At 36.3% G+C, this 144179-nt stretch overlaps 3 protein-coding genes across 3 annotated transcripts in view; 2 read left to right on the forward strand and 1 right to left on the reverse strand.

Annotated features, from left to right (window-relative positions):
• Window positions 1-3749, forward strand: part of herc2 (HECT and RLD domain containing E3 ubiquitin protein ligase 2) — a 49735-nt gene extending 45986 nt beyond the window's left edge. Inside the window, 5 exon segments of the mRNA XM_042758510.1 lie at window positions 1-56; window positions 1470-1660; window positions 1762-1867; window positions 1958-2170; window positions 2736-3749. The exon segment at window positions 1-56 is cut by the window's left edge and continues 57 nt beyond it. Of these exon segments, the coding sequence (XP_042614444.1) occupies window positions 1-56; window positions 1470-1660; window positions 1762-1867; window positions 1958-2170; window positions 2736-3008 (839 nt within the window). The 3' untranslated portion in view covers window positions 3009-3749.
• Window positions 3750-7582: 3833 nt separating this feature from the next.
• oca2 (oculocutaneous albinism II) lies at window positions 7583-87353 on the forward strand. Its single transcript, XM_042758512.1, is given in 25 exon segments — window positions 7583-7646; window positions 9841-10085; window positions 14560-14655; window positions 16831-17004; window positions 17458-17515; window positions 17639-17711; window positions 18253-18413; window positions 19106-19188; window positions 19420-19573; window positions 24875-24946; window positions 26937-27002; window positions 28243-28299; window positions 29877-30002; window positions 31779-31916; window positions 42238-42327; window positions 42329-42374; window positions 49001-49148; window positions 49995-50052; window positions 50807-50915; window positions 56536-56663; window positions 57564-57623; window positions 64749-64853; window positions 69124-69217; window positions 71870-71963; window positions 86885-87353. Coding segments are annotated over 24 exon segments (2508 nt in total). The 5' UTR covers window positions 7583-7646; window positions 9841-9855; the 3' UTR covers window positions 86973-87353.
• A 24270-nt stretch (window positions 87354-111623) lies between these two features.
• The window catches only part of LOC109059978 (gamma-aminobutyric acid receptor subunit gamma-3), a 112557-nt gene continuing 80001 nt past the window's right edge, over window positions 111624-144179 (reverse strand). The window contains 7 exon segments of the mRNA XM_042758513.1: window positions 111624-113520; window positions 118973-119172; window positions 121959-121998; window positions 122000-122013; window positions 123021-123173; window positions 124931-125068; window positions 143660-143742. Coding sequence (XP_042614447.1) covers window positions 113242-113520; window positions 118973-119172; window positions 121959-121998; window positions 122000-122013; window positions 123021-123173; window positions 124931-125068; window positions 143660-143742 — 907 coding nt within the window. The 3' untranslated portion in view covers window positions 111624-113241.

Here is a 144179-nt window from a genome sequence, read left to right on the forward strand (position 1 = left end):
AACCTGTGTGGAAACAGCTGGCAGGCATGAATCTTACCATCGCAGATCTCAGTGAGGTAGGGTCATGGGTATGAGTGAATCCAAGGTTATTATTGTCAACTAAAACTAATACAAAATTAAAACCTAAATGTTTAAAAGAAAGGTAAGAAAGGTTTAGATTAATCAGCCGAGAGTTGAAGCTTTATGGGAAGCTTTATGGTAACTTATTCCTGTTATTCCCTATAGGGTTGGGCCGATAGACTGTGTCTGTCTTCATTTCAGGCTGCAAATCAACAAAGTTTTATTATTTTAAAGGGGGGGTGAATCTTTTCTATACCCACTTATATGTATATACTATTAAATGATCGCTGAGATGTGCTGTCAGCGATATAAAGCTTGTGGGCGAGTGTGCGCACATGCACGTGTCATGTAAAAATGAATGAGTGTATGCGTCTCCTGCATTCATGCTGAGATCATGTGTTGCTGAGACGTCTGCAGTGATGGAGTTTCTCAGCGCAGGATGTCTCTTGCTCACAGAGCAGCTGTTGTTTGTTGCTTTTGCCTGGAGATATTAGAAAGGTTAAAAAGAGAGATTATAGAGCACAAGACAACAGTGAGACACTGACTGTGATGCACTCAAAAACACACACACATTCTTTTCATTCCTTTTCTATAGTCATTTGCACAGGTTTAGATTATATTCAGTCATTTTTGTTGAATGAATCTCCTCCACAAAATCTCCTACTGCTAGATCATTCTGATCATCCATCTGCAATTTGAAGATTTGCTGGTACCTGAATCTGAAAGTGGCAAACTTTTATTTAAATATTCTCAAAGCATTCAAAAGTTTGGGTCTGGTTATTTATTCATGTATTTACTTATTTATATATTTGTATGAAGTCTTGTATGCCCACCAATGCTGTTTATTTTATCAACAAGAAAAAATATTATATAAATGTATAAAAAGAAATATTGTGAAATTCTACTTCAATTTAAAATAACATTACATTAAAATGTGATTTATTTCTGATGGCCTTTAAAAAAAAAAAAAAAACGTTTTTTTAAAAAAAACTGTACTCATCATGTTTATATATATATATATATATATAGATATATATATATATATATATATATATATATAAATATATATATATATATATATATATATATATATATATACACACATATACATGCATATTCAGCTGTTTATATGTATATGTATATGCACTCATATATATATATATATATATATATATATATATATATATATATATATGTATATGTGTATATATATATATATATGTGTATATATATATATATATGTGTATATATATATATATATGTGTATATGTATATGTATATATATATATGTGTATATATATATATATATATATATATAATATATATGTATATATGTATGTATATGTATATGTGTGTTTGCTTTTCACAGCAATTTTCCATCTGACCTCACCCTTTTTTGTATGTTTTAGGTGGACAAGGACTTCATTCCTGGTCTGATGTATATCAGAGATAATGAGGCGTCTGCAGAGGAGTTTGAAGCTATGCCTCTGCCCTTCACTGTGCCCAGCGCTTGTGGGCAGGAAGTCCAGCTCAGCTCCAAACATTCCCACATCAGCCTAGAGAACCGCAGTGAATATGTGCGGCTAGCAATAAACTACAGGTGTGAACAATTTGCTGAAAAAAGTGTTTCCAGCCAATTCTGTGGAAAAAGTGTTCATGAATAAAATAAATATTTACTGGTATGTTGTTTTGTTCTTCCAGGCTCCATGAGTTTGATGAGCAGGTGTCTGCCGTAAGGGAAGGTATGGCACGTGTTGTACCAGTGCCTCTGCTCTCTCTCTTTACTGGCTATGAGCTGGAGACCATGGTGAGTGTGTCTTCAGCATTAATGCAGACTGAGCTAATATGTCATCCTGAATTCTCATTAGACTCCACATCTTTTGTTTGTGGTGTTTAGGTGTGTGGCAGTCCAGACATCCCCCTGCACCTGCTCAAATCAGTGGCCACATACAAGGGGGTGGAACCCACTGCTCCTCTCATCCAGTGGTTCTGGGAGGTGATGGAGTCTTTCTCCAACACGGAGCGCTCGCTCTTCCTCAGGTTTGTCTGGGGTCGCACGCGCCTCCCCAGGACCATTGCAGACTTCCGTGGACGAGACTTTGTTGTGCAGGTAACTTGTGGCTCTGAAAAGTGTCACTTCTTCAGTGTCCCGTGATCCTTCAGAAATCATTCTAATATGCTTATTTGTAGATCAAGAAACATTTCATATTATTAGTAATGAAATTTTTTTTTGCGGAAACTGTAAAACTGTTAACGTTCAAAATAACGGTGTTATTTTTACAAAAGTTTATTTTTATTTCTTTTGTCTTAAGTTGCCTAATTATGCTTTTTTTCTGACTTTCTCGTAATTCTCAAGAAAAAAGTCAGAATTGTACAATTTAAACTCACAATTGCAAGATATAAAGAATTATGAGATGTCAATATTACCTTTTTTATTTTTTCGTCTGTGGCGGAATTAAAAAACTAAATTGCAAGATGTAAACTCAGAATTCAGAGGGAAAATGTCAAAATGAGATGAAAACTCAAAATTCTAAGAAAAAAAGTTAGACTTTTGAGTTTTTCTCAATTTTTTTTTTTCTATGTATATACGTATTTGTATGTGTGTGTGTTAGATAAAATATAAATATAAATAAATATTAGTGCTCATTTTTAATGTTTTTGTCCTATTTGACCAGGTGCTGGATAAATACAACCCACCCGACCACTTCCTCCCAGAGTCCTACACCTGCTTCTTCCTGCTCAAGTTGCCTCGCTACTCCTGTAAGCTAGTCTTGGAGGAGAAACTAAAATACGCCATTCACTTCTGCAAGTCCATTGACACGGATGATTATGCACGGATTGCTTTGAGTGGTGAGCCAGCCGCAGATGACAGCAGCGACGACTCTGACAATGAGGATGCAGACTCCTTTGCTTCTGACTCCACGCAGGATTACCTGACAGGCCACTGAACTCTCCGTCTCACAAACATGCACATATAAGCACACACACACACACACACACACACACAGACAGACACACAGATAGTGTGGTGAGTTTTAGGAAGTCTTGACAATAAGCTGACAGAAGAAGTTTAAATGAAAACTGAACTGAAGTTGTCCGTTTTAATCTCATTTATTAATATGTGCATAGACACAAATACAACTAAATGAAGAGTAATAAGTGTATATCATTATGTGCAATTAACTTTAAAGCACTATTTAGCTGGTGAAAAGCAAGATAGAGATTTGATTTTTTTTTTTTATCTTTGTTGTGAAGAGAACCAGGAAGACAGGAGAAACTACACATTTCTTTGTTAAACATTGTGTTCATGTTTTATTACAGAGGACAGACCGCTTAGCCTAGCACTGTGGTAGACGACTCCTGACAGACTCCTGATCGAATTTGTGTTAAATAGGTAGTATTATGAACTTTAGCTTCACCTCTTTATTTGAAAACAGCAGTGTTTCTTTAAAAACCTTTTTAACTGAGCGGGATATTTTGTTTTTCTCATTTGGTCAGTGGAAGCCTGATCAGGGGTTGTTTTTAGGTTGTCGGTCACTGTATTCTCTCCTCCTCTATGTGTCTGCACTGTTCTCCTAATGGAATGTATATAATTTGATTGTGCCATGTCTTGATGAGAGGTCTCATTCCCATGTTATATATAAATGTTAAGTTCTGTTAATAAATTTAAACCAAATTTCTCTTGTAAATTGTATCATTTTCTTGATTTAAATTTTTGAATTTATATGTATATTTTCGTGTTCATAGAGAATAAATCGCTTGTTTGAATTGGGAAAAATTCAATGCAGGTTTATAAAGAAAAAAAAATACTATCTGATAGCAGTATAGTCCCCAATATATCGGTCAATATATCTGAAATGCACAGGGTTTTTTAAAATTCTTTGAAGACTGTATGTTAGCTTTTGGTGTTTTTATTCCCAAAGACAAACTTTACAGTAAATATCACATTTTAAGCAGTAGCAACATATATTATGTAGTTTTAATTATGCCTGATATGTAATATGATTATTTATTTATATATATATGTATGTGTATATATGTATGTGTGTGTATATATGTGTGTATATATATATATATATATATATATATATATATATATATATATATATATATATATATATATATATATATATATATATATATATATATATATATATAATGTATGTATACATATATGTGTATGTATACATATGTGTATGTATACATATATGTGTATGTATACATATATGTGTGTGTGTATATATATATATATATATATATATAAAATATATATAATGTAATCAAAAGCATTCTAAAAGTAAATTTTTATATATAATATTTGAAATGCCCAAATATGTAGTCAGTTTGCCATTGTTTCAGGTTAACATGGTTTAGGTTCAGTCTGCTTTGGCTTTAGACTCGTGTGGGATTTCCAGACCAGTTAAGACACATTCCTCTCAAACACTAACGTAAATGGTTTAATAAAATCCTCATAATGACCTGCACGACTCGTACTAGCTTATGTAGAATAGAGTGAGCACTTCCACCCCCTTACAGCTCTCACGTGCAGTCAGAGGATAGTCAAGTGATGTTTATCCGGTAACCAGCTGAGCCATCTAGCTGGGCATATATTACTCTTGGTTCACAGGCTTTGTTGTTAATGGGCCACAGTAGTAAGCTCAGAGGTCAAAGGTCACATCGTAACCCGCCTCCTCCGTTGTGGAGATAAAAGGGTATTATGGGTGCATGACAGAGAGGAAAGTGTTTTATCATGGCTTAGTTTGGCTTAGAAATCCGGAGCATTCTTCACCGTCTTAATGCTTTTTTCTTTCTTTCATAAGCAGAAATCACAGAGCGCATTATGCTGGAATGGGTCAGGTGCTCTACTCATGTCGGGTTGGCTCCAGGCAGGCAGAAGAAAAGAACCAGAGCTGTAAAATTGTATTTGAATGCAGCAGGAAGGTCTGACTTTACTGTACATTCATAAATTGTTCAAACAGCCTGAGAAAACCAAAACACTTGTTTTATGCCAATCAGCCTGTGTAACTGAGTTTCCATCCATCCATCACTAGTGGACCCCACTGTATGTTTAATTTAATTAAATCTATAATTAAATTAAATTATTTCATTAATCTTAAAATTGAGGCGTTCCTGTAGCCTTCTTGCTCTTCCTGTAGATTCAGTAAAAGAAATGTTATGTAAGAAGAGTTGAATTCAATCGGTTGGGTTACATAAGAGGAGGGCATGTGTGTGGTCAGTTTTTTCCTAAATGACTTTTTTGTGATTAGGAGAGCTCAGACAGCCGGGATCCTTTGATGGCTGGATCCGTTGGACGTTTTATGGGATCTCAGGAACCACATACTGGCACATACCACTAAAGCATACTTATCTTTACCTCTGTGTTTTCTTTCCTCGTTGTTATCAGAACACTCTGTTTGACCTTTGTGAAGTCCAATTATGCACTTTTAGTGGGTTTCACTGTCGCTTCCATTTCTGTTGTACACCAGTATAAATGGGCTCCCACAGGATCACCGAGCTGATACTACATCACATCCACAGTTTTTTACTTTGAGGAATGTGCAGGAAGTGCTAAGGAAATATAAATGAATCCAAACAGCTGTCTGATTGAAGGAGTTGTCTGTCTTGATTATTCTCAAATCAGTTCCCTGTTATCAGTATCATGTCATCATCAGTGGATGTTAAAATGAGGGAAAGTTGGAGGGCGTTTTCAGGCAAAAAGTCCAAACGGATTAGAAGTAATAACTTATGACGTGCATTTGCCTTAATGACAGCAGCACTTGAGCATGATCTCTACAAGTTTGTGGAAAATTTCATGGTCATTTTATCCAGCATGACCTTGGAATCCACACATTAATTTTTTGTTTTGTATTTTGTTTTTGTTTAGTTGTTGCCTTTTTATTTATTTATCTTTTGCTATGCTATGCTTTTTTTTTTTTTTTTTTTTTGCTTCTCTTTGATTTGTTTTTATTCCTGATTTCCAATGTGGTCTCAGATTTTTGGACTCAGCTTTATTAATGTACATTTAATGTTTTTGCATGCGTAATAATCAGTCTTGTGTATAAATTGGCCATAACCCTCAGACACAAGTGTAGATGAGTGAAGACCTCAGACTGTGTGCACTGGGCCAAAATCCAGAATCTACTAGAAGTCATATGAAAGTCTTTCTTACTCTTTCCTCTTCCCCACAGCGGCACTTTTTTTTTGACCCGTGTGATACACCATATCACCTCCATGAACGCTTAGCTCTCTCCTTCTTTCCTTCTGGCTGCTTTATAACACTTTCACATGCATTTTATTCTGAAATGTGATGCACAATGAAAAGAAAGAAAGTGTGTAATTTTAGGTGTGCTGCAGAACTGTGTGTGTTAAAAGTTGCCCACCCAGAATCAGCTTCTGGATAATTTTAATTTATGTCACTCCCTTTAGAACATGATGAACATGATGCCATATGACCTCTGGCGTTGAATTTCATGGTTAATTTCCCACCTCTCCTCTGACAACAACCTCTGCCAATGATCTGCTCACTATGTCTCCTCATTTGTGCTGACACCTGTTTTTTTTTTTTTTTTAATCGCAGGTTGTGAAAGAATGTGAAAATTTTAATTACAGCTTATGAAAATTCTTTGGATGCAGATTGTAGAAAAATGGGGAAGTATCGAATTAGTGATGCTGGTAAGTAAACAAAAAATTGTGGCTTATAAAAGCTCATTTTGCATCTCAAGGGACTGATAAGTTATTTTGAGTATCAACTTTGTCCCCAGTGTTTCTCTTAAATTGTGTTGGGCACAAACTGCAAGTGCAAATGAGCTAATTGATGAAATACAGTGATTTTATGGCGCTATAATATTAATGTTAAGAGTACTGGAAAAGTTGGATATGGAATCATCTGATGACAAATTTTTATGTTCATATTGAAATCTCTGACTGATTACAGTCTTGAAAGACATGAAAGAGTTTCTTCAATTGCTCCATTTTTAAAAAAATTCTTTGGGGTAAATGCACACTTGGTCAGTAAGATGGATGCAAAGTAGGGCATTGAGATTACTTTAGCACTTGTCAGCAAGAGAAGCTTTAAGCAATAACGTCATACATAGTAAGTTGCTAGTGAGTAATACTTGAGTGTGTGTGCAAGAAACAATCATTTTTTTCATTGTGTGTATTGTTTTGGTCTGAAAAGGGGTGGGTGTCTTCAGGCATTTGGGGGAAATTTGGGCATGCCTTAAACACTATCAGTGTCAAGAAGTGTCCACTCCCACAGGGTATCTTAAGGTCTAAGAGAAGAGGAAAGAGGGAGGGCTGTTTATTCACTCTCTTCTGTCAGTGTGCAGAGTTTGCTGTGGGTCACTCCCTCCATCTCCTAGAAGTCTACATTTTCCATTTAAGAGTGAGCATCTTCCTCCTCCTCCTGAGCTCATGAAAATCTGCAGCCTGTGTGTGGCACTCGTGAGCCAGCCAGAGCCGTTTGGACCAACTGGGTTTCTTTTTTTTTGTTTTTTTTTTTTTTTTTTTGTTTTATTATATTATTATAAATATTATTTTTATCATCATCCTCATCATCTCGTCCATTTCATTCTCTTAATTGTCAGGTAAGAAATTCAGTTTTGTTAAAAAAGAAAAGAAAAAAGAAAGAGATAAGAGTTAAATTATACAGGATGGGTAAAATATTTCCTTGTATTTTTAATACAATAAAAAAATTGTCTGAACAAATAAAAAAGGGACCTTTTTGGTTACTAAACTGCAACAGTGAAGTGAATTCAATTATAATGTGCATATATCTTTAAACTAGTTAACTTTGTATGTAATATGAATGGTGAATATAATTTAAGACCCATGTACTATTTTATTAAGTATATTTGCTTTTTTATAAACAAAATCCACAAAAAAAAAAAAAAAAAAAAACTCTGACCTTTTTATTTGATTTTAAATGTTCTCATTTTCACATACAGTATTTGTACTAAAGACATTTTTCAGTGGATTAATATTTCTTCCCACACTGAGAGAGAGGAGGGAGGGGGCAAAGAGGAATGTACAGTAATGTCTGGAGAGTGTGTGAGAGCTTTGTGTGTGTTAAGGTTCTTAACAGATTAATATTGCTCTGATTCAGAGGTAAAGGCTCCAGCTTTTGCTCTGAACTACAGTTAATTAAATAAGTAAATAAATACAAGCTGCAAATCCATTTTATTTCTTAAAATTAAATTGAGTAAAAATTTAATTAGTAAATGTAACAATCTACTAATATAATAATAATAATAAAAAAAATACTATTTTGAACCAATGTTTTGACAAAAAAAATTTAGTTAAAAAAATCAGTTAATAAATAATTTAATATGAATTTGAATCTCTCTCTTTCTCTCTTTCTAAGCTGCAAATATTTGCTGAATGACTCGAACGTAAAATACTAGTAAAACTGTCTGACCCGAGGCTCGTACAGTATGGCTCACCATCTACAGTATCTTAGAGCTGGAGTTAGGGCGGATTTGAATATGGGTAGAAAGAGAAATATTGCTGATGTGTTGCATTTACATTGTAACAATCACTCTTGCAACAACAGATTGCATGTTTCTGTTACCCCCTGACAGTGAGCACTTTGTATTAACCACTGGCACAATAGAGCTTGTATTATTCAACAACAGTGAGGTACGGAAATCAGACAAGCACTGGTCACATAGCCAATTAAGGAAATTATTTTTAATAATTTTTGTTTCACTTAACAATAACAACAGTAAAGATTGTAAAGATTTTTATGTTTCTAAAGCTGTGCATATGTAAATAAATACACGTGTTTTAGATGCAGTCAGTACATCCATATTGTTTGTTTCAGCTATCCAAACATTAGAAAATATACTTGTAATCATTACATATAAATACTAATGAAATTGGGCTGGAACACCCTCATAACCCCTTGGAACCTTTTAGCAAAAGCAAAGCAATATCCTGGCAACCACTCACAACACCCTAGATGGGTTTTGCACAGGCAAGCGACACATTTTATTTAGGCAGTGTGAAAACACATGCAATGCTAAAAACTGTGGTAATTAAAATTAATAAAACATTTCCCACTATGTTCTTCTGCTTTAAAAAAAAAAAAAAAAAAATACTTACCTCCACACATACACAACTCATGTTACCCTTAAAGTTGAAATCTGTCTTAGTCTACAGCTGTGAGTTCATGGAGGTCTACAGTATGTGTGAAGATGTTCAGTAGGTCTCTGTGTGAAGGAGGCTGTGTGGAAAAGTAATGCCAGGGTCAAAAGGGTGAAGTAAGTTCTTAATTAGGATGGTGCTGTGTCTGTGATTCTCAGTCTGGAACCTTACAATCTAGCTATCAGTCACAGATTGAGAGGTTAACTCTTTAATTGCCTGAGACTTTGGAATTGCATAGGGACTGTGGCTATAATATGTGACCATACTCTTTTAGGAGGTTTATAGTAGTGTGTGGCATTCATACTTTGAATTAATAATTATTATTCTATATATCTAAAGTGTTTTAGTAATTTTATAATATAAAATATGAGTGTTATTTAACTGTATTTGCTATATGCCTGGGAAACACTAGAGGGGGCCGGTGCACCCTAATGGAATAAAATCATACGCTATGCAGTTCTGTATCTCTAATTATTTATGTCTGTACATCATTGTTCTGTATGTGGCTTATAGAAGTCATTTTAATCTGCAAATGTAAGTTTCAAATGAACTCATCTGATGCTAGTTACCATAAATATGAAACCTATGCTACATTAAAAGATAATTTAACCTCTAATAATACCCCTTCTCCTCCAGTGTGCCTGAGTGAAGATGTACCTGGAGAATAAGAGTAATATTGAGGTGGAGATGTCTCAAACCGGAGGACAGGGTCACTCCAGCAGGGTAGGCTGCAGAAATTCTGACACTGTGGCTGGGAACTTTGATGAGCTTCGTCTGCTGGAGGGATTCTCTGGGAAAATAGAGACGCAGAAATTGCAGCAAGCTGCAGCCATGCCCTCTGGACACTGCATAATCTACACTGACGTCCATCAAGATGATAGGTAGGAGGACAGTAGTAGTTGAGGTTTTGACAATCAAATACTTAATCAAGAATAAATACTGTTAAAGGGATATTTCACTCCAAAATTAAAATGGGAAATTCATACATCATCATATACTCATTCTCATTTTGTTCCAAAACTTGAATTACTGACATTCTTCTAGGGAACACAAAAGAAGTATTTTTAGGATTTTTTTTTTTTTTTGTCCATACAGTAAAAATCAGTGGAGTCCAAAGCAACATCAGATCCCACTTTCATTATATGGACCAAAAACAACAGTTTATGGTATATTTTAGTTTATTTTTTTTTTATTGTAATTAATAATTAGTTATTAGTTTACTGGTGCATTCAAGTTAATAATTACATAATTACAAGTGGGAGACTCACAACTTTCTTTGAGTTGCAGCATCTGTATTGATGTTAATTTTTTTTATAAATTAAATTATTATTAATATTTTTACATTTAAAGTAAATCTAGATTACATATAAGATATGATAGTATTGTACAATTATGATAACTAATATAATATATAAATATATGTAACAATTTAATTTGTAGCACCTTCATAATTTAATTAAATAAAAATATAAAAAGCTAAAACACATCAGCTTTCTTTATTTGCCGTTTTGTAGTAGTTACATTTTTAAAAAAATTTATTTAGATAATTTTTTTATTTACTTATTAATTAATTAATTAATTATTTGAGTACATCAAGTTAAACTAAATTAAAATGTGAAATATTAGCTGAAATTAAATTTTTATTTTTTTTTATTGACATTATTTCAGTTAATGTTTATTTTATTTAAAGTAAAAAAATATATATATATTTTAGTTTAGTTTTAGTTAATAAGCCTGGGTACATCGCCAACTTTCTCCACCCAGTGTGACTTGAACACACTTGACGTCTTAATTACAACTTCTCAAATTGTTAAAACCAACTTTCCTGGAGGACTTGAATGCACCATATGTCAAAGATGATTTTGGATCAACGGGTAGTGTTGTCCCAAACACACTCAACCAGACTTTCAAGCTTGATAGTGCCACAGTTTTTAGACTCTTCTGAGAGATCAGTCTACAAATGACTTGCTTATAGTTGTCCCTGCACATTAAACTTTGGTAAGGGAAAGTATTTTAACAAAGTAACCACCTCACCTTTGAGATGTTTCAAAGAAAGCTCATGCTGGGAAAGGAATCTTAATGCAAAATGTACTTTACGAATTCATATTATGGCTGACATTCAGCTGAACACATTTGGCAGATAAGGTCTCCAGAACCCTTAGTGAGAGCTTTTCTGTGATTGAAACAGATGCTTATCAACTCTGAAGAGGATTGGTGCTCATGTGTGGAGTCACATTACTGTAGTAACATCATTAAAAATGTGTGTCTATGTGGGGGGAGGGGTGTGTGTAAGATGGTACTGTAGAATATGACGATGGGGGTCTTAATCTCGAGCTTGTGGTTGTTACACCTTTCAGATCAGACAGTACAGTTTTAGATCAGCCATCACGTGATTAATTGTTAGTCATGCATGAGATGAGATCTGCTTCTGCTCTCATGACTGCTCTCTCTACAGGAATTCTTTAATGATAACCACTCTCTCAATGAAATCAGCTGATCACATCACATGTATTATTTTACAAAATATGCTTTTCAGCAGTTGTTTCTCTGTTCTCGCTGTCTTTTTCTGTCTTATATATTCTGTAATTTCATTATATAGAAAGTTTCAATAGTTGTTTGCTTATCTTTCTGTCCTATGGGAAATATGCCACAGTTATATAAAAATATGCCATATATTATCGCACACATATTATTGTTTGAAACGTTGGTGTCCATAAGATTTTTAATGGGTTTGAAAGTTTCTTATGCTCACCAAGACTGCACTTATTTGATCAAAAGTACTGTTAAAAAAACACCCCCCACCCCAAAAAAAAAAAACAGGTATAAATACATGAAAGTGAAAGTGACGTGACATACAGCCAAGTATGGTGACCCATACCCCGAATTCGTGCTCTGCGTTTAACCCATCCAAAGTGCACACACAGCAGTGAACACACACACACCGTGAACACACACCCGGAGCAGTGGGCAGCCATTTATGCTGCGGCACCCGGGGAGCAGTTAGGGGTTCAGTGCCTTGCTCAAGGGCACCTCAGTCGTGGTATTCAAGGTGGAGAGAGCGCTGTATATTCACTCCCCCCACCTACAATTCCTGCCGGCCCGAGACTCGAACTTGCAACCCTTGGATTGCAAGTCCAACACTCTAACTGTTAGGCCACTGTAAATGTTTTTACTGTTACTTTTGAGCCATTTAATGCATGCTTGCTGAACAAAAAACCCTTTGAAATTTCTGTTTGACTTTATAATATGATATGATTAAAAATGGAGCAATTTTCTTCATATTGTCAGGTAGCATTCAATTTGACTTGTATTCTATGTCAGATCTAAGAGGATGGTAGGTGTCCCACTGGGTTATGTACTCCCCTTCTTTGGTTTCAGTCTCATCTGGACCTCACACACTCAGGTTCATGCACAATAAGAAAAAAGCTTTGCTTCATTTATAAATCCTGCATTCTGTGAGCTAACATTTCAAATCTCCTCTCCACTGTGTAAATGCAGGGAGAGGGATTAAAGGCCTTGAAATATCCTGTCTAATCTCCCTTTTGCCCAAACTCAACACCAGGATATATCCTGGAGGCCATGGCTATTATGTCTTGTCTGGAGCACACAAACACCCCCCCCCCATCCCAGCTGTTTGCAGTGAGCTGAGGCATCGGTAGGGGTGTGTAAGTTGTTTGAGTCCTCTGTAATGCTAAGCAGCTGAGGTTTGGGATTTGCCCAATGATGTGTTAGAATTGGACAAGGGTTGACTCTATAGTCTGGCCGGCATGTGATGAGCAGCATTGATCTATTCTGGCATTCTGCAAAAGGCTCTCCATAACTCACACACAAACTCAGAGCCAACTGAAGAGATAAGAGGGACTTTACCCATTTAAACTGTCATTAATTATGACAGAGAATTTTTCTCAATTATTAGATTAGTGAAGAGGCTCCGGTAATTAGCCCACAGAGTTCTCGGGATTTCCATCTGTTCTGTTCACACAGGCCGAAAAATATCAACACTGCTGGTGTCTCTGAGCAATAGCTCAGAACCAATCTTTTCTCTTCCCCCTCTTCTTCTTGAGACTTCTATTGATTTTTCTGTTGTTATTGAGTACAGTATATGAGATGTGAAATGATTGACTACAGTAAATAAAGCTGTCCTTGTCTGAGGAAGTTAAGAGGATAAAGTGTGATTACTGAATGAAGGAATGCTAATGGCCCAAATTATTTGAAATACATTAATGTGGTACTACAAAATTATTATAATTATAAATAATTATTATCGATGTATGCCAGAGTTGCCCAAACGGGGGTCCGCAAAGAAACTGCACGGGGTTCATGAGTTAATGAAAAGATAATAATGAAATAAATCAAATGTAAAATTAAAATAATAATAATAATAAATTAAATAAAACACAGATCTCTGTGTGGAGAACTGGCTGTTGTCAGACTCCTTGTGCATACAAAAATCTGACGGGATTATTACAATTAATAGCAAAAGATTGTAATAACCTTTTTATTTATTTATTTTTTGGAAAACACAAGTGGCCTAAAACTTTTGCACACTACTGTATATGTGGCACATTCCACTGTCCTTGGGGTCAGGATTTCAGTTTTATATGTACATTATAGTCCTGATTTCTTTGAATAATACTCTTAAGTTGAATATCTGTAAAAATGACATGATAAAAATGTTAAAAAGATTAAAAACAACAAGATTAAAATCATGAAATTGTGGCATTGACTTTTTTGAGGGATTCATGAATTAAATAAGCCTGTCATTGACACAAGACAAAATCACAAAGCAATTGTAACTGCACAAAAGCAGTTTATTTCATCGTGTCACTGTGTTTTATAGCATGTAAACCAAGGCCAGAACATTATTCTAGTTTTCAAGGCCCAAATAAGAAGCATGCTGTTGTCCATAAACCTGCCATAACCATATCATATTCTTTCCTCTGTGAATCTGCATACTACCTGATGCCCATCCACCCTGACAAGTTACGAGGTGTCAGTTAAATCATCAAGAAAGCTGAAGGAGGACACAATTATAATTGTCTTTGATCTTTTGGATGTGTGGCTTGCTTATGTTTGCAAATCTACATTTATTTTATGATCATTTAGCTTAGACCTTGTTTGACACACTAGACCAGAATGTTTGATAGTGGTGTAAAGATGACTGAACAGAGACCAAAAAGGAAGAATGACTTTCAGTTCTGCTCAAAGACTTTTAGTTCCATTTTATTTCAGCTGGCAGTTTTTATAGAAGAGTCATTAAAAATGGATGCCAAGAATTGATTTCTAAATGTGGCTGAGATGTTATTTATGACAGACATCATGCTTGGATTTAACAAGTTTTCTCCTTGTTCCCAGGCACAGCTTCAGCATGGTAAACCTCCTCAAAGGCAAATCCAACCAAACCAACCACACAGAACGGTCACCTCTTCTCAAGTTTCCCCAAAATGACAGGTGAGCCTAAATATATTTCCCCATTGGTTTCACAGTATTTCATATTTGATGTTCTTTTGTTCTTGTTTTCTTTTCTGTTCTTCAATTAACAATTTGGGTAAGGTTTGTTTATTTGATACCAAAATGTATTTATTTATTTGACTCATGTATGCATTTATAAATAACAGTAAAATCCACTGGCACTCCTACTAATCATATTTTTCAATTAATCATTCGCGAATTCAGTCATAATTATATATACCAAAATATACAAATCACAGTTTAATGGCATTTCTGTTTATTTTAATATCAATGAATCATAATAGAATACAATTTTCGTTTGCAAAGCGTTAACCACTTATACACATGGAATGTATCCCTCTTTCTTTCAAAGTTGCAGGACCTGTTGACTCAAGAAAGCTTCTGTAGAACAGCTGTAAGAATATTACCTGGGGTCTGTAATTACCGACCTCATTATCATTCAGTAATGAGAAAAAGCGGCTTTGTGACCTTCATTTCCAACAATTACTTTATATATTACCAGGTTGAAGGCAAACACAGTTCCTCACATAATGTATGGCATTTTGATAACTTGAAGTGTTCTTGGCCTCTATGTACTTCTTAATTAAACCAAACACTGCCTGCAGTATGGTATCTGAACTCTCAGTTGTCAGCCTCTATAATAATTGGTATTGATTCCAACACATTGAATATGATACTAGACTGGAGCGCATTCCAGTTCGCTCAACCAGTCAGGAATATGTTATGATTAGCCAAGTTATTTGCATAAGAATCTCAAAATTTCTATATAAAACATTTTGTATTTTTGTACAAATATATATATATATTTGTGTGTGTGTGTGTGTGGGAACTATCTGTAATAGCTTTTAGTTCTTCAATATTTTTGAGGCATGAGTCATTTTGTTTATTGCATTTCCTGATTTCGTCATGATTCACCCATGTATCCCTATCAGGACTCTAAAGCCAGAGATTTTTATGTGACAAGAAGACTCCTAGTCATAAGGATTACACCAGTATTTAATTTAGTTTGGGTGATATAATGTCCTCTTCAGTGCTGAATATTCCTATTTTCATGAAACGTTGTTTTATCAGGTACCTCAGGAAAAATCTCATAGAAAGTAGGATAAGTTTTCTCATGAAAATTGAAAGCTCAATGAAAATTCAAATGGAATCAAACACAGGATTTTAATGTATTAAATGTGTGACTGTGTAAGAAACCCCTTATTGCAGTGTTTCTTTTAGTTCTTGTTTGCAGTTTTTAATTTTTTTTTAGTTATGTCAAACAAACAACAACAACAACAACAAAAAAAAAATATTGTCATGATTGCAAATGTATGGAGTATAACATATAGAGTCATATAATTCACATTACATTTTAATAATGATACTGCTGAATTTTAGCTTCTAGATGTAGTTGAAGTAACTTAATTTTTTTTACAAATTAGTTTGATATCAAACAATTGATTGGCCCCCTGCAGTACCACCATGGACCCTCTGTTGAAGACCCCTAGTCTGTGTTATCATAATGGCCCTCTGAGATCAAGAGGCCTTCATGGAGTAAACTGTTGTCATAGTGCTAATATGGCTGGTTGCTATCTGCTGCCCTCAGTAATACATTTTTCATTCCCTCTGAAAGGCAGTGAGCTGAATGCTAATGCTGCTAGCGATTATATTGTGTTCTCAGTCGGAATAATGTATTTTGCTGCCTATAATCAACACAAAAGCCTCTAGTTATGTCTGGGCACTTAGGTGTATCCACTCTTAGCATGAATTTGTCAAAGAACTGTGTACCATAACAGGCTTTTAACACCTTTCATTGTTTTTAATCTCTGTTGTGTGGCTGCAATTAACATTTAGATGACTGATCGCTTCCTAGCTGCAGGAGTGATTTGTTACTTTGAATGATAGGATTGGATTTTCACAACTAAATTTAAACCTGAAGTGTTTCATTTCCACGAGACTAGCGGCAACAAATACGACTGCAAAAATAATGATTATTGTAAACAAGTTTACCGGGTCAAACAAATTAATTTTACCACTAAACAGATAGTCCTGCCCCAAACTCACGCCATTGGTTGAGTCAGAAGTCAATATCTTGGACTGTTCAAACAAACAGAGCAACATTTAGCAAGCACCACTGTGTTTAACACACTGTTTTTATGCTGTTCTGTGCAGTATAACCTACATGACACTGCATGAGCCCAGCCTGGGATCTGGAGAGGAATCATGGGAGGCCAGCTCTGCTGAATTGGAGAGGAGGTGTAGGCTGGGCAGTGAGGTGGCCAGTCTCTCCCACATCACATCCATGGATAAATGTGAACATTATTTCAAACTATCACCCCCCATCAGGTACGGCATACATACACTACCATTCAAAATTTGGGGTTAGTTATATAGATAGATATAGATTTTTTTTTTAGATTAGATTTTATTCTATCTATCTATTTATCTATCTATCTATCTATCCATCCATCCATCCATCCATTTATATATCTATATATCTGTCCATCCATCCATCCATCCATCCATCCATCTATATATCTATATATCTGTCCATCCATCCATCCATATATGTTTGTTTCAATAGGGAGTTCCATAGGTTGGTTTATAGATTCCATCCATCCATCCATCCATCCATCCATCCATCCATCCATCCATCTAGTGTGTGCAGGAGAACCATTAAATGGTTGTAGAAATCACTTTACTGTAGCTCCATAACCCAAAATTCAGGGACATTAAATGTGTTTTTGTTGCAAGGTAGATGACATAACTAAACATGAACCTAAATTTGCTTTTAAATAGGTATTGCTTAAGGACAACAAAAATCATCACCATCTTCATCATTGTTGTTCTCTGTTCAGTAAGTTTTTCAACAGCTTTTGTTATATAGAATAATATCCATTTTTGATTGTATTACTTGCAAACGCTCAATGATTTTATTTGTCTGACACCCTGAAATAACTATATTTATTTGAATCATCAGCTGTTTTTCAGCATGTATCCTGACAGGGAAAGCCCCTGGAGGATGCTAGCAGTCTCATCCACCGAAAGCTTCTGTATCCTCCCCATTTGTGTACTTTACAGAATCTGCATTGTTTGGATTTGCATTGACTAGATAAATAAGAATCATTAATTCACAAGTCAAATATTGTGATGATGCATGCCACTACGCTAACTCAGACCCTGCTGGGATTTTATGGTTGGTTCGGAGATTGCACTGAAGGGCTGCACTAATTCATTTCCGTTTCTGTGACAATCTCACCATCTGCTATTTACAGCGGCCTGTGTCATGGTAACAGTCTTGCCTATGACTTCGTGCATAACAAAAGATCTGGCTGATACTTGCAGCAATCTGTGAGTCCTGCAGAGCTGGAGAGATGAATGTGAAGAGTGAACAATGCACTGAAGTGCTTCAAAGTACCTTCTGCTGGTGGGAGGGGATTGTCTTTCCAAAATGAAACCATGGCCAACTGACATCTGTTTGCAATTTTTTTTTTCAAAACACTCTGGTTAAAGCTTGATAGATATTTTGTTTTAATATTTGAATTTGTTTCCCTAGTTCATGGAAGTTTTTCTTAACCTAACTGATCGCTGTAGCCATGAATCTTACTGATTTTCGTGACAACTCCCTGCTGAAGCTGCAGGTTGGTGGGCCGTTTTTGGGAGGGATGGAGGCAGTACAAGAGGCCCAGGAGTATATTCTGATCCAGGTGGAGCAGACTGAAGAGGCGGGGTCTCGCCGGAGAAGAACTCAACAGGTTGGAGTTGTTTCCATATATCTATTGTTTTATAATTCATTTTGTGATACATTTAGCTTGTAAAGTTTGTTTATTCTTTAATAAAAGTAGTTTGGGGTCAGAAATATTTTTTAATGTTTTTGAAAAGTCTCTTATGCTTGCCAAGACTGCATTAATTTTAATCAAAATTGCAGTAAAAACAGTTTATTCCTGTGATGGCAAAGCTGAATTTTCTTTAGCATCAAATGATCCTTCAGAAATCATTTTAATATGCTGATTTGGTGCTCAAGAAACATTTCTTATTATTATCATTTCTCATCATGTTAAAAATTTCTATAATTTCTTACGTTGAAAACTGTTGTGCTTCTTAATATTTTTGAAGAAGCCGTAATACATTTTTTTCAGGATTCTTTAATAAGTAGTAAGTGCATGTATTTTCTTAAAAAAAAAAAAAAACCTTACTGAGCACACACTTTTGAATGGTACTGCATTGTATTATTTCTATAGAATAGAATAGAGTAGACTAGAATATAATAGAAATAAAAATAAAAATATGTCTTTAAATGCCTTATAGTTTGATTATAAAGGCATTTATAAATTTTCATACTTATAAGTATCCAAATACTTTTTCAGGATGCTGTATGTAAAATGTATATAAAATGAAAATGAAAAGATTAAAAGTGATTATTTAAATTCTAATATTTTTCTAACAGGTGCTTTATAACTGGACTATACCATTGCATTCCCAACGAAGTGACCAAATTCTGAGAACAAGGACATTTGAAATGGTTAGCAGGTACGATTACCCATTCCTCATCAAACAAGGACATTTCATGTTATATGGTGCACTTTATTGCATCTATTGCTCCATATAAAAAAGTAGATTAATCACTGTCATCAGATTTGAACTGTGCTAATAGTTCAGTAAATTTAATCATGTGATGATGTTATTTTTGCAGTAGTTCCTGTCATCATATATGTTTTGTGTCTCCATCTCTCTAATCTGTCTCTTTCTCTTGTCCTCCAGCGCTCCTATTCTGATCAGTGTGCAGGCCTTTCTGTTAGACAGTCAGGTGGTTCCTCTGTCCATGACTCACCAGTCACTCTATGTAACCGTGGAAACCCAGGTGCTTATGGCTGGATTGATCTTGGCAGGAGTCTATGTGCTCATCATCTTTGAGGTAAAATATGAGGTGTCGGTGTGAAGACATTCTTTTCACACCGCACGATAATCCGTTCAATGGTCTTTTGTGACTCATCCCATATTTCATCCCCATAAACAAGATCATCTCAGCTGTTTTGCCACATTGACTGTGTGGAGTCGTCTGAGATTTGCATGCACACAACTGTAGTCTTTTGTAACTCCTCAGGAAGAGTAGATGGCATGCTGGGTATGTTGTTCATAAACATTCTAAAGTTGTGCTTGTAGATCCAGCACTATACTGAGATGTCCTTGGCAGTAGTCATTCGTAAACTTTTTTTTATTTTTTTATTTGTATCTGTACCGCTATTGAGCTCTAGAGGTCACTGGGCTCTGCCAATGTTAACAGGAAGAGCTTTTACTCACTTTGATTGCACAAAAGTATATTGGATTTTTGGAATACTAGAAACTGACTTCAAATTGGATTTAGAGTGCTTGAATTTTATAGCAAGCCCAAATTGTATTAGTCCAAATATCTGAAACAAGTTTTTATTTTTTAATTGAAAATTGAAAATACACAATCTTTTGAGCCTTTGAAACATTCTAAATTAAATATTATGAAGTAAAGTCAAGAAGAAGGACTTGTTGTGACCATGTTGTGACCATATGAACTCCTGTACAAAATGTCAGATGTCCCTTGCTTCCTCTGAAGCACAAAAAAATCCTACTTCACTTCATGCTGGATAACATGGAACATTCAGATTTTGTGCAGCTTGAGTGCTGTTGTCAATCAAATGAATGAGAGACAGGCTAAGACATTCTGAAATTCAAGTTAATTTTTCAATTAAACTGTTCCCTTAAACGTGATAATATCATTTGGTATAAAAATGTAAATAATAAAGGAATGCAAAATAGGACCATTGTCACTATTGGTCTGTGATAATATATGTAAAAATTTACTTTTCTGGTCTCTATTGCTCATGATGCCAATTCACCTTAAAAATTCATCATTTCTGATTTTATATATTTATTCGTTTTAATTTTTTTTTGCTCACTATACATATCTGTTAGTCTGAACAACTCTTAAAAGATGTAGATTATTACAGAGCCTTTCAGCAAAACACTCCTCCACATTTTTTACTTCCTCTTCTCCATGTAGTGCACACTTTTTAGAGTTTCCAAGAAAGCGGCGCTTTAGTGCGGCTCCAGGGGGACATGAGGGCAGAGGGGACCTCCCTTCCTAATTACATTTATTTCTTCAGGAGGGACAGCATGCTGCGTGTCGAAGAGTTTAATTAGACCTTTGTGAGAATGCTAAGGGAGACTTTGGGGGGCTATGTTTCCACTTTTACCGTTAATACTAATGCTTCATAACTATGGCTACACCATCATCAAGAAGCTGAGAAAATAAAAATTATATGTTTTAGAAAGTGAACTAATGAACAAATTTTATGTTGATTGGGTGAGTCATCGTAATTTTATTTACTGAGTTTTTAAAACAGGGTTACTTGGGGAACATTACCTCTGTGATCATCTTTTTATGAAAAATTTCCCCAAACCCCCAAATTATATAATATTATTATATTATATTATATTATTTTATATTATATTTTATTATATTATATTATATTATATTATATTATATTATATTATATTATATTATATTATATTATATTATATTATATTATATTATATTTTTCTGACCATTTGAAAACATTACAACTTCAATCAACTGTGATATGTATATGAACTAGTTCCCAGGTTTTTTAGAAACCATCAAAAAGTGTTAAAAAAACTGCAACTTTGCTGTCCAACTGAGTGCAGTCTGTTCATTTTTAATGATGAATATCACATACATAACACGCCATGACATTTCAGTAGAAGTAACATAACACCTAAACAACACTTGCTCATACAGTCTTAGTCTAAATGTGTTTCTTTGTTCAGTTATGCTTCTGTAACTTTTTGATCTTGATTTTTAATACTAGGAAATATAGCCACCATTACCCAGTCCAGTTATGATTAAAATATTGCTGCTTCTCAGGCATTGATCTAAATGGCAAATGATGTTGCCAAATGTATGTGTGCGTGCCAGAAGGAAGGTGCAGCTGCCCAGAATGTGCCTTCATAATCAGCTTTTAATAGACTGCTGAATCAGATGATATACTACAGTACTGGACATAACAGTTTTTTTTTTATTCGCTTTGGTACTGTTTTCACAAGCAACTGTTACATTTTCAAAACTCTTAGTACTAATATTACAACAGATCACCAAAAGTGCACTTTTTTTCAAACATTTCAGCATATTTTCATTTGTCTTAGTACAATACACAAGCACAAAGTATCCTTTTCACTACACAAAATAAGTGTTTCATCTATATAAATGTTTCATTCACAGTAACTGCCTTTCATAAAGCTCTTACTATCAAATTTCTCATTCAGTTTAATACATTGTCTATTATTTAATCTAACTCACTGAATCATTTGGTGCATCTACAGTGCGTATAGAAAATAATCAAATTTTGTTGCTTTGCAGCCTGAAATGAAGATATATATATATATATATATATATATATATATATATATATATATATATATATATATATATATATATATATATAAACAAAAACTGTGTCCCTCTTCATTTCAGGCTGCAAAGCAATAAAAATGTGATTATTTTAATATATATATATATATATATATATATATATATATATATATATACACACACACACACATAGAGCGATAGATAGATAGATAACCAAATGTAATGAATTATTTTTACACTATAATTGATTTATTTTAGATGATAACCATTATTTTGTAAGTGCTGTGGTTCAGGTAAACCCTATGTTATGGGGACAAAATGTCCCCAAAAAGATCCTGAAATCCTTGTCCTTTTGGGTAGGGGAGATATGAGTAAAACCATAATTTTCATAAAGGTATGTTTAGGAGTAGGGTTAGTACAGGGGAATATACAGATTGTACAGTAACGATACAATTACTATGAAACCCATTACTCCTATGGAATGTCACCATAATGATAGAAATACCTGTGTGTGTGTGCGTGTACCTGCTTAATCATATTTTGGGGACAACCTGGTACCTAGAAGTGAGCAAAACCTGACAAAATCACCAAAAACATAATACGTTACATTATGTCATGTAATACTGCACTGTATATAGAGACATTACCATAGTAGAGACTGCACATTACTATATAAAGTTCAGCTATGGTATAGATTCAGTCATATGGCACAGTGAGGACTTTAGTCCACTCACAATAAAGTGCACTGATTGTTAAAAGTACTAAATTGAAAGAAGATCCCAATGTTGCGTTTCAGTGATTAAATCAAATGTTCTTGATATATATTACAATAATCTTACATTTTGAAACAATGATTGTGTCGATGAAATGTGTAATTGTAATGAAAGCGTGAGATCAGGTTTTGAAAGAATGACTAGTGGTGTTACAAATGTGTTCAGTTTGGATTTTTGAAATTATACACCTTACGTGTAAAAATAGTACAGCATAGCATAATAAATGATCAGCATAGCAATTTTAGTGGAAAAATGTAAACATTTAAATTAATTTCTCTATGTCTTACCATTTGGTTTGTCCCCCTTTGGCTTTAATGACAGACAGCAGCACTTGAGCTTTGAATACCATCTAACGATCATGTTATCGAATGTAATTTGATATCTTCAAAAGAGTCTTGTTATCCAGTGTAAGGAATAATATCTGTCATCAATACCCCCCCACCCCCTTTTTGGCTGGTTTGATTAGTGACCAAGAATTAGTGTGGAATTTCTTAAAAAGCATTTCTTGGTTTAAGATCTTACAAAGTGATAAAACTTTATTTATTTTATTTAAAAATAGATTTGATTAGCATTACAGATTCCAAAGTCTGTGGTCTCAAACTTTTGGACTCCATTGTAAATAAGGAAGTCTTTGTTGTATTGACCTGTGCCTGATCTTCCTCTCTGCATTGCACAGCAGCTTGGTGATAATCCTCTGAGCTGATCTAGAATCAGCACTCTGAAACTACTTTGATTAAAAGGGCTCAGATGGTGAGTTTCATCAGCAGCTCTGATAGCTAAAACTAATTTGAGAGAGAGAGAGGGCTAAACCTGAAATCGGAGCTATATAATAGTATGATATGCTTATAAATATTAATATGCCTTAAAAGATTCATGAATAATGTATTTTCACAATCTAATTGCAGATATCTTGTAAACACTTTAATAATGGCTGATAGATTATTCTTAAATTAGACTAGAGTTACAGTTTCTCATTAACTGGGGGGCTTTGAGCATAAAACTAACATTAGATCTCACACAGGCACATTTTGACATTTCATTTAGCCATAAACTCTTTCTTACTATATAATTGAGAGTAATTGGTTTAAATTGCAAAACAGAGAAACATTAGTCTCAGAGGATACTTTCTTATGCAAAGCAACACAATGCATATCCATGTTGCTGATTAATTCTGCTCAGAAAGCAGTGTTCAAAGATTTATCTTAATGACCTGTTTTAGACTTACAATCACAACATTGCACCAAGTGTTCCTCCCCCTCAGGGAAGTTGTCGGACACAGATTACTTGCTCCTTCGAGACTGGAGTCTTTAACTGTTATCCTGCATGTTGTATACTCATCGCCCTTCTTTTGCTCTTCTAGCTGATTACACGCTCTTGTAATGACTGCTCCATCTTGACACATGACACCCAAAGAGGTGCATCAGACAAAGTTTGATTCAGGTGTTCCAGTCAAGTGCTCTCACCAGGAAAACAAATGCTGAAGATGTTGATATCTGACAGTGCACTTTAAGGCAGCGCTTTTAGTCCAGAGGGTGACTGAAGAGCAGAAGAGCAGAAAACCAGAAAACGTTTTCGACTGACCCATATATCCTTGTGAATCTGGATTTATCATTTGATTATAAGAGTGCATAAAAGGGTCAGAATGAATTAAATGTAAGAAATGAGGTGGATTGAACATAAATGAAGAGTGGGGAAGAGGGTTAATTGGCATTTTTAATGAGCAAATTTGTTCACTTGTCCAAAGGCTGTTTTACAGCCTTAGGTTTTACACATTTAATAGTGTTTGCTAAGACAAGCATCACTGTTACTGTTGCTGATGCGAAGTATTCGGGGTTTGAATCAGACTTATGATTTTTGCCTGGCTTAGCAATTCCCTGCTTTGTGCATAGGGAAGCACAAATCTAGTTTGTGGTACATTATTATATGTCCAGATCTGTAATAAAATTGCCAAAACATATTGTACTCCAATTATGATATATTACCTCTATCTTATTTTTTCTTTGTTTATTTGTTGTTGCAGATTGTCCACCGCACTCTGGCTGCAATGTTAGGATCCCTGGCTGCTCTGGCAGCGCTGGCTTTCATTGGAGATGTAAGTTTTTGTTTTAGAGAATGTTAATTATTCCATTCTGATGAAGATTGCTTACATTGTGTCAAGAGCTGGACTCTGGGTTTTTATTAAATTTGAGAACTGCAGTGATGATCTTATTTTCATTTGGTGAAAGTAGCCTACACTCTCAGAAAAAAGGTACAAAAGCTGTCACTGGGGTGGTATCTTTTCAAAAGGTACACTTTTTTGTAACTTTTAGGTACTAATATGTGCACTTTAGGTATTAATACTGTATGTACCTTTATGGAACCAGTATGGACTCTTTGGGCACAAAGGTGTGCCTTTTGAAAAGGTGCTTCCCCAGTGACAACTTTTGTACTTTTTTCTGAGAGTGTACGAGAGCTCAGCAACTGTCATAAATAATATGTAGTGGCAAATTCAGAGCATTAGCTTTAGTATGTTATACAAACCCTGGCAAAAATTGTGGAATCACCACACTTAGAAAATGTTCACACATGTAATAACAAATAAATGAATCACAGATATGTCACGAAACTATTTTTTTTTTATAATTTTACATTCTTGTTAAGTGAAACATACCTCAAACAAATGAGATTAAAATCATTTAATGAATGGAAAATTGTTAAACATATCAATGAGGGGGAAAAAAATATGGAATCAACCAAAAAAACATCATTAGTACTTGGTTGATCCTCCTCTGGCTTTTATGATGGCCTGAAATCTTAGGGGCATGGACTACATTAATGAAAAACGATATTCTTCATTAAGCTGGTTCCAACTTCAAATATCGCTTGACAGATCAGCTTTGCAAGATGGAGCCTTGTCATGGACCAGTTTTTTCAATTTCCACCATAAATTTTCAATTTGATTGAGATCCAGACTGTGTGCTGGCCATGCCATTGAGCTGATATGCCTTTCCTGAACAGCTTTAACACTCTTTGCTCTGTGGCAAGATGCATTATCATTCTAAAAAATGACATCATTATCACCAAACTTCTTTTCTATCGATGGAATGAGAAAATTGTCCAAAATTTCAGTGTACACCTGTGCATTGACAGTTCAGGCAGGGTTGCCATTTCTCCTGGCCCTTTACCTGACATGCAACCCCATATCATAAATGAGTTGAGAAATTTCCATTACCAGACAAAAGTTCCAGCATCATCTCCTTGTCCAAGGCAGATTCATGATTCATCACTGAATATCACTTTCATCTAATCATCAGCACTCCATGACTGCCTCTCTTTAGACCACTGTAACCTTGTTGTCTTCTTTTTAGGTGTTAATGCTGGTTTTCCTTTGGCTTTTCCATATGTTTTCTATCCTGATGCTTTGATTTTTTTTTTGTTTTGTTTCTTTGTGTTTTTTTTTTTTTAACTTTCCATTTTGTTTATACTTGCAGCAAATTTTAGAAACAGAGAATATCCAACTTCTTTTGCCACACTCCATGTTGGATTTCCATCTTGAAAGAGTTTTATAATCCCTTCCATCGTTTCAAGTGACAGCTCTCTTGTTGGGGCCATGTTTCCTTACTATTAGCCAAGTCCAACAGCTTGTTAAGATCTGTAAGCACTCTCTTTTAACTGCTGAATAATTAGCATTTTAGATATGTGCCGGTATTTGTTTCAGAAACGCACATAACAAGCTGATTCCATCAGATTCCATTTTTCCTCAACATTGAACGATTCCATATTTTTTTCCTCTACTTGATATGGAAAATAATTTTCCATTAATTAAAATAACCTTATTTGTTTGAGTTATGTTTCACATAACCAGAGTGTTAAATTAAATAGTTTTAAATTATTTTAAACAAAAATAGTTTTGTGTCATATCTATCATTCGTTTATTTGGTATAAAGTAAAATATATATATATATTTTGCCGGGGTTGTATATTGTAATGGATGCAATTATTTCAACAATTCAGAAAACCCTGTTAAGACTGGGATGTGAAAATGCTATTCTGTATCTGAGGAAGAAGACAATGACTATTTCATCCCATTGTCTTTACTGTAGAGGCCAAGTCTAATGACTGTTGTGGAATGGATTGACTATGAAACACTTGCCTTGCTGTTTGGAATGGTAAGTATAATTCGAACAGGTCTAAGAGCTCTCCGGCAGTGCACCGTTTATTCTATGAACATATGATATCTCAGATCGTGTCACTTGTTGAAAACATGTGTGCTGGTATATTTAGATGAGATTGGATTTATAATTTTTTCCTGGTGGATAATAACATCTAATAACAAAATCTACCTTTGATAGAATTACCCAAGCCAAATCTAGCAATGTTTCAGCTCGTCTCATAGTGAATCTTTAAACTTGCCTTTAACAAACGCCCCATAACCACATAACAATGAGCTAAAATCACTCAGAACACCCTAGAAATGCTCTAGCAACAACAACTATGTTTTCTTCAGAAACAGTCTAGTTATTTAATGGTTCCAGACAGCATTAGAACCTTGTCTCTGGTGTAATGAGATGATTTAACCTGCCTGTTTGGAGAAAGTTTTCCTGCTATGTGCTTGACAGTTTTAAACCTCTAATCCAACCCCTAACCCCAAATATTTAGCCTCTTAGGCTGGTCAGCCTGACAGGCACTTAGTGTAACACCTTTCTTTAATGTGCTGTTAACAGTGCTTCTTTTAGAAAGAATTCTTTAGGGGTCTGAGATCATTTACGGTGTTACTTTGAATTGCACTAAATCTGTAGCATCACAATCAGTCGAAAGGTTTGTTAGCTGTGGCTGTTAGTCTGCATATGACATGAGTCCATATTTTACATGGTTCTGCAACAAAGTGTGACCAAAAAATATGAATACAAATTAAAACACACAGCATCTCTAATATTATTGCCAAAGTGACACCATTTTCAAGATCTCTGTTTGTTCAGTGTCTGTCTCCATGGAAACAAATACATTTAATCAGCCCCCATCCAGAAGACTACATGTAGGAGTATATGAGGAAAAGCATAAAAGAAAATCAGAGACTGATGATAGAAAATGAATCACAGCATCCATCAATTTCAAAGACTGACTATAAAAGAGACTGAGAGTCATTTTACATTCAAAAAGTTAGCTTTAATAAGCTCAGAAATATTTATGTTTCACTTTATTGATTTTCTATATTTCAAAGATGTCTGTTTCTGTATCTGAGGCCAACAAAAAAAGAGAAAAGAACGATATATGTGGCATGAAATTGAGTGAGAGACCGTGTGGTATTTGAGACATAATGTGATTTTATAGCAACACATGTGGCAGTAAGCACTAAAAATAGAAACCATGAAATGTTCAAGTCTCATAACCTTTCCTCTTTACTTTCAGATGATACTGGTGGCAATATTCTCTGAGACTGGTTTCTTTGATTACTGTGCAGTGAAGGTGAGTTTTCTCAATCATTATGTTGAAAATGCTTATTTGTGATTTGTTTGTCTCTTTACAGTAGATACAGTGTCTTGGCCGAGAGAGTTGTTTCCTCATATTCTCCCTAAAATTAGGCTACTTAATCTATCCCACCCACCTTAAATATAATATTATGCACATTTATATACATTATATATGTACAGATATAAATACCTACTAACATTTAGCATGCTGTCTGTTATTGATTCAGTCTGATATGCATTTATTTTGCTTTATAAATGTCCCTATTTTTGATATAGTCAGTGTATCCCATCATGCTACTTTACCCAGTAAGCTTTGGGGCAAAGAAGTAGAGCTTTACGATAGCTTTCCTGAAAATCCCTATCATTCACTCACATGCAAAGTGATGAGAATCCCACAAATGTTTTATACATTTGAAATTTCTGGGTGAATATAAAGCTTCAATAGAATTAAACAAAAAAGAATCAGACAGAACAAATCTTTGTGAAATGATGCAACCATTCATAAATTGTGAATAATATGGGTTTGAATTAATGAAAGTCTAAAAATAAATCTTATGATGAGCGTCATTGGATGGATATCCCATTACTTATTTTTATAAAAGACCTGTTGAAACATTATGGATGTAGTTTGGACATTATGAGGGGCACACGCTTATGTCCTCTCATCCCATTCATGAATATTAAGAGGGTTCTGGACGAGGACATGTTCTGCAAATTAAAATATTGCCATAGAAACAACCCTCTTGATTGAACTCTTGATGCATTTTGTCTTGAAATAAAATTCAGGCTTCTTCAATCCATGTGTAGTTGTGAGCAGGTGAGTTAAGACCCGTTCACACCAAGAACGATAACTATAATGATAACGATATTAGTTTCCACACCAATACACAATAATGTTCTGTTTATTATAAGTGCTTATAGCATCTGCTTGATGCTTTAAATGCATCAAGCAGATGGATTCTGATTGGCTGTCAATGTTTTTATCATTAGCATTATTGTTATCATCCTTGGTGTGAGTGGGCCTTTATGCTGTTTATTTGTCAGTTACCATATTATTGAGTCAGGAAGTGGTGACATAATCGGTGGACTACAACACCCTGCTTTACCACTTGATTAGAATGATTCCAGATGGCCGGATAATGTCTCCATAGCGACAGGCTCTTAAAGTGCAGGTCTTTTGTTCTTTGAATCTTTTCTTTTCAAGCATAAACATTCTTTTAGCACTAAACCCTGAATGAACAAACACACTATGGATCTGTGTCATTTCTTAGACTGTATTCCTCATTAAAATACACCTTTGAACATTGTGTTCTGAGACCCCCTCAGAGGACTGCTCTCGATTCTCTATCTCTGAGGCACTTTTAAATCTATCTCTCCTTTCTACTGGAATTTTTTTTTTTTTTTTTGTAAAAACATGATTTTGTTAATGTTCATAAACAAAGGCAAGAGATTTTCATGCTTAATTTATTTTTGACCCAGTTAGTTTTCATCAGTGTGAAGTTGTGAAAAAAAATTAACTTTGTAAACCAGTAATGAAGTATTCTCAACAGAATTCTGTGTGTCTCCACACAGGCATATCAGTTGTCACGAGGAAGAGTGTGGCCCATGATTATCATTCTGTGCCTAATTGCAGCCGTTCTGTCAGCCTTTCTTGATAACGTAACAACTATGATGCTTTTCACCCCTGTTACAATCAGGTAATGGTAACTCTTCTTAAAACAATGTCTCTTGCTTTCTTTCTGTCTCTTTTGACTTATTTTTTAAACTTGTATAATAATTAACTTCCAGTGGAAGGATATGTGGCAAGCAATCGCACTGGAATAAACATTAAAACAGATAGTACTGAGAGAGTAGCCATAATACTTATACAATCTACATGTTGAAGTTAGACTTGTGTGCAAGAATCCCCATAAAACCTCCAGAATGCCTTTGCCTGTAGAGTTTTATTGTGCTTTGCTGTATACATGACTTATTTTTACAAACTGAGGGATAAATCCAGATTCTTTTCTTCAGTAACTGACAGCATGCCACAGATGCTGTCAATAGAGATTAACTTGTATTAAACCTGAAGCATTCCTTTAATAGGACTTTGAAGAAAAGAAATTTGTTCAGCTAAACTACTGCTAAAAAAAAAAAAAAACCCCAGAAGGCCTTGGTTTTTCTCTGGACAGGAATGTCTTTGTCAGTCTGCTTAGAGTTACACGAGGATGCAATAAGTCATGTCTTCATGCTATAAACTTACCACCTCATTGCTCTTTTCAGCTTCATTTGAGCTTATTTTCTTCCATCTTTTCACTGTTACACGTTGTCTCTCAATGTGATTCATCAGTGCCTGTGCACATTTTATTTGTGTTCTCAGTCTTTTATATGTTTTATATCCTGATATACAGCATCATTTATGTAGCATTGTTTAGGACACCATGTTCCTTCAGAAGACATGTGCTATGAAGCAATTTGGCATAATGTAATATTGTTTCATTTCCTATCCTTGCTGAAAAAAAAAAAGACCAACAAACCAACTTCGAGTAAGGATACTTTTTTTGTTGTTGGTGTTTTTTTTCATTCTACTGCAAAATTCATACATCAAATTCTTATCATCTTACATAGACCTTAAAAATCCCTAGCATTGTAGGATAGAATAAATCTATATTTCACACATAGCCATTAAAATGTTAGGCGCAGCCTCAGCATTTTCATGACATAGCTGGTGAGAAATTACTCCTTTTTTTTTATTTTGCATCCCCAATTGCATCTTCAAACACCTTTGGGGCTTTAGAGGTTAGAGACGCAGTAAGCACACACACACACACACACACACACACACACACACACACACACACACACACACACACACACACACACACACACACACACACACACACACACACACACACACACACACACACTCGTTAAAGAACGAATTTGAGAAATTAGAGAGTTCAGCTTTTCGTTACCAGGCAATTTGCTTGTGCAAGTGTTTTTTTAGTCTCCATGCCAATTTTGCAAGGAAACTGATTTGCTTATCTTTAGATTTGCTTGAAATTCAGTGCTAATAACTAAACTTGAACACAAACATGGAAATTTGTGCACCCCAGCTTAAACTTTTGCTGGTCATACTCAGGTCCTCCTCTTGCTATATTTTATGGTATAACAGAAGTAAAACACATGAGTCTGTGTAAAACTTGCAGCTACAATGCTAGGATATTGTGGTGGTTGTCATGTTGTTGCTATGTGATTGTTAAGGTGTTCTGTGTATGTTTTTTTGCATGTTTTACTGTATGTTCCACCAGGCAAAAATCATGAAAGTATGATGGATTAGAAAAACAATAGCACACCTTTTCTCAAAAAATGACTAGCAAGGATTTATCTGTCTTGAAGACCACTTGGAGACTACTCTATGTAACATGGTTGCATTGCATTGATGTTCCAGGAACATAAGTCCTAATCAGGTTTTGTGATGTCTTTTGTACTCAATTATGTGAAGTGCTTAATTTGGACCCCAGGCATGTCCTGATTGCTGAGGTAATCTTCACAAACATCGGAGGAGCTGCCACTGCTGTTGGAGATCCTCCCAATGTTATCATCGTATCCAACCAGGATCTGCGTAAAAAAGTATGTAATTATTTTCCACCGTTCTTACTTGATGCTGGGTCATTTATGGGTGAATGGATATTGTACTGCTGTCTTGTGCCTGTTGAGAGTGTCTCGGGGAACTTGTCGGACAAATTATACATGACTGTACAAATAAACAAAAACGCACAGACAAAAGCATGTGACCAAGAATTTTTCTGGCATAGAATGATAGACTTGTGCCAAAACATGCTGTCACTATCTACTCAAGGCTAAAACACCATGGCATCCTGTCTTACACCTCAGACTATTAATTATGTAGGAATACTTCTTGCCAGCTTTAGCCACACTCTGCCAAATTCTCTCTCTCTGTCTCTCTATCTCTCTGTCTCTCTCTCTTTCCTTCAGCAGAGTTTTCTCTTTCAGTAAAAGCTAAATCGCAAACCTGTCATTATGTACAAACTCCGAGACCAACAATTTTTAGCTAAGAGCATGTATGATGTTTGGTTGCAATAGATTTGTTACTCACAGTATCTCGCCTGTTTTCACACTGTATGCAAAAACAGTCTTAGGCATTTAGGCATTTTTACATATCATATTAGCACATTAATTACCATTTGAATGTAAATATACAATTCTTTTTAAAGTAAATTATAAATATATATAAAAAACATTCAATAGTAACCAGAAATCGCTTTTTTAATGCTGTTGCTTCACAATAAAAATATTATCTATAGAAATTTAGAAATATAATGCTATTAGTCAAAATCAATGTTTATGTTTGTTTATTTGGGTTTTGCTTTTCTTTTTTTCTTTTTTTTTTGGCAAATGAAAAGAGTTTACTGTTCAAAAGTATACAAAAATCTGTATTTTTTGCAGACTGGGGTGCCATAATTCCGTAATCCAAAAATATTCCCACACTGGCAAGCTAACTTTTTTCGGGTGTGGGTAGATTGTCTAATTTTTGTCAGTCTTCTTTGACATGATTTAGCATGGCAATAGTAGCTTCACACTGTCTTTTTTTCCCCCATTTTATGACAGGTGGCAACCAGTGTTAAGGTGCAATACCGCCACCTTCTCAACAATTTACTGACACTGGGTTATTTACAAGGTGAACGTCATTTCACCAAAGTACAACATTTCCTGGATCAACATCCTTGTTGATCCTGGAACGACATTCCAATCAACCAATCAGAATTGAGGGATAAGTTTTCAAGAAATGTCAGTTTTAGGCTTACAGTCAAGGTTAGATGCTTCTACACCCTTGTTATTCACATATCATTTCTCTCTGATTTTAAGAATTAATTATGGGTAGGGTTAGGGATTGGGTTAGGTCTATATTTTTCGACAGTAATGTTGATCCAGGAACATGTCTTACTTGGCAAAATAACAGCGAGTTTATTCTGTCTGTTTTTTTATTTATTTTTTATACTGTATTTGAGTGTCTGCCAGTTTGTCTTTTTGTAGTCAGGTATGTTCTTTTATTGCTCTTATTTAGGATTATGGGTTTGAACGCAGTTTGAATGGCTAACCTTTTGAGTGCATTTCATATCACAACCCGAGTATGCGTTGCATTCTCGGCATTGCCACAAGCTGGCATTAGCATAAACTGTCTGCTTCTGCAGCTAGTTTTCTCTTTTAGGGACAGTTTGAAGTGAATGATGCTGAGCAAGTTAGATCTCAGAAGTATGTTTACCTGAATAATAACAAATCAGATTCAATAGCAAAGACATTTGAAGCTAGCTCTATCATCCCATGAGATTTATTATTGTCTCCATAGTACAAGAACACACATTTAATATGTTCGGCGGGACTGTGCATTCAGTGCTTTACCCCAGCATTTGCATATACTTCTGATCTAAATCATGCAGCTTGTTGAGATGTGCTATTACCTGGTGATTTACAATAAAACAGAAATAAAAATCCCTTAGATCTGCATTAAAATTAGGACTAGACTGAGGAAATAGAATATCATACAGACTTGTGCTGCATCCGAAAATGCATACTTCCATACTATATAGTAGGCAGTGATGGGTAGATTTCTAACAAATTGTAGTCCATTACTGATTAAAGATTACATGATGAAAACTATAGTTAGTAACGTAATCTAGGCTGCACATTTTAGGTAATGTAATCTTACTACTACTTTAGGTTACTTTTAGATTAGGACCTCCTTTAGCCCACAAAACAGCGGCATGCAGTTAGCATGGGGTTGGCTACACAGGCCCATACGCAGAAAGCTGTGATGAAATGTGCTGTGACACATTGCTCTGGTCACCACTGATGTAGCTGTAACAATGTGCGACAGTCTTTGCTCTCCTCTGGGATCAATGAGCTGTGGATGACACACGGGTGGACGACAGTTCATTGTTTGGCCATCCATGTACCACTTTTGAAATTTAGTCACTACAGCAGCAGATGAGCGACCCACAAGATATGCTGTTTCCGAGATCGAAGTTCTGAGGTGCCATGCCATCACAATTTGTCCTTTATCAAACTCCAATTAATTGGCAACTTCTCTCATTCTACTATACCACACTATACTGCTCTGTGGATATATATATATATATATATATATATATAATTACTCTATATATATATATATATATATATACAGTACAGACCAAAAGTTTGGAAACATTACTATTTTTAATGTTTTTGAAAGAAGTTTATTCTGCTCATCAAGGCCTGCATTTATTTGATCAAAAATACAGAAAAAAATTTAATATTGTGATATATTATTACTATTTAAAATAATTGTTTTTAAATTTATTATACTTTAAATTATCATTTATTTCTGTGATGCAAAGCTGAATTTTTAGGATCATTATCACATGATCCTTTAGAAATCATTCTAATATGATGATTCATTATCAAAGTTGGAAACAGTTCTGCTGCTTAATATTTTTTCAGAACATGTGATACTTTTTTTAGGATACTTTGAATAAAAAGTAAAAAAAAAAATAATAAGTAAAAAAAAAAGAAGCTATGTTTTTAAAATATATATATATTTTGTAATAACAATATACACTACTGGTCAGTAATTTAGGGTCAGTAATTTATTTATTTTTTTTTAATAAAATCAATACTTTTATTCAGCAAGGATGTGTTAAATTGATAAAAAGTGATGGTAAAGAAAATATATTATTAGAATATATATTATTAGATTTTTTTTTTATTTTGAATAAATGCAGTTCTTTTTAACACTTTTATTCATCAAATATATTAGTCAGCAGAACTGTTTCCAACACTCATAATAAATCAGAATATTAGAATGATTTCTAAATGATCATGTGATAGACTGGATGTTACATGTGACACTGAAGGCTGGAGTAATGATGCTGAGAATTCAGCTTTGCATCACAGGAATAAATACTTTTTAAAAGTATATTCAAATAGAAAACTATTATTTTAAGTTGTAATAATATTTCACAATATTACTGTTTTTTCTGTATTTTTGATCAAATAAATGCAGGCTTGGTGAGCAGAAGAAACTTCTTTCATAAACATTAAAAATAGTAATGTTTCCAAACTTTTGGTCTGTACTATTATATAATATATATATATATATATATATATATATATATATATATATATATATATATATATATATATATACACACACAAAACATTCTAGTAACCACCTTGATTCCTAGTTACCGCTTAGGAACACATTAAAAACATCTTAGCACGGCAAAGCAACAGCTTAGCAACCACATGTGATGGCAAGTTCTCCTTCCAAAAAAGCATGTGTGTTAGTGTATATGGTCAAAATGTGTGTCGCTAAGTATGTGTAAGAGTCCAGCTAAAGCCCTGAATGAGACACAGAGGACAAGATGGAGCTCTTTCATCTCCAACTCCGGATGCTGATTAAAAATGCTCTCTTTGGAGCTCTCTACCCTGCAGCTCTTTCTGTCACACACTACCACAGACACAATGACTAAAGACAAAAAAACATATGTGTGTGTATCAGTGCAAAAAAGAAAGGGAGCGGAAAAAGGGTGGCTATAAAAGTATAGGAGATCCATCTTTTTCTGACAGTCTATTTAAAAGGCTACACGCCAAAAGAACAACTATATGCTTAAAAACTTCAATCTATTTGGAGCCATGAATATTTATGTCATATAAACATCTTGTCAGCGAAACTGATTTCCAACACCATCACACTTTCTGACAGAGATGGATGAATTATTGTGTGAAGCACATTAAATTAGTCGTTTAATCAAGTGCTGCTTCATGTTTTAAGAGTGTTTTAAAGAGAGAATCTCAAGGTTGGCTTGAAGGGTCATGCAAAGGTAAAGATAGGAGTTTTCAAATATGTAATGTTTTTATTACTATTATATTTTATGATGGGTGTGAATATAGGAATTCTGGGTGGTCTAAACTCCCTCAGGAGTCAAAGCAAAAGATTTTTAGTTAGTTAGGGCTCATTTTCATCTGAATCAAAAAATCTGCAATTGTTGACCTAATCTTTTTCTTTTAACTTTAGCGCATAAATTCAAAGTCAGTATGAAATGTTGTTAAAATTAATAATTGTGAAAAATTAGTTAGAAAACACCTTTTGAAAAGGAGACCTTAGAACTTTTAAGCCATAGTGAAAAAATTACAAATAAAAATGCTCCAAACAAACTAAAATTATTTTCATTTTTAATCCCTGCATTTTCAGCCACGTCAAACCGCAGCTGGCTTGGCATTTCAGCGTTGTCTTCTGATATTTCATAAATTAATAATATTAAATTATTTGTGAAATTAGTAAGCAGTAAGCTGGCCATTTTTAATGGTCTTAGTACTTTTTACATTTCACAAAGATTAGGGGAAATCTGGGATGTGAAAGATGCAACATTTGTGATATACACAATTACGGTACAATTACTGTATGTATAAAAATTGTATTAGTAAAAGGCCAGTTGGAATAAAAACCAACAGAATTTTCACAAACATCTATTATTGTAGAACATCTATAGGTAATAGTTAAGTAACTTTATTCACAATGCATTCATGTTTGTTAATAAACTAATGTTAACTACTGAAAATCAGATGTTAAGAATGTGTTATTATATGCAGAAATTGACCTTATTCTAGGTTAACAAATGCTGTAAATGTGTTGCTCATTCATTTTTAATCCGTTATACCTAAAACATTTAACTGAACCTTATTGTAAAGTCTTACTGTATTCTTTGTAAGAAAGGTCATTAAACCCATTAAACCCCATCAACAAGGGCAACTTAAATATTTCATGAAAAGTTTAATAGTTGCCATCACAGTTTTAATTTGGTTATTCTTCAAACTCTTCCATCGGAGACAGAAAGGTGAGTGGTTTAAATTGTTGTTTCTTCAGCTGGCTTTCAGAGCTGAAATCACTGTGGGGTTTGAGTTAATTTGTGGCTCAGTAGAAACATCGTCCTTGCCTGTCAAAGCGGCTGTTGCACAGGATGATGCAGCGGTAATCATGCTCAAGTTGCATTTTCCACATCAAGGTCACTTCCTGCTGGGCTACAATTGACAGTGGGAATTTTCTGAAAAACCCAATATCCATAAACTCACATTTCTGACAGGCCTAACTCTCTGAAGGGTGGAACCCATCAAACGTACCGAAGCCCCCTGCTCTATATTTTCTACTGTATAAACATCATTTTGGGTTTCCGTCCGTTCAGTGATAAATATGCTTCTGTAGTGGATGCACAGTGGAGGGCTGTGACTATCCACGTGTGTGGAGTGCTGGAGAGATTCATCCATTTTATTCCACAGGGAGAGATTGCATCTGCTGTAATTATTGACATGGATGCAGTGGTTTGTGTTATCTCTGTGTTACACGGCCAGATTTGTTTATATTTGAGAGGGCTTCTGTTTGTGTTGACAACATGCAGATGATGAATGGAGATACAACTTCATGTGGAAAAAATGACACACACACACACACACACACACACACACACACACACACACACACACACACACACACACACACACACACACACACACACACACACACACACACACACACACACACACACGTACACAGTTCAACACTTGCCATTTGCATATTTGTTGATTGCTTTGTGCATTCAATTGATACCTGTTTTGTTGGGTCTAAAAGTTATATAAAAGTCATATATAATATCACTTTTATAGAATTACTAAGAGATTCCCTGTGCTATGAAACACTTTTATGGTTTACACGTGTCTTTGCATGTGTCTGAGGGCTTGGGTTCCTGATGCAATAGAGGTAGGAGTCGATGAAACTCTGGGCTCACTGAATGACTGATCCAAACTATTTTTAAGCTGGTGCAAACAGGTGCTTATATAGTGTATGTGCGTGAGGTGCTGTAATGTAGTTTACTGATCCTTTGTTTGAGCGTAAAAGTTCTTGAAGCAATTTTTCCTATTTCTGTACTTGAAACTGATATTAGTTTCTTGAGGTATCACACCATTTTATTCAATTTAATTTTTTATATTTCATTAAATTTTTCTGTTTTGGGACCAAAATATCACTTTTAAACTTTAAACATGTTAAAACATTCTGGGTATACTGTTGTTCTCTGCTCAATTATGTAAATGAATGAGTGTTTGCATTTTTTGCGTGACTCATGTCTATTTGCTTGTGTATAGCCGAGGATCTAATTTGATTGTAGTGAAGCCACCATCTTCTCCAGCAGTCACTTAATCTGTTTATTAAGCTATAATCAGCCTCAGGATCTTTAGCGCCTCTGGATTCTGAATGGAATCTCTGCCATACAAATAGATGGATGACATGGTGCAATACAGCTTAATAAAAAGCACTGAGCTAGAAACGTGCTTTACTAATCCACAACTTCAAAAGTTTTTATACACTACCTTGATTTACAAATGCAAATAATGTTATTGTTAAGATGTTTTTGAAAGACATCACTAAGGCTGCTTTTATATTTCAAATAATATTGTGAATAATCACAATTTAAAAGAACTGTTTCGAATTTTAATATATTTAAAAATAAAATGTATTCCTGTGATGGCAAAGCAGAATTTTCAGGCTACATTTTACTCTTCAGTATAAACCGTGACACATACATACCTGTACATACATTTATTTATTTATTTAGAACAGCATACATTTGTAACATGGTAAAAGACTGTACAGTCATTTTTAATCAATGCGTTCATGTTGAATATTTTTTTGTCTAAAAGTCACAATTTGAATGGCCAAACTGACACTTTTTTACTAGGTTTTTCATAATTTTATCAAGTATGGCATTAGAGAGAGAATCAGTGGTAGGTTGTAAAAAAGTGGTAGAAATGGCAATGGGATTAGGAAATTATGTCATGATTTAAGATTTTTATTAATTTCCCTGACTTAATTAAGGCCTAGAAATCACATTTTTTATTTAAAATCGTTGAAGTTTCCAGGTTTTCAATGACCGTGTGAACCCTATCTTAGCCCGTCCTACATTTCTCAGGCAGCAGTCAGTCATGATGGAACATCTTGTACTTGTGGGCTCTTTGTTTTTTTTCTCTCTTTGTTTGGGCTGTGAGAGTTGAAATGGGCCTCCCCATCGGTCTCGACAGGATCACTACAGCAGGAATGTTGCCATTTGGTCAGTCAAGCATCCATCTGTGGAGCTCTCTAGATCAGACATTTGAGATTGGGCAGAAGGAGTGTTTCAGGGTCGCTGAGGAGACATTTCATATACGCTGTGCTCTCTCTCTCTCTGGCATCTACTGGGCCGTCAGTCACACTTCCAGAAATCTCATCTGCCAATCAGTGCTTCTCCAGGCCTCAGGCAGACAGGCTTTGGCGGACTCTGGTTTGACCGTGGCCCCTGACTGCTCACTAATCAGCTAGTGCCAACAATGAAGGCCTTTTTGTATAGAGATTTCACATTCCCTCTTCTCTCCCACTTGCATTGGTATTTGAAGTTTCTTTCTTGGCTGATAAATGTGGGACAGTGACAACAGAAAAGGAGTAAGAGGAGTTCATTACTGCAACATGCCTGCCTTCAGGACAAAACAAGAGAATCTACAAAGAAAAATCCCCAAACACTGCCTATTGTTTGCAGCTGCATTACTGACAAAGTATTGAGGACTTGTGCATCTACTCTATATGATAGTGCATTCATCTCAACAGTGCAGGAAAACCATGAGCAATAAAGCAGAGGACCACTTTAATAAAATGTTATTGGCAGATTCCCTCTAGCCCAGCTTGCCCCAATGAGTCTGTAAGGGTGTTTCTTATTTTCAGAAGGTTTGGACATTGGAGTGACACTCTTGGCTTTTAGATCCCCTATCCTGTTCCTAAAATATTTTTAAATCAAATTATCCCCAAACACTTGTGATAGAATATGTTCAGTTAAAATTTTTTTTGATTCATTTTAAAGTGAAATTAGTATTTTATTTCCCTGAATCTGTCAAAATATCAGTCTTTATTTGAATCTTAAAGTAATAGTTCACTCAAAAATAGACATTCTGTATCATTCACTCACCCTCATGTCATTCCAAACCTCTGGAATGCTGGAACCTCTACAATTGAGTCAATGAGTTGAATTTAAGAACCTGATCAGGCTCATTTGTTACCCCCCTTTTTTTTAATGGATAAGCAGATTAATTGAAAAGATCAGAGACGATTTGTTCACAAATCAGACATCACTTTATGCAATGAGGGTGCAGTGGTCCTTTCATTTGTTCTCCCTGTCTTTTTAGTGTATTTCTCTCTTTAAAATAAAATTATTTTATTAGAAATGAATTCTAAATAATAATAATAATTCCATGTTTTTTCCTTTTAAACCCCGTTACAAATCTAATCATAGAGTACACAAATGGATGTGTGTTCTTCTGAATACCTCTCCCTTTCACACACACACACACACACACACACACACACACACACACACACACACACACACACACACACACACACACACACACACACACACACACACACACACACACACACTTTTTTTCCCTGATCTCCTGTAGAGGTCACTGTATACCAGTCTTCACGTCTCTTTGTCTCCATTCACATTTGTCTCATGTTGGTATGAGATTGGACTCTTTGTTTGTTTGTTGTTTGCTTACTCACATCTTATTTTTTTTTTAATCCTTTCAATCATGGTTTTGTTTTATGGGTGGAGGATTTAGTACCTTGAGCTGCTCTAGGGAAGTTATACCGCCAAAAACCAAAAGCATCAGTGTTTTCTCCCTTATTTTTACCAGCTTTTTGTTTCGTTTCTAAAAAGTACCTCTAAGTCCTGGGTTTTTGCCAAGCCTGAGCAATGCGGGGAGCCGAACTACAACAGGGATGCAATTATCTTGTATCTTGCCAGTTCCTTTACAAACTAGAAGAGACTGGGTCTAGCTGTCACATTTTTTACTCATTTCTTCCATTTCTGTATAGGTACAAAAAAGAAAGTCTTGGCTAGAATAAAACATTATTGACGTTATTATTGCACAAGAAAAAGGTAAAGTTTATTTAACACCTGTTGACCTTTTTTTAAAAATGATATTGGTGCTAAGTTATCACAGTGGTAACCTGCCATTAAATAGCCTGTTATAGACTTCTCACTTTTTACAATTTACAATCACAATTTAAAAAGTAAAACAATTATAAAGCACAAGCAATTTGTGAAACAGCAAAAAATGTCAAATATGTCAAAAAATATTGTAATTAATAAATTATATACATTGCAATATATAAAATATGATAGGATGATGAGTTAAAAACTGTATTTATAAAGGGTATTTATAAATTATTATAAGTTAAGAGGGTTTTAAACTAGGGTTTTGAAACCAACATACAAAAACAAGCATGTGTGCCTTTCTTCGTAAACTTCATCTTTGTACTACTTATGTACACATATCACCATGTAAACAAGCAAAGATACCCCACTACAATAAGTTATACACCAGCAGTATATTGGAAGATAAGTCGTTGGATAAGATTTCAAGCGATCATAGATCTATTTTACACATCTTTATCAGTGGTGCCGTTTGAAAATGTGATGCCATCTGGTTAAGAGGAGAGATGGGGTGGGCTGCACAGGCAAGAAAATATCATCTGAAGCTAGATGTTCAGTCGAGAGGGCTGTGTGCTCTTGATATGAATAAAAATTAATAAATAGTCAAGAGCATTATAAGAGGATTTGTGCCACATGCAGGTGCTCATTTAAATCTTATATAAGTGTTTTAATGCATCAAGATGCAAGCATTAAAATGCTGAATATGATTCTGTTGATGAAATGTAATCAAGGCCTCCATCCACATTATATGGAGAGCCAGTAAAGTGGATGTGATCTCTACTTAGTGCTTAGAATAGATTTCATAAAATACCACAGCAAATTAATTGCACAATTTTTAAAAGGGTGAAAATTAACCCACCCTCTTCTTCCTCTAGGGGATTGACTTTGCGTCCTTTACGGGTTACATGTTCCTGGGAATCTGTCTGGTGCTGCTGACCTCATTTCCTTTTTTTTTTGTGATTTATTTGATTGAATAAAATTTTTTACAAGGAGTAATGTGGTGTTGTTGTTGGTTAGTAATTTTTTATTCTGTTTTGTTACTAAGCAGGTTTTTTAATATAATAATGATCTATCCTCAAGTGTATGTAGAGCCACTTTGCTTTCCTTCGTTTTTGATTCAAGCTCTTTTGTTCTGACATGTGCAATGAAAAATTAATTCATAATCCCATTGACCTAGATCGTAAAGAAGGAGCAATAATTTCTAAAAACCATAGAGTGGTTGAGGGCACACTTGACCTTCCTTTGTTGACAGCAGTTCTTCCTATATGACAATGTGAATGAGTGTCATACACCATTCTACACTATTTACACCAAATATCATATCCTATCCAAAGCTCCTTACATTTGGCCTTTGAGCCCCTGTGACTGGGATAGGCACAGCCTGCCCTTTCATGGATGATTATAACCTCGGTACTTCATACATTTTTCATCCGCCCCTCCTTCTCTCCCACATTCCACGATCACATTGATGCATTTAGTCTCTCTGTACCCTTCAGGCTGTTTTCCCTGATATTTCCACTATTCTTATCGGATGAGCCTGTGCTGAAAGCCTTAACGCATCTGGATTAAATACATAAATCCTGTCATAGATGACCTCTCTCAAGACCTAGACTTATGCACAGTTTTCAGACAGGACATGTTTGAGGGGTCAAAGTTTGTCTGGTTAGCATGGCCCATTTAGAAGAAGGAATTATTTTATTTTCAAGGAACACACACACACACACACACACACACACACACACACACACACACACACACACACACACACACACACACACACACACACACACACACATATATATATATCATTTATTTACAGTCCTCTTATTTTTCCTTTCACGACACAGCTCTAATAAAGGGCTTGGAACTGTGTGTTCTTGTGTAATTAGTCAAATTTACAATTCAGGTGATTAGCCCAAAAGAAAAACAATAAAAAAACCCTCTTTGCCCAGAGCTGCCTGTGAGCAAAGATGGCACATTTAAAATTGTACTTTCAGGTGTCAACTGTTTTAAATCTACAATATTAATAATTTTCTTACTATCTACAAAAATAATCCAAACAGGATCTGTGTTAGAGCATGTTTATGGTTTTACTGTCATCAGCCTGTCATAATGTACTTTTATCTTGATATCCACCATTGTGTAACGCTTGCTTGAAATGGGTGATGCATCAGAGAATTGCATAGTTATGACATTTTGAAGGAACATTGCACATTTAGCCCAAGTGTGAAAGTGCTAGCACAGCTAGAAAGGCAGTTAAAGCCATCATAGACTCTGACAGGTCAATACCACTCTCACCGCTGCTTCACCGCCTCCACTGAAAGCCAGTCTGGCCAGAACAGAATTTTGGGTTCATTTTCAATGTTTAGATTGTATCAGTGCAGTGTAAAGTTTGTGAAGATTTTTTATTTTTTTTTTAAAAGGGTTTTATTTATTTATTCATTCATTTATTTATTGTTCATTTTTTGTACACTTACCCTTCAAGCTTCAAAATAGGATGCATAAGCAAGTAAATAAATAAATATTACAAACATAAAAAGTAGTGAAATGTATCAAAAGCCATTTGCCATTGCAATTACACTCGCTTTTTTTGGTGAACTATTCCTTAATTACAGTCACATTTTTATATATACAGTGGGTATAGAAAAGAATCACCCTTTTTTAAAATAGACTCATTTTGTTGCTTTGTAGCCTGAAATGAAGACACAATATAACACCATCATGTCAGAAAAAATAAATAAAAAAAACAGAATCACTGAGTTGGTAAAAGGATCACCCCCCATCCTAAAATAGCTTTCCTGGAGCACTTAAGTTCTTGATAGTGCAACTGAAGCAAACAATCAACTATGGGTGGCAAGGCACTGTTAGAAGATCTCCCAGATAAAGTTGTGGACAGGCACAAGTCAGGAGATGGATACAAAATAAAAAATAAAAAAAATTAAAAGGCTTTATCAATGCCTAGAAGTACAGTGAAGTCTGTTATTAAGAAGTGGAAGGTATTTGGTAAAACACAGACTCTCCCTGGATCACGACATCGCTACAAGTCCAAACTGGATGAAAGAGCCTGGAGGAAACTGGTCAGAGAGGCTACCAAGAATCCTACAGCAACTCTAAAGCGGCTGCAGGAATTTATGACAGAGTGGTCATTGTGTGCATAAGACAATGATATCACAAATTCTCCACAAATGTGGCTTGTATGGAAGGTTTGCAAGGAAAAATGCCACTCCTCAAGAAAGGCCATATGCAGTCATGACTGAGCTTTGCCAAAACGCACATTGAAGATTCTGAGGCAGATGAGACTAAAATGCAATTATGTAGACTCAAAACCAAACGATTTGTCTGGCAGAAGTCCAATACAGCTGATGGTAATATCCTGTTATGAGGGTGTTTCTCTGCAGCAGGGACTGGAGCACTTGTCAGGATAGAAGGAAAAATTGATGGGGCAAAATATGGTCAAATTTTTGAGGAAAATCTGATGCTCTTTGCCAGAAAGTTGTGAATGGGAAGAAGCTTTATCTTCCAAAATGTCAATGACCCAAATCACACAGTAAAACTCACCACACGTTTGTTAAAGGAGAAAAGGTGAATGTTTGAATCCTTGCATGGCCTAGTCAGAGCCCAGACTTGAACCCCACTGAAAATCTGTGGAATGATTTCAATACTGCAGTTCACAAACGCTCACCATCAAATGTAACTGAACTTGAGCAGTTCTGCAAAAGAAGAGTTGGCAAATATTACAAAGTCTAGATGTGCAAAGTTAGTAGAGACGTATCCCAACAGACTAAGGCTGTAATTACAGCAAAAGGTGGTTCAACAAAATACTGACACAAGGGGGTGATCTTTTTCCAACTCAGTGATTCTGCTTTTTATTTTTATTTTTATTTTTTTCGGACATGTTGGTGTTCTATCTTTTATTGGAGTAAATACAGCTGGATAAAACAAAAGCTGTGTCCATATTCATTTCAGGCTGCAAAGCAACCATATGTGATTATTTTAAAGGGGGGTGATTCTTTTCTATCCACACTGTTTTTAACCTCAAGTCAAATGTTTTTTTTTTTTTTTCATTATTTGTTGTGTAAAAAAAAAATAGAATTGATAATCAGATGCGTCTTCTACCTCCAGTTGTCAACTTCTCTCCACAGATGGCCATTAGCCTCTTGAGCAGCTGCTCCCTCTGCTCCACAGAGACCAACTCCTCACATCTCCCGTAAACCTCCACACCTGAGCTCTCCTTCACACACCTGACAGTATGACAATAGCTCCTTTATAACAAACCACTCATTTCAGCCATTCATAGGCTGAAATCAGGCTCTGGGGTTCCCAGAGAGGCTTTCACCATACCCATAAGTCAGAATGAGAGGAAAACACAAAGCGCTTTCTAACACCAAGATGTTTTCTTTCTGAAAATTCAAAGAGTGTTTGAGTGGTTGATTATCCAATTTAAACTAGGTCTTTTGAGCCATATTTTGATTTTGTAAAACAGCATGACAGTGTATGAGAACTGTGTGTCGATCAGCCAGTGTTACCTTAGTAACCTGGGCTAGAAAGTAGTAGGTATAAAAGTATTCAATGCAATTCAGTTCAATTCACATTTGTATAGCGCTTTTCATGAAGCACATCGTTGCAAAGTAGCTTCACAGAAAATGGAAGTTTCTACATTACAATTGAGAGTAGTTTATCAGTGGTGACTCATGGTGATAATCATATGGCAGAAATATCTAAATTTCTTTCATCATGTAACATTGCTTGAATGGACCTTTATATGACAAGGTTGTGTGGAAGATAGTGGAAGTTTTGAGAACTTCAGATTACACAGACAACCACCAGTTGACCTCGTTGATATGTGTAATAAATAAGAGATAAACTTTTATTTTTTTCATTTTTGTTTTTGATGCACTGTAAAATGATTTTTCGTAGCTGTGAATAAAACAAAGATCACTGGAGTAAGTTTTACAAAAAAATTTAATTCAGTGTGTTACTTGCAATTTCTTTGTAATTATTTGTGAAATTTGCTAGCAGATTCTGATTGAAAATTGTTTCTAATTTATTTATTTTTTTCTGACAAAGTACTGCTTTAGACTGTAATGGCTTCAAATTTAAAGTGATTTTTAAGAGTGTTGACGTTCATTTCTGGCATTTTTCTTTTTAGGGCTTGTCAACCACCCAGGCTTACATTTTTAAAAATATTTTTATACTTTTGCCTATATGAAAAAGTTATAACAGCATTATCAGTATTTGAGAATTTGAATTTAGAAACAGTCAATTTTAGTTATTTATGCTTACAGAACATCTACACAAGAACTGTGTTGTTTTGAAAACCTCCTGCTCTAGGCTGCACACATGGATGCTTCACATCTACAGTAGAGCTTTAATTACATGTATACATGTTTTGTGCCTGTCATTTTATAGATAAAACTAGATGAGAAACAAGCAACTTAAAAAAGAAAAAAGGTAATTTCTTTTTCAGTGGCTTTTGCCCACTGTGAGGGTTGTCTTTGAGACATCATCAGCATGGGACAAGCACCATCCAGAATGTCAATCTTCCCCTCCGTTCGGTGATTATTGGGTTTTAGGGTGGCTAACACAATGAGAGAGTGCTGGTCAGTGTGTAGCTGATACAAAGTCTTAGAACTCTGCTCTATAAGGAACAGGATCTTAAATGATCGGTTTGCCGGTTCCCCAGGTACATGCTGTGTCTGGACGAAAGACCTCCACTAGGCCTGATGGTGACCACTCAATGCCAGTCCAATTTCTAATTCTGTAAAGCCTGAAGTCCCCACAGAGCTTCACTTTCAAAAAATCAAACCTGCTGTGCGGCTGATACAGATTTCCAGGCCCTCGGCATGATGCATTACTGTGTCTTATTGTGATCAGCATGTTTTCCCCATGTCAATTAGCTTCTGGGAAGCCTTCCTAGCAGACTCCCATTCGCATGGTGAGGAGTCATGCTGAAGGACTAGTGCAAAATCTTTCCTCTCCTATGTCTTTCTTTTTTCCTTCTGCCTTATCTTCTCCTTCCATACTTTCTCCATTCTTTCTGTACAGTAACTGCCTACGTAGCTTTTGCTTCATCTTATCTATCTATGAGTGTGATTTGACCAAGTACAACATGTTCCTGGCTCAACATCCTTGTTGATCCTGGAACATCATTCCAATTAACCAATCAGAACTGAAAAATAACTTTTCAGGAATTGTCAGTTTTAGACTTACAATCAGGATTAGGTGCTTCTATACCCTTGTTAATCAGCTATAATTTCCCTCTGATTTTAGGAATAAATTATGGGTTAGGTTTAGGGGTAGGGTTTGGGTTAAGTCTGTATTCTATCCATCCATCTATCTATCTATCTATCTATCTATCTATCTATCTATCTATCTATCTATCTATCTATCTATCTATCTATCCATCCATCCATCCATCCATCCATCCATCCATCCATCCATCCATCCATCCATCCATCCATCCATCCATCCATCCATCCATCCATCCATCCATCCATCCATCCATCCATCCATCCATCCATCCATCCATCCATCCATCCATCCGTCGGTCTGTCGGTCTGTCTGTCTGTCTGTCTGTCTGTCTAATGTATTTCATTTTTATTTATCTGTTTAATTGTCTATTTTATTGTTTGTTTGTTTATTTGTTAGTTTTTACCTGCTTTATAGACCTTTGTTTTCCTGAGACTGGCAATGCCCTCACTTTCATTACTCTCAAATTCATACAATCTCCAACTTCAGATAAATATTGAAATCAAATGGTTACTGTTAGAGAGATTCAAACTCAGGCATTTTAATCTGCCAAAAAAAAAAAATATATATATATATATATTATTTTTTGCACAGTTTGAAAGACATGTTTGGAAATCTGTCACTAAATTTAGACTTAGTGAGATGTCTGTATTAGGCTACCTTTATAAAGTAACACATTCATTAATTTTATAAGTGCCATAATAATTACAATTGTGGAGAGATAGTACTGTTTCAGACAGTTTTTATTTAGTAATTATTTGTAAGTTTTTTTGTAAGTTATTTGTCATTACTAAGATAAAGACATCAAACTAAGATCTCAAGTATTATGGGCTTTTTTTTATTAAATCAAACATTTATTATTTTAACCATTTATTTTTAACCATTTATTATTTTTAATGCCTTAAAATCTTTTTTTTTTTATATTGCATAGGGTATTAAGACAAGTGTTTTTCTTGGTAAGAGGTCACTTGAAAACACCATTTTAGGTCCAAAAAATATATAAAGTCATTAACTTGGTATTTAAGTCTATCTTAGATCTTAATTTTTCTCTTTTTTCTTCTTTTTTTGTGATTGGACTGTCTGCATTTCTAGCTTTACTGTATCTGGGAAAATGTATACAATTCAGCTAAATTCATAAAATTAGTTGGCATATAGGTAGTGACAGACATTTAAAAGATGTTTGAGGGTGAAATTTAAAAAAATATTGGGAATAAATGAGTGATTATTTTTTTCTGGATTGGCTCTGTTTGACCATAAAGCCCTATTTTTAATAGGTCTTGTTATCTGTTTCCTCAGAGTTTTTTGGAATAGATTTGAAATTTTTATCTTCGTATTTGTCTGTTCTACAGCTGAACCCTTTATCTTGTCATGATTTATGTCGCCCTGCAGAACTGAAGCATGAGATTCTGGTGTGGAGGCAGACAGCCCATCGCATTAACCCTGCCAGCCGAGAGGAGACTGCCGTCAAGTGTCTTCTCATGCAGAAGGTGCTCAATCTGGAAAGCCTCCTGCACAAGAAGCTGAAGACCTTCCAGAGGTGCCACGCTCATGCTCAATCCATTCTTTTCTTTGTCTGTCTGGTTAAAATACAAGCAGTCTGTCTACACCGTGCATGGAGTTTGAAATCATGGATATATGTTGAATATAAGTGCATTTTTGTTCTTTGTTCTTGTTTTATTGGTTGGTTTTTGGACTTTTTTCACTTGTGTTGTCTAAATGTCATGAGGATAATGGTGTAAACAACTGAAAAACAACAAATTAGCAATACCTAATGCATTCTCAAGCCTTATTTTACTATTTTGATATTGCATGTAATATGAGTGTCTTTCTTGTATGAGTTCACTTGAAAACACCCTATTAGGGCCAAAATATATCCATTCTCACTGCATGACACCTGTTGTGTCTGACAGTAGCACATACCCAGAAGCCCAGGATGATAAATGAGCAATAATTAACCTGTTGAAAAGTAGGTAATTGTTCTCAATTGTGTAGGCTCTCTAAAGCTCTTCTAGAGCGCTGAAATTTTAATCATGCAGAATAATTTTGTTCTCAACAGTATCCTGTTTTTTTTTTTTTTTTTTGTAATTATTATAAATGTTTCTTTTGACTACATTTATACATTTTAGCAGACGCTTTTATCCAAAGAATGAAGTGTGTTAACTACAGAAATTCGATTAGTTATGCTTGTGGTTTTGTGGATCTTGTGGTTTGCTTTGATGACAAATAGAATAATCAAAGAAGCCATTTACAGCCTCACATGCTGAGTAGAAAAGGTTTGGGGTAACCACATGAAATCACCACTCCTACTCATTTGCAGGTGTCCATGCTGGCTGAAAGGATGTATTAACACACTTCATTCTGTTTTATTCCTTTATTCTCACAGGCAAATATCACAGGAAGACAAAAACTGGGAACACAATATTCAAGAGCTGCAGAAAAAGGTAAAACAAATATACTCTGGCTTGTGTTTTTGATAAAATACCATTTATTGGAGTTTAATTGGACACATGACCTTTGACGTCAACAAACAAAAAAAATGTTTCTCCTTCCTTGTAAATGTTAACCTGTAAAGCTAACTATACTGTGTACTGTTATATGATTAGCATTGTAATATTTGCAATTTTGCATCTTTTTTTTTCACTGCTATGCGTGGTCCTATAAGAATAGACCTGCAGACTGCAACTCATTATTGTTTTTTAATAATTATGATAACAACAACAACAACAACAACAACAACAACAATAATAATAATAATAATAATAATAATAATAATTAATTAATTATCTAATAAAATAAACAATAAATATTTCATGATTTAATTAAAAATATATATATTCATAGTAGTTTAATATAATCATTAATTAATTGATATGGTCAAAATTTATTAATTATTAAATATTTCTCATTGTACAAATATAAACAAAATGGTTAAATATCACATAATATTACTATGAGCTGACGCTAAATAAAAAAAAAAAAATACAATTTTGTAATTGTATAAACAGCAGAAGTGTTAAAGTTTATTTATTTAGCAGATGCTTTTATCCAAAATGACACTAATGAGATTGTGATTATAGTTTGGTTTCTAAATATCAATTGAACTATACTGTGTGTACAGTAACACTGTTTAGAGAGCATAATGGGTATGTTTCTTTCTGTCCTGTATCTAAACATGTCTTTCATGGTCTTTTACAGCACAGAATAACTGATAAAATCCTTCTGGTCAAGTGTCTGACTGTCCTTGGTGTGGTCATCTTCATGTTCTTCCTGAACTCCTTTGTTCCTGCCATACATCTGGATCTGGGTAAGCGAGAGACAAACAAGGACACAAATAATCAGGAATCATCTGTTTCTATTGCTGAACCGGCCCTGCTGTTTACATGCCTCACTGTATAATTATGAGGGCTTGTTTCCTCTCTGTTCGAGCAGAGGAAATAGAATCACAAGAATTTCTTGCTATTTTTGAAATGATCAAAATTGTGCAAATTCCTCTACCACGGAGCAAACATTTCATTTCATGTGCATTATATTAGGCTAGAGAAACAAATGCTATCCTAGTAAAGCTGGCCACTTTCTCCCATGATCTAATTGGTGTGTGTATGAATCTGTCAATGTGTTGATGTCGTAATTGTTTGCAGCTGGGCTTTAAATGCAGAAAAAGACACAAATGCAAAACCACAACAATGGAGTAGTGTGAGATTAAATAAGACGGCTAGTATTACTCACCCCAAAATTAGTCTTTTGTTTCTGTTTAGCCTTCCTTTTTGTTCTAGCTTTGTGGAACTGGTTTATGGACGTGTTTATTATACAGTGAATGAGAAGTCAATTACAGATGGAAATGAGATTGAGAACTTCGCCAAACACATTAGTGAGAACGAGCTGGCCAATCAGAGAAGACCAGCCACACAGCTCATTTGGGTTGTTGTGTTGTTTGGGTCTGATTGTGTATTGATGATCAGTTCTTATTTGTGGACAGGTTCATCTTGTGGAAAGATGACACATGAATATTAGTTTCTAAATGATCATGTTCTCATCTCTTCATTCATAGAAAATCATGTATTTTTCCTTTCCATGGCTGTGTACATAATTAATTGCCAATGATCGAAAAAATAATCACTGTACATTACCATTTTGAAAAAAAACAGTGTGATTCTGCTTTCAAATTCTCTTCAGTGCCTCGTTCTGATCAGAACCAGGGTCGGCCAGCATGGGCTGCAAATGACTGTCATTAGACTTTCATTAGGTTGACACATCACCACTCCATTTGACCTATGATATTGATTATTTAATCATGGCCGAGGATACAGTGCGCATGCTGGAGGGCAATGAAGCACACAGGATGCATTGTGCTCACAGAGCTCCACGTCTTTCCAGCGAAAAGCACATTCATGACAATTAAGTGATTGTTAAGCCCCAAGGCTATCTATTTTCCCAGAAAATCATGTAACTACAGTTTGATTCTGTGATAACTGACTGGTGAACTTTTAGCACATTTCTGTGAACAGTGCTAGCAGTAACAGTGCATCTGGGAGTTTTCTTGATTTTTAGGTCACTGAAAAGCTGTTAGAAGAAAGCTCTGAAAGAAGGCTCTGAAAGGTCATTTCCATAGGTCTATAAAAACATTTCACATGTAGGTCATTATGGAATTGCAAGGAAATATCCATAATTTTCTCAGTGTGAGACTTTACTCTAAAAGTAAAGATATTTTCATGCTCATAAAACCCAAAGAGCTCATAGAAAATGTTAATTAAGCATTATAAAAATACCCTATTTGAATAAAAAGCCATGATTAATTCATTCCTTAAGCGAAAGTGTTTGGTAACAGGAACTTTTGAGTGAAACATTTCAACATTTTAACCCACATGAAGGCTATGCTCCATGTACTGTAAATTAAGCAGCTTTACTAACTTTATGAGTCATGATTCTTTATCTCATGTGAATGTATGTTTTAACCCATTATATTTTAAAGATGCGCCATGAAACTTTATCACCATCTCTGTTTGAAACATAAAATAGCAGTTTGCAAAATTATTTCTTTACATGGGTTGTGCTCTGCTGCTGCACCACTGCAGAATGATAAATCTGATGGGTTGAGCTATACATATTGATTTTTAACCAAAATCTCTTCTGTAGTGCAACTTTAAGGTATTATTAATTTATTTCAGGGTTAAACTTTTTAAATGAGGAAAAATTACATTTAAGGACCACATGCATATTAAATATTACTAATGTAACTCATCTCTTGATATGGTCATTTATTTATGAATAAATAAGTTAAGATCCAGACATAATTTATCTCCTGGCCAGCACAAAAGCTGTACCACCAAATAATGAATGAGGAAATGGTAGAAGATTAATCAAAGTAGAAAACATACAACAGCTAATTAATTCCAAGAACGTTCTGAGAGAGAGAGAGAGAGAGAGAGAAAGAGAGAGAGAGTTCTTTATAGAGAAGGTGCTTGTGGAAACACATTTGCTTTAAAATGAAGAACATGATGAGGTGGTGTTTGTGTCTCACTCAATGGTCCAGAATGCCTGTGTTGTTTTGGGTATGATGAATGAGCCTCCCAGGGTTCTCAGCAAACTTCTTTTAATTGCAGAGCCTTCTTTCTCTCTGTCTCTCTCATTTTTCTGCTCTGTTTGTGCTGCGCACTGCTGAAGGCCCCCAGTTCCTCCTCCGTCTTCAGTTGGATGCCGTGGGGGAACATTGAAGCAGAAAGCAAATCAAAAGTTACTTTTTTGGACTAGTGTTGTGACAAAACTGTCCCAGTGCCAGTGTGGAAGAAGTCTGGGATTCATTTCACACCATGCATGAACTACAGTGCTTGTGTGTGTGTGTGTGTGTGTGTGTGTGTGTTTGTGCCATCCAAATCAGTGAATATGCTTCACTTCTAAAGAAAAGATGCACAGTATATATAATATACAGTATATTATATGTAATATTTATTTAATAATTGAGGTGGCTGACTGTGAGGAATATTTAAGGTATCCAAGTGACGTGAAAGTTTGTCAACCCCTGTGTTTTGTTGGACCCCAAAGCCCTTTTAATATTTAAAAAAATCATTCTTATAATTCAAGTATCATACTGATACTTCTTGACTTTTTCTAATCTTATGAGAACCAAAACAAACTTTTTAATCACAGTTTTAAAGAGATTAAAGCGTCATTATTTTCCTTCTCCTGGGTTTTCATTAGATCAGAGGATATTCAAAGACTCTGAAGGGAAAACAGAAGCTTAAGTTTGGAATTAAATTATAATTTTTGTAATTATGTTTACATATACATCTTTGGGGTATCAACCAAACAAGAGGGGCATAACAGATATTTGATTTAAGCTTGTCACTTATATTAATGAGTGTTACACTTTCATTTTTACAATTAGATTTCCGCTTTGTATGTTGCAGTTCCATCTATAAATTTCCACCAACTCTATTCTGATTGGAACAATCTACTTTTTTAAATAATATACTTCCTGTTACATAACTTTGTCTTCCATAGTTCGGCTATTCTGAACACCTTTGCCTTTTACCTCATTTACCTTCATTACCTCATTTAAACCATTTTTAAATTAATAAATTCTCCTCCACAATTACAGTACATCTGTGTCCTCTGTGTGACTGCAGCTGGTCCCTTCTCTGCCTTCTTCTGTTCTTTCTCTTCCTGTCTTTGGCTCTTCCTCTGTTCGTCCTTCTCATCCCTTATTAAATGATTTCCCACGGGCAATCTTCAGCACTCACCTGTTTAATCAAATTTTGCTAGAATTGGAAGCATACTGTCGCCCCCCTGCTATGATTTATAGCGTATCAGTTTGTTGCAGCATTTACTGACCAGTGTTGGTCATAATCCCAAAAGTATGTGTGCATGCATGTGTGGTGTTTTGTGCTTAATTTGGAAAGCTTGAATAGTAACTGTTTGACCATTGTCCAGCTTGTTTTAATAGAGGCACTTCACACACTGGCATTGCTGGCTGAAGTCCAAAGCCTCTGGCTGGCTAACAGGATATAGTCTGCTGGAAGTGGGGTCTTTAGATAATTGCTCAGTAATTTGATATCCTGCTATGAGTGGGTTAGATTTTTGACATTTGTGACTATTTCTGTTGTCAAAATGGTGGGTTTTTCATGAATTTGAAGTGCATGCAGGCTAATAATGAAACTGGAAAACAGAATAAGTCTTTTCCCAACTATTCCTTCATTTTTGAAGGAAAGTTCTCGCTAACAGTCATTTCAGTCTTTCTGGGCAACATTTTATGGATGACCCTTCTTTTCTGGGGGCCCAAGCACTGGTTATGGCAAATGATTTTGCTTGAGAACCCAGATTTTACAAATTTAGAATGTGGCATTTTTTTAGTTGGAACATACTTTTGCTAGCTTTTACATGACGATGAAATTGTGCCAAAAAATCAACAAAGGAGCATGTTTACTATATAAAATGAGTAAGTAATGCACAACCAATAAATGCAAAATAACAAGAAATGAAATGTTCCCTTTCACTGCTTTGTTCTGGGAAATGCTGACAAACATAATATTATTTTTCAGGAAAAATCTGGTTGCTACAACAAATGTCCCCTTAATGTTGCTCCAGTAAAACACAACCTAGAGAAGATAATCCACTACCTGTACTTATGTTCATTTCAAACTCTAATTTTACTGCTTGTAAATGTTTCTCCCAGTGTGTAAGCATAAATTAACTGGGCTAATGGCTTCTGTTCGTATGTAAACATTTGCACTCTCTCTCTCGCTCTCTCTTTCTCTCTCTCTCTCTCTTTTGAAATTGTCAACGTCAAACAGTTGCATGTAATACACAGGTCCAGAATATAGCTTGTTTTTCTGTGGCTTTTATAGTAAAAGTCAAAGGCTGAGATGTGATGCATTAGTTGTGCACGGTCCTGATGTCTAAATGGCACACTCATTATAATGGACTTCTACCACCGCATGTGATGGCGCAGTATACCACTGGTACACATCCTGCTGTATTATCCATCTCACTTTAGTGACTTGTACATTTTGTTCCTGACACGCTGCGTATGTTTTTAATCCCAGAGGCTTCTGGGAAACAGTAAGTCATCACCTAATCAGTGGTAAAATATCTGGCAGTATTTCATAACAGCATGCACGTCCTTTTATATTTCACCTCCATGGTGGCTGAAAATTCAGCTTTTCCATCACAGGGATAAATAACATTTAAAATATATATTTGAAAACAGTTATTTAAAATAATAATAATATTTCAAAATATTATAGTTTTTATTGTGGTTCTGCTCAAATAAATGCAGCCTGGGTGAGCATAAGAGATTTCTCAGACATATAAAAAAACATACAGAATTAATTACAAAAGCATAGAAAATTAATCAATATGATATCCTCTCTTAGGGAAACCGGCACTTTTATGTTCTATTTATTATGTATTTGCGATTCAGACTGAGATACTTAGATCAGTGTCGGACACATCTCAGAAGCTTTTAATGAAGGCTTTCCAGTAACTGGCTTATTATTCTTATGCCTTACAGACCGTAGTCCATTGTGGCATTGCAGACTACCTGTGGTGTCTGTATATTGATGTACAGAGCGATTATGAGTCTGTTTGAGCGGTGGCTGGACTGTGTTTCTAATTGAAATCCGCTCTTTGGTCTCTCTCCTGCTGAATGTTTTTTTTTTTTTTTTTTTTTTTTTTTTGTGTGAGTGGAATACCAGATTAAGGAACACTGTGGTCGGCTGATGAGAAAGTGTTTGTGGTCATGGGAAGGCAAGATAGATAGAGACATAACATATGATTGATGCACTGCATTAACCACCAGTCTGCTGTTTTCCAGGATTCCATTATCTTAAAACCTTTACGTGCAACAACAGGAAATAAAATGTCTGTGTGAACAGTGTTCTTGGTTCTTTTCCAGTGATCTCGGCTTGATGTACTGTTTTGTCCCTCAGGTTGGATCGCTATCTTGGGGGCTCTGTGGTTACTGGTGCTGGCTGACATTCAGGACTTCGAGATCATACTTCACAGAGTGGAATGGGCCACCCTGTTGTTCTTTGCTGCTCTGTTTGTGCTTATGGAGGTATGATAATGCTCAACAAACACCCACATATCCCAATGTTCTGTCATCTATTAGATCACAGTAATGGCTAGTCATTGTTTACCAAGATCAGTTTAGCTGGTCACCGGCCAATATTGTTTTGGATGCTAGTTCGGAGCCTGTCATGCCTCTAACGTGCCCCCTAATTTTAATTATTATTTTTTTTTTATAAATGCAACCAAAAATTGCATCTATCTATCTATCTATCTATCTATCTATCTATCTATCTATCTATCTATCTATCTATCTATACATGTTTATTTTATCTCTATAACTATTTTTTTATTTACCCTCCCACCCAAAAACAAAAAAAAATGAATCTTTTTTTTTCTTTTTTTTTGTGGAACCTGGCCTTAGTCAAGCGTGAAAGAGAAAAAAAGTGCATTGTTATATGTGACAAAATATTTAAAGTGCATTGTCATGAAAGATAAAGTATTTATAGTGTATATAATAGGCCATTTTAATGTTTATTTTTATCTATCACATTCATAAATAAAGAAGGAGAAAGAGGGTGACTTGAGATTGGGAGTCGAAGTAAGGAGAAAGTGAGCATGTCAGCAGCAGAAATGCTGGGTTTGCTATTTGTGTTGGTTTAATCCCTTGTTTTGTTAGGAGGACAGTATTCACACAGGGAAGCCCACCCCTTGGGCCCAGAGGGGAGCTTAACACTGCTCCAAGATAAACTGTTTGCCCTCTATAGCAGAGCCAACATTCGCAATCACTCATACCAGTGTGTACTGCAAGCGCTGAGACAAAAAATAGATGAATTCTGATATTCCACTTCCATTGTTTAAAAGATGGAAAATCAGAGCTGTCAGGTTAAATGTCTGTTGTTTTGTTTTCTGGTCTATGGCTTGATTTTCCCTTTGGTGTATTTTTAAGGCCCTTGCCCAGCTGCAGCTCATCGACTACATCGGGGAGCAGACAGCAGTGTTGATAAAAGTGAGTATTTGCTCCAGAGGTATTTGATACTTTGATACTTTGAGGGGATTTCACTAGGAATGTATATTTGTATGGGCCGTCTGTGCTGCTTTGGTGCTCGACTCACTAAAGGTGTTATGCAATCAGCACAAAATCTATCCAAAAAGTGGTATTAAAACTTAAGTGATACAATCTCAAGTGGGAAGGCGACACATGCTGTTTACACCTTGATGTAACATGCCTCAGATGTCTCCTGTGACCACTCAGGATCGGATTTTGAGGGAAAGGTCTGTTTCTGCCTCAGAGTTAAGACAGATTATAAAAATAAGAATAAAGACATTGTAAGTCACATTGTAAGACATGATGTTTGAACTGCAAAATATAAAGTTGCAATTACTCTATAAGAAACAAAGTTGCATTTGCAAAATATAAGGTCATTGTGAAACAAAAAGTTACTTTCTGAAACATAAAATGACATTTTTAGATATTAAGTTGCAATTACCTTTTTATTTAGAAAATCCTTCACTGTTGTCCAAGGTCTGTATATTATGTAGCAGCTTACTATGAAGTGCCAACAGTGGGCTGCTGAAAATAAAAATCCCATTCATTTTAGGATTGTTTATTAACACTAACTTGTAGCCTACTGTGAGCTTCAGTAAAAGGTTGTTAAGTGGTAGTACATGTCCATCAGCTCACTGTCAGACACAGACGAGGACACAGAGGATTCAGTGCAATGTTTAATGTTAATCAGAGGTTTCAGACACAGGTGAATCTTGACACGTAGACAACACAGTGGTAACACAACTTTCCTTTGAGGTGATGGTGATACAGATGGTGACTCAGACGAAGACGATGGGAACAGGTAGGCAGAGGAGGATGAAGAGGGTTCAATATATCAGGTAGGGTTCGACGAAGGGCGTTCAGGTAAGTTGGGAGATCGGTGCAAGACCAGACAATGAGTGATGGTGACTGAGGGCTTTATGTGTGGCACTGGTGATGATGCACAGGTGTTCAGAATTCTGGTGATTGGGAACGAGTGGGCGTGGCGTAAGTGTCCGATTCAGGGAGTGTAGATGGTGTGGCTGTGACAGTACCCCCTCCCCCACGGGCGGCTCCTGACGGCTGGGATCTTGAGCGACGACGGGGTCTACCACGGCCACGGGGAGCGGGGCGGTCTGGATGGTCTCGGTGAAAGTCGGTGAGAAGGCTAGGGTCCAGGATGTCATTACGATTAACCCAGCTACGCTCCTCCGGGCCGTAGTTCTCCCAGTCTACAAGGTACTCCAGTTGAGGACCCCGTCGTCGAGAGTCGAGGATAGCTCTCACCCGGAAGATGCTGTTGTCTTCTTCGATGGCGGGAGGAGGAGGTACGGCATCATCACCAGGCTCTGTGGATGGAGGAGACAAAGGTTCAGTGAATGGTTTGAGGAGTGAGACATGGAATGAAGGTGAGATACGGTACTGTGCTGGAGTCTATAGGTCACTTCGTTCAGTTGCCGTTCGATCTTGAATGGTCCGATGTATCGAGGACTCAGCTTACGGCAGGGCAGCCGGAGGCGGATGTCCCTCGTCGAGAGCCAGACCAGCTGTCCCGGTTGGTATTGTGGCGTAGGTCTTCGACGAGCGTCCGCTTGCTCTTTATGCCTCCGAACTGCCCGCTGGAGATGCACGTGAGCCGAGTCCCAGACCCTCTCGCTCTGTCGGAACCAGTGATCTACCGCTGGGACCTCCGAGGGCAAGAGTGGAGGCTGGTATCCGAGGACACATTGGAAGGGGGTGAGCCCGGTGGTAGACTGCTGGAGGGAGTTCTGTGCATATTCTGCCCAGGGGTAGGTACTGGCTCCAACAGTCCTGATTCCGGTGGCAGTAGACCCTCAGGGAACCTCCCGATCTCTTGGATCTTTCGCTCAGTCTGGCCGTTGGTCTGTGGATGGTATCCTGAAGAGAGGCTGACGGATACCCCTAGGAGGCGGAAGAAAGCTGACCAGACTCTGGAGATGAATTGGGGACCCCTGTCGGAGATGATGTCTTCTGGAATGCCAAAGTGACGGAACACAATGTGGAATAGTGCCTCTGCTGCTTCAAACGCTGTGGGAAGTCCTTTGAGAGGTATGAGTTTGCATGATTTTGAAAACCTGTCGACTACTACCAGCACACAAGTATTGCCTTGAGAAAGGGGGAGGTCAGTCATGAAATCTACACCTATATGGGTCCATGGACGTTCAGGAATGGGCAGAGGCACCAGTTTACCTTCCGGGAGTCTCCTAGGGGTGTTCGCTATGGCGCAGACTGAGCATCCTTTGATGTAACGGGAGGTATCCTGACTCATCGAGGGCCACCAGTAACGTTGTTGCAGGAGCGAGAGGGTCCGCCTCCTGCCTGGATGTCCAGATCCCGGAGAGGTGTGAGCTAAGTCCAGAAGGGTAATCCGATGTTGAGGAGGGACGAAGAGTTTCCCTTCTGGACCTCCCGGCGGAGCAGGGTGTTGAAGGTTTTCTTGTTCAATCAGACGATCAAGGTCCCATTGAATGGGACTTACAATCATGGCTGGAGGGAGGATTGGTTCGGGAGATTCTGGTTCTGGGTCTGCCTGATGAAGGCGGGATAGAGCATCAGCTCTATTGTTCTGGGAGCCAGGGCGATACGTGACTTTAAAGTCGAATCTCGTGAAGAATAAGGCCCATCTAGCTTGGCGATGATTCAGTCTCTTAGCTTCACGGAGGTATTCCAGGTTCCGGTGGTCAGTGATCACCTCGAAAGGGACCTTGGCTCCCTCCAGCCAATGACGCCACTCTTCCAGAGCCAGCTTGATAGCCAGTAGTTCACGGTTACCTATGTCGTAATTTTGCTCCGCCGGGGATAGCTTCTTCGAGAAGAAGGCACATGGATGGAGTCGTGGAGGATCCCCCTGCCGCTGGGAAAGTACCGCTCCGACCCCGGTCGATGAGGCATCCACTTCCACGATGAACTGTTGGTTGGGATCAGGATGAGCTAGGATCGGAGCGGTCTTGAAGGCTTGTTTGAGATGGTGGAAAGCTTCAGTGGCCATGGGGTTCCAGGACAGAGACTTGGGCTGGTTCCGGAGGAGTGAGGTTAGAGGTGAGCTGAGTAAACTGTAGTTCTTGATGAATCTCCTATAAAAGTTGGCAAAGCCCAGGAAGCGTTTGGAGTTCTTTTATGGAGCCAGGTTGGGGCCAGTGTGTGATGGCTTCCACCTTCCCCTGGTCCATCTTCACGCCACGTGGGCCGATGATGTATCCCAGGAACTGGACTGAGGGCGTGTGGAACTCACATTTTTCTAACTTGAGGTACAGATGGTGTTCCCGGAGTTTTCGGAGTACAAGGATGACATGTTGGATGTGTTCTTCCTGGGATGTGGAGTAAATGAGGATATCATCGATGTAGACAACTACGAACTGGTTAAGGTATTCTCTGAAGATCTCGTTCATGTAGTTCTGGAAGACGGAAGGACTGTTGGATAACCCATACGGCATGACCCTGTATTCATAGTGCCCGGAAGGAGTGATGAAAGCTGTTTTCCACTCGTCCCCCTTCCGGATGCGGATTAGATTGTAGGCGCTCCTCAAGTCCAGTTTGGTGAAGATCTTTGCTCCGCGTAGTTGTTCTAAGGCAGCTGGGACCAGGGGAAGAGGATAACTGAATTTGACGGTTTGAGAGTTGAGATGGCGATAATCTATACACGGCCTCAAGCCTCCGTCCTTCTTGGCCACGAAGAAAAAGCTGGAAGCGGCAGGGGAAGTAGATGGTCGGATGAATCCTTGAGCGAGAGCTTCCTGTACGTACTCCTCTATGGCCTTCTGCTCCGGGATGGACAGAGGATAGACTCGTCCCTTGGGAAGGGTTGCTCCAGGCAGGAGGTCGATAGCGCAGTCCCATGGCCGATGAGGTGGAAGTTTCGTTGCCAACCGCTTGCTGAACACATCCTGGAACGCCCGATATTCTGGAGGGATGGTATGTTCCACCTTAGTTTCGGGGCTTTCCACTGATGTGGACTGGACCGGTAGGGATGACTTCTTGAGGGATGGAATGACCTTGGGAACTTTAACTGGTGGAGTGATGCAGGTAGAATGACAGGATTTTCCCCATTTCAGGATCTCACCTGTGGGCCAATGGATGTGTGGTTGATGTTGGTTAAGCCATGGGCGTCCCAGGATGATGTCTGCGGTGGATTCCTCCAGCACCATGAACGTGATGTCTTCCTCATGCAGGGAACCCACGCGGAGGATGACTGTGGGGGAGAAATAGCGGACATGACCTCTGCCCAGCGGCTTTCCTTGTATGGTTGTTATTTTGAGTTCGACGGGGCTTCGATGACGCTTGACACTTAGACGATTTAATGTTTGCTGGTTGATGAAGTTCCCCGCCGAACCGGAGTCGATAAGGGCTTGTACTGAAATAGAAGAATGGAGATGTCTTAGAGTAACCCAGGTTTGAGTTAATGGAGCAGTTTGAGGTGGTAGATGGATGGTACTCACCGCTGGGCGTGGAGGTCGTACGGGACATGGTAACAAGTGTCCCTCTCCCCCACAGTAGAGACACAGCCCGGTGTTAATCCTCCGCTGACGTTCTGATGTAGATAGGTGGTGTGAATCTACTTGCATGGGTTCAGGTGCTGGAGGAGCGACAGATGGTAGAGCGGGCGGAGGAAGTACAGCGGGAGTGAGTTGATGACATGCAGTGAGTCTCTGGGAGACTCTGATGGACTTCTGGATAAGACACTCCAGGCCCAGTGAATCTTCATATACAACAATCAAACTTTGTATCTTTTCACATAAAACCGTGGCGATATGCGGTAATTAAGGCCGTTTCATTCCAACCGCTGATGTAAGCGAGGGTACGGAAGCGAACAGCATAATCACTCACGGACTCATTTTTCTGTTGGCGAATTGTAAACAGTTGATCATGGACAGATAATTCAGAAGTTTGCTGACCAAAGACAGATTTTAACTGGGAACAGAAATCAGTAACAGATCCAGTGGCAGATGAATTCGATTCCCAGAGAGATTGAGCCCATTGGAGAGCTTTACCTGTGAGCAGATTGATGATAAAAGCAACTCGGCTGCGTTCGGTGGTGAATAGGTGTGCGTTGGACTCCAGGTAGAGTGAACACTGTAGCAGAAACCCGCTGCAATCCTCCGCCGCGCCGCTGTATGTCGCTGGTGTGGCCATGGGACTCGCAGGGGCAACTGAAGAAGTGACCGGAGTTGTAGCGGTGTTTGATGGCGATGAGTTGTTGACAGCAGGTGAGGGAAGTTGCATGAGTGAGGACCGTACAGCGTGAACCAGTTCAGTGAAGGGATCCGCGGTGCGGTCCTCGCCTGTGTCTGAAGAGCTCTGCATGTGGTCTGGTCTTCTGTCAGACACAGACGAGGACACAGAGGATTCAGTGCAATGTTTAATGTTAATCAGAGGTTTCAGACACAGGTGAATCTTGACACGTAGACAACACAGTGGTAACACAACTTTCCTTTGAGGTGATGGTGATACAGATGGTGACTCAGACGAAGACGATGGGAACAGGTAGGCAGAGGAGGATGAAGAGGGTTTAATATATCAGGTAGGTTCGACGAAGGGCGTTCAGGTAAGTTGGGAGATCGGTGCAAGACCAGACAATGAGTGATGGTGACTGAGGGCTTTATGTGTGGCACTGGTGATGATGCACAGGTGTTCAGAATTCTGGTGATTGGGAACGAGTGGGCGTGGCGTAAGTGTCCGATTCAGGGAGTGTAGATGGTGTGGCTGTGACACTCACATTATTTCAACTTCTTTTTTAAATAATTGTTTTAACATCAGGATTCCTTTTGAGAAACTAAATTAGGATTGTGGAAATCAGAGAATTGCTTTAAGCTTTGTGAAAAAGGAATTCTTTATTGCCTGCAAACTTCTCATGAACCACTGCAAATGACATAGAATCTGTATCCCTACTCTGAAGAACTAACAGAAGAACCATTTCGGGTCCCAGAGAAACTTTCTGTGAACCGTTCCTAAAATAACCATTTCTTTTCTTATTATGAAGAATATTTGAATAATCAGAAGAATCTTTTTTCACTATAAAGAACATTTGGTCATATTTGGGTTCCATGGGACCATCGATGCAAAGAAAGAATCTTATTAAATCTTATTATATAATAAAAAATGAACATAAATTATGTAGTTTCTCTATAAGTATTGTCTTTAAGTCAGTAGTTTTATATTTCTCCACTGTTTTTGATTGTGTTACGCAGTGCTTCATGGAGCTGTAGTTAAAGCTGTTACATACACTCTTGTACCTTTGTCATTTTGACTCAAATACATTTTTGCTTTAAATTAATGTTTGTAATGTTGTGAGTCACCTTGTTGCTGGTTGATTTGGTTGATGGTTTTTAACTCCTGAACAAAGACTTCAAAAAATCTCTATGGTAAAAACCAAGGCTCCTGAAAAAGTGGACGGGTGCTTTTTTACTCTATATCTTGTTTCATACATGGAGCATAATTCTAAGAGCTTGCATTACCACACCTAAAACAAAAAACAATGTAAACCAACCAAAAGAACCTCATTAAAAAATGTGGCTGACTCAAATTATTGTTATCTTTGATCCAATAGTAGGGCTGTGTGAGCCATAAATACAGAGATTTCCAGAGGTCTGGAAGTGTCCAGCTCTGCCTGGTAGGCGATCACACTCTGATAGACCCGTCAGCTTGTGTTTGCAGTGTGGGCCTTTTACAATCACTGTAATTATTCATGACAGGTGCTGCTGTGGGGCTCTGATGCATTCAATCCAGTCAGCAGCACCAGGACCCCCAAAATCTGACCATGTAGATGAGCAACCAAAGAGGAATAGTAGGGAAATGACTGAAATAAAACCGTGTTCTAATAAACAGTGTTCTTACGTGCTTATGCAAAAGCTACGGTGCGTTTTCACAATCGTTATAGCTGGATTGAAAACAGGCATATGGTGAAAGTGTGTGTTTATGTCTGTTTGTGTACATGTGTTGTGTTTCGGTTTATGAAAGCAACAGAGCGTGAAATAATAAATCCAATGTGACTGTGTCATGAACACATTGTCTGCAAACCCTCCCACTTTTGTGTTGGCCTGTGTGTGCGTGTGTTTGGTTGACATATTTTATTGTTATCTTCTCTCCCAGGCAGTGCCAGAGGATGAGCGGTTGGCCATCGCCATCATTTTGGTCATGTGGGTCTCAGCATTGGCCTCCTCTCTTATAGACAACATTCCCTTCACTGCCGCTATGGTAAGGAACACACATACTCCTTCAGGCATTTGCTCACAAACACAAAGATATGGTGAAACAAAACTAGCTCTAAACCTCACTCTAGTTTGTCTGACTTCTTACTACAGTGGCCTTTTTAGTACTTTGACTTGAAAGAAGGCCTTTATTTGATAAAAAAAAAAAAAAAAACTATTATTAAGAACTGTTTTCTATATTTTAACGTAATTTATTCCTCTAATATGCTGATTTGCTGCTCAAGAAACATTTCCTATGTTTATCAATTTTGAAAATAGTTAGAAAAAGTGTGGCTTAATATTGTCAATTTAAATGAAATTTTTTAAATTAAAAATTGACATTAATATATAAAAATATATATTATTAGATGCTGAAATAGCTCACCATTTTGTTTAAATTTCACTTTATTTAATCACCTTTTGATGTTCCCTGCAATAGACCTATAGGCACAGTCTTTTATACAACAGTTCTGTGAAAAAGAAGTTATGTAAAGCGTAAATATGCAGACACTTGATCATTATCACAAAATAAGACAAGATTATCAGGCCTCTGATGTGAGCCAGGAGAGTCTTGGATGATTCTGAAGCAATTTATGTAATGATAATGACTGGAGTCTCTTAACTTGAGGGACTGTCATATCTTGCCTATAGGGAGCCTGAATCACAACCAGATTTTACAGTTCTTTCAATTTAACCCCTGCAAACAAAGTAAAACGTGAACTGTCTCATCACTATTGTAACAATATTTATCCAACGAAGAAGACTAGTGATGTTGTGTGATTATAAATAAATTAGAAATATGCTTTAACAAATAGTTTTAGAATGGTATGTCTCACTGGAGGTCACTGCCGTTACTGCTTGACAAGTCGTGTCAGCTACCCACGTTCTATTGATAGGTGAATACAGTGCATCTTATCCTTTATAGTCAACCGAAACATGTGAGAATCAGTCGTGAGTGATGATGTGCTCTCAGAGCAGCGCATGAATCATGTGCATCATGAAGGAACACGTGCTGTGAGCTGATATGATGAACATGGCACCAAACAGACAGAGCTGTGCTGCCGATCGCTCACTGCCAAATGAGCAGAAGGGAAGAATGCAGGGCAGATGAAGAGACAAGTCACTCCAGAAATCACTTAGCATTTCAAAAGACTTTTCATTTCCTTCTTCTCCAGCGTTTTCCACAGGTTCCATTTGATCTGTCTGCTTTGCCCGCTTTTCATACTTACTTTCACTTACTTTCTTACCTTGTGTGTAGTAGGGATGGGCAGAACTACATTAGTTGTTAGGTTAGGCAACTAGTTAGGCAAAGTTGTTAGGTTGTAAGGAACAACTAGCTGAATACTAGGCCAGTGGTCAAACTGACTCCAGTTATATATATTTCTTAGGACGTGTTTACATAAAGATCTCACTGTGTATGAATAGTCAGTTGTTGGATGACATGTTAACCACTGGGACCTGCAACTCTTGTCCTATTTTGTCTTATTCTTGCTCACTGTGTCTTTCATTTGCTCTGTCAAAAAAGGAGAGATAAACAGGGTGAAATGTACTTGACCTCAGCATTTACCTGTGGTGGTAATGGATCGCATTGATTTTGCAGGCCCCATCACTGTATAAATACAGAAAAAGACTTCTCAGTGCTCTCTCACAATCTGAAGCTGGAATAAAAAGACCATGCAGTTAGACACACACTTCATTAATGTAGAGCACAGAATAGGCATGTTTCTGACTCTACTAACAACAAAAATTAGCACGTATTCGGTTGTTTTTAACTTTCCTCTGTGGTCTGAATGCAGGTATGCTGGTCTCCCCACAAGACTTCATAACTAGCTTAACCATCATCAACCACCAGCTTCACTGGAAAGACCATTTAACTAACCTGAATATACTGTACTTGCATGGAAATTCATACTGGTCTGAGCAGCAAATTTCTGTGGTTAGACATTTAAATTGCTTGAAGTATTGACTCTAAATCACACCATGCATGAAGCAATTTTAAATTGGCTTGCCATGTTTAGGTCCACATATCAGACACAGCATGTTCAGTATGAGTATTCTATATATTTTCAAACGTCACACAATTACTGACATCCACATGAGCACCGAACATCTGATCTGAATATCAATACAGTGTCTAGAAGCTGTTTACTTCTGTCCCTGGTCTCATCTGTAAGGGATTATATATGACATATACATGGCTGCAGTCATGGCCCTGCTCACCATGTTTGTCGATCTCCTTTTGTTTTCATGGCTATTTGTTGGGTGACTTGCCAATGATTGTTCTGTAATCGCAGTAAGTAAACTGGATCAATGTGCTTGTGGGATTTAATGAAAATCATCATATAACATGACCATTATTGACCATTCTTAACCTGGATAACCTAAGGTTCTATCTTTGTGGTAAATCTTTAAACCACAATTGATGTTTTATTTTCAGGAACCCTAAGTGGGGATCCTGAAATTGATCTACAAGAAATCTCAAAAGAACTGCCTGGTGCCAGCATATCTAAATCTGACTGACAACAATGAGATTTAAATTTGAATGACTGTTTTCCATTTTTCATGAAAATAAATTTAAAATGTGATTTAGTCCTGTGACCGCAAAGCTGAATTTTCAGCAGCCATAATCCAATCTTCATTGCCATGTGGTACTTCAAAAAAATATTTTAACATGCTGATTTGGTGCCCAGAAAACATTTCTTATTATTACCGCCATTATTTATTATCATCAATGCTGAAAATAGTTGTGTTGCTCAATAATTTTAAGAAACTGTAAAAACTTTGTTTGATGAATAAAAAGTTCAAAAGAACTGCATTTATTTAAAATAGACATTATTTTGAACAATGTAAAAGTCTTTACCATCACTTTTGATCAATTAAATGCTTGCTTGATGAATCAAAGTGTTAATTTCTTTCAAACACCAAATTATTGAATGGTAGTGTATATATCAATATATGATAAATATATTTCCAATATTAGTATGTTTGTTAGGTAAGAATCTATTAAATAAGTGTGATAATAGTTAGTTTTTGCAAAATAAATCCTTTCAAGATGACCATGGCCATGATTACTTTGTGTTTAAAAACATGCCTGCTTTAGATTATCCCCTAAAAATTGTCCTTATGTCTACAACTCCATAAAAGAACAAATGTCTCCATATAACTTATTACAGAGTAGCTGTTCATGTGTAGATAATACATATACTAATATTTATGATTGCAGAGTTATGATAACAGAGAGCATGTGTGATATCTGTAAAAATGTTTCCATGCCACCTGTGTCAAGTTAGGATTTTCCACACAGATTAAAAATTTGCTATTTGCGCTCCACTGCAAACATAAAACTGCAATTTTCTTGTCAGCACAAGTGTATGGTTGCTTTGGCTCCTGGTTCCCTCCCATCCACGCTGGCGATGCCACAGCTGAATGAGCCGTATGGCAAATGCAGTAGAAAATGTAATCACAGTTGTGCTGTGTAATTTATTCAAGTCGATTGCAGCTGAAGCCGCTGTTAGCTAGAAGGCCAGCGTGTAGCAGACAAGTGGCTACACACAGAAATCTTCGAGGCAGAAGACATTTTCTGCAAATATGCAATCTTTAAATCACTGTATGCCACACTGGTGGGAAGATCGAATGCTTATACGCATTGAGAAATGGATGCATGCATATTTGTTGTTGCCGCCACAGGGATCCATTCCCTGCTTTTCACCATTATATTCTCTTGCTAAGCACTGACAGCTATAGCCATTGTGGAGTGTTTTTATCTTGTTTATATCCATGTAGATTTCATGCCTGGCCCAAAGCAGTGATGCTTGGATCATACATGCTGTTTCATGAGATTTTCATTTGCTGTTTATTCAAGCTCTGTGTTTGTGCAAAAAGAGAGAAATATGGAAAAGAAATCTAATGGCATCAACTATTGATTTTCTTGTTCTTGACTTGTGGAGCAGCAGAATATGACTCAATCTGCTAATAGCTTGGACGGCTGTCAGAATTTGCAAATATAACAATCTCTGTCACCCTGACATCCACAATTGCCTATGAGAATTATGATCTGGGCATTTTGCCCTGTCTGTCTGTCTGTCTGTCTGTCTGTCTGTCTGTCTGTCTGTCTGTCTATCTATCTATCTATCTATCTATCTATCTATCTATCTATCTATCTATCTATCTATCTATCTATCTATCTATCTTTCTATCTTTCTCTCTTTCTCATATACACACTACATATGATATATTTATCTGATGTTTTTTTTTTTTTTTTTTTTTTTTCTCCACAGATTCCTGTGCTTATAAACCTTAGTCAAGATGCTGATGTCAACCTACCAGTCAAACCTCTCATTTTTGCATTGGCAATGGGAGCTTGCCTTGGAGGTCAGTTTGTCTCTCTCTTATATTATTCAGTGTAAGACATCATTTGTAGCATTTCATTTGAATTGCAAACCACCTCCTATAGAAGCAAAGAAGTAATTGCTTTGCCTATATGTATCTGTGATATAATTAGCAGTTCAAACTAGTGATTCAAAAAAGGTCTCTTTTTATTACATTGTGTCAAACTTAAAAAGTTGTAGTTTTTCAATGCCACTAACTTCTTCCTCACTGGCTTTGAAAGCACTACAGTGCACAACAGATCGCTCTACATTTAGGAATGTAGTGTGTGTTTACAAGGGCATCTGAAAATGCCTCATTGCCTGTTTGGCTCTAAGGACATGGAGAGAGATGTGGCAGTCCTACTGCCTAATCAAAGGAGATGTGTTAGCTCTAGTATTGATCCATGGAATGCTAAGGCAGGCTTATGGTTTTGTTGTCACGCTGACACCTTTCAAGATGTGAACATTTCATATGAAGACCATTCTTCTACAAGGCCAAACAACAGGCTTTAAGAAATATGTCTCTTAGTAAAAGACAAACTGATGGGTGTAAACTGCATTTAGAGTTTTAAATTGTTCAAATTCATAAGGTATTTAGTCATTAAATTGAAAATGTGATGTTGATGCATCATTTGTTTTCTTTTTTAATGTCTCTCTATGTATAATCACTGTACAATTACGCAACTGATATCCAATGATAGTTTCAAACTCCAGATTTTCAAAATTAAAAAAAAAAATTTTTATATATATATATATATATATATATATATATTATATATATATATATATATATATATATATATATATATATATATATATATTTTATGATGGATTTCATTGTTTATGACAAATTTAAAACAAAGACAAAATATAAAAGGCATTTAAAAATAGTAAAAAATGATGCAGGAATGGTAAGTTACATCTGACAGCAGTCTAAAACAGTCCGGTTACTTACAGTACGTAAACTCTGTTCCCTTAGTAAAGGGAACGACCATTGTGTTAACAATATAAGGAAACTCCTGTTTACTCTGATACTGAAGCCTGATTTGATAACATTCGTGTAGCTGCACGAACCAATGAGGCTTCAACCCACCAAAAGGGCTAGAGCTGACTGCTATATAAGTTGGCTCTGAGTGCCTTTTTGTCAGAATCTTTTGACTGAAGCGACAGTCATTGACTCTCATGCAGCCTTATAGCACGGCAGCCTATGCAACACTCATTCCCTTATCTCAGGGATCCAAGATTATGTAAGTAACCTGAGCATTCCCTTTCAAACAGTCTCTCCCACTGCATTAACACTCTACGAGGAACGCATCCAATCTGTGCTATAAGTAAGTGCAGAACGAAGCTGCTCTGCAAGCCCAGCTCCGGAGTCAAGTCAAGTCACCTTTATTTGTATAGAGCTTTATACAATACTGATTGTGTCAAAGCAGCTTTACATATACTTTAAGCGTGGAAGGGGTGCACCCCTTGTCCAACAGCTTTTGTAGAAAAGTTAGTATGTAAAACGTGTCAAAGGAGGATGGGTCCTCATTCCGTGCTGCACACCAGTCAGAATAGACTGACTATTTAAAGGTGCACTAAGCAGACTTTGCCAAACGATGTTGATATTTAAAAGCACCAAATCAAACATGCCCATACCCTGACAGGACCTGGCCCCTATTTTGATAACTCCACCCCATACTGTATGTACATACACAACCATGGCAGCAATGATGGCGGAATCTGTTATGCCTGCCAGCCAAGTGTATTCAAGCAAAAGCCAACACAGATTAGTTGTGTTAAACAAAGCAAAATCAATGTAACTCACCTATCAAGAAGAAACAAGCAACCTCGGTGTCCGATTCCAGGCCTTGGTGAAAGCGGCAGAAGTGGAGGGATTATCACATGCCAAGTAGGGGGCGCGACACTTCCTGGTGAGTTCCTCCTGAACTGCCGGATGCAACAGGAGAGACCGTTGCATCCGGAAAGGGAACAGAAACTTACGACATGCTAAAGCCACATCATAATGTCAGGTTTCATCCTAGTTTTGCAAGTCTAATGAGATTGAGTTGTGGAGTGAGACTGAATCTTACAACTGATGAAGCCCCTTGGATCAGAGGTTGGACAGTAAATTGAAGAAAACATCTAGATTCTCCAGAGTACATTTTTCTAGACATTGTGTTGATGAAGGGATGACCTCTGTCCTTCATCAGAAAGCTATCTTGTCTGTGATTTGAGTTGGGACATGCATTACAAAAGCAGGTAGTACAAAAGAAAACTCTTGCTAAATCACCTCCTGCAGTTTAGCACTGAAGGTCATTTCATTGCTATTACTCTAACAGAGGTGATTGCACAGTGGATAACTTTAAATTGCAATCAGCATAACAAAATCTGCTGTGCACATTGGCACCAATTAAATTCTAATATTCATTTATAAAGATCTGTGTTTGTACAGTGTTGTATATGTAGAGGACATATAGTGCTATTTAAACATTTACAAATTCTCAGGTCTCTCTCTCAAGGTAGACTCTAGTGATTGGATAGAGTATGGAAGAATTCACTATGCAAACATTCCTTGTTTTCATTAAAAAATAAATGAATGTTTATGTTTATTCAGACTATTAGATTTATCCAAGATAATCATTCTTTTTTTCTTCTTCTCTTTCTTTTCAAGGAAATGGGACACTGATTGGAGCATCTGCAAATGTGGTGTGTGCTGGGATTGCTGAACAGCATGGCTATGGATTTTCCTTCATGGAGTTCTTCAGGTATTTGTGTTCGGCACAAATTTATTTTTCCACAGACTCTTTTGCGACCAACTGTGGTATGAAATTGAGCTCAAATTCCATGCACATTTTCTGCTGTTTTGGTGTCTTTTCTGTAAAAACGCTTAAAGAGACATTCTTAAACTCATGTCAGTATTTTGATGGATTTTTGGTGACACTACAATAAGGTTCCATTTGTAAACATTAGTTAAACTACATTGTAAAGTGAATTTTTCTAGAATTTTTTTTAATACACTATTATATACTCTATGATCGGTCACTTGATATTTTGGTTAGGTGGTCTCTTCCTAAATGGGCAGTTCTTAGCCAAAATAAGCTGTGTTGAGCAGCAGACTCTTTCAGGGAATTTATTTATTTATTTTTTTTCCTCTATGTCAGAGCTAGTATTGCTAACAACAAACTTACCCAAGAGTGCCCTGTTGCAAGAGTCAATCCCCTAGCTTTATGTCCAGATGTTTATAGCCTTTCATGTACTCTCACTCTTCAGGGAAAGCTGTGGCCAGTGGTAGCTTAAGTGACACTTAGGGAGTCTGTTTCGTGGGGCACACTCTGATATGCTTTTTAGCAATCTGCTTCTTCCGGTCATGTTCTCCCTTCTCTTCACATTATAAAATACACCATTTAAAGGTGAAGCAATATTGCAATCAAATAGAGAACTGCTTAACCAGCAGTTACAATCAAAATGCCACTCAATTCAAGCTTGCGTAATACATATATGTAAACATTATGTCATATGATGTCCTGTATGTCTGTCCTCTGTATTTATATGAAAGTTTTGGTTGTAAACACATTTGTCTTTGCATGCTCTTTGTAAAATCAATGTAAATTGATCATGTACATCATGTTCCAAAAATATCCCTAAGTGTGTCTCTCTTTTTAAGAAGTGACAGACCTAGTTTTAGAGAGACTCTTAAAGCAGCTTGATTTCAAGCACTCTCTAGTGTATCAACAAATACATCTGAATGTGGGAAAGGAGCTGCTCACTGATTACCTCTTGGTGAGAGGCTTGTGGAGATATTCACTGTCTCTTTTGATTCGGTTCTCCTTGCTTGTCACCACCTGCTCGATGGAAGTGCTTTCCATGCAAATACAGATGCATGCTGATATCTGGCTTTCTCCTAGTTGGTGGGGCATTGGTGGTCAATGGTGAAAAAGAGGAAGTTGAATGCACATCTGATTGGACTGTGAAATGATCCCAGTGGGAGACAGTGGGGTCTTTCAATCTCAGTATATAGAATCCGAAAAGGAAGTTCAGACATGCCTAGCACAGAGCACAGACATGAAGGCACTTCACACTTTCACTTGAAATATTGTCTTTGGATTTACTTAAATACTACTGTACTTTGCCCAACTCCCTATACTATATAAAATGGCTCACTCTCCATTAATTATTATTGTACTCTTTTTTGATTTTATTAATGTATTTTATGTAATTTAATTATAATGTAATTAAAATATATTTTGGGACCTTTTCTTAGCAAATATCGATTTATGCAACTAATTGCAATTAATTCTGTTATTTAATTGGCATATTTTGTATTTAATCAGATTATTGTTAGGTCATGGTTTATAATTTTGATTATGTTTATATATAGTACTGTGTAAAATATATAAATATGATTTTTTTTTTATGGTAATGGTTTACAACAAGGTTAATTTCATTACATTTTATTTATAATATATTTCAGATGAAACGCATAAGGTTCAATAGATATCAATTATTGTAGGTATCATGAATTAACAGTTATCGATAATTTTACGAGAAACGTCTCGCTGTAGACCACAAGATCCAGGAGGCGTGGTTTGATCTAAATCCAACCACTCCCACCTTACATTTACCTAAACCTACCCCTGATCCATAAACCTACCCATCTCGACCCCTAAACCTACTGTACCATTCTACACCCCCTAGATGTGGATCCAACCACGCCCCCTGGATCTTTTGGTCTGCAGCGAGCCCTACTTGAATTTTACAGCATTTTTTAATATTACAAGTTTAATGAATTAACATTAATCACTGTATAATGAACCAGCATGAATTAAGTAAGGAATAACTGACACCAAAATATGATTTACTTTGAAAAAAATTTATACCTGAATGCACACCCGAATAATTCAACGGACCGGAGTGAATTATTCTTCTTATACTATGGTTACCACACCTTAAATATTGTTCAGATATTGTATTTAAAGTCAGGTTTTTGTCCTTAAAAAGCCTTTGTCCTTTGTCCTCGAAATAACTGAAATAATTTGGCGAAGTTATCTGGACATGTAATGCGGTTCTAATTGCACACCTTAGGACATTTGTCAGCCAATCAGATTCAAGCATTCAACAGCGCCGTAGTATAATATGAATAAATATATTATATAACATTAATTGTATTCTTAGTTCATGATACCTAAATGATACCTGAAGCAGGAACTAATACATTTTACTTTATTGTAAAGTATTACAAAAAATAATAATATATAAATAATAAAAATATGTAAATAAATAAACATAAATATATAAATTAAATAATAAAATGTCATTTATATTTATATAAAACTGTATAGCTCAGTCTAAACGGCACATCAGACAGGGAGATGAGGCAGATCAATTCAGGCTAAAGTCGGGAGTGAATCCAGTCTGTCCTAGTGTTAGCAAGAACCCCACATTATGCCTCACTCTTTACTTTTAGCTGAACGTCTGCCACTTGCTTCCGATTCTGTTTCAGTAATGAAGTACCTCTGCTAAGCCAAAGGCCAGCTCGCTGTGTGCACTCATGAAATGTATTCTTGGATTCCCTCCTTCCTCGTTCTAGGGTCCATAGGACTGTCCAGAGGCGGGTAGAGCAGCTGGGCAACTCCGGGCTGAGCCAAATGGGGATGGGCTGGTGGCAGCGGGGTGGGTGAGGGAGGAGGCAATAGCCTGTGGGATATTATTTTTTTGGCAGTGCTAGGAAAATAAACAGGGTTGCAGCAGATGTTTTAGTAAATGGTCATTCATCATTAACCTTCCTCCTGCCTGATACTCACAGAGAATTCAAGCCATTCTTATCAACCGCTGCATGTTATCTGAACCACTTCATACCTCTTCAGACAGAGTCCCAGAAGTATATAAATTGAGATTCACTTTTTGTATTTTGGGGCCTCATTTGTGTGCCCTGTGATGGTTAGAACTTTGTGATGAATGGGAAAGTCCTCAGCTCAGCCTGTAATTGGCGGATTGGTCGGTTGCTATGGGGATGAAGGGGGGACTGAGACTTTCTCTGGCGCTCTGGTTAGAAACTAGTGATGGAATACCACTGTGCTTTACCATGAGTGCTTCACAAAGCAGCCGACGTTGTACAACACCATTCCTCTCCTGATTTGTAAAATAACAAGATCACTTGTGCGGCAGACTCATTTATTTTATTCACAATCTAAGCGTTGTATCTTAGCCATACTTTTTTGTAGTACTGTTGAGGTCAGATGATGCAGAGATTGCAGTCTTTGTCTGCATGCCACATTTTTTGCCAACTTAACAATCAATGTCAGATGTGCACAGCTGCATGGATTGAGCTAGTAATTCTGTCACACTTTAGTTTGGTGACCAATTCTATTTGCTTCAAACTCCTAATTAATGCTTGTTAATAGTAAGGTAGTTGTCAAGTTTAGGTATTGGGCAGGATTAAGGGATGTAGAATATGGTAATGCAGAATAAAACATTAATATATGGTTTATAAGTGCAAATAAACAGGCAATATGCCAGCGATATGCATGCTAATAAGCAACTAGCTAACAGTGAGAATTGGTCCCCAAACTAAAGTGTTACCAGTAATTCTTACTATTTAGGTTATTAGAATAAATTTATGTAAGTTTATGTTGATTAATGACAGGTCAGGATACTCATCTAGTCTTCCACCTAACTGAACAGTTCTAAAGTATAGTGGTCAAATAGTTATTTATTTTTTATTTTTTATTTTTTTAGCCATTGTACCTTAAATGTACAGTTTTCAGCAGGACTGTCACCATGGTAAACTCCCTCCAAGAAGTTGCCCTCTAATACTCACAGAATTTTTGTAACAACAAAAACTGTTCAAAAAACATTAGGCTACATAAAATTACCATGCATATTTGTTGAATATTTTTAAGTTGCATTATTTTTGCACTTTTTTTGGTCTACTGTATACTAGCAGATTGGTGAATTAAAAAAAAAAAGTGTCTTAAATTGAAAATAATTAAGTTTTTAAAAATGCAAGTAGTTCAGACATCTGACTGACTAGTTAAAGGGTTAGTTCACCCAAATATGAAAATTCTGTCATTAATTTCTCACCCTCGTGACGTTTCAAACCTGTAACACAAATTAAGATTTTTTTTGATGGAATTTGAAACTATCTGACCCTGCATAGACAGCAATACAACTGAAGTGGTCCCAAGTCCAGAAACGTAGCAAGGAGATCTGTGAATTAATCCATGTGACATCAGTGGTTCATCCGCAATTATACGAAGCTACGAGAATACTTTTTGTGCACAAAAAAAATAAATAAATAAAAAATATAATGACTTTATTCAACAATTTGTCTCCTCCGCATCACCCTGGTGCCATTTTGGAGAATATCTCAGCTGCATCACACCGATATGCAGTTTCCGTTCAGCCCAAATCACAACAATGTAGGAAACAGTTCCGGCGTGACGCAGCTGAGATATTCTCCAAAATGGCACCAGAGTGATCTGATCTGATTGGTCTGATCTGTCCAATTGTAAGTGACAGGAAGTCTTGCATTGGTGTTCAGATGAGTCTAGATTTTTAATAAACTGTGCCTCACACTCTTTCCCTGTCAATCTCCTGCCCTTTTCCACTAACCCTAGCCTATCCCAATAGAAGCGATATTGGCTCGTGATGACTCGCTTGGCTTTGCAGTCCTGCCCCTCTGACCTCCATATATACTTTTTCTTAGAAAACCATCGCTTACCATCTTCGGTGTAAGGAGGTTAGTCTGAATGACTAAGGCTTTGGGGACCTGCTCTTAAAACGGAGCATGTTTACCACACCAGGGCCAGTTGCCTATTTTGAGCACTTTTTTTTTCTCTCTCCATGATCCATCCTCTGCTGGCATTTTTCGTCTCTGGCCAAGCCTTCTGAGTGAACTGCAGAATTAATGAAGTGACATACAGTTCAACGATGTTTCCTGACCAGCCGTAAAACTTTAATGATGCAGAGCTAAATCTAAATTCATGGTATACACAGTTACCTTACATTATTGTTAGGCTATATGTCTGACTCTTGACATCTTTACAAGTGTCACCTGAGCAGCTCCAAAGAGAACAACCTAAATAGAGAAATGAACTGTTACAGTTTGATTGCATACTTTGTATATTTTGTATATTTGCTTGCCTTTTTGGTCAAGCAAACCATTTTGATTTTAATGAAGGTGTTTTTATTTTACACTAATGTAATGTTAGAATTTAGTTAAAATTTCAGTAAGCATGTTAAGTAGCTGCTCTGGTGCAGAAAATAAATCTAATATAGCTGAAATGATTAGTGGACTAACAACTACTTATTAAAACTGTATTATTTAATTTCATACCACAATACCTCGAGAGCCTAAGTTTGTAAATAATATAATATAATATAATATAATATAATATAATATAATATAATATAATATAATATAATATAATATAATATAATATAATATAATATAATTTGATGCTCTAGTGCTGTAAAATTGTAAAAACTACACAGCTTTAGGATTATTATTATTATTTTAAGTAGTAGTAGTATCCTATTTTTCCTTGCATTCTCTTGTTAGGACCTATACGTAGTATTTAATTTAAACACAGTACTAAAATGGCAGTTTTGATGAAAGGAAAACTGAATGCCAGTAATGCATGTACTTTATACACAATATGTGCATCTGAATGTGTGTGTGTGGTTGATTAAGGTACGTATAAATATAGATGTATACATTTGCATACAAATGCATCAGCATTTTCATTAATGCTGAATTAATTAAACTAAGTCTATTGTAAAACACTTCCAGCAAAGAATCCATGAATACCATTGACTTGCTTCAGGGCAGATACACAGTTGATGTAACTAAAGACAACAGAGACAATACTGGCTGATTTACGTGGTAAGGGCCTCATTCTGTTGTTTCCAATAGATGGATCTTCTGCAGATCTCCCACATCATGTGATGTAATTAGCATTTACAACCGCTGTCTCTCGATACCCCTGTAGCACAGACAATACCAAACCTGTGCTTGGAGACTGCAGGTGTGTACTCTGCATTTGGCACTGACTACTATTAACAATTACTTACCCTGTATGCTAAATTCCATTCATCCCATTCTGCATAGACCACCACAGACATCCTCTCCTCAAGATGAAATAGCTGTATACAACTGAACGCCTAAAGATAAAATAATAGAGCAGATATTTTTCACTTTTTCAGTCAGGAACCTCCTTATTACCTTGTGGCTTTAAAACAATATTGAGTGCATTTTACAACAATTCAACTGTTTATTTCATTGTTGTATAGTGTATTGTGTAAGGACAGCTTTCCAACTCTAGTGAAGAGCAGGTTGGGAAATGGAAAGAAAAGGTGGTTCCCACTTTATATTAAGTGGCCTTAACTATTATGTACTTACATTTAAATTTATAATTTGGTACAATGCACTTATTGTTCACATACATGTTTTTACACTGTACTTATATTTTAAAACATACCTGCATGTAATTAAATCTGTAATTAATTTCTGTAATTACATTTATAATTACACTCTTGACCATTGACTGTTTTTGATGTAAGTACATAGTAGTTAAGGCCACTTAATATAAAGTAAAAAAATAAGTTTTCTTGAATGTTTTTCTTTAGTTTTTTTTAATCCATGAAAGTGTACTTTGCGACTCTGGAGATTTTGATTTTATTGGAAGCACAGATACAAAATCAAAGCATGGTTTATGCATGCAGAATTTTTTCAGACTTTTTAGAAAATATGTAATGATTTAGTCCATATATTTTAGCTTTGAGGCCATCTATATGTTGACAAAAAACACTTTTTGCAGACATGCACATTTATAATGTGTAGTCTTTCTCTTCCAGGAAAATATTTATGATTCATGGTATGCTACACGGGTTTTAGCCAAATCAGATGCTCTCTAGAATGAGACTGTGACCGCTCTTTTGACCAGACCACCATATACTGTAACAAATCATAGTTTGATGATCAGAAGAAGTGATTGCATTGAGTCCTTAAGTTGTAAAAGCACAATTCACAATAGCATTTATAATCAGTTCTTTCTTTCTTTCTTTCTTTCTTTCTTTCTTTCTTTCTTTCTTTCTTTCTTTCTTTCTTTCTTTCTTTCTTTCTTTCTTTCTTTTTGCTTGGTTAACCTGTGTTGTAAAAATGGACAATACAAGCCAAGTATTGCACTGTATATGATCATATGCTAAAAGACACTGTCTATGATCATATCTCAAGAGATGTTCTTCATACAAAAAGTATGCAATATTAGGCCACTTACTTTCACTGTGGCTGAAAGACTGCTTTGATTTTATTAAAAGATTCAGTTTCACCAAGATAGTACAGAAATTATCAAAGTTGTTCAACTGTCTCAAGGACCATTTGTAATCCTGCGCTTAGAAATTATAATTGTACAATTTTTCCTGTAATTGTTGAGAATTGATGATTTGATGATTCTTTTTCAAAGTAACTCGCACTATAACCACTTTTTTTAACCTTTATGAGATAGCTTTTAGACGTAATCATGATTGCTGCTCATTCAGACCTTTTATGATCAAAGTTTCATGCTGTTACCAAGCTGCAATAAGACCCCTTCTCCGTGCCAAATTATATCACTCTCCCATTTGTTTGAAGTGATGTGAGAGTCTTGGCCACAAAGGAATGCTTAGAGATCGGACTACATACTAATGGATTTCCTCTTTAAAATTCATTTAGGAACAAAGAGAAAAGGCTTTTAAAAGTTTATCGCTATTTTTTTAAGGTGCTGAACTTCTAAAGGCTTTCAATCTCAAGTCTCATGTGATTTTGTGTATGTGTGTGTGTGTGTGTGTGTTTTAGGGTGAGTCTCTGCAAATAATTAGGAGCCCATTATTGCAGATAGGGAGGACCTAGATTGGTACTATTTATAGCTCCTGCTATAGCGTCACATTGGGAGCATGATGGATGCTGTCAGGCTTCTGTGATTAGATAGAGTTTAAGTGGCACACCTGGGTATACAGGTTTACAGCAACTGAAGATCAGTGTTATATATATACAGTATAGAGAGAGAGAGATGCTGGCTTTCAGAAGAATGTATTTAACCACATTTTAAATGTTGATTGGTTTCTTTGTCATTTTACTAGAGACTAGAGTCTGATGTGCACACAGTTTTACCCCCCCCCCTTTTTTTTTTTACTAATGTGCTATTAAAAATACAAGTTAATATAATTTTTAACAAACTAAATCGAAATAATGGCATATAGTCTTTATGTATTTCTCAAATATTGAAATATTGGTTCAAGCTGTTCAAAAAAGTATTCAAGTAAACAATCAACAAATAAATTAAAAGCCAATTTGTCAGTATTGATTAATATTTTATTAATATTGACAATTATGACATTGTTCAGTGGGATTTGCAATGCAAGGCCTCATACCAGATATCAGATACTTTGGCACATCTGATTTTTTTGTCCTGCTTGTTTACATTAATATCCCACTAAGACAGGAATTTTAATCAATAAGTGCATTTGATGATTCGATGCTCAAAACCAGCTCTCCGTCTGTCTGCCTAACTGTCTGCTAACTGGTTCCAACAATGCTGTTGAAAAAATTGGTAAAAATAGACAGCTCAGTTATAGCCCACAACTAGTCTACCTCCACAGATTTCTAAAAGTTCTTACATTTTTAAAGATGATATTTGAGAGAGCTCCATTACATTTTTCTTTTCTCCTATCATTTCTAAGGAGTCTTTATTCAGCTACCACTCTTACAGTGATGGAAAATGCAGGCCTAAATAGCATACATGACACGAGCAAAACTTTTCAAATCATTTCCATTTCTATTTCACATCATTGTGGTCCGTTTTGGTGCAAATGCAAAATTAGTTTATGAAAAGACCACACTCCCAGATATAAAGCCAGAATGAACTGTGATTACAGGAGCTCCATTTCATTGCTTAAAATAATTCATAATGATTTTATGTGATACATATTATTTTGTGGAACATGGCATGTCCTTACCTGATAGAGGTTCATTCAGCAGTAAAAGGGTAATCATTTGAATATTTTGTATTGGTCTAGTTTCAGTGAAATGCATTTGAGAATGGATATATTACTTAAATGGTACAAAACTGCAGTTTGCAAGAAATAGAGGTGTGATCTCTGACCTCAAAACAAAGACAACAACACGAGACAAAATGAATCATATAGACACTAGTAATGTTTGTTTTCTCCTAATGATCTGTATTTTCATGCAAATATGTTTTCTTTTCTTATTTTTTTTAATATCAGAATTGTCATCATGTTTTCCACCAGGGAAGTATGATGTATCATAAAACAACTAACTAATCAATGAATGAAATCAGCTAGTTTATCTAGATTTGTTTCTATATTTTTAAAATTTTTGAGTAAAATATCCCCCCCCCCCCAATAGTTGTGCTTTTAGTTTGTGTGCAGTGCTGTTCGAGTCTATTGCTTTCTGTCTAACTGTTTTATAAGCAAGAACATGTTTTATGTAAATGGACCCTAAGAAATGTGTCCATTTGGTGTCAGATGTTCCTAAAACCATTTTAATTAGTTAATCAGTGCTTCTTAATATTAATAAGATATATAAAAAAATCATTGAGAAATTCCACCTATACTATCCAATTTCAATATGTAGTTTTCCACATCCCTATTTTCCATTCCCAAATGGGTCTCTTTCCCTCATCTGTTGGTATGAATATACTTATATTTCTGTGCTTGAGAGGAGAAAAGCAGCATGTGTGTGTAACCATGGGCAATCATTGGCCTATTGTACAAACAAACCCAGAGCTTGGATCACATTGTTATTCCCAGTACCATACCAAGCCACTTTGGCCTTCAAAATCCATCATGCGCCCCCTAACACTAGCATGTAAGATAATGGTGGATGTCCAAATGACAAACCATCTGGTGTCCTTTTTGAAAAGTACAGAATGATGACACTGATGGCATTTATAGTAATGTCTGAAATATCAGGCCTAATCAACACTGACCTTAATTTCCACTCACTACCGTATCTTTGTGTGACTTTGAGAAAGTCATTTCCTTCCCTAGTTTTAATGGTTTTCCTCTTTTTTTTCCACTCCAGTCATAATGTAACAAAAAATTGCCATTCTGACGCATTCTGAGCCACATGAGATAGGTTTTCACAGTCGTAAGGAAATGTTGTGTACATCAGCAATCTTGTAGTGAAAATGGGTGAGATTGTGGCAGATAGCTGTTCCTTATCTCATCACATGTTTGAGATGTTGAGGGTTTTTAATACAAATGTGCCACATAGTCGATAGCCTTGAGCAAAGAAGGGTGTTGAGTTTCCCTCAACTCAAAACAGATTTTCCCCCAAGGTCATGCATATGGGTGTTGTGGTTTGCCCGTAAAGATCTCAGCATTTAATTCAAAGGTTTTAACTTTGAACCCCATTAGCACGCTGTGGGTTAGCTGTTAGACAATTGCATCTTGAAATGTATTTTTGTCCATGCTATGTATTACTAGAAATTCATATAAGATCAAGCTGATTATTCAGGTAACTCTATTGGGTCTCAAGTTGTTTTTCGAGCATTTCACTGTTATGTTTTTAACTCAAAACTGTTTTTATCACGTATATAGGTGTTGACAAAAATGGTAAAATACCTGTGCTTATAATTGAAACCTTGTCGATTTAAAACCAAGAAAGCACAATTAATGAGCTGCCATCATTGTGCCCTTGAGCAAGGTATTTAAACTCAGGTTACTGACTTTGATTGCCCCCGTAATGTAAAAAAAAGATAATTGCGTCACTTTAGATAAAACATCTGCTAAATGAATAAATGTGAATGTCATGCATTGAATAGTTTGAAAGACTGCCTCAAAATGCATGTTAGAGTCATCTTTGTCCTCCAAACAGTCATAATGAATTTGTATTACATTTGCAAAACTTTTAATCACATTACTCTTCCTTTCATTAGGCCTTTAGAGAAGAAAAAACATGACTTTGATTTTAGGATGGTTTATGCAGTACTTAGTGCCATTTAATGTGCTATTTATTCAGCCAGTTTAACATACCACATGTGGAGCTGCTTTTCAGATTATACAACTCACACCCTCGAAACCTTGGTTTCACTGCACATTGATTTGTCCACTTCACTACATATAAATCAGGCACCTGGCTGCTTCATTCACATTGTGTATTAGCTGGGTGACCTGCCCTCACACCCATGGCATGTGCTCCTGCTTTGATGTATGTCACACAAATGGCTCCTTATAAAGATAATACACACCTGTTCCTTCTGCAATCCAACATTTAGCCTCCCCACCTGCCTTCTGGATACTGAACACCTGTTTTTTTCCCTGGACCAGCTGTGCTTTTGCAATACTTACATTAATAGGTCTTTAAATATGTGCTTTCCAATAATCTAATTTTGGAGAATGTTCGAAAGAGATGAAGTAGAAGACAGGAAGTGCTGGAGGACACTATTCCATGTGGGATTGTATTACGTTATTACCCTCATGTCTCATTTTCTGTCTAGATTTGTGTGCTTTGACAGCCCCTTTCTATTGACTCCTTCACTGATTCCTTATTTTAAATCCTTGTGTGTGTGTGTGTGTGTGTGTGTGTGTGTGTGTTGAAGGGAGAAACTAATTGGCTACAATTCTGTTTGAAATTAATTTTTGCTTTACATTTATGAATTTTGCAGACATTTTCAAAACGACACATTGAGGAGTACATTTTATCACTTCATGATAATTGAACCAATGATCTCTGAGTTGCTAACAGCATGATCTCTTGTTGGAACTTAGAGGTATAGTTAACCCAAAAGTAAATTTTTTTTTTTTTTACGTTTTAAAAAAAAAAAAAAAAAAAAAAAGTGAAAGATTTACTAATTTCTTACCTGATTCAGTCGACAACCTTTTCACTGGAGAAAACAATAATATGGATAGAGAACTAACATTTTAGCTGGAAACAATTGATCGAATTTGAAAACTTTTTAATAATAATGAATTTGTTACAAACACACAGCTTTTCGATTCACAAAATGTTAATTGATAGACTGTAGTCATGTGGATTACTTGTGGATTATTGTGATGTTTTGTGATTGTTGTTTTGATGTATTGTTGTAATCAGCTGTTTGGACTCTCATTCTGACAGCACCCATTCACTGCAAAGGATGCATTGGTGAGCAAGTCATGTAATTCTAAATTTCTCTAAATTTGTTCTGATGAAGAAACTCATCTGCATCTTGGATGGCCTGAGTAAATTTTAAGCAAATTTATTTTTTGGGTGAACTATTTCTTTAAGGAACACCTCAACTTAGCACTTTTTTGACGAGTTGTTTAGTTTAAGATTGTGATTTGCAACATTATCAGGAAAACTTGTTTCTCCTTCGCTTTTTTGCTTTTTTTATCATCCATTTGATTTCCATCATCCTCTCAATCAGTGGCCACTTTCTCTTCTGAGCTTGTTGATTTCTCTATGCCCCAAATGCTCTGTATTTACCCATGCACTCAGTCAGTATCCACTGGGCTGCTGAAGGTGCACTCGGTATAAATGGATGTCCAGAGCTTTCATCCTCACAAGTGCTTTGTCCTCTCAGCAGCTCTTTCTTTCATTTATTCATTCCAGAACTCCTTTTTACAGGACTTTTTATTCTGCAACAAGATCTGACATTTATGAGCTATCAGAGAAGTAAACAGACAGAAATTATTAAAACTGCATGTGGATTTTTAGTGTTCTGGAAAAAGATAGAGTACTCAGAATAGCAGGCAGTGGGGCAAAAATAAGACAGAGTAAATGTTTTCATACACTCAACTCATATGCCATAATTATACTATAGACTTTAGTTGGGGACTAAAAAATGAAAACGAGGCAAAATTAGGCTTTAAGGGATAGAAGTAAAGTGTGATTAATGGATTGTACTATTGTTTAATAATATATTGATTGTTTAGATGACAAAACTTCGAATAGACAAAACTCCAAAAAATAAAATTTAGAAAGTTGTGTGCTTTGAAAATTACATGATCTAGGACATTTATACAGTGCATGCTAATGTAATGACTGTACGGTTATCCCTCATAGCCTCGTTTTCATCCAAATCAAAGTGGCCTCTAACCTGACTAAGGTCTAGAAAATAGTATAATAATGATTATATAGAAATCTGTTAAATTTACAGTAATACAAATGTAGTCCACATGACCTGTGTACAATATTTTACATTAATTAAATTCTTATTTGCTGATAATCTTAATCTTCCCCTCCGGTGAGCTGTTAAATGGAGAACTGCTGAAACCAGATAATTGAATCAATGAGGCATTTCCAGTTCATGAACAAATCATTTCGATACATGAACTAATTCTGATTTGTGAACAAAATGATGAGTCTGATTTGCCAACTGAATCAACTTATTCATTTAAAAGAACTCCTTCAAAAGATTGATTCTTTTCCTGATTTGTTTCAATAACCCAGTCACAGCAACATTCAAATTAATGGCTCACTAAATCATGTGGCTATAAAAGACCTGAACTATTGCACAAATGTGGTATAGACTTTAGCCCCCCCCCTCATTCATTTCAATATTTTTTTAACTTTTTAAAAACTTTTTTTTTTTACTTTAAACTTTATTTGTTATATGAAACAAGAGCAATATATAGATGCTGTAAAAGTGTTCCACAACAAAATAATAGCACACAGTTTTCAAATGGCATCAGGGTGAGTTAATAGTGACAGAATCTCAAAGATTATTTGATAAAGGGGGGGGGTTGGGCACAGGTTGGGCACAGATATTGTTTTGAAAACAGATTATAAAGTTCTCTGTTTATTTTCTGGTTGCTATTGTCCATTTTCCCTTAATAATCTGTCCACTTCTATTTATAATCTGTTGATTTCTTTTGTACTGATTTACTCAACAGAGTGTTCTTCTACTGTTAATATGTGAGGTTGGATGGCATGTAGTATAATCCTCATGGACAGATGAGACATAGCATGTTGAACCGAGGGTCAGAAGGGCACTGATGCATGCCGATCGATTGTGGAGATTAGGCCAGATTCCAGTTGTAATTACAATGATAATTCCACTCTCCAGATGGATGCTTTTACAAGCGAGCACAAGAAGGATGGTCCACACGTCTTTGAGAGTTGATGGCTTTGAGGAAAGCAGCTTATGATAAATGGGGGGATGAGTATCACCAGTCTATTGCGTCTCCAGCCTTTGACTTCAGTGTTAATGCCTGGAGATCATACTTTTAATGCTGTTGTCCCCTGCATTTGACTCTGCCATAATGTTTAAAGACTTACATTTTAATACCACTTTGATGAAGCGGGTAACGTGCCTGCCACGCTCCTCAGCAGGAGAGCATCAAGACCCCTGCTGTTCAGAATCGCCCCCCCCGCCCCCACACACACATACACACACAAAAACAAATGCACGACAGAAGTGGGAATAATGCAAAACTGCTCAGAAATCATTATATGAGCAACAAAGGAGGAATGAAACAGAGAGAGATGCTGGGTGATGTTGAGGGATGAACTTTCAGTAGAACACAAGTATACAGTATGACAACACACTGTGTCGCAGATTCTTTTCCCAAAATCTTTGCATTTAATTTTTCTTTCGAAAAGAGTGGGTTTTACAGGCCCTCTAAGGTAAAATTTTCATCTTCTAAGGAACTTTTGTGTTGGGACTCATAATATTAATTCTCTCTGTGCTCTATTTCACAGGTTGGGCTTCCCCATGATGCTGATGACCTGTACGATAGGCATGTGCTACCTGCTTGCAACTCACATCGGACTTGGCTGGAACACATAAATGTTCCCTCTACATGGGGAAGCAAAAAGACTTTGGATGTGTTTGCAGTTTGCTTTTTTGTGTGGGTGCGTGTGTGTGTGTTTTGAATGACACATCTGTTCTTCTTGGGAGGCTCTATGAAAACTTAAACTTTGTAGACCTAGTTCATCCTGAGGGACTAAGCTTTACATGCAGGAGAGGTACAGAGAAGATAATCCATGGGAACATCTGATCATCTGCTGTATTCTTACAGGTGTATCACACTGCTATGGTACTACTGCTGCTTTGTGATAATGCTACAAAGAGAGATTTTTTTTGGAAAACCTGTATATACTTGTCAAAAAATGCAGAAAACCAGAAGATTCCTTTTTTTTTAAATAAAAAAATATGCTTATATTATTTATTGATGCACAGTTTGAATTATGACCTTTTCATTTTTGAGGCATCTGCTGAAAGGGATCTTTCGTGGCCCACAATTACTGAAATGTTGGATGGTTTAGAATTCTAAAAATTATATAATTTACATAATTTACCATATTCAGATATTCTATATAGTTATTCATTCATTTCATGTTGACAATTTTGACACACCAATGTGTGCATACAAATTTAAATGCTAAGGTTATATATATTATATTACATATATTATAATATTATTCATAATGACATTTACTGCAAATTATAATCAGATTTATGTTGTACTGTGAATAATTGTAACCACATTTATAACACATTATAATGCTTACTTAAATGTTGATCACAAACAACATGTTTAATGCTCTTTAAAGGTGAATAGTGAAAGGTAAATATTAACTGGTTACAGTTGAATGTGAATATTTCTATAAAAATTAAGAGCTCTATAATGCATTATACAGCGCATATGTAGGATATAGGGAGGATATAGGACACATAGAAAGTGTTACCATTGGGGGTGTTTCCAGGCTTTTGGTTTCTTCACTGTTTAGTCACTGTTTGTTTGCATCAACAAGAAAATCTTGCATCTGATTACAAGGAGAGAGTTTATGTAATCAGTGATGCATTAGATGTGTTTTAGTCAGTTCCCACCATTTTTTACTAATTTAATTTGGCAGTTTCAGCAATGACCTAATTAATCATTGCTATCACAATCCACTACAGAGCTACCAGCTATATTGGAATTAATTATGTAAGTAAATCTATGCAAAAATGCCACCGTATAAGATAGGTCCTTCCTGAAACTGTATTTAAGAATTAATTTATGTGTGGATAAATGATAAGCAGTAAATAATAATGTCACTTTAATGTATTTGATTTTTAATTGATTATACTATAGAACCATATAGGCTACCTGTAGATGTTATATTTGAGGAGAGTTATAAAGAATAAGTAATAGTTGTAAATAATATAGTCACCCAATACTTTGTAACTCATGTTTGCCCTGGTGGAATTTTTTTTTTTTTGACCATTATGAGCACTTGATGAAGACCTGTAAAGGATGATCAGTTGGTTGCTTGTCTCTATGTTCTGTGACTGGGACTAACAACCATTGCACAGTTAAAAAATTTTTTTTACCATCAAACATCACTTGACAATTTGTTTCAATGACTTGTACAACATTTTGTGCACCAGTTACATGTTCAAATATCAGAGCATATGAGACAAATCCTCTCAATCATTTCCAACATCTCAGTCACACATGGGAAGAAACAATGTAATCGATTCATGATCCCTGATCTCATAACAACTTTTGGTTTAAAAGAGAAAAAGGCATGACATCATAAGACAACTTCTGTAGTGCTTTGATTAGCGTCAGTTGCTGTAGGTTCACTTTTGCTTCATGTGCAGTAAAAATCTGAATTGTGGGATATGCGGAGCATGACAAATGGATCAATAATTGTAATTTGCCCATTTGTTTGTTCATCACATGTCTGCTGCATATCTTGAATACGCATTATCAGTGAGTGAAGTTGAGCATGCATATCACCACCCTTACTACAAGAAATAGCTGTAATGCTGGAAGTGGAGGAAACAAATTTGGCAAACAGGTGCTGATTACCTCCAGCAGCCATGAAGTGTCACAGGCAAAACTGGCCAATGGAGCAGTCACTCAGAAACCAGAATGCCTTTGCCTATTCCCTTGTTTCCATAAATTCCTAAAAAAAAATAAAAATAATCATTTTTGGGGAATTGCTATGCTATTGTCACGCTATGCTGCCAGAATGAACACGGAGCCATAGATAATTGAAAGAGTCTTTATTAATCCAACACATGGGTAAATCCAACATGGAGAACAGGAAGAAGACACACATACGTAACTGAATTGAAAGGACTACGGTATTTAAACGCAGGATCATTGGGGAAACACAGGTGTATGGAATGACTCAAATTAACCGGAACATGGAACACATGGGGAAGAAACTAGACACATCTGGAATCAAAAAACAAACCATGGGAGACAGAAACTGGGTCACAGGGGCAAAACACACACAGACAAGTCCATAGTCCGGACAGCTATACAGTACATATTTAATTCATAAGAGACAGTGAAATGCTACAAATTTTGCAAAAGCATGTTTTTTGTCAGTCTAATACCTCAAATATTTTCGATCCATCTAAAAAAAATTAATTCACAGATTTAATATTTTTGAGGGAAAGCTAAGATCTTTATATTTTTAGGAAAACTTTTAAGTCACCACCCTATACAGGATTTTCTTCACAAAGACAAATGCATTTCTGCAACATAAGAAAAAAAAAGCATTCTTTGCACATACAGATTCAAAATTTATAAATGTACAAAAAAGTCATATGTATGGTATGTCAAACAATGACAAAAAGTCTATGACAATTTCTTTTGACAATTATGACTTTTTATCTCATAAATATGATTTACCAAAGCATGATTTTTTCTTTTCTTAATGGCAGAAATGGGCTTCCATAAACAAGAAAACAAACAAGCAAAAGAAACTGTAAGAAGACTGTAAGCATCATCTAACAGCAATTTTAAGTGTCACACTTACATCGATCCTTTAACCAAACACCTAAAAGCTTCATCTTGAGCAATCTGGATGGGTGACAGATAAATCTGGGACATTGTTTACCAAAAATAAAATGCCATTTGGAGTAATAATACAAATTGGTTTTATTCCGATACTGTGCTATTCCACCCACAATGGCAGCTTAGGGATCTACAAATAAAAATTCATTGAATCTCTGGAAGATACAACTGCGGTTGTGAGCATATAGTACAGTTCTACTGTGTGTAGCTTTTTTATGTATGTATGTATATAGCTGTGATTTCTTGTGTAGTGTGTGTGTGTGTGTGTACATGTGTGTGTTTAGCTCTGGTAACTGGCTACAAAGAGAGGATGTTAAAAGGTAAATCAGTTCTCCTCTGTGTCAGTCTCAAGCACACTGGGTTAGACAGTTGCACATATGGCATGATAACACTTCTGCCGTGGCAACATCTGCTGAGCAGAATCGCAGAATCCACTGCATGTTTCAGTCTCGTAGAGCATTAGCATACGGAGTTATTTCCTTGTAGTATCACTGTGACACATATGAAGCAAAATAAGACTCAAAATAGAACTTGAGAAAAATATTGACCTGTCCATTCAAAACACTTTCCATCAAACGTCTAAATAACGTTTTTGAAATGTTAAACAGTTTCCTTTTACACAGCAATGCTACAATTTTTGCATTTCATTTCTTGATCGTTTGAGTTTTGAATCTTTGTCAGCAACATTTGTCAGCTGGTTCAGTTAGTTTCCAGCTTATCGTTCACTTTATATTCTATCAAACAAGGCAATGCAAAAATTTATAGTGTAATGGCTACGGAGAATAGCTTTTAACATGAGGCAATATGCTTCTGAAATGTCGCCGGGTCTACAGGCTCTGATAAGAAATGCGTATTAAATGGTGTATTGCAGAATTTGATGGAAAGAGGTTTTTTTCTGATACCACCAGATTTACCTTTTTAGCTATACAGCTGCTGTTTAACTATTTCCATGCCTTTTTTAAAAGTACAACATGTACAAAGTAAAAAAGTTACAAAGCGCTAATAATAAAACAACAATCTTTAGTGAAAGTGTAATTAAACTGACAGAGCAATGTTATCAAAATGTCATTTGGTCCTGTAAATGCTCAAGTTTCTTTCGTCTGCCAGATTAGAACAGAAGTTAGCTACAATGGAGGATCAAGATTGTTACCAGGATTATTGGGTGATTGAGGGAACATGTAGTGTGTTAGATGTTTTACCAGTTTTCACTGCCTTTTTTTCTTCTTTCTTTTCTTTTTTCTTATTTTTTGAAGGGCACTTAAAAGTGTGAAATGGACAGGAATATTTAACATTACAACTCAGTATTGTCACTAATAGAGGGCTTGGAACTGTGCTTGAATCCCATCTTGTGGATTTCATATCTCTCCAACTGCAATATGATATGAGGAAAGATGGCAGATTTCAATCCGTGCCCAAGTCTGATTTCAAGTGCCAGTCAAACAACTGTTAGTGGAATGAATGGCTTCTGAAAGTATCAAAGAACCACTTTGTTACAAACATGTGCAATATGCAAATGCTTTTTTTTTTTTTTTTTTTTTTTTTTTTTTTAGTTTTATATTATAAATAGTTTTATATATTATATATCTATAATATACTGCAGTATATAATGTTTTTTTGTACCAATACTTGTTCCTGGTATTCTGTAATCCTGTCTGTTCCTTGGATTACTGAGATTTAATTCATAAACTCTTTATGCTACAAATCTTTTTGATTCTGAAAATGTGAAGGCCATGTTGCTTTGCACACCTAATATGATTCAATCCCAAGCCCTTTTTCCTCTTGTCACACAGACGTTTGAAAAGCTGATGTGTCTCTATTTCACGAATGCTTTCATTAGTATGAAAAACAAAAAGGGAACTTTTGTTTTTGCAGTTCTTTGATTCAGAATAAAGCTGGTAAAGGCCTGACTTGGAATTGTTTTGTGGTGTTGCCATGTCAGTCCCTTGGGAATTTCACAATTGATGCAGCATCCTTAAAGTATTGTGTTTTCTGTTTTATTTCACAGAAAAATTACATTGCTTCTGTTTCTTTCTTGTTTTAAGTAAAAATCACATCTCTCTGAGACAGTGAGGTTGGCAGGAAATTGCATTATTGAAGGCTTAAACAGGCTTTTGGGTGGTGGCAACAAAGCATGTGAAGATACAATTTCATTATAGCTAAACTGATGCAATTTTGTCCTTCATTTCAGTGTGCCCCTCTCCGTTTCTTTCTTCCAGGTTAGCCTTTCAAGGCTTCATATGAAATGTAAATGCCATTTAAAGAGCTGGATCTACACCCCAGCTGCCAGCATTGATTAACGTTAGTTAACACTGAATGAGTCATTATTGTGGTGCTACATCACCCACAATCTAATCTATGTGCTTTACGCATGTTTGAGGGCTGATCCCTAAGGGAGGGAAGTGTTTGGCTCTTTTCCAATCTCATATTCCTGTAGATTTAGTTCTAGTCTGTGAATCACTCTAAAGTCTTGCGTGTGAGAACAATGTTGCTTGAGCTTGTCAAATGTCATTCAATGCTGAAGCCGCTAAACCCACTGACACCAATTATAGAAACGTTATATAGTCTCCTTTCTCACTCATTGGCCTAGAAGGTTTTACATTAGGTCTAAACACAGTTGATTTACTTCAAACCTGTGAGTTTTCAGAACATAAAATGAGTGCCAGGTGTTGTCTAGGGAGGTGTATTCCAGCTAATCCAGGGGTGGCTGAAAGTACACAGTTTGAGATACTGTATATACACTCACTGGCAGTGTTGGGCAAGCTACTTGGAAAATGTAGTGAGCTGAGCTAACAGTTACTCTACATTAAATGAAGCTTCACTAAACTAAAGCTACAGCCCTGGGAAATGTAGCAAGCTAAGCTACAGCAATGTGGCAAAAGTAGTTCACTACATCTAAGCTATTTTTAAAAAGTTTAATTTTTATATTGAACCAACATCATAACAAGTCAATGCTCTCTCAGTGATCAATAAAACTGACTGTCAAGCAGATAAACTGGCATAATAGTTCAGTTTAGTTGTTTATTCAACAACTGTTCCAAACCAATTTGGCAACAAAAATCAGTATCACGTACAAGGCCGGATTTACCTCATATTGTGACATGGGCAAAATAAATTTTTGCTTTCAGCTTGAAACCTCCTATTGCTAATTGGTATTGTGGCTTTATTGTATACAATATCTCTACTGGGTTTTATCTCTACTGGGTTTAGACCTGGTGACTGTGGAGGCCAGCTGAGTATGGTGAACTCAAGTTCATGTTCAGGAAACTAGTTTGAGATCATTTAAGCTTTGTGTCATGTGCCTCATCATGCTGGAATTATCCATAGATTGATACACTGTGGTCATAAAGGGATGGACATTGTCAGCAACAATACTCAAGGAGCCTGTGGCATGTAAACAATGCTCAGTTGGTACTCAGTGGGCCAAAGTGTGCCATGGAAATATCCCCAACACCATTACAACCACCAGCCTGAACCACTGATACAAGGCAGAATAGATGTGTGCCTTCATGTTGTTTACACCAAATTCTGACCCTGCCATCTAGATGTCGCAGCAGAAATTGAGACTCATCAGACCAGGCAACCTTTTTCCAATCTTCTATTGTCCAATTTTGGTGAGCCTGTGCAAATTGTACTGTCAATTTCCTGTTGTTAGCCAACAGGAGTGGCGCTCGGTGTGATCTATTGCTGCTGTAGCCCATCTGCTTCAAGATTTAATGTGTTGAGTGTTCAGAGATGCTCTTCTGCATACCTTGGTTGAAATGAGTGGTTATTTGAGTTCTCCTCCTTGATTCTCCTTTGACCTCTGGCATCAACAAGACCAAGGGTAGCCAATATAAGTCCTGGAGAGCCACAGTCCTGCAGAGTTTTGCTCCAACCTTGTGCTGGAAATTGAACAATGCTCTGTGGAAGTGTATACCATAGAAGCATTCATAAACATACTGTATGAAATTTGCATATGAATCTGGCATTTGTCTAATCTGTAATCTCCTTTATTTTGATGTCGAATGGGGTGTTGAATAAGAAAAATACTCGGTAAGCTGTGTAGGATGCTTCGCCTGACACGGCGGTTTTACAATGTGAATTAAACTGCTACTCTTTTGTTCTACTAAGACAGATACTGCAATTGTCCTTTCAGCTCTCTGACCGAGTTTGCTCTCTCCCTGATTGTAGTCTGTGTCTAATTGTCATTGCCGTTCTCCCACAATACATCTGCATGCTGAATCCTGTATTAATTAGAATGGGATTAAATGGGTTATGGCGACTGTAATTAAGAAGTTGGGTTTAGAGCTTAGGGGAGACTCAGTGGAAGGTTTCTGAATAATCGAACCTTGGCCTGTAGAAGCGACACAAGATGAGATCAGTGCTGGCACTGTCAGTCAGCAACCTCTGTGTGTTTCCAGGAATGACCTTTGAAATTCATCCCCAAAACAGCATATGTTTCCAGCTCATTCTAAACCAAATAATTGCAAAACAAACCAGGATAGCATTTCAACAAGGTGGAGAGGCTAAGAGAGAATACAAAAAGTTGATTATTTTATATAATGTGTCATTTTATTTTTGCTTGCACAAGCCCTTGATCATTAATTATATATATATAATTTTTATTTTATTTTTATTATTTTATAAAAAAAATAAAAAAGATATTATTTTATCATAAAAATATATATGTATATCTTATGTCCAGGAATCTATATTAAACTTTGCCACCTGTAACAAGCTGCGACTTTACAAGTTGTTGATTGATAGTTTTGAATGAGTTTTCTCCAAATCCCTGTGGCTAATGTTGAGGCTCTTCTTGTACCCATAACTACAGCAACGGGATGTCGTATGTTTTCCCATTGTTGTGAAAGGGTGTTTTTTGAGGCTTTAGAAAAAGCCAGCAACACAGACACAGGTGCAGCAGTCATGTCAGTGGCAGTGAAAGCAGTGTAGTCATTGTGACGCTCTCATTATTCTTCCCTTCAGCTACATGGGGGCGGCCAGGGGTTGCCAAGAGCTTTCTACTGTCAAACAGATACTTTTATTTATTTATATATTTTATTTTGTGTATTTACTGGCTGGGTTCACTGAATCTTGTTTTCAAGGTTTTCCCCTCCTTTCAAGTTCATAAACTTATGTTCTTATGATGTGCCAAAAATGTGTGCACATATTATGTTGTATGTTAAAAGGGCAAGTACAAGAACAATTATAGCTGAGAATACATACTTGCTAAGCTTGGACTTACATAGATGCCAAGAAGAATCTGTGTCAATTACAGATACAAGGAGCACCAAATGTATAAACATCAAACCAAGTTCCTAACTAACTAAATATTTAATCAGGGTCCTATTTTGCATATACATATTTAGATAATTCCCAATAAGACAATAAGCATAGTCAAGCCATGAACAAACACTGTGCGAGGACCTGATTAACCCTTAAGGGTGTGCTGAAAGCTCTAGCCCCCAGAGATTGACTAATACAAGGGCTTTTCACATTTAAAATAGTTAACACTGGTCATTGTAAACCCCCGGGTGAACAGAATCTTGAGCTGCATCCCAATTTGCATCCGACCCATCCTAAAAAGTATTTGAATGTTGTTCACTGTTCATCTGAATGTCGCAGCAGAAATTGAGACTCCTCAGACCAGGCAACCTTTTTCCAATCTTCTATTGTCCAATTTTGGTGAGCCGGTGCGAACTGTAGTCTCAGTTTTCTTGTTGTTAGCCGACAAGAGTGGCACCTTGTGTGATCTACTGCTGCTGTAGCCCATCTGCTTGAAGGTACGAGTTGTGAATTTAGAGATGCTCTTCTGCATACATTGGTTGTAATAAATGGTGGTTATTTGAGTTCTCCTCCTCCATTCTCCTAAATAGTATTTGTAATTAGAATTAGTGTGTCCCAAATTTTAGTACTGTATGTTAAAATGAGTATGCCAAAGGTACCCAGATTGATTAGAACCATAAACACAAATAAAAAGTGTGTCAGTAGAGACAGTGGTAGCGGGCAAGTGTTTGCTCAATACCTTGTTTCTATTTCTGTTATTTAGATTAATATTTGCTACTAGGAAGGATTAATTCACTTACTGTGTATTTCTATTTTTAATAATCAGTATGTAGCCTGATGAAAAAAAAAAAAAAAAAAAAAAAAAAAAATATATATATATATATATATATATATATATATATTTAATGCTATCTGTATTATATTTAATCTGCAACAACATTGTGAACTTTTATAAATTATGATTGGTCATTAACTTTTAACACATGAGGGTATTCAGAAGCTGAATTTTCTCACTGTGTATTCCTAAACCCAGGTTAATGTTCTTATTTTCATTTTTGCAGTGTCATATGTTCTAGTATATATGTGCATGATATGTGCAACATTTCATATATATAAAACATTTCAAATATATATAAAATCCATGTTTAATCACACATGGCTGTTTTCATTTAGTCCTTATGTCTACCAAATTGGACTTATTTTTTTTTCAGGGAGAAATTGCTACTCCACTGTATAAGGAGAAATGCCTAAGAAATGTATAAGGAGGTAAGAAGGAAATTTTGGAACAGCCTTCATGTTGAGAGTGCTCAAAACACCTGGAGCCATCATCTGTGTGCCCATCAACTGAGATAGATATGGAGTTGATTAAAATGAAGTACTATAATATGTCAGAGATCATACAGAGATCCTGAGCTGTGGACGCATTTATCTTTTAAAGGATAATAAATATGAGATCAGTGATTGCTGTACTGTAACAGCACTCAGCTCTGTTGGACACACAGAAAACACAGGGATTTTCTCTGATAGGTGTTATTTCAGCTTTGATAGCTTTGAGTGTACACAGTGAAAAATACTGCACTCGAAATGTTTAAATATTTTATCTTCATCTTATCTAATACTGTATCTGTGTGTAGACCTAAGATAGTAGGCCTTGCTCAGAAAATTTAAAAGATCTCATGAATAAATGGAGCTTTTAGGATCACATTAAACTTTTGAACCAAGATGTGTTTTAAAGATGATGAGAATGAGACCTTGGGGAATTGAGTGTTTTTATCCTACAGAGGAGAAGGATAGACACAAATGCTCATGACCCCTGTGACTGTAACGACTGTCTTTGCTCAGAGCAAATAAAGATTTGGAGAAGCTGGGGCAAGACTGCTGACCTTATTCTCAGGTTCGCTGGCCTGAACTTAGCTATCAAGAAATTACATTTAGGTTATATGAGACATAGTGACTAATCTTCCCTTCTTAGAAGATCTGCGTAATTCTCTCAGAATCTTCTTCATTTAATGAACATAGGATGAGTCGCTCCCCTGTCACCTTTTCTCTTTCTGTCTCTCTCTCTATCCTGCTATCCTTGCCTCTCTGCCATTTCTTTTTTTTTCTCCTCTCTGGAATAGAACTAGAAATGCTTCCACAGCTCTGGTTATGCTATGAAAATGCAGAATCCACAGATTTCTGAAATCTGTTGTACCGTGCAGCACTTAGAGGAGTAGCTGTAGTGTACACCTATATATTTCAAGGTACTAAACTGATGCACTGAATATCATTTATAGAAATAGAATCTGCTTATCTATGCATTTTTTTTATAATTGTCATTCAGTTTGGTGTAATTTTATACACTTTATTTATTTATTTGACAAATATGACAGAGAACAAAGATTCTACATTAAACATTTACTTAACTTTCAATATATCTGGAAAGATTTTTATTTTATTTGATTTGTTTACAATTATAAACATTTCATAAATACCTACTGGCTATCTTTTTGAAATTGTTAATGCTCATTGTGATAGACATTTTATTAAAATCTTTTTCATCATTTTTAAAAAAAGTTTTACTGATCCCAAACTTTTGAACTGAAATGTACCTAATAATGTTATTTTTTTCCCCTTCTTGTGCATTTTGTTTTGTACAGTACCATTCAAATGTATCTGCATTGCTCAGGTATTTCTAGAGGTGTTCTTTCTTATCATAACATGTCACAAAATAGTATACACAGTAACAGAGTTTGGATGGTGGAGTCAGTCTGTCCTTTTTTGACATGTCAACTTTTGCATTGTTAGCCGAGACCTCAGTGGGAAGAGGTGACCCATTGTCCGCTCACCCTATCAGTGACACATCTTAACAGCGAAGAACATCTTTTCTGCTCCGTCAGCAACACACCATCTGTCACATCGATAGGTCCCTTTAGCAAGAATGGCCTTGTGAAAGTGTCTCTGATGCAGTCTTCATTTTGTGAGTGAGCCATGTCCCACGAGAACAGAATGACAGAATGACCTTCATACTGTGCCACAACCTGTGTGGCATGTAAACCACTGCTAGTCTCTGTGTTAACTCTCTTTTTCTTTAAATCAGTTATGCATCTTGCATTGACATTTTTGATACTACATATAGCTATTGCAAAGCTATATGGTCAATCATATATCTTTAATAGCTGAATCTTTGGCCAGTATAAGACTTTATTGTGTTAACCTGTGGAAACAGGCTTCCATCATTTCTTGTCTCTTCAAATAATAATACAAAAGTTATCTTAATTAGAATTTGATTATCTCTAATCACAATCCTATGTTAATGAACACTACTTATAATAATACCTGCCCCTATTTCTGCAGAGTCTTGTATTGTGATATGGAAATCTAATAGACTCCAGAAACAATACAGCTTTTATTTAGTGAACAGCTCGACACCAAATTCTTTGATCAGCGATAATCAGATGCAGACCCACAAGGATTGAAATGTCATCCTTTCACTTAAAGGTTCATTTGAAAAGCAGTAAATGTAACAAACTCTACTCCTTTCAGTTTGTCATCTAAGCAAAAGTCTCACAGTTCAACATACATCAACACTGTAAGAGTCACCAAAGTAAAATGACTAAATAACACGTTTGTAACATTAATGACACAATTTGTTGTGACGAACAGTACCTTCCTATAATACTTGGTGTGGGCTTTCCATCTGTGACCAAAAGTTAAATAACCAGGGCAAAATAAAGGCTAATACAGTTTGCTGAAGTATTTTAATAAATCTCTTATTTGTAGACATCCTAATTTGTATTCTGAACAGTCTTATATGCACAAGGGGTTTATCTCATTGCTAAACAGCCCTCTAAAGCTTTTCTACAAGGAGTTGTTTACTGCATTTCAAATCTTACCAGGATAGCCTAAAAATACATATGCATAGTGATCCTTTGTCCTTCATGTGGATTGCTTAAGGATGGCTTGTGGTCAAGGAGAGGAATTATATCTCTCTTGTTTGTTGAGAAGTGAGTGAATCTCAACAGTCCTCTCAGCTATGATAATAGGATATCATGCATACTTATCCAAACAGCTTTGTGTCCTCAATTTAATTCAGTTTCCAAGGCCGCAGACACATATATCTCTATCTTCAGGGAAATCATATCTTAATCTGCAGGATCTACTGTTTTTTTTTTATTTTAAAAAGCTCATTTGATTTGCCTTTTATATTTGTTTTACCTTCTAAACACACTTCTAAAAGTCTCTACAGATTTCTGGATCGAGGAACAGATGCATGCTGTTGAAATGATCTTGATTATTTAAATGCACTTCATGTGATTATTTAATTATTGATTATTTAATATGACACTTGTCATATGTAGTATTTACCAACATGCATATAGTTCTTACATAGTGCTTCATTCAGATCCCTCACTGCCACAGTTTTGTAAGAGCTTTAGTTTACTTATTATTTTATTAGATTAGTTTGTCTATAATGCAATGCATTTTTGTACACGCTACTTTTCCTGTTGCCCTCAGAGGAGACAGACATTTCTTTTGGTTACACTTTATATTGTTCACGCTTTAGTGTAAGTAAATGATAAATGGTAAATGGTAAATTATTTTTGCTTAATTTTAAACTAACTATGTAACTTTGGAGCTGCTTGTAAATACTTTTTGTTAATATTATTATAAATATAATTAATTTTATTTCTATTTAATATGTGTAACAGAATTTAAAGTATGGGTAGTTGACAAATGGACAGATGGACTATTTTTTATGCAATAAATGAACAAATGAGCATTGCATAAATGAACATTTAAGCAATAAATGTTCATGGATCCCTAGCAATTGGCCAACCAGAAAAAATTATTTTGTGAGTCCTATTTTTAGTAGTTAGGTAAGGAGTGCCAAAACTGTACATATTTATTTAATTTTATTTTAAAGTTTTAGCACAGTCCTATGTAAATTTACAAGAAGTGATTTTTGAAAATTGAGCCTGACCAGATAATATATTTATATTTTTGTTCATTTGAACAGATATTTAAAGTTCGCGATCAGGACAGACATGTAGCAAACAATTTCCGCATTTTACTTAAAATTAACTTTTAAAGAATTTAATTAAACACTCTTATATTTAAAGACAAAATCTTCGTCAAATCATAAAAAAAAAAAAAAAAAAAAAAAACCTTTTTTCCCCCTCATTCTGCACTACTGTCTTCAGTGTTGCTTTTATTCACTTGTGAATCCCAGAAAAGTAGTGCGGAGCATATAGGACAGGATTTAAAAATGTGTCAGAGCTCATTAGTATCAGATCTCTGCATCCATTAGCCAGACCTGCCGATGGAATGCAAGAGATGAGAGGGTGCATCTAACAGAAGGTTTGGATGTAAGATATCCCTGCAGACATAATAAGAGTAATGGAGGGTGGGGAACGTTCATACTCTGTTTATAGGCTATAGTGATTCTCTGCCAAGAAGCCCGAGGTGATCCTGCTGCAGAAAGCCTACTGTACAATTGATTGTAAATACTTTGTGACAAGCAATTCTTTTTTTTTATTTATCCCTTTTTTTCATTCACTCCCAGACCCTACAGATATCACATACATGCTCTGTTTGTTTATTTATTTATTTTTAAGAAAGGTGGGTGTATTGTTGTATGTGCACTGTCCTGACAGTGGTTTTGTCCTTTTGCTTTTGTAAATTGGACTTCTCTTTCCTGGTGTAGACACATCTGGGCATGTCTCCATGGGAACACCCTCTATCTTGCTCCCACACCACCGTGTGGTGTCAGACTAAAGCAATCAATCTACCGATCCCATCAGGCTGAGGAGAAATCTGATCTATTAGGGAGCGCAAAGCAGAAATCCAACCTCAGGGTAGGTCTGTCAGTGTAGCCCTGGATAGTAGCAGAAGAGAGACTAAATCTAATAATTGAGACTGAAATGCCTCTTCATACCAGAAGGCATCGGCTGTCCTAGAGAGAGAGAGAGAAGGTGTTTAGAAAGATTAAACATCCTCTGTTTAGATCCTAACCACAGCCAAATATTATGCTACAGAAACAGAAAGCTTTTACCATTATAGTATGTAAGTTGTAGGTGTACTTTGCTCAGTGATTATGATTATCATCAGAAATCTTGTAAATAGTATTCTGCTCCTCTTTCTGTGGAACACAAAAGTAGAAACCCCTCCAGTGAGCTGTTAAACTCAAGAACCACTGTGACTGGATCAAAAGAATGATTTGTTCATTAATTCAGTTCTCAGGTTCAACTCATTCAGCTCAATTAGTGAGTTAAATCTGAGAAATGAATCACCGAATGAATTTTTTGTACAGGTCTGGTTCACAAATAAGACTGAACAAACTGATTAATTCACAAACTCACTGGTCACAGTAGGTTTTGAATTAGTTCACTGGAGATGAAGATTGTTTGTGAAGTTTGGTAATAATGATTTGTATGCACTACTTTTATGGTGCCTTTTCTGTTGTATTTTTTTTTATTTGTTTGTTAGTTCCACAAAAGAAAATAAGTCATACTGTGTTGACATAAACAACAGAAAATAATGATTAAATGTTAATGTTCATTTAATGAATGTTATTGAATGTTAATTTTTTTTGATGAACTGTTACTTTAAACAAGTAAACAAACTTAAACCTATCAAAATGTAATTTTACTTTTCATGTGTATGCTTCCTCTGTGAAGAAGCAATATCTTACATCCTATAAAAGATGAAAAGGTAATGGAGGCTAAAGAAAGCCATTTTACAGCTTTCTGGAGAGCCCACGGCGCACTGATGTATAAAGCCTGAAAAGATGCATTTCAGATGGACAGATTCCATTTAGGTTGCTCCTTACCTACTGAATAATGAGAAGTGGATGTCCAAAGACTTCATGATAGACTAACACTTTTCTGAATAAAAAATTAATTCACCTCCATTTTAAAATCAAAGGCCCCATTCATGTCTCAGGGAACTGGGTAGGATGTTGTGTCATGTTATATATACTCGGTACATTTACTAGCATTCCATCTTTCATTTTGAACTCTTCCAGCATTCGTCATGTATGTTCAACGCGCTATTGCAATCTGACACATTGTCAAAACAGAGCATACCTGGTTAGCTGAGTTATTGACTTTTATCCATAGTGACTTGAAGTCCAATAAATATAAGGAAAGGCCTCTAGGGTATAGGTTTAAATGGGGGCCTTAAAAGAATCATTCACTCAAAAAAGAAAATTAGCTAAAAATGGTCATTAATATGTTTTGAACTTCAAACTGATATTTCCATCTGAAATATGAGCTCTATATCTATAATATTTCTTTCTTCAGTGAAAACATTGTCTCGTCTGAATCAGGAGAAAAATATGCAAAGATTAAGCACTGCTGACAAGCAAAAACAGATGGCGAAGAGTTACATTTATTATGGATAATTTTCAAATAAACAATTCTTCTAAGTAGTTCATTATACGAACATTAGGCTTTTAGGCGGTTGCCAGGCAACATAGCAGTTTGGCACATTAATACAGAATGTGTTCACAGATGTGTGTGTGTGTTTGTGTGTTTTTTTTGGGGGGGGGGACTATTCATTTTTTTTTTTTTTTTGGAACTATTCATTAGAATTAGTGTTTTATGACAATTGCATGTGTACTTTCATTAGATGCTGTACTGTAATTAAATAAAAGTGTACAGAAATGGCAGAAATGTTCAGGTTAATGACAGTAAATCCTTACCCATGAAACTGCTGGTCTTAAAGTATATTGGAGAGTTGCACTGTTCCCAAAATGCCTGAAGACTTAGTGTCACTGTCAACCATATCAGAAGCCTGACAGTACGGCACCCCACAATTTCTCCAAACATACTCTGATGAGAAGAATACAGGTTTTAGAGGGCAAGTACCAAAGTGATGCTTCTTTTGATCAGAGCTGATAGAGGACTTTCTCGCTCTCGACTGCTATAATGACTTATTTGCATATCTATGACTTAAACATATTTCAATCACAAAGGCTTATCATTTATAAACATGTATCAAGTAATTGCAGGGAAGGGAAATGAGACTGGTTCTGCCTGAACCTAATTGGATTTCTTATCAGAAAATCGTGTATACAAAGAAACAATGCACTATTGTTGGCTTTGAAATTATGTACAGTTTGAACATCGTTAACCTTCTGAATCAGCCACTCTGTGTGAAGTATACAGTAGCATGAGACATCAATAAATGACTATTTTATCAAAGAAGTACTTCACTCCATAATGTGTAATATCTCATTTGATATTACCTGTTGATTATATACAGTGTCCCAGAATAGAATCCAGACACTTTTGAACACTTAAACAGATTCTGTCATCTTTTATTCACCCTCATGTTGTTCCAAACCCATAAGACTTTGGTTAGTCTTTGAAACACAAATAAGATTTTTAATGAAACCTAAAAGGTTTCTGTCCCTTTATTGAAAGTCCGGGTAACCAAAACCTAAAAGCCCCAAAAAGGTCATAAAGGCCTCATAAAATGAACTCATATTAATCAAGCAGTTTAATCCACTCCATTATTTAATTCTGTTCATATATAAATTCTCTAAAGATGAATTTAACAACACATGTAACCTGAGTGAGTTAATTAACTTTAAACAATTTAAATACATTTGACTTTGTATGGTACACTTTGTTTCTTCTTTTAAGGTTCATGAAGGTTCCACCTGAAAATCCCATGAGACATTTTACTGAAGATCCCAACTGCTGCCTCTTTGCCCTCTACTGGGAGTTTTACTGCAGAATGATCAATTGTCCTAAACTGAGCAAAAGAAAGTTGATAGACAATGATAGAGTTAGTTGGGTGGTTCATCATTGCTCACAATTCCCACCAAACCATTACAATCCAAAGTACACACACTGAAATGGTTCCATAAAGAACCTTTAACATCTGAAGAACATTTCTGTTTCATAAAAGGTTTTTTGTATCAAAATAAGGTTATTTGGATTATAAAAAGATAAGAAAGAGATGGTTATTTAAAGAACCTTTAACTGAATGGTACTTTGTGAAACCAAAAATGGTTCTTCTGTGACATCACTGTGAAGAACTTTTTGAAGCCCCTTTATTTCTAAGAGTGTAAGCAATTAAGAAAAACACTCAAGCATGTTGCTTATGTATTAAAAAGTGCAGCCATAACTTATTTCACTTACCATACATGTAATAATACACCTTTGTTGCTCCGTAGGTCAAGCTGTTCACATTAGTATTGACAGAGGAAAAACTTCTGGAGTCCTGAGAAAGCATTCTTTCTTTCTTTCTTTCTTTCTTTCTTTCTTTCTTTCTTTCTTTCTTTCTTTCTTTCTTTATTTCTAGAATCATTTCTGTGCTTTACCGCTTCAGTAATGACATTGCTTGTACAATCAACTTCCACTTCCACCTCCAACTCCAACTTGCTAATGCTGCACTAATCGGTGGCACTATTTTAGTTCAGTATAATGACTCTTTCAGAAATTATGAGTGAATTGAAATATTTCATGTAATGAAAACATTCCCGTCAAACAAAAAATTATTCTCGTCAAATCTTATTTTCAATAAAGCACAAAGCCTGCAATTTGAATGGGTCAGCAAATGTCTGCTCAAGCCTTTAGACATGTTTCTCAAAGAAGATGTCTCACAGGAAATTGATGTGCCTGTTCTGACTTTTCATGACATCACTTTTTTTCAATTTGCTCATTGTCTTCCCTGTTGCCTTGGTAACAATGTCTGGTTGAGACTTCACCAAATAGAAAAGGGTAGATATTGATTGTTTTTTCAAGTGTTGAAGCTTTAAAAATGTGTTAATAGTTTTTAAAATGTGGAGTACAGAACAACTCAATCCATTTGAAGCTTTTTTTCATTCACAAATAGACAGACATCCCAGCATGTGTGGCAATTAAAAAAAAAAAAAAACATCCTGTGTGACATTGGTTAGAGCAAATTTTTCTCTGGGTGGACAAATGTCATGTTTTCCTCCTTTAATAGATGTGACAGGAGAGGGACTCAAATGAAGGCTCTTAGTGCTGGAAAGCTAAGCAACTGTACTGTGAAAGGTTTCAAGGGATGGGAAGGAAGTGCAGTATAACCTTAATAGACGAGAGGCCTATAGCTCAGCTGTATCTGTGGAGCGTACACAATGCTGCACCATTTTTCATGAAGAGGCTTGTTGCTGCTGATGGACTTTCATCATGCTTTTCTATGGAGGCAGCATGCTTGGTTATGGGAAAGATGACAGACAGACCTTGACATTCTGTCCAGCTATATTCACAAACATCCATCACCCAATCTGGAAACCAGGCTTCATCAAAATATACAGCAGCATGTGTTAGAAGTCTGGAAGTGACAGCAGTGAAAATGATGTAGAGAGAATGACCAAATAATGTCACTGTTATTCTGAATCAAACGGATGAATTATAGAAATAACTGGGTCAGTGACAAATTAGGATATCTGAGATGATGAACAGGAGCAATCTTGATAATATGCAGTTATGTATTTTAAATTTGTTAGTTGCAAAGCCTTGAAATGTAAAACAACAACAACAACAAAACATTTATACAATTTTCAAAACCAATTTTGATATACAATATTGAGTATAACCAAGCGTATTCAAGCACTTGAATGTACACATCATAATAATAAAAAATAAGAAAATATTTGCATGTAAAAATATTTCATGGCAAAATATGTTTTAAAAATAAGAATGCATGAATCTTTCATATATATATAAAATATGAATATCTAAGATTAAAATTATGAAAAAATATATAATTGAAACAATCTACAGTATATCTTCACACTGCTTGTTTAGACCCCAATGAATTGGTGGATTTTTTTTCTAATAATAATAATAATAATAATAATAATAATAATAATAATAATAATAATAATACACACACATTTTCTGAAAAAGTGTTCAATGTAAAAGTCAATGTCAGTCATTCTTTAATGTATTTTAAGTAATTAACCCAAACGTAATAATATCAACTTATCAAACTTATTAAAGAGTTGTTGAAAATAGATAAGAAAATTTCAATGGATGTGTTAAGATATGCCTGAAGATGAAGACTAGTGCAATTATTTTTTAAAGAATCAATTTCATTAGAATGAACTTTCGCCAGAACACAGAATCAATTGAATCAAATGAAAGAGATACAATATTACTGTGTAGTACTGTCAGTACAATCAGGTAATTTGTCATAACAGTCATATTTATCTGCTATTTATGCATGGTCTCTGAACATTGATACATTGACTCAGTTGGAGTCGCTCTTTGTTCATTATATTGTTCATCAACATTCACAATATAATGAGCCCTTCTACATACAGTAGCACCATATTTTTCATTTGTCTGAAACCTATGCTTAGGTAGCAATTAGAGAATGCAGTTTTATATATCTATGAAAAAAAAAAAAATATTGCTGAGACATTGAACATACACCCTTGCTGCACCTGGGTTAGAAGGACATATGAATGTTTCATACTGAGTGCATACTTTAATAAAAAATGTATGTCGTTTTTCAGCGAACAAATGTTCCGCCCTGTTAAGTCTGTAAGCGAATGGCAAAGGTAAAAATTCACTAACCCCTAGAAAATCACTGCACTGTGTTCTGGGACAACAAAGACAAACTTCATAAAATAAAAGGCAAATGGAGAGTTAATAATTCATAATACTAGCCTACTGAAACTGTGAGATGAAAAGGGTTTTGGGGCAATTTAAATTTGTTTTTTAAACTTTATTTAGGTGTTATTAGGTTATGGACATGAAAAAAAATGCTTATGTAAAGCGATAAAATCATTTATAAATTCAAATGAATTCCCTGCAGGAACAGTGAGTGCACATATCAAAGGTTTGGAGTATGTGTGAGGTTAACACAAATTTACTGTTATTCTGAGATAGGAAGGACTTGACTTGTTAATATTGTTGCCTGAGGATATTTAAATTTCCCAAACAGTTTAGAATAACTTACAATTTTTGATTAATTCATTGCAAAAACGGCAAAAATTTGGATGGAATTGCGTTCAATAATGCAATGCAGTCTGATGGAGGATCAGGTTTTCTCATATTATAATGAATATGATGCAGCAGAGATCTGATCCTTGTCATTACAATGATGCAAGACACTTTATATTGCACATAGCTTTATTCTCTAAAGGTCTCTTGATTTTTTTATTATTCTTAATAAAATGGAAAATTGTGTCTTTTAAAAAAATAAAATGTCTGTTTTCAGACAGGTTTTCCTAAAACACTACTTCTTGCTTATTAAAATAGAATATAAATATTTGAACATACAAATGATCACCTTTAACTTTCAGGTTGCAGACAATGTCATTATCCCCTATGGTGCGTCATGAACATTCACATTTATCATGAAAACTTTCGAGAAAACCTGGAAATTAGGTGAGGGGTAACATTAACGAAAACTTAAATTAAAATTTGAAGCTAGTAATCTATTAAATATTATATTAAATACAAATCTCATTTAGGAATGTTGGTGGGAAAACATATCTGAGATATGTTGATGGTCCAATGTGATATAACCTCTGCAAAATCATCATTGGCAAGAGTTGAGTGATTATGTCAAACAGCATGTGAGTTAGACAAAGAGTTAAAATGTCTTTAAAAAGTAGGTCAGACACTCCAGTTCCAAATCAGTCATCTCTCATCTTTGGCTTCACTTCATTACACACAGAACGAAAAATGTTCCCATAGCAACCATTCCAAGTTTAGTGGTAGAGAGATACAGTCCTCATCAGAATAGAGGCAGGAAGAACATCTTTAAACAAAGCCAATTCCAGATGTTTAAATTAATTTTCATTTCTAATTCGCTTGCTACATTACATATTGTTTTTACTTAGACAGCAACAGCTATCTGTATAAACCGCAAGCTAAAATTCCATTCTAAAGAGAGACAGCCACAAATTAAATAAGCATGCGATGCTCAGCATTTTCAAACTGAAGCAATTTCTAGGGCCTATATAGGGTATAGTTAGTGAACCCTCTATAACATTTGTCATATTAAAAAATGCCATTTGATATTGCCTTTCCCTTTAAAAATATCATAAAAAGTGTGATTTAACAATGTAATATCATGCCCCTCCAGGGTTACTGAACTTTAGTTCGATAGTCTTTCAGATGAAATGTCAGATACATCATTATCTCTTATTTTGACGTCATGTATCATGCATTCATTTGCCCAGGGAATCTGATCTGTGACATTATAAATGTAGTCATCCACACGGCTCCCTGTGCATTTCATGAATACTATGTTTTCAAGGTTGGTAATGCTCAATTAATTATTTTGAGAGCACAGGGCTTTTGTGGATGCATATGCAACACTTACAGCATTAGCCTACTTTTAGATCCCCAGTTTTGCACACTTACTGCTTCTGATGTTTTCATTGTTTATTTTCTCTTTTAGAAAAGATGATTTTTTTCACTTTTATTTGTGCTTTGCTTTTAGCCAAGATGCAGTTTTATCTGTCAACTATACTGCTGAGTAAGCTGCACTGCATCGAGAACACATAAGAACGCAGATGCTGTTTTCTACCAGACAGTGTTTTTAAAGGAATAGATCACCCAAAAGGGACCATTACTTATTCACCCTCATGTAGTTACAAACCAGTATGGCCTTTATGCTTTAAAACATCAAACTGATTCAACTGATTCACTGAAAAGATTCAACTCAAAGGAACCAACATGAGGCTGAATCAATAATGACTATGAATATACATTTTTGAGTGCACTATCCCTTTAATCGGGTTGATAACACTGAATATGAACAATGGCTATTTTGATACTCAGGCACTGAGGCTGTTATCGACAGCTGCTGGAGCAGAAATCAATATGAAATCAACAAGAACATTCTCTTACATCAGTCTTACTGGACCATGTACAGTTAATTACAGTGTTCGATGAGATGGTAAAAAACAGACGAATGAATGAAAAGTCAAATCGTCCAGCTTGCCAAAGAAACTTGCTCCTACTTACAAAATACCTTTAATTTGTTGTAAATACATTGAACTAAGTCACTTATAAAGTGCAGGTAAGATTGCAGTGATATACAGAAATGGGAAAAAAGAAAACAAAATTTAATTTCACATCTTCTGATTCAACTCTGCACTGTACAATTCAATTATAAAAAGAACAACATTTATGAAAATAGCACAAGAAATAGAAATGAGTTTATAGACAGGCCAAAAACTCACAGAAACCCTCTATTACCAAATCCAAATGACAACCCCACTGACAACACTGCACATTGTGAGCACTCACAAACCATAGAAACATGAGAAATACACACCAAATTGTCATTTTAAACACAAAGCAATAATCTACAATAAAAGGTTGTGTGTTAATGTGAAAAAGAGCTGCACAATATGTGTCTGCATGACTGGGGCAATAGAGAAAAGAGTTTTTATTATTAATATTAATATCACTATCAGTACAGTGGTTATATTTTAAGACTATTCCCAAAAACAGTACCGGCCACTGACATTAATGTATTCAAAGATTGCTACTAATCTGACCACTTGAAACAAAAGGGGTTCGGACACTTTAAAATGTGAGGAATTACGGTGCAACTGACTGTACTGTAATGCACAAACAAATCCCAACAACATTATTGAGCAAAATGAATGATATGAATGGGGGAGGCATCTTCATAGCAGATCAGTGAATGAGATTTCTTTGGCATTCAGTCTTTAACAGTTGACCTGCAGTTTGAAGTTTTTATTACTTAAATGTAAATTCCAAGGATGTAAAAGAAAGTAAAATGAACTGATGACCGCTTTTAAACCAGATTTATCCAGTCTGCTCAGTGGCTGGAAGGATGCTATAGGGTACTGTGTCTTCAGTGAATACGTTATATCATTAAGGATAGCATATCCACCTTCTTAAAGGTCACTTGAATGTGTAATTTTTTTTCTCTTTGTGAAGAAAAACAAAACAAAAACAACTAAACACTGTATTCGTTGCACTGAAAAGACCCCCTGGCTTGAATGGTGAAGAACGATATCCAGTAGTGACAAAATATGACCAAATAAGCTTGAAATACATCAAGGGCTAATGCACAAGATTTTCTATTTCCTTCCTCAGAGTACTTCGTCACTGGAATTAATATCATTATTAGGCCACTATAAAAAGCAGTATAATTGGATTTAATTCCAGCATATGGCTTTAGGTAACTAACATGACTTTTTGGCAAAGTCTGATTCCTTGGGGGTGAAGAACAAAAACCGCTGCTCTCGAACAATGGTCAGTTTGAAGCTCTAGCACCACTATAAATGAACAGCTAATAATTATTGTACGTCAAACTAAATTAACAGCTGCAATAACAACGTTGAAGCACTCACAGATTATCATCAAACAGAATTGCGAACCAGGTCAACACCTTCAAGAAGCCACAAAAAAATAAAAAATAAAAATATATATAATAATAATATTAACATTATAGCAACATGAAATGCAAGAGTAGAATCGGCTTGGCAACAAATCACAGCACATTTCTGGTTATTCAGAACATCATTGACAGACTTCAAGACAATCCTTGAAAAGATTACCTTACAAAGATGCTTGGCACAAACTGAGTGCAAAGATGAATCAAATAAAAATGTGACTTCAAATATTAAAGTTCCAGAGAGCCCACACTGACAGATGGAAATACTTGATTGATTAAATGTTGATACCTTCTGTAGGTCAGGTGTATTAGAGCTGGTGCCAGAATGGTAGAATCCACAGCCCACCACATTGGTATCAGATGGAAAAATGCTCCATTATAAAGAAAGGGAAAAAAAAGAAAAAAAAAAAACCCTACAATCATTGAGGAAGAAAATAACAATAATATTGCCTCTGATGTGCATCTAGCATTAACATTTTATCCATGAGTCAACTGTGATAATGAAGATCATGACTACAAAATAATTAATCATAGTTCAGAAAAAAAAAAAAAAAAAAAAAAAAGAGTTTGAGATTGCCTCAATGTTTTCAGCTAGTGTGAATCCTTTGGTAATGACTATAATTTGAAGTAATCCTTCTGTCTTTCTTTAATGGATCATCTCACAGTATCTCTGTGCAGGTGACCCTAAGGCAACACAGTAACAACTCTTATTGTGAATTACAGTTCGGTAATGGACACAGTGATTATTAAGGGTTTCTTACCGCAGTGTGCTGAAGATTGTTTGGTAACACTTTACAACAAATTTCAATTCACTAACATTAACTAATGCATTAGGTAAAAACAACTAACAGTAAGATACACTTCCTGCATTTATTAATCCAAGTTCATTTTAATTTATACATATACATACAAATTACTTTTAACATTTCAAGTTGTATAATTTATATTGTTAATGTATAATGAATGAAAATGAATTAACAATAAACATCAGTTTATTTATAAATTGACATTATCCTAAATTAATAAATACTGTAAAAATGTTGTTCATTGTTACTTCAATGGTACAAATTGCATTAACTAATGTTAACCATTTGAAACCTATGTGTAAAGTGTTACTGATTGTTAGAATTTAATATTTTTCGGACACTCCTTTTTATTACTAAATGGATTTGTCACTCAAAAATAAATTAAGAAAATCTGCCAGTATCTACTCACCCTCATGTCGCTACAAACCTGTATGATTTTTCTTTTTTCAAAAAGTATTACCCAATTTCATTGCACGGAAAAGCACAGCCTTGACTATTGGAAAATCTAATGTATAGTAGATGAGAGTGAATAAAGGATGACAGAATTTTACTTTTTGAATGAACTATCCTATACAGTATATGCAGTGATTCGCAACCTGCACGTGTCAAATGTATTGCCACATCATAGGATGGGGCTGCAGATGTAAGTCCAAGATAGAAATAAAATCTGTAGATAATACAAATGTGCCTACAAAGATCCAGAGACACTCACTTTCCTTGATTTCATTTGGGTGGTTTTGATTTTGCTATGCTTGGTGTACACATGAATATTAACCACTGTGCCAACTCAGGCTGAACGGAAGGGTGAGATTCTATGGAACTTATGATCCATTCTATACATGCAATTTTTAACTAATAGATTGATGCTAATAGACTTTAGGCATTTATAAAATATAATATAATATATTAATTTAACCTTTAATTAACCTCTCTGTTGTGTGGAAAAATGTGCAATAAAAATCTAGGCAATAATGTAGGCAAACATTTGCAATCTACACTAATTAATATTCCAAATATTTTAAAATGGATCTACTCTCTTGCCATTATTGTGCTGATTCAGGGTACAGCTTAATACTATCATATAACATGCAGTGATGATGGGTTTAGACATGTTGAATGCATCAAAATAATGAGTGACTATAACTAAAGCTTGAATAAACTCCAAAATAAAAAATCAGCAGTCAGTCAAGACCAGATGATGTTCCTGCCATCATTTCTAAGATTTCTCTGCCTGATGGCTTCTCCTCCACTGGAAGGCACTATAGATGGCTCTGAAAGCTGTGCTTACATGAAAGCCAATCTGGTTTTGACTGATGGCTAGATGACAGTGAACAATATACTAGGGTAGATGAAAAGTCAGAGGGTCACATGCTATGCAAGGCATTTTTTTTCTCACGCTGTCTTGGCCTAAGGATTATTCGCAACTTGACTCCTTACAGCTGCTCTCACCCATAAAAAGACGAGATTGTGTGAGAGGAACATTGTGAATCTTTTTTTTTTCCTGGTACCTGAAGAACAGAAGGCAAAGATCTCTGCCAGAGAACTGCAACCACTTAAAGAGCTTGTGGCAATATTCTTCTTGCCCATATAAAAACAGCCTGGTTTTAAGGGTTTTCATGTATCTTCTGTAGCTTTCGGTTCCTGTAGCATTGTCTAATTTTCATCTCCTACTGGAGAAGTCCTTGAATCTCCACAGCTCAACTCTGATGACCAGTATCCGCTCTTTTTTTTTTTTACAGTACCTTGAAAATTCTTGGTTCAGTCTGTTCTTTGTGTCTGCTCTGACAGAACCAAAAGTCAAGTTCTTTGCGTAGTGAGGTGTGTGGGACTGCTAAAGATACAAGTAGCCTACCCAGTAGACAACATTGAATAAAAGGAAAGAGGTGGGAAAGAAGACACGAGAGTATGCATCGAGTTCCAAAATGTCTATATGCACACGGCCCTTTCGCCATGCTCCATCTTTGCACTCTTCATAGCAGCAGAAGAAACTCTGGCAGTCTTTTCCATCCAGGCACTCATAAACACAGGCATCATCAAACTCCTGCCAGTACATGGAGTTGTTGAGTGTGATAACTGTGGGAGGAGGACCCACATCCAGTACAGAGTAGTTCTGTTGGACAAAAACAACATCCTTTTAGAATTTGAAGTACTCTTGTTGTGCAATACGCATGTAAAATTTTGTGTGACTGGAAATCATCAATGGAGTCATACATTTGGATGTGTTTTGCATGTACTATACACAAAATTTCATCCAAAAGGATTGAAAGTTTAGTTGAAGTGTATGCTTGTCCATGTAATCTATGTCTTTAGCAAACAAATCCTTCAGAGTGGGCTGTCAATCAAAACATAAGATCATGATGGCTTCTAAGAGATTCCCACTCACTTGAACTAACAGTGTTCACTCCAGTGGACAAGTCAATTGCAGCATCAATCTCTTACAAGCAGGTACAATGATCTTAAAATCTGAGTGTGGTTGTCTAAATCCTTCAACTAAACGCTTTTAGACCACACAACGAAAACTCTCCAACAGTTATTCATCTCATTATTGTGACATAACTAGCAAGGCATGATAATTACAGCACTGAATGATAATCTATGTGAGATCACCTATAGGGTAATATTTGTTTTGTGTAAAATTGCTATGGTAATTATCCATGCTTCTCAGCAGAGATAAGATCTAATCAAAATGAGTGATCGGTGAGCGAGTGGGAAAATTTCACCAGCAGAGACTGCCACTCTAGAAACAATGAATATAAAGTAATGCTCAACCATGATTTAGCATCATATTATACACATAGACAAAAACTAACAATGTCATCCTAATGAAATCATATTTCCATACCATACCATAATGAGAGATCACCTATATCAAACACATGGGAAAAGTGACTTTTGTCTGTTTACACTGGATAGTAATAATACATCACTATATTGTGAGGAAAGTATAAAGTATAATGATAGATTCTGTCTGAAAAGGCATTAGCACACTTAATAGATATTTCATGTATTTGAAAGGGAAAAGAAGTGTTCCCTTTCAGTCAGTCACGTTTGACATTATGTCAACATTAGGGATCTCACCTAGGAGTCCCAATCATCTCTGAGTAATAAAAAACAAGACAATGAACACTGGTGAGTGGAATTTGCATGCCCAACCACTATCTCCTACACACGGGTATATACTGTAAGAGGGCGGTGTGCTTCCACTCATTCAGATTTTTGCTTCGGAGCTGAGTGGTTCTCCGTGTTAGAGCGATCACTCTCCCATTCATCTCTAAAAGAGAAAAAGAGAAGCGAAAACTCACTTGCTACTGGTGATTCTGATGGTGCATTCAGCAGTTTCGCCGGTGTTTGGCACAGAGGAGTGCAGCAATCCCCCCCTGGGAGCTTCAGCAAATAAAAGAGCAGTTTTCCCTAAAAAGAGCAACATGGCGGTGAGAGTCTTCTTAAAGATGTCTCTTCGTCCCTGCGTTTCTGGATGCATTCATTTTTTGGCCTCATCTGATGGCCACGTTTGCTGTCTTGTGTGTATGATAAGCATGCTAAGACTGCGTTTGTGGTTGGTTTATGTTCTTGCTGCTAGAGTACAATCACGACTTCCATGCATGCCTCCCGTCCTGGGTCGGTGAGCTGATGTCAGCTTTTGGTGCTCAGACCCTTCCACCCTGCATGCGATGGGGTCAAAATACATCAGGCCAAAGCACTATATTGCATGGGGGTAGTTCTGAGCTGGGGTTGATGCAGGAACTGTGCACGGTGACCAACTTTGCCTCTGGGTGAATAAGGTCACAGCACGGATGCTTAGCCAGGCGATGTCCACTTTGGTGGTCCAGGAGTGCCATCTCTGGCTGAACCTTGAGGTGATGTGCGATGCTGACAAAGTGCACTTTCTTGATGCTCCTATCTTCCAATCCGGCCTTTTCGGTGACACTGTCATAGCTTTCAGACAGACTGAAAACAGACGGAGGCCATCAAACACATCTTGCCTCGGTGTGTAACCACTACCACCAGGCTGCTGAGGGATGGTCCCCAGTCTGTTAGTTTCCAAAAGTATCCCCCTGTGGTTTCTTCATCTGCTTTGGCATGGCATCAGCTGCAACTTTGGGCCACCCATAGGAAAGCCTGTGCCCCAGGCAGCCGCTAAGCTCTCCAAACAGAGAGCAAAGCGACCCTGAGAAAGAAGAGACTGCTTTTTCCCAGGAGGTGGTGAATACACTGCTCTTCCCCCTCTGGAGGAGGCCCAGGGAGAGAGTCTTCTGTTTCATTCTGTTCCACCGTTGATCACCGGAGTCAGTCAAGCTTAAGATCCTGTCTCTTAAGACAGCGCTTCTGAATGCACACACCTCCAAAAAGAGGATGTAGGACCTGGAGGATACTCTCACGTTATCCTGAGACCACGGCGTGGATAAACACCCAAAATTCCCCCCACTCCTTTCCAGGACCAGGTGGTGAACTTGCAAGTGCTTCCTTTGGAGAAGGCAGATCTCTTTTGCAGACATCTGTAGAGCTGCGGACTGGGCGACACCTAACACCTTGTTAGGTTTTATAGCCTCTGGGTTGAACCGGTTTCTTCTTGTGTGTTGGGTACTAACATGTAGGTGGCAGGAAGACCAGCTCGGAAGAGTCATCTCTCCAGCCATGTTACTCACCTGACGTACCCTGGACTGAGCATCCTTCAACCCCCATCGGCTGCCAGGCTCGGTGGAGGAGCCTGACGCCAGGTTCAGTACTTGTGTTTGCTTGCCCCTTCGGTCAGCCCCTGTACTGATTCCCTTCTGGTAATCCCATGTGTGTTTTCTTTCATGGTACAGTTTCCCTGTTAGTAAATCCGTGTCTTCCCTTGACATAATTACTTCTGTTTTGTCTCTGCTTTGTTAGTAGTTCCTCCCCTTTTCAGGCTTTCGAAGTGACTTAAGTCATATGTAGTACAGCCCTGCCGGTCAGTCCATATTGGTACTCTCCCACATGATACCTCCCTTTGGGCAGGATGAGATCTCCATAGTGTCCTTCTCCGCATAGTCTAAGGCAAGCTTCCCTAGTGTAATACAACTGGTCACAGCTGGAATTGAGCCCTCTTTCTTTACTCTGGGTAAAGGAACAGCAGCTGTGACCTACCTCGCTGTGAATACTGTCTTTTCAGTCCCCTTCCAGAATGAAAGACTACTGGGCTCATGATGGGGCACTGGGTAGGTTTTGACTCGGGATGCCAATTGTTACTTGGCATGTGAAAGCTTGTCTATATCTGCATCTCCAACCCTCGTAACACAGTTCAGTGTTTGTGGCATTTTCAATAGGGACCCCTAACATCACTGGTGATGTAAAGTCTTGGTTACGTATGTAACTCTCTTTCCCTGAAGGAGGGAACGGAGACTTCACATCCCTCCTGCCACAACCTTGAACTACACTGCTGAATGGCACCTCCTCAGCACAACCTGAATGAGTGGATGCGCGCTGCCCTCTTATTTACCCGTGTGTACGGGGAAGTGGCTGGGCATGCAAATTCCACTTGCCAATGTTCATTGGCCTGTTATTTACTACTCAGAGGTGATTGGGACTCATAAGATGTCAGTGTTGATGTAATGTCTCTGTCATTACGTACATAACCCTCATTCCCTTCACCCCAAAGAAGGCTGTGAAAATTAATCTGCATTGTTAATCCTTTTGATCTTTTATTTAAAAAAATTCTCAAAAATCTAACCTTTCAGTGGATAATAAGAATTTAAAATGGGGGGACATATCATTATGAAATAAATGTTTTTCTCTAATACACATTGGCCACAATTAACGGCACCCTTTTATTCAGTACTTTTTGAAACCTTTATTTGCCAGTTTAACAGCTCTAAATTTTCTCCTATAATGCCTGATGAGGTTAGAGAACACCTGGCAAGAGATCAGAGACCATTCCTTCATCCAGAATTTCTCCAGACCCTTCAGATTCCCAGCTCCATGTTGGTGCTTCTCCTCTTCAGATCACCACACTCATTTTCTATAGGGTTCAGGTCAGAGGACTGGAATGGCCATAGCAGAAGCTTGGTTTTGTTCTCAGTGACCCATTTTTGTGTTGTTTTTGAGGTGTGTGTTTGGATTATTGTCCGGTTGGAAGATCCAAACGTGGCCCATTATAAGATTTCTAACAGAGTCAGTCACTTATTGCTTTTTTTATCTGTTGGTATTTGATAGAATCCATGATGCCATGTATCTAAACAAGATGTCCAGGACCTCCATCAGAAATATAGGCCCACAACATCAAAAATACAGCTGTATATTTCATTGTACACATGGGGTACTTTTTATCCCTGTGTTCACCAAACCCATCTTGAGTGTTTGCTGCTAAAAAGTTCATTTTTTAGTTTCATCTGACTATAGAAGCCAGTCCCGTTTGAAGTTCCAATTGTGTCTGATAACTGAATATGCTGGAGTTTGTTTTTGGATGAGCGAGGAGAATTTTTCTTGAAACCCTCCCAAACAACATGTGGTGATGTAGGTGCTGTTTGACAATTATTATTTTTTTTGTTAGGTTTTCTGACCCGAGACTATTTTCTGCAATTCTCCAGCTGTTGTCCTTGTAGAGTCTTTAGCCACTCAAATTCTCCTTTTCACTGTGCATTAGGACGATATAGACACACATCCTCTTCCAGGCAGTTTCGTAACATTTTCTGTTAATTGGAAATTCTTAATTATTGCCCTGATGGTGGAAATGGGAATTTTCACTGCTCAAGCTCTTTTCTTAAAGCCACTTCACTAATTTCTGAAGCTCAATAATCTTTTGCTGCACATCAGAAATGTATTCTTTGGTTTTTCTCATTGTAGTGGATGATTAAGGGGATTTGGGCTTTGTTTTCCCTCATTTTTATATTTCTGTAAAACAGGAAGTCATGGCTGCATAATTTCATATTCATAATCACCCTGGAGTGCTTAAAATTGTGAATATGAATGGGAATATATACTTCAGAGATATTTTACTCATAAGAATTTCTAGGGATGCCAATAATTGTGTCCAATGTGTATTTGAGAAAAACATTTATTTCATAATGATATGTATCCCCATTTTAAATTCTAATTATCCAATGAAAGGTTAGATTTTTGTGATTTTGTTAAATAAAAGATCAAAAGGATTAACAATGCAGATTAATTTTCACAGCCTTCTTTGATCATATTTACCAAGGGAGCCTTTAAATCTGTTAAATTGAAATTGTGCTAATATTTCACAATATTACTGTTTCTACTGCATTTTTTATCAAATAAATGCAGCCTTGGTATGCAAAAGACAAAAGCATTTTAAAAATCTTTTATACCCCTAACTTTTAAATAGAAGTGCTAAACCGTACTATTTCTACTTCAATGCCTCTTGTATCATTCCACTCTTTCTCTCATTTCAAGCCAAAGCATACTGATGGCAAATCCAAATGACTAGCTGACTGTATTAAAAATGGCATTGGAAGATTTCAGTATTCATTTTAGTATAAATATTGGACATGAAATCTTTGAAAAGAGTTGAAATGAAAACATCCATAGCTATGCATAGCTTTCTCCTAACTTTGATTAATGCAGAACATTGTGCTCACCAATCTTTTCGTCTTGTTGCAGGTTGGTCTGCGCGCACTGTAGGAGTAATAATTGAGTGTGGCATACTCCATGAGAGCCGCAAAAACAAACAGGAAACAGACAGTGACGAAAAGATCCATTGCTGTGACGTACGAGACCCTGGGTAGTGATGTCCGTGCCACTGTGCTCAGCGTTGTCATGGTTAATACCGTTGTTATTCCTGCACAACCAAAAGATATTAGATTGAAAACCTGGTAACAAGGGAATGCCTGCTAATGAAAAATATGAGCTAAACCATCTAAAGTGTATGCTGACATTGTTAGCATGTGTAAAATGTAGTTTGATATCTCTGCTGAATACAAAACACTGTTATTTTTTGGCTCTAAGCAAATTATGTGATGCCATTTCGCTGAGCAGACATTATTAAGTTCCATCTAAGACTCCATTGCTCGGGTTGCAGTTGGACAGGTTTAATGGAATAGCTCTGCTCTAAAACCTAGTAAGCTGCCTCACTAGGCTGCCTATCTAGTGCCTATCTAGACTTGAAATGCTCTATAAAGGCAGGATTTTAAAAAAGGCAATATGAGGGAAACTGAAGTAATGCAATACTTTAACACTACAATAAATCACCATTATTATTTTTAACAGAAAAAAACAACAACAACACTATTATACGCCTTTAATGTTGTTTTTGTCTTTCAGTCTGACACCTGTCCAGATGCCGAAGTCAGTCTGCTGTATTTGATAGGAACAGAGACACCTGCAAATAAAAAAATAAAAAAAATGCCACCCACACAAACACTTAGAATCTCAGAAGCGTGTAGACATTCTTAGCTCTACTCTTGCGTTGACATTTAGAGTTGCCTCAGAGAACCAGTGACTGTGCTCCTGTTTTGCAAGGGTTTCTATGGCAACAAGCAAGCTTCATCTATTTCAGACAGAAATTTTGCACTCCATTCCTTTTTGCTCTGCCGTTGCTGGCCACAGTGATTACCTTCACCTGTTAGACTGACTTCCCCTGATACAGTAGCTCTTAGTTAAATGACTGCCTGCCTGAGTCAGAAAAGCCTGTGAATGAAATATGCATTTCAAAATGGCACTCTTTCCTGAACTGCTTGGCTCCATTTTAGCCTCATTAGTTCTCTTGTCTGTTTTTGCAATGGATAAGAATGACATAACAACTCTCTGAATGTTGAAATGACTGTAATGCTGTATTTCCTGTACTTATCAATGATGGTACCCAGGGTGGGTGGGAAGAGCAGAATGATCGTAGACTGCCTGTTTGGTGTATTTAGTACTTCTCTGCTCTCCCCCTACTAAATTCCCCTGTTTTCCGATCTTTTCCAACTATTAATTTTGCATATCATTTTATTATTATTAAAAGAACACTTAAAACTGTTTAAAAGTTTGGGGTATATAAGAAGGGCGAATGAAGTTTCTTATGATCAACAAGGCTGAATTTATTTGATTCAAAAAATACAGAAAAACAGTAATATTGTGAAGTATTATTACAATAAAATCACTTTTCTATTTGAATAAATGTTACAATTTTATCATTTGATGGAATTTTTTTTCTTGTAAGTAAAAATTTTCAACACCATTTATTGGAAAAAGGAATATGTTGTAACATTATAAATGTCTTTACTGTCAGTTTTGGTTAGCTGAATTCATCTTTGCTGATTAAATGCATTAAATATCTTAATGACCCCAATCTTTTGATCAGTAGTGTATTTTTATTATGTTTTTTTATTTATTTTATATATCTAATTCTATTTATTTATTTTAAGAATTTTGAATTTTAATGAAAGAGTGTCAAACTGTGTGGAAGATACTGATGTTAAAAAAATTCTACATGGACTGACCTATAAAATTACATTGATTTCTATAACTTAATATAGTCATGTAGATTTTTTCATATTAAATAATACATGCTACATACAAAGTAACAGACACTCAATTTTAATTAATATGTCTCACTATTTTAGTTTAACCCACTAGCAAATATATACTGTACAGTATTAAGCAAATAGACATTTTTTTTTTTTTTTTTTTTTTTTTTTTTTGAATGGGCATGCTAATGCCCCTACGCATAGAGAGGAGAATGCAGAAGAAACTGACTGCTGAGAGGAAGCTATTATAGTAGAAAAGGGAGGTCCGAATCCCTATTATTACCTATTGCACATAAGAGTGACTGTTTCGGTGCCCACATACTTTTTGGCCATATATTTAACATGTTCATTTACATGTCTTCAAAGACTGACTGACCACCCTATACTTGACACCTCTCTATTTTTCTAGGTTCATCCCTTTCTAACCTGAAATTTCCATGTCAGTAAGCCCAAGCCCCCTCTCTCTCCAACATTTTATCTTGGCTGCCTTTCTCTCTGGACTTCATCAATCAACTGGACGCCTGTAAAGCAAATCTCTACTTTTTCCTCCTACCCCCTTTCTTTGCATTGATGGTGTAATGACTTCTTTTGTCAGACAGATTAATTGCATTCATCCTTCTTTTTCTTCTCAGAATATGTTGCAGTTTATATCTTTTCTTCCAAACATAGATTGAGCAGGGCTCGGGCCCCTTCTTTCCATTTTCTTAGCATTTAGCTATAGGATCAGTATAGATAACCAATTTATGTCTATCTAGGATCCTTTTTTTTTTTTATGACCGTCACTGATCTTGCTTGTTAGAGAATACTCATTCAGTGGGAACACAGTCTTAGGCCACACTGATCTGTGGTGTGTTCAGAGATAATCAAACAAGACAGACTAAGAGTGGCAAGCTAATCAAGCTACATCATGAGACCGATTAAAAGTTGTCTAAATTATGCTGCATGATAAATGCAATATCTCTCATTGAACAACATGAGGATACATTAAAAAAGAAATAACATGATCTAAACAAAGCCATTAAAAAAAAAAAAAAACCTACAGATATGACTAAAGTTAGTTGACTAAATAAATAAATAAATATGGAAAATGAAAAAAGAAAAAAAAAAGACAAATTACCTTGACAAAAGTAACATTTACCAGGACAGGACATGGACTTAATCAAAGCAGGAAACTATAAAGAAATGAGTAAAGCCAACAAAAAAGCAGATGAAGCGCTTTCATGAAACATAAAAGAATGTGAACAAATACACACAGTAAAAAGAAAACAGAGATTTTCCATTTATAAAAACACATATATAATGAAATATAAAGACAAATACTTTACTGTAACTGTTATTCATTCTCATAATATGTGAACTTGGTTAATAAATAAAACAAAACATTTATTCAATGAATAGTTCACCCAAAAATGAAAATTTCCTCACCCTCAGGCCATCCAAGATGCAGATGAGTTTGTTCCTTCATCAGATTTGAAGAAATGTAGTATTACATCACTTGTTCACCAATGAGAGTTTAAACAGCTGATAAAAAATCACTTCCTCATTTCCTTGTTGCCCTCTCACATCAAAATCCTCTGATATCTTTGTTTAGAACTTTTCTGGATTTTTTTACTTGTAAATCATGCTTGATCTGGAGCTTGATCTCCTGATTCAGACAAGACAACTTTTTCACTGGATAAAACAATATCATGGACAAAGGACTTTTGTCTGAAGCGATGTTCTGAAGTAAAAAAAAAAAAAAAAAAAAAAAATTCTTTTTGATGGATTTATTACAAACACAGCTTTTTGCTTCACAAGATGGTAACTGATAATTCAGTTGTCTGGATTATTTGTGGATTATTGTGATATTTTACCAGCTGTTTGGACTCCCATTCAGAGCAGATGATTCACTGATGATTGAGTGATTTAATGCTACAGAAAATTTCTCCAAATCTGTTTCCGATGAAAAAAAAAAATAAAAAAATAAAAATAAATTATGATTAATTCTGATGAAGAAAAAACTCATCTTGATTTTATTTTATTTTTTTGGATGAATTATTCCCTTAATCATCACAATTTTCATCACAAACAGTGTCTTTTATACTGCCTATTTAAGGTAACAAACAAACAAACAAACAACTATCAAGTTGCACATGAATAAATCACACAAGGGTTAGGTGTCTGTATTTACTGCATGTACCTAGTGCTGTTCTGGCTGGAGTTGCATCTTTTTTGATCCAAAAGGAGACCCAAGAGAGAACCACAGTAAGTATGCAGGGGATGTAGGTCTGAATTGTGAAGTACCCCATTCTTCTGCTTAGGTCAAAATATACACTCATCACTACATAGTCACCTGGATAGAGAGAGAGAGAGAGAGAGAGAGAAAAGGAAAAAAAAGATGGTGCAGATGAAACAAAAATAAATAAATAATAATAATAATAATAATAAAAAACCTCTCAGATAATGGTTTAAATGACTAAACTTCAAGTACACATGTATTGACAAACGGAGTATAATAATTCTGAAATGTGAAGCACTTATTGCCTTTATATTTTCTTTGAAAAGCCTTCCTGTCGGTTTTTATTTGTATATTTCTTTGTAAGAGGCTGGCCATAACCTTGAATATAACCTGGTAGGCTGGCATTCACTCTGATTTAATTATAATGTTTTATAATTTTCTCCCTTCTTTTATTGACACTTTATATCTAGATATAAAGTGTCAAGGCTATTTTCAAGAGTTCAGATTAGGGACATGCTGTATTTAAAAAGTATAGAAAAATGCTAAATGTAAACTCTCTCAATTCAACAGATTGTAGAACTATGTTTTTAGCAATGCTAATATACAGATAGCATTGTACTTGCACGTCTGATGTTTTGAAATGTTTGAAATCATCTTGCTTCTTTCATGTTGCACTGTTATTGTAATCTTTGTCTTTCAATCATTATTACTGTTTTGTCTGGAAGCCTAAACAAAACCTTTTCACTTTTCATTGCAGCCTACATAAGTTTTTTCCCCCCTTCATACAGTGATAAACATGTTTCTATCCATTTTCACAGGTTGAGAATAAATAGTGTGTGAAATGATTGAAAGAATAGAAAAAATAAACTCTACTGTCTTTTGATGTTTTCCCATATATTGCAAATCATTTTTCCATGCTGTGCTGTAGTTCTCACACATAGACCTATTGTACTGCAAATCTTAAAATTGATAACCATGTTTCAAGATGACCAAATCAGCTTTTCTAGGTTGTAGTTCATGCCTTCATGGGAACACTTCTGTATCTAACATTAATTTGTTGATATCATCTGTATCTTAAAAAGTGTATTTAGACTTGATGCACTGTTTATTTTTCTGACACGTCACAGCCCTTTGAAAGTATCTCTCTCTAAAAATATGAAACATTACTATATAACTTTGATTCAATACAACTTCAATATAACACTGATTTGCACCAAAAAACAAACAAACAAAAAAAACAAAAAAAAAAACAAACAAAAAACAACCTACTCTCTACCATCCTAGTGTTATAGATTTGGTATTTGAATATGAGGGTATAAGATTTCTATTTGAGTCCATTGACCACGTTCATGCTAAGAGTTACTAAGCCCTGAGAAAATGTCATCCAATAGTGCATGTACAGTAGTGCTTTAACTGAAGTGACATTTCAACTGCTTACAATCCTCTGACCCAGAGTTTTCAATCTTAATGGCAGCCCATTAAGTTACCGCAGGGGTAACATATTAGAAAGACTTATATAAATTTCGATAAATTTAATGTCAAGAGAAACAACCTCATCTATCATCTTCAGCTGATCTGGATGCTTTTATTAAGCGTAAATTCATCATTCACAGTATTTCTGATTTTACTCTATTTTTGATCAAATAAATGCAGCCGTTTTGAGCCTGTTTTTCAAAACATAAATAAAAATAAATAAATAAAAAATAGCTGACGCCACACTTTTGAACCGTCTAACAATTCTATTTATCAATAGGCAATAAATGATCATACATTATTTACTATCAAACTCTTATTAGAGCCAATCAATAAAGCAAAAAAAAAAAAAAAAACTAAAGAAAAACAACAACAACAACAACAACAAAAACAATTACCTGCAGTTGTCTTAATTATGTCTGTGGTGTTTCTTAGGCCCATGAAGTCGAACTGGTAAAGTCTCCATGACTTCTGATCAGCCGCCTGCACCGAATTCTTTCTCCACTTGTAAATCATTTCATCTCGTGGGTATCCATCTGTAATTACACAGATCATAAGCCAGTGACCCTTAGCGCCCCCTTCACTTATGATGGATGCCTGAGTGCAGCCCAGTGTCAGGCATTGAACTGCAGCATTTGTCTCTAGCCCAGAGCATGCTAATAAAACGGACATCACACAAGGCGCAAGGAAGACAAAGGCAGAGAGAGAGAACAAGTAAATGAGAAGTTTGGTTCAATTATACACAGCATCCATCTTAATGCTGACACACAACCTTGAGATGTATGTCTCTCATGTACAACCAAGAGATTTTAAACGGCAGTCCCTTGGGTCTTTGGAACTTTAATCCTAGAAATGATCCCTGATGCTGCTCTTACATTGATTATCCATGTCTCGTAAGTATGGCTAAGTGGATGATATTTCACACTCTTTTTAAAATTCTGCCTTGAAGGGATAGTTCACCCAGAAATTACAATTTTGTCTTCATTTACTCACCCTTGTATCAGTGCAAAACATTATGACTTTCTTTCACAAAAAGACTGATTTCAATGGGATAAAACAAAAAAATACAGTCTTCTGACTGATAGAGATAGAGTCTTCTGAAGCCAGACAATATTTTTCTGAACGAAACAGACAGAAATTTAAATCATTATTCACTAAATAGCATGATAAGCGTCTCTTCTTGGCAATTTAATGAGAAAAGAAGTTTAATTTTGGGGGAACTGTCCCTTTAAGCAGCAAGAAGTCATTTATGTTGTACAATGTCCAAGGATGTATTAAAGATTTGCTGTAATTTCTTAAAGGGGTGGTTGAGTGCGATTTCACTTTTTTAACGTTAGTTATTGTGTAATATTCCTGTTTGAGCATAAACAATATCTGCAAAGTTGCGAAGCTGAAAGGTCAATGCCAACGGAGATATCCGTCTTTTAAATTTCTGGCAGTTTAATGACTACAAAAACGGCTGGTAGGGACTATAACAAGTTACTTCCTGGGTTTGTGACCTACAGTACCAAACCCAGATAAACACTGCCCTAGGAACAACGCAGCAAAGGGGGTGAGGCCATGCTGCGCTGCTTTAGAGAAGAGGAAGAGAAAACTAGAGGTACACATAAAAATCGATTCATATATTAATTGCGATTCTGTTTTCAAATGATTCAAATGGATTCACAAAATATCAAAATAAATTTTCTAAAGCATCCCACCCCACCCCGAACATAGATGTGAAAAAGCACTATTCAGAATTAAATTGTTAACACAGATCTAAATGGTTGAACACAGATCTAAGGTTGACCTCTTTCTAAAGAAGACAATCAGCAGATTATTGCAAAAGTCATTTCAAAAATCATAAAAAAAATTAAACTATAAAAAGTTATAAAAGTTTGTATTTACTGTTAAGAAAATGTACTGTATAATTTTTATATTTTAAACTATTTAAAATAAATATTTTACAAAAAAGTTTTCAATCCAAACTTGCTGTAAAATTATAAGCCATATGTCTAAAGTTGTGTTCCAAATTTGAAGTTGATATTAAAAAAGGGGGTTCATATGTAATTTTGTTTAGGCTTTATACCAAAAACACCCACAGGGTGACACCCAAACTCTTTGAATTTTTTGGATGCATTTTTTCTGTCACAAATATTTAAATTTCACTCTCAGCATTACTTCTATCACCAAATATGAAATCTTGAGACTTGGACCTTCCCAACGATATGTATTTTGTCATGATTATAAAAAGTTTTGATTATAAAAGACCGTAATCCATTTTGTAGTATGACTCCTCCCACTAAGGAGGAGGAGATTGCTAAAACACTTAAATTTCCATGGTAATGCAATGTCTGATTTTTAAAATGGTTTTCACATGATGAATTTTGAGGTTTTAAGCTTTCAAATGATAGAAAAATTATTTTTATTTAAAAAAACAAAACAAAAATTACTAAAACATTACATTTAACATTTACATTTATATTTAATAATTTAGCAGATGCTTTTATCCAAAGAGACTTACAAATGAGAACAATAGAAGCAATCAGACCAGCGAGAGAACAACAACAGTATACAAGTGCCATGACAAGTCTCAGTTAGTCTAGCACAGAACATGTACAGTAGCTGTTTTTTTTTCCAAGAATAAAATAGAATAGAATAGAAAAGAAAAGGAAAAATAATTTTTGTGACAAAGGTCAGAACTCCTGTTATTATGTGGATGCTTTCCAACGATATATAGTTTGTCATGACAAAATTAGGATTTAATTGTAATATACTGAAGTAAACTTAGGCGTCCCGTGGGGGCACCTGTTGGACATCCATTAAATTCACAAACCAATTAATTAGCACTAGCAAGAACAGTAAACTATAGAGATGTGTAGGGTTAAAGAAATTGAAGGTAAAACAAAAAACAAAAACAACAACAAAAAACACTTTATTAATTGGCACAGAAATAAACTGAAAAATCCTTGTCCTCACCCTGGGTAAATCCCATTGTGCCATCCCTGTGAACTGTGAGAAATAATTAGTAGTGTATTGTATAGAGTTTACAACTTCTTGGCTCAATCAGTCATAAAGAGGTTGCAAAGGATCAGCAAAATAGTTTCAATTAAAATTCTGTGTACACAATAGTAAAATAGATGCAGCCTCCATAGATGTATTTTAGGGGTACCAGGGGACCAGAGCTGAAATTGTATTACCATTGATTGAGTGTCTTAATTTTTTTTTTGTATTATTGTTTGGTAGAATAACAAACAATAGTTATAACTAAAATAATAATAAAAAAAAGAAAAGTGTTATATAGGTCCAAATGAATACTCATCAGCTGCCAAATTCAAAATAAAAATAGGCTTTGGCAAGTAAATAAATTTAATTAATAGTAAGTTGAATAGACTTTATTAGAAACTGCTAAAAAAGCTGCTAAAATAAAAGCACGGCTTAAATTGCAAGAACAACTGATGTAAATCATGTCAGTGAACCTTTTTGATTTTTAGATTATATACATGGATATATAATATATACATGGACTCTGTCAAACTCTAAATGTCTTGCCAGTGAAACCACTTGCCTCTGTCTCAACCATATTGCTGAACTCCTTGTTCCTCAAACATTATAAAAATCACCAGCTGTGTCCAGCTTGATGCCATGCACACTTATGCTCTCCTTACATCATGTTCAGTTCATTAGGTGGAAGTGGAGAGCTCTTTATGTTTCTCTTGATAATTATCCATGGGCAGTGCCAAAGATACACTTCTGCTACATTTCATCACAACAGTTGCCCTGCCACCCCCTGTCTCTGCCTCTACCATTTGCAAAGTCCTTGGTTCATTATTGTATAACCCTTAGGTAATGATGGGCTAAAAGGTACAAGCAAATTCCACTTAATCAGAGGAAAAAATAGCCATTGCCATAGGAACCAGATCACCATCCACTGGCTTCAGTGAGTGAAGAAAGGGGAACTGATGAATCACAGCATACAAGAGATTCCTGTGATAGTGGGAAGATCGGCAGCAGGAGGAAGACTATGTGATTTAAACCTAATAGTGTGTGTGGAGAATGCCTTGGTAGCACAACAAATAACTTTGTAATTTCATCATTCATCAACAAAGGAGGTTACTATTGATTTGTGGGGGAATAAATGCGAGCCATACATTTCAGCTTATATATCCTGCCTCTGTCCACCATGTTAGCTGTGAATGCCATGCTTAGGTGGGCAAAAAAGATTTATGGCTTATCTTATGACCCGCAGAAATACAATCAAATAAGAAAAGAATAAACAGATTGATCTTAGTTCAAAATTCAATTAATTTACACACACAAGAAAGCCAGACTTCCACCTTACAGCCTTCTACAGCAGACCTTTTATTTAGTAACTGACCATTACTTAAAAAAATAAAATAAAATAATAAAATCTAAATTCTTGGGGAAAAAAAGGATAGGCTTTATAGACCTTGTGAGCCCTGTCCACACATTATCAGGTTTTTATCGGTGCAGGACAAGAGCACAATACTAATACCCTCAGTGCAGAGCTGGCTGGTTTGCTTTCATGCATTCATGAGACTGGCTAAAACCAGACAGGATACGGACCCTGAATGGACACTGTTAGTTCTAAACTACTTCTTCCCAAAATAATGGATAGTTTAAGAAATAATTGAAATAGATATATTCACTTCCGTTCAAAAGTTCAAAAGAAGTCTCGTAAATTACATATAATTTTTTGTATATATTAAAACAGAAAACAGTTAATATTTCACAATATTATTGTTTTTACATAGGTAAAGTAAAAATATCTTTTTTGTTTTGGGGTTATGATGACAGTATGTACTGATATGGTAATATGCCATATATATATAAAAAGAGAATAATCTCATAAAACAGACTTATGTGACTTAAACCCTTATTGTGCTGATATTTAACATATTAATAATTTTCAACTAAAGATTTTGCCTTTATGAAAAGCAGCTCCAAATAAAAAACAGGATGAGCATTATCTTTTGTTATTTGATGAGCAAGTGGGGGGAAGAAGAAAAATTTAGCAATGAAAATAAGCTTGAGTGACACCATTGATACAGAGATGTGGGCAATCATCTAGCAGAGTCAAGCTTTATATTTCACAGACAAAAGCAGAGCGAGTAAATTCTTTAGTCACACATTTTTAAAGGAGATTGCAAAATCATCCCCTCCTCACTCAATAATCAGGACAGCTAGCACACAACATTTGCATGAATAAGCACAGACACAAAGTCACATCCAGACCAGCTGAGACATGAGTAAAACAATGGCTTCAGTTAGAGCTGGTGTGACGGATTTGGCCTTAAGTACTAAAGAAGAAACTGACTATGATGGTAACTGAGGATGAATGACTAGGGAATGTTTTAGATCTGCTAAAAATTGGGTGTCTCAGATGGGTTTCAGTGTAGCTGTGGGCCATGCGGAGGACACAAAAAGAGTAAAGTTATAAAAATATGCACAGGCAAGGAAAAAAAAAACAGTAAAAAAAAAGAGTAAACATTCAAAAAGGGAAAGATTGAAAGCTTTGAGGCAATAGAAAACTGATTACAATCCACTCAGACAGTCAGTTCAAACCTCTACAAAAACCAAAGGCTATTACGCTGAACTAAGCTGATGCAAATGAATCAGAAAAACACCATGCCTGCAAAAGAGGTAATCTTTATATCAGCTTGGCTGCAGGAACTAGTGCAAATATAATATATGTTATGTATATTCAGTTCCTCTTTCTCTGGTTACATTGTTACACCAGTAGGTGGTGTCGAAATAAGTGAATCACTGAATAATTAATTCTATTAATTCCTTCAAACACGCAGGAACAATTCAAGTAACTTTCAGAATTCTGAATCACATACATGCATACTACTCTGACTATTAAGTGTCATTTAAAGAGATTGTAAAAAATAGCAAGAGTAGTATGCATGTGGTTCAAAGTTCACCAACACAATTTATGTTGTCATTGAATCATTTACTCAACTGTTTCTTTCAAAAATACTGATTTGTATCAGCACTGTTAGGCTTGTGGGCAGCGTTCCGACATATAGCTCTGATGTGCTTCAAGTGTCCCGAGTTTGAGTCCTGGCTCATGGACCTTTAATGATCCCTCCCCCTTTTCTCTCCCACTCCACTTCCTCTCACTATTCAGTGTCCTATCAAAATAAAGGCAAAAAATGCTATATATATATATATATATATATATATATATATACAGTATATATATAATTTAGGAATAAAAACTGCCTACAAGCTACTAGCTGTGCTGCAGCTTTGTCTGGAACTATTTTTGTTGGAGGATAACGGATCAAAAACAGACAAAATAACTGGCATTGAGTCTAAAGTTAATATTCTTGTTCATTTAACTTGTGTAAAAGTAATATCACACTCACAATAAGACTGTTTGGAATAACGAGACTGACCAAAGTTGGAGTTTAACAGTTAATTGCTCAGGAAGAAAATTAGGTGGGGAGAAATCGAGAAACCCAAGAAATTTCCCTGCTTATTTAGATGGTAAGCTGAGGTAAACATTTTACTTTGGTAAAGGATGTTATTATTTATATGGTAATATATCATTTCAAACACTTTTTATTCACAACTTTTTTTTTGACTGTGGAATTTATTGCATTAAATAATAAATTTAATGTGTGTTTATTTGTGCGTTTATCTGCATTAAATAATAAATTCAAATGACTTCATGCCCTCATTTCTCTGAAAAAGCATGTTGGTATGTGGCATAATACTGCATCCCATTACAATGCCCAAATCCAAGATTAAGGTTATATTCACACAATAAAAAACACTGACCTGTTCGAATCTAATACCCACAATTGACTGTCGGCACTATTATTTGTGTAGTCTTGGCTCAGAAAAGCTTATATATCGAACTGAGGTGAAAGAACAGATTCATGATTTGCCCAAGGGCTCCAAAAAGCAGCCAGGGCCCAAGCTCTGCAACCCAATGGATGTCTATGGAAAACTGAATGCTTCCATCCCTCTTTGGTACTAGACCACTGAACTGCACCATTTGCTTTGGATGGATTAAATAACTCTTGGAGACTTCATCACATCCAACACCTCTTTAAGCACTGGGGATTTCTCTCTGGGATTTCAGTTAATGGTACAGCTCTTTCCTTCAGCACTTTTCTTCATGCCCCACAAGACTTGTGAACCCTGACTATGTGGGTCTGCCACCAGATTCTGGATTGGATATGAATTGAGTTTGTGCCAAGGTTCTCATTAAATGAGTTTGATTAGGGATTAAAATCTCAGTGATGTTTTATAATTTTTTAAAGACTTCAAATGTTCCATCCCATTTTCTAAGTCATTTACTGTACATGTTTCTGTAAGGAACATGATCAGGATCTCTTGACCTGGTTCAAAGGAACTAGAACAGGGATAGGCAACTTCGGTCCTGGAGGGCCACAGTCCTGCAGAGTTTAGCTCCAACCCTAATTAAACACACCTGAACAAGGCAATCAGTGTTTTCAGGATTACTAGATAGATACAGGCAGGTGAGTTTTTATGAGGGCTGAAGCTAAACTCTGCAGGATAGTGGCCCTCCAGGACCGGAGTTGCCTATCCCTGAACTAGAACTTTAGTTATGACAGCACATTAGCGCTATTGGTTCAATGTGAGAAACTTTGAGAAACATACATAATGTAGGTATTACTTAAAAAAAAGTTTTGTGGAAAGTTAGGGATGGGAAATTTTGGTTCATACAGATAAAGTCCATTGGGTCCAATGTTGTTAGGATTTCTTCCGAGTACTACACACACACACACACACACACACACACACACACACACACACACACACACACACACACACACACACACACACACACACACACACACACACACACACACACACAAAAAAAAGCAAATCATGTAGATTTGAAAGGCATTTTTTGGGTGAACTATATAACTTTAAACCAATATTCAGCAGTCTGACTATTGGGTTGTGCTTTTATTGAGGGTTGGACATTAATTTCAACAGCTTTTGTTGTTCATAACATGCCTATTTGTGTGTTAACGTGATTTTCTTAGTTCTGCTTGAGGAGTTTTGTTTCACTTCCTGGCAATACTTAATCATGAATCCTCACCAAATTCTCTGACATCGAGGTATTAAGAGATCAGCATGTGCTCTTTTAGTGCCTGCTGAAAGAATGAGCTAATCCAGACAGAAGACGTGCATGATCAAAAGGTAATCACAGCAGTCCCTATCATTATTTAAAAATTCCCAATTTATATAATGAACTGATTCCATCCGAGATCAGCAATATAATTGGTGTCTGAGTGTTTTGCTCGTTTTTAAACATAACATTCTCCCTTTGTTCAACTCACAATATTACTGATTAACTCTTTAATCAAAGCTTGGAAACAGGACAGTGTTAATTTATTTTTAGCCAATTATTCCACATTTTATACCATTTTCATTTAAAACTTTCAGATACATAACCATTTTGTCACCTTTTTGGTTTGCAAGTCTTTGATGATGCTATAACTGAAAAAAAGATAATGGGCCGGTTCTGTAATTTCACAGAATTTTTTAATTTGGATTATGACAGTGATTTGATCCCGTAAATTGCTTGTAAAACCATTAAATAGAATGAGAAAAGATGTTTTGAAGTTGAAAACGTATTACAACATTTGAAACACTGAAAATATAGAGATGTAACCACAAGTGTGTTGCAGATGATAAAAGAGTGGAGAAAGAACAAAACAAATTAATAGAAGAATGGGAACAAGCAGAGGATTTTCTAATACTGACACAAAAAAGACAGGTTTATTTTGATTCATGTGCTGCACAGTAGAAGCAAAAGCTGCTTAATAAGCTGCCAATCAATTATGAATTTGGAAATTCTTAGAATTGAATCGATTTAAATATCTTGTGAATTGCATTTTTGCATATCACTTAGTCACTTCCTAATTTCCAAATCTCTGTGTCATTGTGTCACTTGTCGCTTCTTAAGTAGCACACATTATTGCAAACATTAATGTGAGCAGATTATTCTCAGAAAGCTTCTCAGTTAATAACCCCAGCATCCGTCTAGATCTGTTTTTGACCATCCTTTGAAAATGACCAATAAATGTTCCTAAATGTCTGAGCAGAAATGCCATCAGAGCATGAGAGCGCTCATAACTGCCTCTATGCTGAGTAAAAAGGCTTTGATGGAATTGGTAAAGTCTTTGCCTCTAAGCAAATCCATGAAGGGGAGTCAAAGCAATTTGATGATTTAATGGCACTAAGGTGATTCTGTGATGCAGGAAAAGCAGCTCCCATTGGTTAGGGCCACAAAAGGTGGTTTTTGCAGGAATTGCAAGCACACGCAGCACATTTCCACCTTTTAAATGAGTCTGAAGTCAAGTCAAGTCAAGTCTGCTTTATTGTCAATTCTTCCACATGTACAGTACATACATACAGAGAATCGAAATTGCGTTACTCTCAGACCCCCGGTGCATACAGATAACACTAACAGTAGAGCCTAAAAATACAGATCAAATATAAAATATAAGATAAAAAACTATACAATAAGAAATGTAAAAAAGACATAATAGAAAAAAAATAAAATGAAAATAAGGTTAAATAAAAGCAGCGCAACGCACGTGGCAGATAGAGTGCAAACCAGTGAACAAACAGTGCAGATAAAAAGATTTTTAGTGCATAAAAAAAATAGCTTATTCAGTCTGATTAAAAGTGACAAAGTGACAAAGGGCTCAAGAGCAGTTATTTTATTAAACTGACTGATGAGGTGGTAGAATGACGTCAGTTCCATGGTGAATGAGGTAGTGAGCAGACCACCGCTGCACAAAGTGACTGGTGTATGACATTGTATGTTAGAGGGAGGGGGGGGTGGAAGGACCTGGGGATGTGGGACCTGGGGGGGGGGGGGGTCATAGTTCAGTGGTGCCTGAGGCAGAAAGGGGAGGGGACGGGGGGGGCAAGTTCGGGAGTGAGTTCAGCTTCCTGACAGCCTGATGGATGGAAGCTGTCCTTCAGTCTGCTGGTCCTGGCCTGGAGACTCCGCAGTCTCCTCCCTGATGGCAGCAGACTGAAGAAGCTGTGTGACGGGTGAGTGGGATCACCTGCAATGCAGAGGGCTTTGCGAGTGAGACGGGTTCCATAAATGTCCTGGAGGGAGGGGGAGAGAGAGACACCAATGATCTTCTCAGCTGCTCTCACTATGCGTTGCAGAGTCTTCCGGCAGGACACGTTGCAGGCGCCATACCACACAGTGATGCAGCTGGTCAGAATGCTCTCGATGGTGCCTCTGTAGAAGGTGTACATGATGGGGGGTGGGGCTCTGGCTCTCCTCAGTTTGCGGAGGAAGTAGAGACGCTGCTGTGATTTCTTGGCCAGTGCTGCGGTGTTGTCGGTCCAGGAGAGGTCCTCTGTGATGTGCACACCCAGGAACTTGGTGCTGCTCACTCTCTCCACAGTCGCACCGTTGATGGTCAGAGGAACATGCTGAGTGTGCGCTCTCCTGAAGTCAACAACAATCTCCTTCGTCTTCTCCACGTTCAGAGAGAGATTGTTGTCACTGCACCACCCGGCCAGGCGGCTCACCTCGCTCCTGTAGTTTGTCTCATCTCTGTTGCTAATGAGACCCACCACAGTCGTGTCATCCGCAAACTTAATAAAGAGGTTGGAGTTATGTGACGGTGTGCAGTCGTGTGTCAGCAGAGTGAAGAGGAGGGGGCTCAGCACACATCCTTGGGGGGCCCCAGTGTTCAGTGTGATGGTGCTGGATGTGTTGCTGCCGACACGTACTGCCTGAGGTCTTCCAGTCAGAAAGTCCAACAGCCAGTTGCACAGCGAAGTGTTGAGCCCCAGCTCGACCAGTTTGTGAATGAGCTGTTGAGGGATGATTGTGTTGAATGCTGAACTGAAGTCTATGAACAGCATTCTGACGTATGAGTCTTTTTTCTCTAGATGTGTGAGTGCTGAGTGGAGGGTAGTTGAGATGGCATCATCGGTCGACCGGTTGGACCGATATGCAAACTGGAATGGGTCCAGGGAGGGGGGGAGGGCAGACTTGATGTGGTGCATGACTAGCCGTTCGAAGCACTTCATGAGGATGGGAGTAAGTGCAACAGGACGGTAGTCATTGAAGCAGGATGGAGATGGCTTCTTCGGGACTGGGATGCTAGTGGTAGTTTTAAAGCATGTGGGAACAACAGCCTGACTAAGTGAGATGTTGAAAATGTCTGTGAAGACATCAGTGAGTTCTGCTGCACAGTCTCTCAGTACACGCCCAGGAATGTTGTCAGGACCGGGAGCTTTGCGTGCATTTATCCTGCTGAAGGATCTCCTCACGCTGTCCGGGGTCAGCATCATCACCTGGTCACTGGGAGGAGGTGGAGTCTTTTGTGCAGTGGAGCTGTTTTGTGCCTCAAAGCGAGCGAAGAAGGTGTTCAGCTCGTTCAGCAGAGAGATGTTGCTGTCACAGGTTCGCTGTGGGGGCTTGTAGTCCATAATGGTCTGTATCCCCTGCCACAGGCTCCAGAGTGTCTCTGCTGTCACTGAATTGATGGGCTATCCTCCTGGAGTACTGTCTCTTAGCCTCTCTGATGCCGCGGGATAGGTTGGCCCTGGCTGTTCTCAGGCCCCCCTCGTCTCCAGCTCTGAAGGCAGTGTTCCGCGTCTCCAGGAGTCTGTAGACCTCCCCTGTCATCCACGGCTTCTGGTTGGCCCGAACAGTTATGGTTTTTTTGTGACTGTTACATCCTCAATACACTTGGTGATGTAGGCAGTAACAGTCTCCGAGTACTCCTGGAGGTCAGTGGAGTTATTGTAAGTGGCAGCCTGCTTAAACATATTCCAGTCGGTTGTATCAAAGCAGTCCTGAAGAGCCTCTGACGATCCTTCTGGCCACACTTGAATCTGTTTCTGAACTGGTTTGTCGACTTTAACTAGCGGTCTGTATGCAGGCATTAGCATGACAGTGATGTGGTCTGAGGCACCGAGGTGGGGGAGGGGGAGGGCTTTGTAAGCTACTCTCTGTGTGGTGTAAACAAAGTCTAAAATGTTATTACCTCGTGTTGGAAAGTTAATGTGTTGGTGTATTTTTGGAAACACACTCTTTAAGTCAGCATGGTTGAAATCCCCAGCTATGATGAGAAAAGCATCGGGGGTGTGCTGTCTGCTGATCACTGATGTGCTGGTGCAGTTCGTTTAGTGCATCGTTCCTGTTGCTGATGTTGTTGTTCGGGGGAATGTAAACCGAAACGAGCAGTATGGCAGTATATTCCCTCGGCAGATAGAACGGCCGGCACTTAATAATCATAAACTCCACCAGGGGTGAGCAGTGTTTGCAGATCACAACAGCATCGCGGCACCACGCGTCATTGATGTAAAACACAAAGCCCGCTGCCGCGGGTTTTTCCTCCCGCGACGCGAGCTCTGTCTGCTCGATAGCACGTCAGCTGGTCGAGCTGAATGGCGCAGTCCGGAACGCTGTCGCTGAGCCATGTTTCCGTGAATACAAACACAGAACAGTCTCTTACAGTCCTCTGAGTTGAACGTAGTAATCGGATGTAGTCCAGTTTATTGTCCAAAGAGCGTACGTTAGCCAGTACCATGGTGGGGATAGATGGCTTGTGTGGGTTAGCCGTTAGCCTAGCTCGGATACCTCCGCGCTTACCCCTCTTCTGCTTTCCTCTCACGCCGCTTGTGGCGCCTCCGCTGTGGGCGAGATGCAGTAGTGGCGGGTCGGTGATGATGTAGGCCTCCGGAGAAGTCCGAGATCTCGCAGCAGTTCCGCGCGTGCGCGGAGTTTAACTCTAAAAATGCGGCTCTGCTGACATCCAGCAGAAACTCACGACTGTATGCGCGCTTAAAGACAGATAGACGCGATGACGACGTACAAAAACACTGCGACTCACAAGACAAAAAACACGAAAACACCGTTCTGTCGGGACAGAGAGAAGCCGCTGCGTGTGGACGCGCCGCCATCTTGGTTTCTGAAAACTCCATCTTCATTACAGACTGTACAGAGCTTCATGACCAATAACTTTTCATCAGGTCTCCCAACAGTATTTAGGTCAGACTGCTCGATGGATTTGATACATGCTGCATATATACAATCAGGTTTGGCTTAATCTGAATAATTTGCCTTTATAATGTCCATTATAGTATGGAAAGTGTGTAAATATTTCAATTCTACATTCCTGCCTTCAGTTTATTCTTCCAATACAATGTACAGTAAATCACACATTGGCACTTTTTGTAGATGCCATTTTGTTATCGCCACAATAAAATTCATATATTTGTGTGACTAGTGGGATAGTTTACCCAAAAATGTGACCCTGGACCACAAAACCAGTCTTAAGTCGCTGGCGTATATTTTTAGCAATAGCCAAAAATACATTGTATGGGTCAAAATTATCGATTTTTCTTTTATGCCAAAAATCAATAGGATGTAAAGTAAAGATCATGTTCCATGAAGATATTTTGGAAATTTCCTACCATACATATATCAAAACTTAATTTTTGATTAGTTATATGCATTGTTAAGAATTCATTTGGACAACTTCAAAGGTGATTTTCTGAGTATTTTGATTTTTTTGTACCCTCAGATTCTAGATATTCAAATAGTTGTTTCTCGGCCAAATATTGTCCGATCCTAATCAACCATACATCAATGGAAAGCTTATTTATTCAGAATTCAAAAATTGACACTTAAGACTGGTTTTGTGGTCCAGGGTCACAAATGATCATTTTGTAATAATTTACTTACCCTCATGTTGTCCCAAACCTGTATGAAATTCTTTCTTCTGTGGAACACAAAAGAAGATATTTAAACAGGCGATGTTTCAGTGTTTTTTGCACATATAATGAAAGCTGTTTGGACCCTAACATTCTTCAGTATTCTGCAGAAGAAAGTCAGTCATACAGGTTTGACAGCACAAAGGTGAATGATGACAGAATTTTCATTTTTTGGGTGAAATATCATTTTATAAAGTGTCATATTTAAAAAGTCAGCCTGTTTAGAGTCAGTCCTCCATCATTTTAGGATCCCTTTTCTCTGTCTCAATTACTTTCTGGCCTCACTTCACTATTCAAGGAATTAAAAGCCAAAGTGCTCATAAATAAATTAAATATAAATGCTACTTTAATGTTAATAGAAATACAGTGAAAGCTCATAACCTTGAGGCAGGTGACATCTTTGATAAACACAGGTAGAAAGGTGCCCACTGCTCTCGTCAGCTTGTTTCAACCGGATCAGAGCAGACAAACATGATGCCTGGTGTCAATCCGCTAAACACCTGAAAGCTCCTCATTCTCTGCAGGGAACACACACCATTTGTCTGTTTGTTTATACACACAGGGACAATAGCACTTTATGTTTGAGTCTGTTAAATATGCTTTAGAGGACAAGCTGCTGTGCTGGGCAGTGATGTGTGAAATATTAAAATAATCTTTCTGGCAAACTGATCCTCTCGGGTGCAGATGGGGGACCATTTTCTTTGTGACTGATACAGGGGCAGACATTTCAGTCCGAGTACGTTCGTTCCTATGTGGACGCTAACATGAGAAGGTCGGCAAGGTCCTGCCTGATGGGCATTAACCTTCATTTGCATATCAGTTGAATTTAAAATGCAGGGCCCAGCTCAGGTTTTCAAAAACAAATGGCGAATGCAACAGGGAAATGGAAGAAAGTAGCTTAGAGGTGAAGAAAAGGACTGAGGGTGTCCAAAACTTGAGGGATTGCTTATTATGGCTCATTCACTTCTCTTCAACAGTGAAAATTTAGACCTTTGTGTTTTAGAGGCCCTACAGAGAAGGTTTGGGCACTAGACAAAGAGAATTAAAATTCTACCCTTAAAAGAAAGAAAGAAACCTTGTTCACATCCATTGTCAAGAATCCTCAACTGAATTACCTTATTATATAAAACCTGATCTACATCCTGGCAGTTCTAGTAACATCACATCCTACTACAAAACGTCATTATGTATCCATACATTAGAGAAAGTGTTAGCAGTAGTAATCAATGATTGTTATATGTCATAATCCTATGCAATTGATAACGACATTGCTATTTATACAAATATTTGGCCCATTTTATGATGTCCAATTTTTGCTGACCCCATCGTGCTCAGTGCATTAAGGACTGTCTGATACTGTACATCAGAAAACTTAATTTGTTTAAGCACATTGTCCAAGACTGGAAAACCACAACTTCTGCTGTGCACCTGCATCTTAGGAATCAGTGCCAAACAGTGTACAGAGGTAGGACAGAGAAGACAGATGGTTTGCACGGCATAAAGGAAGTCATCTATGTCAAGTTATATCCCTGCACAGCTGGGGGAGGGTGGGGGATCTATGACATCTCTTATGAGCTACTTACAATGCCGTCCTGACATCTCTACATCCATTGTTTCGCTCCAATTCAAACTCAAAAAGCGATTGCGATTCACAGCACGAGGCAGGTGATTCCCTCAGTGATCAAAATTCATACCTTCACTGAAGCAATTCCCACAGCAATCTGGAGTTGCCTTACGAGGCAGTGCGTGATATTAATAATAATATTATCTTCAAACTACTGAGTAACATTTCATGTTATATTGAATTATCTCCATCTGAAATTAAGATTTTGCTGTAGCATCCTAAAAGCATCCTGAAAATATTGAGTTTTTGAACAGACACTCAACTAATGCTAAATCATATACTTTTTTTTTTTTTTTCAAATGAGTAGGCTTTTTTGTTCACTTTTGGGTACAAATTTGTCCTCACATACACATACAAGATATCCTGTTTTGCATGTATCTTGTATAAAAAAAAATGAAATAAATTAATCCCATAAATCTGCACGTTAAAGAACACTGCAAAAAATGATTTTCTTACTAAGTATTTTTGTCTTGTTTTCTAGTACAAATATGTAAACATTCATAAATCAAGATAAATTACTTGAGAAGCAAAATGACTGAATTTTTTTCTTGTTTTAAGCAAAACGACATAATATCATATGTCATATTGCTTCTGAAGTATAATATCTATTGATTTAATAATATTTGTACTGGAAAGCAAAAATAAATAAAAAAAATAAATAAATAAAATAAAATTAATAATAATAAATGAAATAAAATTAAATAAATAAATAAAATACTGAGGAAGAAAATCCCATTTTTCCAGTAAAAACAAATACTCTAGTCAAAAGAAAAAATGAATTTGTTCTGCTCTAAAAATGGAGTAGAAATAATTGAGTGGCTCAATTCAGAACAAATTAAAACTAAAACAAACCTGTACACCAAGTTCAATAATTTATATTATTAGTAACTCAAAGACAGAGACCTTCTGACGATTCTGCATGATCGTCAATTTACTAATTAAGAGATATATGTAATATATATATATATATATATATATATATACATACTGTATATAAACACTGAAAGGGCAAGGAATGTAGCAATAGCAAGCATAATGATTTAACGACTGATTGAGCCAACAGAGTCAAATGTCGAGCAATGGAGACTTTTGCTTATGTCTCCTGATTTTCAGATTTTTTTTGCCCATCTAGAGCAGTGTCTCCCAACAATTTTTATATTCCTTACAGTCCCATCAGTAGGGATCAGGTACTCCCTCACTGACCAAAGCAGAAACGTGTTTCTTTGAACTCAAATTATATGGATGCTATTTAGCTTTATCATTAGCATAACAATAAACATTATTAAAATAATTCACTTCAAGTAAGACATGAGCAGAGCATTGTTGCAGAAATAGATGAAGTCATATTATTTGCTATTATCTTCTTTATATATTTAACACAGCAAAATCAAAACCTTTCCAAGCACCCCTGGAACCTGGTTTAGTACCTTCTGGGGACGAGGAGATGTCAACAATGTCACAAACTATTTTTTTCCAAAAGAAATAAACCAAGCCTAAGATCAAAGTCTCTGTGGCAATGAAAGAGCAACCCAAAATATTTATAGAGGTCTCAAAACGACTGGGCCAAGCTTTCAGACATGATACAAAATCAAAGCAGTTATTATTAGCTATAAATAAACACACACAAATGTTTTTGTGCCATGCAGTACAAAGGAGACTATCAATCATTATCTGCACATTAGTGAAAGTGACACTCTGAATTTGAACCCACTATATTTTCTATAATGCAACTACTGAGTAAACATTTATTATAACGGCTCTCTCTTCATAAAACATTGATTTTCAGAAGAATACCTTTAGTTAGTGCTTGCCACATAAACTGTAATCAAATTACTATTGAAAATGGGCATGATGTAAAACATAGCTTTCTGTAGATAGGTGCATGGCATTATGAGCATGGCTCCACAAATGAGTATGACAAAAAAAAAAAAAAAAAAAACATTTGAGAAGAGCTGAGAGCTCTGATATGTGTGTCAGGGGGTAGAAGCAGAGGCAGGGTGAGAAACAGTATTGAGAAAACACATTACACAAGGACACAAACTTTTCCAATTTACCTACGTCCCTCTTTGCCTGGACTCTTAACACCACAGATGCACCACCTATTTCCCATCACCCTTAAGTAATGTCATTCATGATACCCTGCTAATGAAGCCAGCATTCAAGATCCCATCTGACAAGCAGAGTAATTACCAGCCTGTCCGTGCCTTTGGTGTACATATACAATGAAATCCATGGCCTAGTTCATATATAAGAGAATATATGAAGAGTAGAAATTAGATATTACATCTTAAAGCATGACATCCTAATTAGCTGTGACATATTCTCTACAGCAATGCCATGTCTGCCATCAGAACAGTGCACTTGCAAATCCAGTTGTACAGACTAAATATCACTTCTGATTGTCTGTTAAAGGGGTCATATTATAAATTTTTTCTTATTTATTTATTTTTCCTCTGAAGACCATATATAAGCTTTTAAAATTAAAATCCTTTTTTGCTACCATGACTCTAATGGAAACGCTTCTTTGAAATATTGTCAAATATAGTTTAAATTGCTTTTGCGTTAAGTTTTATTTACTTGCTATTATTGGAAAATAGGAAGAGAAAAGTATTGGTTTTGTTGTTATGAGAGAAATGTGGTATAATAAAAAGCATCCATTGAACTCAATGGCTATATTGGATTTTCAGAACATTCACCACTTGTTCCCGTAGATATGTGAGCATTTCAAAGACATTCTAGGTTATATTGTTCATCTAAACTGAACATTTACAGCATGAAAGGTGACCAAGCGAAAAGTGCTTTGACCATTCAAAAATATACTGATACACTTCAAATGAATACTATACTGATATACTTCAAATTAAGCTTGTCATAATGCATGTTGATACTGCTGTACTTGAATGCCTAAGGTTGTTTTGTACAACAGAACATACGGCAACCAAAATATTCACAACCCAAGAAGAAAAAGGGCCTTTAAAGGAAATGGAAATATACGGGTGTGAATAGACCAATTTCAGTGTTTGCAAACAGTGATGACGTTTTTTTGTGGGCGGAGCCTATCTGGTGGCAGAAAATGACAGTTTTAATGTAGCAGTCTATTCAAGCCATGGAATAAAATAATAAAAAAAATTATAATTTTGAGTTTATATTTCAAAATTCTGACTTTTTTCCTGTAATTCCAAGATTATATCTTACAATTCTGGTAAGAAAAATCAACTCGTCATTCTTTCTTTTTAGTTTATAATCCCACACTTCTGGCTTTTTTCCCTCAGAATTGACAAACTTGCAATTGTTGACTTGAATAAAGTTACAAAGTCCGAACTAGGAGATATAAACTTGCATTTGCAAGAAAAAAAGTCAGAATTGTGATATAAAATAGGTAAATGTTATGTAAAATGTTATAGGTTTAAATAGTATTTCATGTATGTATTTCAACTGTAGGGCTAATACAATATGTCCCCTATATGAATATTATATAGACCAATTGTTTGAATCAAATTTATGCTTTAAAATAGGGTAATCAAATGGCGTCTTTGACGACAGTATTATATAAAAATTATTTGCATTCCGATTCTGACATCCAAAGGCAAAACAATACATTTTTTCTCTTATTCCATGGATTTGACCCATTTGCCTCCACTTGTTCCCAGTGTTTATCTTCCACCACTTTGTGTGCGCAGCTGCAAGTGACGTAACTGACGTCTACTCCAAATTGATCTATACGTGGAGCTTAAAGAGAAGAGATACTCACAGCTGGAGAAGATGAGGGGGCAAGAGTGTTCATCCATAGGAAAGTTATGCAGTTGAAGCTGGCACTCTGCATTTATGGTCAATCTATGAACAGAAAAAGCAACATATGGTTACGATGAAAAAGAAATGTCTATACAATATAATGCAGAAAGAAAAACTGCACAATATAAGACACCGCCATTGCATTTGCTTTAAGTGAAATATCTAAATACTATTTTACTATCTAGCTATTTTTGCTACTTATGCTAGATGATTACATTTTGATTCATGATATATTGTAATCAGCTGTTGTCCTCCCGAGGCATGACAAATAATAAGTACTATGCTTATTTGACTTTTCATTTTCAGGATGAGAAACTGGCAGTTAGATGAAGCTTGTTTGACAGATGTCTGCTCTGAATAAGGTTTAATTCTTTTTTCGGTTCTCTGTGACAGCCCAGTGAGTGACGCTCAGGTAAAATCACTGGCGTGTGAAGCGCGTCTATTTCATACATTAGTGTAAGATTTAAAGTTTTAATTAT

Source organism: Cyprinus carpio, chromosome A6, assembly GCF_018340385.1.
Source record: "Cyprinus carpio isolate SPL01 chromosome A6, ASM1834038v1, whole genome shotgun sequence".
Lineage (NCBI taxonomy): Eukaryota > Metazoa > Chordata > Actinopteri > Cypriniformes > Cyprinidae > Cyprinus > Cyprinus carpio.